Source organism: Carex rostrata, chromosome 34 (genome assembly GCF_964058835.1).
Source record: "Carex rostrata chromosome 34, lpCarRost1.2, whole genome shotgun sequence".
In the NCBI taxonomy this organism is placed as follows: domain Eukaryota; kingdom Viridiplantae; phylum Streptophyta; class Magnoliopsida; order Poales; family Cyperaceae; genus Carex; species Carex rostrata.
Window position 1 is genome coordinate 1,112,219 of NC_135951.1, and position 144,179 is coordinate 1,256,397.

At 33.6% G+C, this 144,179-nt stretch overlaps 6 protein-coding genes, 1 long non-coding RNA gene and 3 pseudogenes across 8 annotated transcripts; 5 read left to right on the plus strand and 5 right to left on the minus strand.

Annotated features, from left to right (window-relative positions):
• Nucleotides 1-13,466: 13,466 nt before the first annotated feature.
• On the minus strand, nucleotides 13,467-103,763 carry LOC144549020 (putative F-box/kelch-repeat protein At5g24040). The gene is made up of 3 exons (XM_078297782.1): nucleotides 103,734-103,763; nucleotides 14,090-15,212; nucleotides 13,467-13,669 (listed from the first exon to the last, which is right to left on the minus strand). The coding sequence occupies exons 2-3, from the start codon at nucleotides 15,166-15,168 to the stop codon at nucleotides 13,666-13,668; spliced, it is 1,083 nt and encodes a 360-aa protein (XP_078153908.1). The 5' UTR covers nucleotides 15,169-15,212; nucleotides 103,734-103,763; the 3' UTR covers nucleotides 13,467-13,665.
• Nucleotides 24,946-26,143, plus strand: LOC144549019 (protein LURP-one-related 5-like). Its single transcript, XM_078297781.1, has 2 exons — nucleotides 24,946-25,288; nucleotides 25,368-26,143. Exons 1-2 carry the CDS (start codon nucleotides 25,037-25,039, stop codon nucleotides 25,746-25,748), a joined length of 633 nt encoding a protein of 210 aa, XP_078153907.1. The 5' UTR covers nucleotides 24,946-25,036; the 3' UTR covers nucleotides 25,749-26,143.
• LOC144549022 (protein LURP-one-related 5-like) lies at nucleotides 52,361-53,336 on the plus strand. The gene is made up of 2 exons (XM_078297783.1): nucleotides 52,361-52,680; nucleotides 52,760-53,336. The coding sequence occupies exons 1-2, from the start codon at nucleotides 52,441-52,443 to the stop codon at nucleotides 53,138-53,140; spliced, it is 621 nt and encodes a 206-aa protein (XP_078153909.1). The 5' UTR covers nucleotides 52,361-52,440; the 3' UTR covers nucleotides 53,141-53,336.
• LOC144549027 (uncharacterized) lies at nucleotides 60,899-62,616 on the plus strand. 2 transcript variants are annotated; one of them, XR_013509542.1, is made up of 4 exons: nucleotides 60,899-61,024; nucleotides 61,140-61,605; nucleotides 62,269-62,435; nucleotides 62,526-62,616. It is a non-coding gene; the product is annotated as an uncharacterized LOC144549027 (long non-coding RNA). The 2 variants fall into 2 exon arrangements; XR_013509544.1 differs by having other exon boundaries at nucleotides 62,269-62,389.
• LOC144549023 (protein LURP-one-related 8-like) lies at nucleotides 83,783-84,934 on the plus strand. The gene is made up of 2 exons (XM_078297784.1): nucleotides 83,783-84,126; nucleotides 84,206-84,934. Exons 1-2 carry the CDS (start codon nucleotides 83,887-83,889, stop codon nucleotides 84,584-84,586), a joined length of 621 nt encoding a protein of 206 aa, XP_078153910.1. The 5' UTR covers nucleotides 83,783-83,886; the 3' UTR covers nucleotides 84,587-84,934.
• Nucleotides 92,486-93,226, minus strand: LOC144549026 (14 kDa proline-rich protein DC2.15 pseudogene; annotated as a pseudogene).
• Nucleotides 103,764-110,452: 6,689 nt separating the features above from the next.
• On the minus strand, nucleotides 110,453-111,394 carry LOC144549021 (LOB domain-containing protein 40 pseudogene; annotated as a pseudogene).
• A 12,545-nt stretch (nucleotides 111,395-123,939) lies between these two features.
• Nucleotides 123,940-124,842, minus strand: LOC144549025 (uncharacterized). The gene has a single exon (XM_078297785.1). The coding sequence runs from the start codon at nucleotides 124,787-124,789 to the stop codon at nucleotides 124,232-124,234; it is 558 nt and encodes a 185-aa protein (XP_078153911.1). The 5' UTR covers nucleotides 124,790-124,842; the 3' UTR covers nucleotides 123,940-124,231.
• An 8,572-nt stretch (nucleotides 124,843-133,414) lies between these two features.
• LOC144549152 (14 kDa proline-rich protein DC2.15 pseudogene) lies at nucleotides 133,415-134,078 on the minus strand (annotated as a pseudogene).
• LOC144548837 (uncharacterized) lies at nucleotides 133,773-134,513 on the plus strand. Its single transcript, XM_078297551.1, has 2 exons — nucleotides 133,773-134,010; nucleotides 134,134-134,513. Exons 1-2 carry the CDS (start codon nucleotides 133,773-133,775, stop codon nucleotides 134,475-134,477), a joined length of 582 nt encoding a protein of 193 aa, XP_078153677.1. The 3' UTR covers nucleotides 134,478-134,513.
• Nucleotides 134,514-144,179: the final 9,666 nt, after the last annotated feature.

Sequence of the window (144,179 nt, forward strand, 5' to 3'; positions counted from 1 at the left end):
AAATAACATACTTGGTTTTCATTTACTAAAAGAATTTTCTCTTTTAGCAAGATCTAATGGCTAAAAAGGTACTAGTTAAATAGTTCTATTAATGAAATAATGATTTTACTAGTCTCTGTTTCAACTCCTCAACTGATTTTTCTCTCTGACGAGCAAAATATTTCAGAGACGGAAACAAAGCAACATTGAAGATAAATAAATCAATCAAAAGATATTCACAAAAGAGTGAGGCTATGGTACTATGCATAGCGCATATTGGTCCGTATTATGGATTAAGATCTCCATTTTCAATGTTAAAACTGTAAATCTGAACTGGTAAACATGATCTCGATATGACAATGTACTTGAACATTAAATTTAATATTTTAAAATTTAATTTACTATTTATATATATATAAAAAATCACTACTTTTGAATAGTCTACAATCCTTAGATTAAGTGGTTTTCTATCTATCTAAAAAAATACTAAAAAAGGTTAAAAAAAAATCTAAAATTTAATTTGCAGGTACATTTTCATAGAGGAATCACGTGGAACAGTTTAGGTTAACTACTTCAATATTCAAAACGAAAATATTAATTAATATTAACCTGGAAACACATTATAATTCTGATTCTAATTTTCAATATATTTTTAATGAATGTTAAAAACCTGATACCATAAGCAGTACGCTCAAAATTATCGAACTCATTTCAAAAATATATGTGTGATAAATATGTTCCCTTACACTTGTGTTTGAAAAAACTAGCTAATTAACTTCAAAAGAAAATGATATATATAGCAATTGCACATTTATCAAAGCAATATTAAACTTTTCATTCAGACACACTCAGGCTCACAAATATGCAAGCACACTACGCACACAACATTGTGAACAGTGGGGATATGCAAATTAGAAGAATGCAGGTAGTAATTTGCTTTGTAGTGTGGAGAGAAAGATGCAGACGTATTTTCAGATCAAGAGGCGTATCAGGTCAAGAGAGGACAGAAACTCAACAAAAATGCAAGAATATTCACCTGTTAAACTTTTTCTAATATTTCTTACATTTCTGTTTTCAAATTTCAATGTCTTTAAATTTGTTTTAATTTTACTTTTATGCTTTAGCAAACTTTTGTAAAATGGACACTGCTGGTGTCGTTTCAATGAAACTTGGAGGCGTGACCTCTATTTTTCTCTCAAAAAAAAAAAAAATATTAAACTTTCATTGTTTTGCACGGTGCTTCAAAATGTGGAATGGATGCTTTTATCATGTTTTTGTCATCTCATAGATTAAAAAGGTGTGAGGAAAAAAAGAGAACCAAAAGTATAAAAATATGATCCATTTTTAAAATTAAGTAAAATAACAGTCTCCCAATAAAACAGTTTCTAATAGTTTTGTAAAACATAGGAAAAACATAATAAAATAGGAAAATAATGGAAAAAATCTTTAAATATAGTTAAAATATTATTTAGTAATAAATAAAATGGGAAAACAATGCAAATTTTTTTTTAAGATATTGCAGAAAATTAAATTAAAAAAAGTTGAAAGAACTAATATTATTTACAACTTTTCAAATTAGAGATGTCAGATATCTGCATAATTTGTGATTCAAGTTCTTAAATAGCGCGCATTTGCATTATTTATCTTTTTTTAATTGTTCTGTGAATAGTGCACGGTTTATTTATATCCATTTTTTTTTAATTATTTTTTTTTTAAAAATTTAACATAATATGTCAAGTTAAATGTTTAGTTTGAGCAATATAAATACCATGTGGATATACTATTCATATATTTGCTATTAATTTTAATAACGGGTTCATATTGTGCATTGTATTAATGCAAATAAGTTCCTATAGCGTCCTTCAGAAAAAAAAATAAGTTCCAATAGCAAAGGCGTCTTTTTAGCCAAATATTTAATTTTAAAATTGTAATTATACACAATTATCTACCTAAAAAATTGTAAGTATTAATAATTTTCAAATTTTTGTATGCGTAAGTTAAAATAGTGTTGACTTGGAAGCAAGGGAAATTGGGTACCTTTCGTTATTATAATTCATAATAATTTTTGCTGCTTGCTTTAACCTTGCCTCTCTGTGACAAGAGTATTAAAGCATAATTTGGTTACCTCAAAAGAAATGTGTGTGTATTTTTTTTGGTAAGTATTTCTTTTGTGTCTGCTAAGATTTATTCAAACACACACACACACATATATATATATATATATAGAGTTAGGTTGGGGTGCTATCACTACAGCAGAATGGTTTATCAGCGACCGGGGCTGACGCTGGTCGCTGATGCTCAATTTTTTCTCAAAAAAATAGAAAAAAGAAAAATCTATGGCGACCAGCACTTTCAGCGACCGGCGTCATCGCCGGTCGCTGATAGTCAATTTTTTTTTTTTTTTTTTTGAAATCGCTGAAATTTTCGCTGAGAAGAAAAGGCGCCAACGCGTTGTCTCTCCGCCAAAACCCTTCTTCTTCGCCAAAAGCCCAAAACCCTAATCCGAATGCCTCTGTCTCCTCCGGCGCCTCTCCCTCCTCCGGTGCCTCTCAAGCGGATCCTCTCCACTGTCTGCCGTCGTCTCTCTCCTCCCAGCGCCTACATGTAATTCTTAAACCTAATTTTAGTACCGAATTTCTTTAAGTACAGATTTTCTGATTTGAGTAATTTCTGATTTTCTGATTTGAATCAATCCAGTTCTGATGTATGCTAGTTCTTGATGTAATTGCTTATGTCGACATGGATTGCTTCTATGTGCAAGGTTATTCTTCTCAAATTTCTCAATTTTGGGACCAATTTTAGTTTGATTTGGGTTTCTTTAATTTCAGTGGAGCAAAGGGAAAACCCTGATTTGATTTGGTAATAATTGTTTTATCAACATATCCATGTCTAGCATCACCTCTAAGGTAATATTTCTTTAAATTATTATTTATCATAATAATTGTTCTCCATTCGTACGTTTTGCTGATTTGAAAAATGCTGATTGGTACAGAGGTTTGGCGAAGGAGAGAAGTATGTAAAAGCCCTCTTTTCTCTAGCTAGCAAGATTTCGCCTAGTGTCATTTTTATCGATGAGGTTAGTCTGCATGTATTTATCGATTGTGTTCATATATGTTCCCAGTTAGGCTACTGTTTGGTATAGCTAGGAAGCCCTAAAATTTATGAAACTTTACCAGCACATAGAACAACATGCCAAAAGACATGACGTATGTTTAAATACAAACCCTAAAATCAGAAAATACATAAAAAAAAAAACATAAAAGACCCTAAAAACTCACAAATTATAAAGAAAGGTCCAAAAGTCCACGAAGGAAGACTCGGATCGCGAATCTGAGCCCGCAAATGGCGAAACAAATCATGGATTGGTTTTGCATCCGGTTTTGGGCTGTGGAGTTCCTGTCAAAATTTCAGCCCGATCCGACGGATGGATCAAAAGTTACGCCCCTTTTCGTGAAGCATGCGCAGGACCATATTGGATATATATGTCTTGTATTGTATGTTTTATATATGTCTTGTATTGTATGTTTTATATATGTCTTGTATTGCGCAGGATCAAAAGTTACGCCCCTTTGATGAGGTTATTCACATGAAACTTTTATGATTAATGCAAAGTATTTTGAATTTTCTATATGTCTTGTATATATCAATATCAATATTTATGTTTAAATTTATTTGTATGTTTTATATTGTATGTTGGTACCTGTCGTACCTGGTGCAAATTTAAATAATAAAAGAAATTTCAAAAACCTGACAGAATACTTTCTGCGACCGGTTTTGACTATCAACGACCGGTTTTTCTGGTCGCAGAACTATTTTTCTGACGTCAGCAAAAATCAACAGCGACCCAAAAAAATTGGTCGCAGAAAAAGTATCTGCGACCGGGTGACGTCTTTCTGCGACCGGTGACGTCATCAGGAGAGTATTTGCGACAATGCTTTCTGCGACCGGTTTTCCGGTCGCAGAAAGTCGGTTTTGCTGTAGTGTATGGATAGCATAGTGGCCTCTATGCTACGGCTCAATATTCGAGTTTGTAAAATCCAAACGGTCGATCCGAACCGTTCATCTTATTCTCCATATTAATATCTGCTTGGAGACCAAATTTTATAATTTTCTGATTTTTTTTATTATTTATTAAGCCACTTTGAAAATCGCTAATCCAACGGTTTTACTGTTTTGTGCAGCCACGGTTAGATCAACAATTTTGTAAAATACTTAATAAATAGTAAAAAAATTCAGAAAAATGTAAAATTTGGTCTCCAAGCAGATATTAATATGGAGAATAAGATGAACGGTTCGGATCGACCGTTTGGATTTTGAAAACTCGAATATTGAGCCGTAGCATAGAGGCCACTATGCTATCCATAGCACCCCAGCCTAACTCTCTCTATATATATATATATATATATATATATATATAGAGGTTGGCTAAGATCAAAGTGATAGTTCCTGAGCTTTGGTGCCACCAATTCGTTTTTCAATTTTCAAAGTTTAAAACATCGATCTGAACCGTTCAAGTTGATCTCTATATTAAAATGTGCTTGGAGACCAAATTTTACATTTTTCTGAATTTTTTTACTATTTATTAAGCCACTTTGAAAATCGCTGATCCAACGGTGGCTTCTGATTTTACTGTTTTGTTAAGCCACCGTTGGATCAGCGATTTTCAAAGTGGCTTAATAAATAGTAAAAAAATTCAGAAAAATGTAAAATTTGGTCTCCAAGCACAATTTAATACGGAGAACAACTTGAACGGTTCGGATCAACGTTTTGAACTTTGAACGGTTCGGACCAAATTATATATATATATATATATATATAGAGTTAGGCTGGGGTGCTATGGATAGCATAGTGGCCTCTATGCTACGGCTCAATATTCGAGTTTTCAAAATCCAAACGGTCGATCCGAACCGTTCATCTTATTCTCCATATTAATATCTGCTTGGAGACCAAATTTTATATTTTTCTGAATTTTTTTACTATTTATTAAGTATTTTACAAAATTGTTGATCCAACGGTGGCTGCACAAAACAGTAAAACCGTTGGATTAGCGATTTTCAAAGTGGCTTAATAAATAGTAAAAAAATTCAGAAAATTATAAAATTTGGTCTCCAAGCAGATATTAATATGGAGAATAAGATGAACGGTTCGGATCGACCGTTTGGATTTTGAAAACTCGAATATTGAGCCGTAGCACGGGAGGCCACTATGCTATCCATAGCACCCCAGCCTAACTCATATATATATATATATAGAGTACGGCTAACGCGCTTCCTCTAGTATATGGGCCGAAATGCTTCCGGTGGAAAGTTGAAATTTCAAAATCCAAAAAGTCGATCTGAACCGTTCATCTTCTTCTCCATATTAATATCTGCTTGGAGACCAAATTTTACATTTTTCTGAAATTTTTTACTATTTATTAAGCCATTTTGAAAATCGCTGATCCAACGGTAGCTTCTGATTTTTACTGTTTGGTAAGCCACCGTTGGATCAGTGATTTTCAAAATGGCTTAATAAATAGTAAAAAATTTCAGAAAAATGTAAAATTTGGTCTCCAAGCAGATATTAATATGGAGAAGAAGATGAACGGTTCAGATTGACTTTTTGGATTTTGAAATTTTAACTTTCCACCGGAAGCATTTCGGCCCATATGCTAGAGGAAGCGCGTTAGCCGTACTCTATATATATATATATATATATATATAAGGAGGGATCAAGTTACAACATTTTTTGAGTTACAACAAGTTACAACAACCATGTTTTACATTTTAAAAGTCCAAATCGTCGATCCAAACCGTTAGATGTGATCTTTACAATAAAATGTGCCTGGAGACCAAATTTTACATTTTTTTTGGATATTTTTTTACTATTTATTAATATGGGTACAAAATTCAATGGTCTGAATTTGACTATTTTTTGTACTCATTTTAATAAATTGTAAAAAAAATTTCAAAAAATGTAAAATTTGGTCTCCAAACACATTTTATTGTAGAGATCATATCTAATGGTTTGGATCGACGATTTGGACTTTTAAAATGTAGAAATAACTTGTTGTAACTCAAAAATTGTTGTGTGTCTATATATATATATATATATATATAGAGGTTGGCTAAGATCAAAGTGGTAGTTCCTGAGCTTTGGTGCTACCAATTCGTTTTTTAATTTTCAAAGTTCAAAACGTCGATCCGAACCGTTCAAGTTGTTCTCCGTATTAAATTGTGCTTGGAGACCAAATTTTACATTTTTCTGAATTTTTTTACTATTTATTAAGCCACTTTGATAATCGCTGATCCAACGGTGGCTTAACAAAACAGTAAAATCAGAAGCCACCGTTGGATCAGCGATTTTCAAAGTGGCTTAATAAATAGTAAAAAAATTTCAGAAAAATGTAAAATTTGATCTCCAAGCACATTTTTATATAGAGATCAACTTGAACGGTTCAGATCGACGTTTTGAACTTTGAAAATTTTGAAAAACGAATTGGTAGCACCAAAGCTCAGGAACTACCACTTTGATCTTAGCCAACCTCTATATATATATATATATATATATACTAGTATAAGACAAAGAATGGAGAAAAGGACAATAAAAATAATTACAAGCACATATATATATATCTCAAATTAGAAAATTAGGAAGAAAAAAAAAATCTATATTTTGTTGTTTTCAGTTGCAAACTTGCAATGTTTCGAGTTGACAACCAGTAATAATTGGATCCGTTATTAAGCAGTGGTAGAGCTAGACAATCGAGCGAAAACAAAAAAAAAACTAAAGAGTTTTGAGAGTCGAAGGCGATCGCTGTGCTCGCTCCCTAATGAGCAATGCTTCTCCTCTCCTCTGCCCGGCCAACTCTCTCCACTATTTCTCTTCACTGATTTCTCTCCACTATTGATCCAATCTTCATTATTTATGCTTTTTTTTTTTAATATGGCACCCTAAAATTTATAGTAAGTGCAAACATGTATTGAGACAAGGATTATTTAATGAGATATACAAATTTTCTGTTACAAAATTTGTACTGAGATATTTTTTCTTGTCAGAACGTTACTCTCATCTTGAGGAGTGCAGTATCTCTAATATTAAATTTCATTTTATTGATCATCTTCGTAATATGATGACTCTTTTTTATCTTGCATTATATTGATATTAAGATTTTTATAATAAATGAAACCTATTTTGGATTTCTAATATTCTGATAAATACTAAAAAAACATATATAATAGCTATATTTCTAATTTTCTGATAAATACTGGCTTTTCAGTTCAATTTCAGGGCCTCTAAAATGATTTAAATTCCAAATATTATATTAAGGACCGAATTAGTTTGCTATATAATCATGATGTGGATGTGGTATAGAGAAAAGACTAGAAAACGAAGTATTTAGGACATTGCTATGTTGCATTGCACATAATATTTTCTTATAGCATGTAAATATGAAATGATAATAGTAATATCATTCACTTTGAAATAATCGTGGTTTTAATTTGGTTTGATAATTGTATTATTAATACCAATGATATCTTATAATAGGATGTTGATACATTTTTGTATCATCCAATAATAGTACTTTATATATATATTGTAAAGTTTCAAATAGCGATTATCGATCACGTCATTGCGGAAATACAAAAAAAGTTAGTTATAGCTTGCTATAGCATTGAAACAGCTGATAGCGCTATAGCTTTTGAGGTCCAAAAAAACTATAACACAGTTATAGCTAGCTATTCAGAATCGTCCTATATCATAAAAACTAGTGCTTTTAATTTGTACATTATTGATGCGATTTAATTAGTCATGGACACCGATTAAACAATATTTAAGTGATCAAGGCTGTGAATTGAACATATTTTATGTGTTAAATAAATATCATTAAACATACTATTTATTGTAAGGAAAAATATGAAAACTAATTTTAATTATGATTCTCAATTAAATAGTAGTGGGTAATTAACACATACTATGTATCCGTATCATATCAAAACTCATCACACATAAATATATAGGGTGCATTTGGTGCATTTGGATGAATCGGAACAGCACTATTCTCGCTGTTCTCGCTATTCTCGCTACATCCAAACATACCCGATCAATGTATATGTTCACTAACATTTAATTACATGTGATTAAAAAAATAATTCAATTTAAATGAAAATTATATTGTAGGTGCTCATTAATTCACAAAGCAAAAATAATTTTTATTATTATTTTGCACGGAGCAACATCATTGGCGATGCATGTTTTTCTCACGTTTTTGTCATTTCATACAAAGAAAAAGGTGTGAGAAAAATCAGAAAATATGAGTATAAAATATGATATAACTTGATAGCAAAATTATATAACAATAATGTTGGACCAATCTACAAACTAAGTGAAAAGGGTTCTCAAATAAATAAATTTTGCCAGACATAAAAAAATGGACAAAAACTAAAAGCCGGAAAAAATTCTTAAAAAATAGTTACAATATTTTTCAATAATATATAAATTCTTATTTTAGTTTTTTGAGATATTAAAGAAAATTAAATACAAGTAAAAATGGATATCATTAAACAGACCGAGTATAAAAGAAATAAAATATATCAAAAGAAATAAATAACAACTTCCTTCCAAAAATGAATCTAAATTAATTTTTTAGATACATAACATTTAATTATAACCTTCTTATACGTGTTATATAAACAACAAAATTGTAGGTTTAATTTACTACATAATTCAGCTTTAGATCAAATTTCTTTTGTTTTTAGATTTTGTTAAGAGTTGACTTGCATCATGCAGTAAGTATCTGATTTCGTTAATAAAAAATGTAAATATTTTTTCTCTTTCAATGTATGTATGTCAGAATGCAATGCAGTATGAAATTGTTAATAATATAATTGTTCTTAATATATATTCACTTTAATTTATTTATTTCATTTTTTAATCAACAATCACTACTACAGAATTTCAAATCTGCACCGGTTTTTTTTTACATTTAAAACCGGTTTTCAAACCGGTGCTGATTCCATCGATTGATTAGCACCGGTTTAAAACCGGTGCTAAATGTAATGCAATAACACCGGTTTTTACGTAAAAACCGGTGCTAAATGTAATGAAACAACACCGGTTTTTACATAAAAACTGGTGCTAAATGTTATAAGCTAAACCGGTTTCTTCATAAAAACCGGTGTTATAAGCTGTATTCAACACCGGTTTTGTTAAATAACCGGTGTTATATAACAATTGAATTGTCCAGTAATTTTTTTTAGAACCAGTTTTTATCACTAATTTTTTTTTATTGTTTGGAGTTTGGTTTTACATTAGGCTAGCCTCCAAATTTGCTAGCCATAAATTAAATATTCACATGTATAAAATATAGAATGGACAAAACATTATACAAATGAAACAACACATGATTTAAAAGTATCATCTTAACTAAATTTGATAGTTTCAACAAAAACAAGAAGATAATATCATCTCTCACACTATCTTAACTAAAACAAGCTAAAATAACTTCATAATCAATTACAAATATTTTTCCACAAAGAAATTAGTCCATATTGCCTGAAATTGTTTAAGATCTTCCATCGAATACGGCGACGAACTTAAGCACTGCATGAAATTATATTAAATTGTTAATTTAGATGTTAAACTTAATGAACTTAAAGAGAATTGCATCAAATTAAATTTAACTAGTACCTTATTTTCATATCTCAAAATATTCTTCTTCTTCTTGTTCCTCTTCCTCTTTTTCGAATTAGATTCCCAAATAGTCTCTTTGGGACATTTCATCAAGCAACTTGTGTGCACGGTCAAAGATTCCCAAATAGCACATTCACGTTCACAAATGTGGTACCAAAAAAAGTGTTAAGTGTCACCGCGATCTACCAAAGGCTAAAACTTATGGCCTAAATGCAAAGCACCTAAAGAAGCTCATACAAGAGGGAAGAGCACTTACCATGTAACTTGTTGAATTTCTGACAAGAAAGGGCTCGAGAACTTGTTTAGGCACCACGTGTTAAGTGTAGCCGCATAATGGTTGGTCCAAGCAACAATGTCTCTCTCGGGCGCTGGCTCGGATCGAGTCTCTCTACGGCCGGTGCGGCGGCTCCATCTTGGTGCAGGAAACGAGTAGCAAGGGTTTAGAGGAGCAATTCAGAAAATTTTGTCTAGAGAGGCTCAGATCGGCAGGTGCGGCAAAGGAGTAGCAAGGGTTTAGCGGAGCCGCCAAGAAATTTCAGAAATTTTTGAATGATGGTGCGGGAAAACCTTGAACTTGAAAGAAATTTAGAATGAGGGTGCGGAGCAATTCATATCACCTAAGGTAACATGTTATTTTTGTTTGTATCCAGTCCGTTTAAATAAAATATGCACAAATATTAAAGGACCTGTGTGTTTTATGAAAAGGATGGATTGACCCGAAATGCAATCGGACGGTCCAAATATAAAACATAACTATTTTGTTACCTCAGAAGATATGGATTCGAGTGAGAGAGCGCCAGTCGAAAAAACCGGTTTATTTTCAAAAACCAGTGCTAAATATACAACACCGGTTATTTAAAAAACCGGTGCTAAATATCTAACATACAACACCGGTTTATTTCTAAAAACCGGTGCTAAATATTCAGCACCGGTTTTTAGAAATAAACCGGTGTTGTATGTTAGACATTTAGCACCGGTTGTAAGTTTAACCGATGCTAAGATACATACAACACCGGTTTTGTCAAATCCGGTGTTGTTTGAGCGGTGTAGATTTGAAATTCTGTAGTAGTGAATAATGGAATGCTCTAAATAACTGAGAACATATTTCTTTAATGGTTCCAAATAATAATAAAAATGTAAAAGAAATTCATGAGTGATACTGAGTAATTAAATACGTTATCTTCCCAGTGTAAAACCATTGCCCCAAAAATCCAGTTTTTTTTTGTAGCGGCCACATAATGTCACATGGTGTTTTCTCACTAAAAAAAAAGGAATTTCATATACGTACACCCCTTAAAAACTTTCAAATAAGCGTATTTTCCCACTAAAATTCATAATATCATATTTGATATTTACCTTTCTAAATTTAAAAAAAATCACAAATTTCTCTAATTTATTTATTATTTTATTATAACTCATTTTAAATTTGCATTATTACCACGTTATTAAAACTAAGAATTCCAGACAATATGCATATAATTACCACGAGACAATAACAAAATAGGAAACAAACATAAACAATTTATGGAATACTGATTAAATACTTTGCAATACTTCTTTTAGCATGGGATTAATTGGTGTTCATAATTACAATAAGACAAAATTATAATTATAAACAGCTTTGGAATTGTTCTGCTACTGCCGTGCCGACTCATGCAATTAATTAATCTTTTTTTTTTTTCTTTTTAAGGTCAGAGGAATTAGCCTTGACATATATATTGATAAAAAAATAGGTACAAAACCAAAATGTTATTTACAATAGATGAAAATAAAATCAAGGCATCATGAACGTTCCCCAGATTATTACCAAACCCTAGCAAAAAGCCCCACCTTTGTCCTAGCTAAATTGTTGTCAACTTGTTATCTCCAACACAGTGTTTAGGGTTTACAGTTTAGAGTTTTTGTGAGAAAATTTGTCGATTTCTCTCACTCCACAACGCTCAAGTTCCTGCCGCCCAGGCTGTATCCCAACGCGCCCGATACCGGCCTCTTGGACAACGAGTGATGACCTATCCACCAAGCTTGCACTATAGATAGCCCCGTGGGCATACCACGTAAATAAATTCCAAAACATGTTATCTTTTGTCTCCAGAGTGTTGGAGTTGCATAATTTACAGCCACCTGTTACCGTGCAACCCCTCGTTACAAGAATCTGTTGTGTTAGCAACCTATCCTCCAAAGGAAGACACAAAAATTCAAACCTCTTCATTATTGGTACTTGAGTTTCCACAAGGCCTTTTCATAGTGAGGTATGTCGAAGCGCAAGATAATTGCCCCTTTACTAGTCCAATTCCAACGAACCTCACCGGAAGCCACATCCGTATTAGTTGAGCAACTATAGAAAGGTAGTAAAAACCAAAATTTACTTCATGAAGAAGGTGCTAACAACAGTACTGAGTTGAGATAAATCATAGTTGCTTCTATAGCTGCCTCACTGTTCCTGCCCAGAGATCATGGTCCTCTCGCTGGAGCTTCCAATTTCCAAAGCCATTTTGTTAAAAAGGCATCATTTTGACGGCCTACATCCAAAACACCCAGACCGCCATTGATCTTGAAAGCACAAACCTTATCCCAATTAACCAAACAGTTGATCCCCTTCCATGATTCATTACCTTTCCAAACCTTGTGAATTTTAGAAGCCTGCATGTAGTGTAACGGTATTGCCGAAATGACAGATTTTACCAGCGTAATCCTACCCCCATAGGAAAATAGATTTGCCATCCAGCTCTGCAGCCTTCATAGTACATAATCAATCATATCCTTGTAATGCAACTTGATGGGTTTTTTTTTATGGTCAGAGGGAGACCTAAATATTTCATTGGCATCTGGGTAGGTGGAAATTTCTAAGAATGTTTTGATTCGATCCCTGCAACTCTGCTGGAACCGCAACTGTATCTTTTTATCTGATCTGCTCTTTCTTCTTCATGAAATTTCCTGAACATAAATTAATTTTGATTGTGCAGATATTGAAAATGTCGAGAAATGCCTGTGACAAAAATTTGTGAAACATGCAAAAATGTGCCCTGCGGGGCTCGACAATGCTAATATGGAGAACAATGCCGATATACCAAGTAATTAACTTAGCCTCTTTAATTATGTACTTTATCAGGATGCCTCAGTCTCATGTTAATTACCCTCTTCTATGTCATCAATAGGATTTGTCTTAGTTGTTACAAACAAAAGAAAGGATATATCTCCATTATAATTTCTTTGCAACAATGATGTATTTCTCAAATCTCAATAACAACTAAGTGAAGTGGTTGTTTCTACTGTTTCTCAGCCTGGCCTATGGAGACAGAGATAGGAGGAGCATATGGAAATGGAACCGAGTCAGAGTCTCCAATTAATCATTTTTTCAACCCTGGTTTCTTGCAGGAGCAGAATCAGAGCCCTGATTTTTGGAAGGTGCATATGTGATGCATCCATTTTTTTTCTTTTATTTTGTGTAAATATTTAAATTGACATTTAGAAAGATTAAATTAGAGCAGAATCAGAGTTTACAATTAATCTAGTAATTATGCATCAATCCAGGTGTTTAATAACCTACTTCATATCTTCCTCCGAAATTACCAGTATTTCGACTCTGTTGCATCATGTAATCCACCACAATTCTTTCCTCATAATTCATCTCCTACTATCAAGCACTTCTACAATGTTACCTCCCATAAACCATTTCACAGCAGTTAAATTAGAAGGCTAGAAATCCGATACAAAAAATGCTTCATAAAATACGATATTTTATATCATCACACAAAAAGTGATTCAGTTAAATTAACTCATCGGAAGAAACAGAATTATCATATCCCCATAAAAACTCAAGACAATATGAAATAACATTATCAAAAGTGCATTCATGCATGTTCAAAATCAATGTGTCTCAAATTTTAAAACTCTACGATAAAATAAAGTCTTCTACACATATTGCATTCTTCGACAGCTAATTCACGGTGAAAAACTACCGGATTCTATCTTCAAAACAGACTCTGGCGGCGCCACATGACAACTCGCTTGGTATTAACTGTCCAATAAAAAATCATTGTCGTTATCTTGAAAATCAAAATCTTATTAGTTATTTTTGTGGTGCCTGAAAATATTAACTCATTCGTGTGTAACCAAACACACCAATAAACTGCACTCATCATCATTAAAAAAAAAAAAACTATTTTTGTGAATTTAGGTAAAGTATAAGCAAACCAAACTCTATTACTTTTTTCCAGTCCAATCCAAAACCAAAATAAACTGCCACTCTTGGAAATAATCTTGACTTTTTACCAATCTAAAACCAAATTGTCTTAGTTAATTTACATTGCAGCATCAAATGTTCTATTGTCTCTACCTGCCCACCAAATGGGCATGCCGGTCATACAACATATCAAGGTCATTATTTAGATATATAAAATGGAAATAAATACCCAACTAGAAAGACAGATAAACTTACTTGATATCGGAGAGTTTTACCAGACTAGGCACAAACCAAGGCCCCACGGAATCAAAAGGGCAACACAGCACCTCAGTTGTACCATCTCCTATGTCGTATCTACAAAGATATCGCCAGTCTTTCAGGAAGTAAATACAATTTCCTTTGAATCCAACAAAATTACTTGCACGCAAAGATAGCCCACTATGATTTTGCAAAAACAACATTTGGTCACCGATATCAGTGATTTTCACCCAACAAGGTTTACCTCCACCATCACCGAAATAAAGATAGTGTAGATCAAAGTGGCACTGCTCAGCCTCATAATGCTGGAACAACTTTAGGATCTTTCCTCCTGACTCGACCATATATGTGCAACCTTTTGTGTCTTCTTTTGTGCCATCTGGTGGTGCGACTTGATAAGCCAATTTTTTGGTTGCAATATCAACAACATTCGTAATGCCAGTTACTTTGTCGTTACTGAAGAATTGTCCCCTATAAAATACATTAGACCCAAAAAAGGGCCTGCCGACTCCTTCTACATAGACCCAATCGTCAGCTTTAGGTCGCCAAAAAGCTATCATATTGGGTCGGGTAGTCCGTTCCATGTTAAGATCTTTTGCAATTCCTGATACAATCACAATATCCCCGCCTTCAATTGAATTTGGGCCAATATATTCGAGGCACCAATTGGCATTAACAGAAGGGACATAGATCTGATCATGAGTAAGAAGATTAAGGAGATACATCTGGGAATTTCTCGAGTGAGAGGCAAGTAAGTAGCGGCATGCGGGGCCATAGATCCAGGCACCATTGGAAGCTGGACAGGTGATAGTATGAACTTTTCTAGATGAGAGGCAGTAGAAGCGGATAATATTGGTGTTTTTTTCTATATTGCATTCTAGAAGCCAAGGGAGTTGTGGGGGGGGATCAGTGACTGGAGCTGAGAACTGCCACATCTTGCACACAGCTCGAAAGCGTATGAAATCAGAGATATCATGAAGCTTTTTGGCAAAGAGATGGAGAATGTCTTGTGGAAGTTCAGACCAGTTTCTCTCATGGCTTAGGACACCATCAGTAGAGCTTCTTGGGTTGGGCATCTCACTTTTGGGAAAAACAACTGCCACAATAATAGCAAAGACACCTACAACCCTCAACAAGAAAAGCATTACAGTTTTGCATCTACCACAAAATAACAATATCAACTAGAACCAGTGAAACACTTAACCCTGAAATAAAAATCACTACAGCACCAAATTCTTCAAACTGCATCAAAAGTCACAAAAGCCTTGGATTGCACTTTCTTTTTCATCAACCTCCATACTGATCCTCTAAGTTGCCATCATATGATTCATATCCCACATTTATTTATATTGTCTATGAAAAATTCAATACATTGACCTTAAGTTTCCATTTAGTTGGAGCAATGTATGATTCATTTCAGATTACAAAGGAATTCCTCAGCATCAGATTCTATGGAATGTAAATAAAAAAAATCAAGGTACATTTGAAGAAATTAAATATAGGATGTAACTAAACACTGAAAAGAATATATGTACTCATTATTGATTTGATCAGATATTTTTTATTTAACAAAAATTTTTCTGACAAGAATAAAATATTATTGTATTGGTACGCATGAAATCCATAAACTGAAATGACAGAGGTATTTACTTTAGCTTTTTGTTGGTATTTTCTTTCTCGCAGGAAAACAAACCAGCAACCTGTTTAATATGCAAATCAACACTCATTATTATACTGGTAAGTAGTACTGGTACTACACAAATACCGAAGTTTCCAGTAGCAGTACGCTTTAAAAGTTAAAACTACATAGAACAATTAATCCATTCCCATACTAACAGTCTAGTACCCATTCCAATTAAATCAATAAATTAGAAAACTAACCAAACAGTGGAGAAGAGCGGAAGAGGCGGAGAGGGAAAACAAAGCGGGCTAGGGTTTAGGGTTTAGGGAAGAATTGTCGGAGAAAAGGAATCGCGCAAGAAATGGAAAGAAAGGAATTGTCCGAGAAAAGGAATCGCGCAGGAAAGAGGAAAAAAAGAAGATAAGTTGGGCCGTATCAATAAATTTTGGGCTTCTGTAATAAAACTAAAATGAAATCTGAAATTGATAAAAGCCCAAGTAATGCTCTTGCTAATACATTATACGCTGAAAGTTGTATATGACTTGTAACAGTGACAGTCTTTGACGCAAATTTAGTGGTAAAAAAAAAAACAAAACTAAACTCGATAAAATTAATTTAATAATTTTTTTTACTGTTTGACTTTATATTAAATTAAGTTAAAAATTTATAAATTTAATATATAAACATATCAATTATGAAATAGATCAATTTTTTTTTTTGAAGTAGATCGATTTTAACGGTTTAAATTTGTTGTATTTTTTCTATCCTTAATTACCTTAATTTTTTTTACTGAATTTTGAAAGAAGATAACTTCAGATTTTCAAGGAAGAGAATCAGCCAATCTCGCTCGCACACGTGGAGCTTGCAATGTGTTAGTATCGTGTGCGATTTCTTGTATTTGTTTTTGTGAAGCTTATTATGTACAGAAGTGCTCAAGAAGTCATTTGTTTTTGTTTTTTTTTTAATTATTTTTCCTTTCATTTTTACTAAACCTTAAAAGATATTTTTATGATAACTTAGTTTTGAACAGCTACAAGTGTTTGTCTTTTTTGATATCATGTACTAGGAAACAGAGTAGGTCCGATGGGCATCGGACCTACTTTGGTTCCAACGGGTTCACTCACTGTTAGATTGGCTTTAGGATTCGTGTCAGAACTTTCGCGTCTGCTTTAATATTCGTGCGCACAAATCCTGAAGCAAATTAGACGGTATATCTGCCCATCGGAACCAAACTAGGTCCGATGGGCATCGGACCTACACCTTTCTCCATCTACTATTGGGCCTTTTATATTTTGATTCTAGTCGATTTAAGCTTGGTTTTCTATCAATTTAATTAGTACATGACGTAATTTGAAATTATTAATTAACTTTAAGTGCAAACAAGTTTCAATAGCAAAGCCGTCTTCTTGTCCTAATTTAAGAGGAAAATATTTAATTTAAAATTGTAAGTATGTTAATTTTAAATATTTTATATGCGTCATCTCTTATAAGTCAAAATAGCGCTGGCTTGGGAGCAAAAACAATATACATTTTACCTCTTAATTTATTGTTAATGTCTTTATCTTCTTTCGTAATTATTATACATAATAATTATATATTGCTACTTTGCCATTTCTCTATTTCCTCTGTGACAATATCAGTATTAAAAATATAATTTAGTGACCTCAAAGATGAAGGTGAATAAAAAATGTGTTTTTTTTTTTATTTTGTGAAGTAGTTGTTGTTTGTATTTTAAACTTGTTTATCAGTGTTTCTGCTCCTGCTCCTGCTCCATATGGTGGTGGATATGACAGGCCTATTGTCTATATATACCAGAGGTACGGTATTGTTCATATCAAGTTTGTTTGATTTCATTATCAATGGGTCTTTTAAAGAATCATTTTTTGATATGATGGCAAAGTCATAGATTTAAAAGCCGAATGGGAATCTCTTGTGTGAGAATTAACCAAGTTAGATGGGTTAACATCAACTTTAATAATAAAAGAAACAATATCTTTTTTCAAAATAAAAAGTGTGCAAGGTTATGGTAGTATTGTCTTAAACCTTTGTGGGTATATGAGAAATGATTCTTGATTATGATACTGTTGCGAAAGTCTGAATCATAATTAATTCTTAATTTGTTGGGTCAACATTAAGCCAGCAGGCCTCTTCTCCTTTCAATTGAAAAAAGTTCAAAATATTTTCAATCAAAAGATAATGCTTTTAAACGATTGTACGCATAAACAGCCATATTACTGTCCTTATAAAATTGTATGGAATCGTAACATGTGCGCGGGACCCACATTTACTATATTAATTTCTGTAATTGATTTAATTGTCCGCCAACAAATAATATCTTAATATTTATTATTTAAGCAACATCTGCCTCTCGCAGTACTTAAAAATACCATTAGTTGCAAACAAGTTAAGAGGGACTAGAGGGGAAAAACGTTGACTTTATTTGTTGTGTTCATCGATTCGGTTCAGTTGAAACTGAACCGAATTAGGCAAACCAAAGTTAGAATTCGGCTTCAAAATTAAAACCAAACCAAACTGATTTAACATTAGAACCGAATCAAACCGAACCGAACCGAACCGAACCGAACCAAAGTTTTATTTTGATTTGTTCGATTCAAACTGAAATATATAATTTTTTTATTTAAAGCATGAATTGATTTATAATAAACCGAATTACATTAAGAAATAAACAGGAGAATTAAAAAATAAATCGGGATATTCAAAGTAATTAAAGCAATTGATTATGAAATAAACTGAGTTATTAAGAAATAAATCGGGCAGTCCTGACCAAATTCATAATATATAAAGGTTCGGTCGGTTCGGTTATTTCCGTTTTGAAAATTTCCAAACTAGACTGAACTGAAGTTATAATTCGGTTTTAAAAAACATATCAAACTGAACCATTAAACCGAAAAAATCAAACTGTTTGGTCCAAACTAATTCGGTTCGGTTCAAAACCGACTAAACCGGACCCAATGAACACCCCTATATATAAGAAGGCTAGGATCATCGGCTGATATCTGGTAAACAAAAATGGCTTCCAACAAGGTGTCATTCTATGTCTTATTTATCCTAATCGGAGTGGAAATATTCCAGCTTAGTGAATTTGGTATTCAAGCAAGTCTTGTAGGTGATCCGAAAAAACTTGCTGGTATTGCGAATAATATTAATGCTGCTGGTGTTACATAAATTCTGACCTTGTTAATTCTGCTGCTCAAACAAACTCTAATGAGGCTGGTCTTAACTGTGAAGTTCGTAATGGTGTAAAAATATGTTTCCCTTAATTCGCCTCCTTGATTATGTTACTCCCAGAATCTTTTATAATGCTGTTGTGTTGAGTGTGGTTATGTAATTTTATTGTTCTATATTGATTGCATTGTTTTTTTAATCTCATTCCTTTTCTATATGTTGATTTTATATATAATAATAATGTACGTTGTTGTTTTAAACATATATAGAGATCAACATAAATTTTGGATTGACCATCTTCTTTTTCTTTATTTTTACCATTTTAGGCTATCTTTTTTTTTTTCTTTTTTTTCTTTTTTGATGTCTTGCTATGTCTCCGTGCCAATTCTAGTACTTCCTTTCCCAAGCCCCGGATCAAATCGACGTTGCTACACATACCATCTAAACCTGGTCTTTAAACTGTTAGCACTGTTTTGTGGCCAAATGCCATTGCAGACTACTCGCCGGTGTGTGATATCCCAGTGCTTGACGTTTATGATATTTTCAAATATATCCCAAACTTCTCCTACAGTTTATTGTTTGTAATTAGTAAACATTCCCAGGGCGTCCATGATTTAGATAACTCTGGATAATTTCAGATTTCATTCAATATACTGTGCATCTTTTTATTTTTTCGGAAAAAAGACAAATTATGTATATTTAACGAGTGCATCCTGCATATATTTTAAAGCAAAAAAGAAAGTGAACTCGTTCCTTTTCTTTTTTCTGATCCCACAAGTTTATGATCAACACTAAAAATAGTTTTACTGGAATTATATGCATAGTACTTGATTAATCTGTTTGATATTTGCATAAATAAGTTTCTGATCATGTAAATGGCATACATTAACTTGAAGAAGAAATAGAGTAAAAGTGAAAGAGCGAAAAATGAGGTGGATTAGAAAGCGATTTTGGAGTTTCTGATATCAAAAATAAAAAAAATAAATCACAAAAAAATATGGAAAAAAAAATCAAAGAAAGGAAAAGAGGGATGAAATCCCCCCCCCCGTCTCCTACAAATCGCTTCGCTATCTTCTAGAATCTCGAAAAGGTTCTGCGAAATTGCTTCGAAGTGGTGTGATCTTCTGTTAAATCATGAGGGTGCTCGATCTTCTCTACTTGATTTCTCTACAGATGATCCGAGCGCGGCAGGACACAGATTCCCTTGTGGATCAGCTTCGTCTTCTACTAAGGTGAATTCTGTAGTGCAACATCCTGAGTCATCCGATCAGGTTGCATGGAATAGATTGAAGCAAGACCACGTTGGAGAAGATCAACACCTAGCAATTAAACGATTTGAAAAACCTGTACAAGGCGGTTCTAATTAAAAAAAAAGAACAAAATCACGCGAATGATGCGAAGCCTTGTTATTGGCTGGTGAAAGGCATAGGTGACAGTGGAATGACGAACACAGAGCGAATAAAATAAAAAATAGCAGAGCTTAAAGCTTCGTCTTCCCCAAATAGACTAGAGTGTTTCAAATGTGGTGATAAGGGGCATCTCGCCAATACTTAGAGGAACACTGCTTTGTGTTTTGTGTGTAATCAGTTTAGGCACGAAGCACAATGGTGTAAAATGATTACTGATCTTCCTCCGGCTCCCAGAGAGAAGAAACCTGCTCTTCCTAGACAAGCTTACTCCAACAACGATCTACCTTCTCCGATTGTCGCGCCTCAAGCTGTTCCGATTCTCTCTGATACGATACAAAAGCACTACAACAGAACAACTCTTCTGTGACCGGCCAAATCGGTCGCCGATGGCTGAGGCGTCGGTCACAGAAGGCCAAAATCGGTTGCAAACAACTCGGTCGCAGTTGCTCCGTCGCTAATGACCTCCCCGTTGACGTCACCGGTCGATGAAGGGTAAGGCGCCGGTCGCAAATGACCCCTTCAACGACCGACTAGATCCGTCACTGGTGCGACACGCTGACGTGGCTAGAGGCCTATCAGAGACCGACTGGGCGGTTGCAGAAGGGTCCCAAATCGGTCGCAGAAAGTTTTATTTTTTTTTGGTATTTTTTATTATTTTTCTTTTTCTCAATTGATACGAAATGTATCAAACAAATATAATATTAAACTCATTCTGTTCATATATTTTTCTCTAGCCCAATTGGTACGAAACATAATATTCACAACCATTTAACATCAAATATTATACAATTCACAAGCAATTTAATTGGTACATACCAAGCATTTAACATCAAATATCAAACAATTCACAAGCAATTTAATTGGTACGTACCAAGCATCTAACATCAAATATCAAATAATTTACAAGCAATTTAATTGGTACGTACCAAACAATTCACAAAACGACATAAACATGAAATATCTAAAATACTACATAAACATCAAATATGAAATATCTCAAGTACGACATAAAACATCGAAAATACTACATAAACATCAAATATAAAATATCTCAAGTACGACATAAAACATCTAAAGTACTACATAAACATAAAATATGAAATATCTCAAATACGACATAAAACATCTAAAGTACTACTTAAACATCAAATATGAAATATCTCAAGTACGACATATAAATAAAATATCTAAAGTACGACATAATATACTAAAACATCAAACATCTACTAGTCATCTCCGAGATCATCCCCGCTGTCATCATGAGTATCGGGGTGCAAGGTAGAACCTCCTTATAAGAATATAACTAAAATTTTTATGGTTCGTTAAGAGTTTACTGTTTAGGATTTAGGGTTTAGAATTTTTAGGAGTTTACTATTCCGTTAGTTGATTTGCCATACTTAGTGTCCTTATTGGTTGTGGATGCCCTTAAGGATGATGCGCTCAAACTCCCGATTTCTTACTTCCATGCGATCAGGGAAAGTGAGGAGTTAGAACAACACTTCACACAGAGTTTCCTGCTTAAAATTTCAATAAATGAATTACTAACTAATAAATTTCAATAAATTAAAGGTATGCAGATCACAAGTGGTCGTATTTTTTACATCTCTAAGCCTTTTAATAAAAAAAGATTAAAAGAATGTATAAACAAAAAAGATAATAAATACCAAACGACAGTAATATAATATTTTTTACTACATTAGAATTCCGAATTGAATTTTAATTAAGAAAAAATCACCAATAAAGACACATTTGTGTTCCAAGCTTTTAGTCACCACTTGAATAGATAATAACTATTACAGGAATTCAGGATTTATTAAAGAAATATACTTTGCTTATATTTATATATTTGTTTTTTTTGGTTAAAAAGACCGAAGCCCAGTTTCATTAATAAACGAAACATAGAGAGAGTAACATAAGGCAATATCCTTTTGCGAAGAGCATTATTGATAAACTCTTCCTGCTACCAAAAGCTAACTACCATACTCCACCTAAACTTGAGCTACACATCCAACATACTACAACAGCAATAGAGGCTAACTATTTTAGAATAAAACACAAAATATGCTTATATTGATTGATTTTCTAACGCGTACCTAACATTTTTCCAGAATTTTGGTACCAGCAATCTCCAAAAACAACAATCAATTTAGAAATAAATAAAAACTCCTACATTTGAATCTTTTACAAAAGAAAACCTACAAAATTTGAAAGACCAACCTTTAGTTTATTGAAATTTTTTAGTTAGTAATTCATTCTTAGGAGAAGTATTAGAATTTCGTGCGACTGATTTCACAAAAAAAACAAAAAAAAATTAAAGGTTAAAGTGTAAAGAGAAATTATTAAATTAACTGGTGGGACCCACATATATTTTTCTCCATCTTCATCAAATTTTTTTTCCCTTTTTACTCACTGGCCACCGTTTTTTTTTTTTTTTTTTTTTCTCTCTCAAACTTTCTGTTTTCTTCTCTGATTTTGTTTAATGGCGTTTCATTTTTTTTCCTCTTTGTTTTCTTTTTGTTGGCTCGATGTACTCCGGTAAACTATGGCGTTCCATTCTTCTTTTTATTTTTTTTGTTATTTCTGATTTTGGATGTTGATATGGCATTTCATTGAGAATATTTCATTTTTTTTTTTGGACTGGCTTGCAATATATGTGGTTTGGCACCTGGGAGGTACGCCATGCTGTACACTTCTCATTTTAAAAAAAAATTCATATTTTTTCTCATTTTTAATTTATATATTTTTTGTATTTACTATTAAAAATTTCGGTTGGTAGTGAGTAGTGACTATCAAGTATAAACGAGCTCCATTTTATTTATTATTATCACTTCCAATATATGCTGCGTGTGGTTGTTCAGTCCACGTCTAGAAATATTTTTAGATAGTGACGATACTAAAATCTCAATCCTTTTTCTAATAATATTCTTGGATTCTTGTGTTAAGGCCTCTCTTGCGTAACACCTTGCATCTCCTTTTGTTCCTTCTCATTTCGACCTCTTGAGCGCGACTGTAATTACTTTTCTTTGTTTCTTTGCATCTATCAAAAGGATATTTTCTATGCACGCATTCTTACGAGTTAAGCGTTTTAAATTTACGACAAATGAACAAATTCTGTAGAATTATAGAATATCTATCTCTTGACCAAAATAAAATAAAATTGAATAAAAATAAATACGATAAATAAGATGAATATAGAAATTATTTTAAAGCGTATCCATGCATCAAATAATATGTAAATTATTGTTTAACAGGAGGCGTGCTCATTATTTTTTGCCTACACCTGACCAAATTTTTGGATCCGCGGTTGATCAAGATAGACATTAGACAACACAATCACATTGTTGAAAGTTATTCTTTCTTATTTCTAACTTAATTATTTGTGAAGCAATTAACTTTATTTCTGTGATCATTTTTTTGGAGTGGCATCTTCAACTAACAAGGGCCGGTGAATTGTATCATAGAATTTTGTGTGAAAATTTATTTGTTTAAAAACTTTTGTGATATTATCGTGTAATGCATCATTGACTAAATTTTGTAATTTTGTATGAACAATTTCAATATTGTATCAATTTTTTAGTGTTGTAAATTTATGAGTATCATGTTTAATTAATTTTGTCAATTTCCTATAGCTTTGGATATTTTGTTTGATTTATGCAACATGGAGATAATGCAGTCACCGCTACTTAGTGCAGTTGGTAATAGTATAAGTGTTCCTACGTACGGGATGACAAGGATTCGAATCATACATGTACATGAATAAGTGTGTGAATACTGAGTGGGTAGACTATCATAAAATAAATAGGAGATAATGTATTTTCACATGTAAACACTTACAATAATAATAGACAGAAATTCAAATGTTTTTGATGACATCATTTATATACTAGACTAATATCTTATCAGTGCATTGCTATAGGGACATATTGTAAGAGAAGAAAAAAAAAATCTCATACAAAATGACATATTTTCATAAAATAATTTAAACTAAATCATAAATAATATTCCTTAAATGATATATTAAATAACACATTACATGACATATATATATTTTTTTTTATCTTTTTGATATATTTTTATATAAAAGTCTCAAACAAACTGACATATATATTAAATGACAAATAACATTTCTTAAATGATATAAAAAAAATAGAAAAGAACAAATACAATGACCAATCAATTATCAATCAATTAAAAAATTTCTTAATTAGATGACATTTAAAAAATAGAAAGAAATCATGACCAATAAAAATATGATATAATTTGCATGTGAAGATTACATGGGCGAGTGTGTGTCTAAATAAATTCTGACTTCTATACATATAAAAACATAGAAATGATGCATAGAATCAAAATATTTGATCAGAGGACTGATATTCAATTCAAAATTTTAACTTTCATTCAAGGTCATAAATTGTTTGATCAGGACATCTACGCGGTTAATATAAGAATGAAGATACACAAGAATGCTAGAGACAAATGAATGGTTCTGTGGTCGTTTTTAAACATCATTTCAATAGACAAATTGGGATCGTTTAATATACTTCCAAGAAAATGATGCCATAAATTTAATTATTTTATATTTAAATGCTACAGAGAAAAGAATCGGCAAGTAGCTAGGTATAGAACCAATACATTGGTCACTATTCCTAAACAAATAAATTGAACGCCCCCAATTCGTCTTCCACACGCTCTAATTACTGCATGTTTCTTTCCAACTAAAGTCTACTAATGAAGAGTAGGATGCAAGTGCAGCCGCAGCACACAGAGAGCAAGCCCAAAAATGTTGACAACCCGAGGGTTTTTACAGTATGGCAGAAGTCGAGCATGGGGTTTCAAGGAAGCGATGGTTTCTCAGTGTACGACGATTCTGGGCGGTTAGTTTTTCGTGTTGATAACTACTCGAGAAGGAAAAAGTATTTAATCAAAGAGATTGTGCTCATGGATGGAGATGGCAAGCCTCTCCTCAGTTTACGTCCTCAGGTATTTATTTATATATATATTTTCGAAAAAAATTGAGAATTTACATATCTACGTACTAAGTTAAAAATCAATGTTGCAGATTTTGAGCTTGCATGACAGATGGAATGCGTACGAAGTCGAAGAATGCGGAAACAAACAACTAGAGTCAAAATTATTCTCAATAAAGCGATACTCAATGCTTCATAATAACTTTGATAAAGCAGAAGTTTCGCTAAGAAACTTGGCAGATATTAACAAGTCGAAACTAATGCCGAGTTTCAGAATTGAAGCCTCCTGCTTCGAGAAAAGTAGCTGTAAAATTTATGACAGCAGAGGGTATGAGGTGGCGCAGATTTCAAGAAAAACAACCCGTGAAACATCCGTGTTACTAGGAAATGATGTGTTTAGTCTTGTTATCCAGCCTGGATTCGATTGCAAATTGGTGATGGCGTTTGTGATTGTAATGGATCGAATCCGCTAGATATTGACCATCGAATACTCTAGAAATCATGTGCGCAGGAGGACAGGAGAGGCGGATACTTGGCTAAGGCGGAGACGCGGAGAGGGGGGCACGCACGGGAGGGTATTGGGTCTGGCGCGCGCAATCGGGTTGATAATTTATTAACATAACTTTCAGCGACCGATGCTTTCCATGATAATAATGTTAGTTTCCTGACTTTCCATGTTTTTTTTATTTTTTTTGGGGGAAAAACTTCAGCAACCGGCACAGCTTGCTGTAGTGTTCATTGTAATGGTTCTGACAAGAACTTGTTTTGTATATATGTACATGCTAATAATAATGAACACAATTCTTAATGTTCAATGGTGATATTTTGGGAACAAATTCAAATTTACATTACTCCTGTTTCACGAAAATTTCTATAAAATGTATATCCAATTATCAGAAGAAAAATATTAATTATTTCCCATTAAATCCTGCCCTAATTAATTGTTTTAAAAATAACTATTAATTCATATTGTATCAATAGAAAAAAAAACTACTGCCGGTCACAAATTGCATAAATATGAAGTGACAACGCAACTATTACAGCTTTTGTCCCAGGCATCAATGATGTCGATGTTTAAAATAATTAGTTAGAAAAATTAACTAATTTAATAAATTTACAATATATAAAATTTTACAAATTTCTGTTCTGTTATTTTATTTGGCTCAACCTCCGCTTCATAAACAACAAGCAATATATGCCAATATTGATAAAAATAATTTTGTTCCAATAAAATGCTTGTAATATTGTAGGTTCTGATCATTTCATTTCTCCCGTTTGAAAGTTGCGCAAAGTTAGGGGGGTTTGCATCCTCTGAGATATCTCAAACATTGAGTGGTTTTTTTTTTTGGAAAACCTCATCCAAAAAAAATACTCAAAGCACAAATAAGGTTGGCTCCCTGCGCTATCCCGAAATAGTCACCGTACACTTCAGTCACGCAAAAGTTGAGAAATATCAGATAATACGCTCTCAAGTTAGGTGTTAATGAAAGTATTTTTAACTGTTATCCGACAAATATGAATAAGAATTTTATTTCATTAAATTAACGTGTATGGATGTGGGTAATAAAAGTTTTTAATTAGCTTAATTTTATCATATAGAGATACGGATATGAGATATTTCGTACCAGTTACCCTAGAAAGATAATTGATAAATATCAAATTATATATGGTATATTTTTATTTATACATATAAGTACATAATTTTTGTGTTATTATGATTATATTGATTTATATAACATTTTTTTTATTTAAGTAACATCTCACTGAAAATCTTGCCTTCGGTGACCATCTCGGTGAAGATCGCATCTCCCTTGCCTCCATTAATAATAACATAATTCATCTAAAAAAAATCTAACTAATCATAGAGAGATAATGAAGATGCTTAAATGCGCTTATATGACAACTAGATAGAGTTGGGCTCTTTTTTTTATTTTTTTATTGCAAACTAGTTAGGCTCTAAAATCTATGAGCGGTCTATGAAATAGTAAGACTTAATGATGTACACTGTCTATAAATATAACATAATTCACCATTAATTCACTAACATAAAAGAGTTGGTGAAAATTAAATAAGAGTCTAAATTTTGTCTGAAATCCTACATGACTTATTACAAACGTTTTTATTAAAAAAACAATCAATGAATATTGACCATCATTCACACAATATATTCATGCAAATGAAGCATTGGTAATACGTAAAAATTGTGTTAACGTGAGCCACAAAAGATTTGAAGAGAAGCGGCAAACGAGGCAACTTTGATGATGAAGAAAGGAAACTATCTGCTATGATATTTTATGTAATCTTGTATTAAGAATATAATATTGGTAAGAAATATTTAGGAAATAGGCAGCATATACATGGCTGGCATAATGATCCATAAAATAGGCAACTAGTCATGTTTGAGACTAAGCTGAAATAATTCATCTGTAACAACAGATTTTTCCAATGAAATAAAAAAAAGGTGGGAAGAAAGTTTGTTAAGAGTTGTGTTATTTATCCAATTCTCAGAAGTTGTCAAATTGTTGGTGAAAGTTGTTTCTCTTTCACTGATTGTATGATAGAAAAAAATTGTTATGGATAAGTTCGATTTATTTACCACTCTGACATAAGATAAAAATATAAAATATTCACATATAAGATATAGACTAGATACGAGAGGTAGTACTGAGTACTGACCCCTGCAAAAAATAATATTCCCTATTCTCTACCATTAACTTATTTAATTGGCAGTGTATGTGGTCTGGTCCCTATATTAAACTGTAGCATTTAATTAATGGCAATTTGGCATCGTCTATATAGTATGAATGTCACGAGTACTTTATTTTGTCTCCTTGTCTCTCGTCTCCAGTACTACAAATAGAAATATATGACCAACCAAATGCATCAAATATCCGAGGCAAACTGCCAATTAAATGAAAACCTGACACGTATTATGTCTCTGTGCGTCGGCAACAAAACTCCAAATGACAATTATAGAGATATTTAATTAATTACTGGGACTCCTAGGTAGAAACATCCATTGTAATAGTGAGAACCGTCGCCCGATCCTTCGAACTTTCTTCAATAATCGAAGTTATTAATTATTGAATCTCTCAATTGGTTCATCAGGTAGTCTTTTGATCTCTTAGAAAAAGAGTCACGTGCTGCTCTCATCTTGGGCCATGGGCCATTCAATTTCGGCCCAAACTAATCGATGATGAGAAAATTAATGAATTTTATTGGTGAACTATGGCAAATGTCCCGGCTTGTTAGAGACCCTTTGATCTAGGGTTCAAATGGATTGGATATTATCCGTCTGTATCCGGATCGGTATGCAAAAATTAGATACGGGTATCTGATATCTGAATATTCGTGCAGATTGAATTTTAATTATCTGTATCCAAAAAGTAGATATATATCATATAGTTCAATATAAATTATGAAAGAATGTATGTACATATCCACAAATATCAAATATCTAATCCATATGCGTACATATATGTCTAATATATAATCCGTATTTGTATCCGGAAAATGAAAGCAGATACAGATACAGTTTTACCACTATCCGATGCATATCTGATCCGTTAGAAACCAAACTTTGATCATGGTTGGTGATTTCAATCTAGTCCGGTGGCTAACTGATTGTTCCCAGGATATGAGGGATTCTGGTGGCTAACTGATTGTTCCCGGGATATGAGGGATTCCGGTGGCTAATCAATCTAGTCCTGTAGGCACCCTTTACTATTCAAGAAATTGAAGCAATGATGATGAACTTGGCTAAAAATAGGGCTTCAGGCACGGATGGCCTATCTATCGAATTTGCTAAGATATATTGGAAAAATATTAAGATGGATGTTATGGACCTGTTCCAGCAATTTTATGATACTAATATTAATTTTAAACTCTTGAATAGAGCAAATATTGTTTGATCCCAACAAGAGATGATGCGGTTCAGGTCAAGAATTTTTGACAATTAGTATTATTAACTTGATTCCCGAGATTATATCTAAATTACTGGCTATTAGGTTATCTAAGGTTCTCCCTCAATTGATCTCGTTTAACCAAACCACTTTTTTAAAGGGTCGACAAATATCGGAGAATTTTGTGACGGTTAGAGAAATGTTGCAGAACATTTCACATGCGAAGGAATGAGTAGTCTTTTTTTTAAAATTGATTATGCCAAGGCATTTGACTGCTTAATTGAGACTTAATTTTGAGTGTCATGCAAGCTCGAGGCTTCCCAGAGAAATGGATAGGTTTGGGTATGAGTTCTGTAAACCATTTTTTCTTCGAGAATTGTTCTAAATAGGAACATGTCTGAATATTCCGGGTATAAACAAGGACTGTGTCAAGGCGACCCCTTATCTCCTTTCTTGTTCATTTTCAGTGTTAACATGTTGCAAACGATGATTGAACAAACTAATGGGTGCTTGGTAACACAACTGTCTAGTAGGCTAATGGAACCGATCCTTGCTTTGTCGTATGCAATGATCCTGCAATTATCGCTAAGGCAGATATAACTACCATGATACCTTTAAAGTTGCTGCTTTGGTTGTTCAGGAAAGTGTCAGCATTGAATATAAACTATGAAAAAAATATACTGTTTTGCCCTTGAATTTGAACAACACTGGTTGCCGTATAGTGTCCTTGGTTTTGGGTTGCATACAAACCTCCGTGCCTATCTTGTATTTTGGCAAGCCGATTAACATTAAGAAACCGAGCCAGCACGACTTCATACCTTTAATTGAGAAGATAAAAAGTAAAATTGATTGATGGCAAGGTAAAATATTATCCAAAAGAGGGAGATTACAACTTATGAAATCTGTTTTGACTAGTGTACCTTTTATTTTATGACATGTTTTGTCTTACCTAAATGGGTACTATAGTATAGCGATCAGTTATGTCAGAACTTCTTCGGGGGTAAATCACAGGGGCGGGGAAGGGTTGTGCATTTGATAAACTGAGAGGTTTTATGATTACCACGATGCTATGGTGGTTTGGGAGTACCTAATAATATGGGATAATGGGAATTAGAAATTTGGCTCTACTGTTGTGTTGGTGGTGGAGGTGGTTAATTGAGCATGATAATTTGTAGTCATCCAATTAGAAGACTAATAATTAATTTTAAACAAACAAGCGATTGCACCAAAATCATTGATGGCAAATGATTCTTTCTTTTGGAATCAGTTGATTAATATTAAACCCTTATTGCTGATAGCCACTATCAGCTTTTAAAAAAAAAAAAATATATATATATATATATATATTAAACCCTTATTCCATTGGTGTGCACATTGGTCGATTGGGTAAATACATTTCGTATGGGTACGATGCATGGCAAGGACCTCCTATCAGATCTCTAAACGATGGAATTAGTAGACCTCATTTTCTAAGAGTCTCTTTGAGGGAAATGCTCATGAGATGGCCCATGATATTATCTATACTGGTGAACTCGGTTCCAGATTTCAATGATCAAGAGGATTTGCTTACATGGTGATGGACACAGGATGGCAGGTACACATCTGCATCAGCCTACAATTAAGATTATGGTATCAGGGGGAAGGTGAAGTGGAGACATGGTTATTTGGCATAGCTTTACACCGTCTAAGGTTAAATTTTTTACCTATCTATGGTTGCATAAGATGCATGTCTATGCGTGGTCTGCTGTTTGCGTGAAGAGAAGACGGCTTGGGTTCCATACTTTATCTAATATGGGGCATCTGGAAGCAAAGAAATGAGTTTATTTCTAGAAATAAAATGTTGCGTCCAAGGCTGTTGGCTATGAAAATTATGGAGGAAATGAGCTGTGGTTGAATTGTTCTAGGAAGGTGAGTGGTGCAATAGCTAATTGATGTAGTGGGAGTGGGGTATTGTTTACTCACATAATGTATAGTGAGTTACGAATTTGTTGTACTAATCACATCTATGTTCAAACTTGGCAGCCCCTACCAAGCATTTAAAAAAAGTAAAGAAAAGAAAAGAAATACTGAGATATTAGACAAAATCATTATATGCAGCTTTTTTTTTAGAGCTGTAATGAATGTATCAGATAAATTTATAGCAAGTATTCTTGCATCCTTAAAAATGCTGATAATCATAACTGAAATGGAAGTCTCTTGGAGCCAACATGCATGCATGCAAGTAGTAAATCTGTTAAATTTGTTATTTAGAGAGGTTGATCTTTTTTATTTGGAAGGTTAGTGGCTAGAGAAGTTGATAATAAATGTCTTATATTTAGAAGTTAGTGGCTAGAGAAGTTGATCATAAATGTCTTATATTTGGAAGTTAGTGGCTAGAGAAGTTGATCTTTTTTATTTCATGAGAGGGTTTTGCGATTTTGGAGAAGTCTTTAATGAATCGTCAAAAAAATGTGAAAAACACCATCAGGACCTACCATGCTAAGTTTGAAATTATTTGTTTGGTAAGTAATGATTAATATATTAACTATTTTTAATGATTAATAAAGATACCTTTCTAAGTAATCGTCAAAAAAAGTTGAATGATGGTATATAATTATTATTTTTGTTAAGTAAAGATTTGGGGCTGGTCACCATCGGGTATTTTTTCTTGCTCCTCAGCATATAGGGCACTTCAATAGTGAAATTATGAGATTAAAACGGATAACTCAGATCTCATTCGGAGGTGACTCATTTTCCAAAAGAAACTGGAAAGCGATAGAGAGGCGAAACCCTAGATCTGGGCCGCCACCCCCTCCACCCTTCGGCCCCTCTCGCCTCTCCAACCTCTCCTCCTCTCCTTCTCTCTTGTCTCTTACGATAAAGTGGAGACTGGAGATGAGAGTCCTATATATATATGTATGTCATAACGAAAATGCCAAGACATTAAATAATCTTATTTTTGTTTTATATTTTTATGTGCTGTTTATGAAGGGTGTTGATCATTTTATAAATTTTGCTGTGAAAAATAGAGAGAAGAAGAATGTAACATTTATTTGTTGTCCTTGTCGACAATGTTGTAATATTAAAAAAATTTATGGCTCTTCAAATATTAAAACTCATTTGATTTGTTATGAGTTTAAAGAACTATACATACACTGGATATGGCATGGTGAGGGTACTGGAGAAATTAGTGATGGTATTGGGTAAACAAGCAATGGTTCTGGTAATTTTAATATTGATTTGGAAATTGCATCGGGGAAATTGGTGCAGAAGATGTTAGCAATGGAGAAATTGGTAGTGATGATTATGATTCAGATGATAATGATGATGACAATTACGAAAAGTTTGAAGGCAAGTAATGATTGAAGTGATAAAGGTTTCATTGAATTATTAGACCTTTTAGGAGACATGCATCTGGATGAAAACGAGCTCCGAAATTAATGTTACAAAGCCAAAAAATGATGTGTCGATTGAGTTTGAAAGTACAAAGAATAGATGCATATCCAAATGATTGTGTACTGTTTCAAAATGATTACAAAGATATGCAAAAATGTTCAAAATGCGGTGCATCCCGGTATAAGACATATGAGACAAATGACCAGAATAATTGCAATTAGTAACATCAGAGAGACCTCTAACAAAAGTCTGACATTAGCTGCCCGTGATATCGATAATTAAACGTTTATTCGAAAATGCTAAAGATACAAAATGATTGCGTTGGCATTCCGATAGCCAAAAAAAATTATGAAAAATTATGACATCCCTCAAATGCTCTTCAGCGGAGAAACATTGATAGGGACTTCCCGGTATTTAGTTCAGATGAAAGGAGGAGCACAAGAACAACTACGGAGATATAAGTAAGCAATTATAATAGTGATATAACTACAATCTAGTGCAAAATTTTTTTTTTTTGAGAAAAAATATGGATCAGGTCCATATTTACTTCATTAATATTGGTAAAAATATTACAAGAGTTTTGTAACAGTGAAAACACAACAAAAGGTAGGAGGCTCAAACAGGTGAGCCCAAATAAACAAGAATGCAGTAAAGTAATAAGAAGATATATATATATATATATATATTTTTTTTTTTTTTTTTTTTTTTTTTTCAAAATAAAACAGAAAATTTGGGACTGTAAATTTTATGAAAAAGGCCCCTGGTTCTTCCTTTTGCTGCACCAGTGATAATTCAACAGAATTCACCCAAAAGCTTGATGCGTTTCCTGCTGCGTACCAGTAAGCGTACCAGCAAGCGTACCAGTGACCTCTGGACCCGTACCAGCAGCCACCTTCTACCCGTTATCTCTTGTTAGTGCGTCCTTGACAGCCCCCCATTTTCTTTTTCTTTGCCGCCTATGCTGTGTGGCTATTTGTCTTCATAGTGATCATCCATTGATCACGCACTTGTTGTATGAGCGTTTCAGTTTGGATTGATTTGTCAGTGAAGATTCTTGAGCATCTTTCCCTCCAAACAACGAATTGCGCTATTAGTAGCAGTGATTTTTCCTCCTTGTTGATCTCATTGGTGATGAGTGCCTTCCTTGCATGCCTTGTAGGTAACTTCATCCCCATGGTTAATGCTAATTTGCGGTATATTTCTATTGTAACTGTGCATTCCTCAAAAAGGTGTATTACTGATTCTAATTGATTCCTGCACATGATACATCTGTTAACCATGGTCCAGCCACGCTTCATTAAGTTATCTATTGTTAATATCTTGTTTTGCATCATTAACCATGAGAAGACTTGCATTCTAGGTGGGGCTTTAATTTTCCAGATTTTGTGAACTTGAGACCTGATGGTTGGAGCATGTATAAAGGCATGGTAGTACGAGCTGACACTGAACTGTGATGAAGGAGTCCACTTCCATCTCACTTCATCTGGGTTGCTGGTAAGCATGATTGTTTGCTGATGCATATTCTGAATTAGTTGGGTGAGTTCCTGTTCTGCCTCTTCAGATAGAACTCCTCTGAATAGTTCTCGGATGTTCCTTGCACCCGACATCTGTGCTATAGACTGGTTCTGGTCTATTGCATATGAGTATAGTATTTTGAATTCGTGCTTTAATATTCCAATTCCCCAATTGTGGCCCCAGAATAAAATTGAGTCTCCTTTTCCCACTATTCTCATAATTGATGTATCCATGAAACTATACACAGCCTTTAGGGTTATATTGAAAAATTTTGACTTCGGTACTGGCCAGAGAGTTTGGTTCGTCTGTTGGAAAATTGTTTTCCATAATCTTTTCTCCGGATTGGTCCATTGCCAATACCATTTAGCTAGCATGGCATTGTTAAATACGGTCAAATCCATGACTCCTAAACCTCCCAGTTTCTTTGGTTTGCAAACCAATTCCCAATTAGCAAGGTTGAGTTTCCTTCTTTCTTGCGTGGCCCCATGCCATAAGAAATGTCGCCTTCTAGTGCAAAATTTTACTTCTCATTATATAAAACCATGTAACTTTAATAATATAATCGACTTAACACATTATTATTTTTTGTGTGAACATGGCAACTTCAAAATCTAGTCTGTAAAAATTATTTAAGAACGTTGATCCTCGAGCATCTAATATTATTAAAACAATATTGCTAAAATCTATATGAATGGTGCATGTATAGAAACCAGTATGAATGGGAATTTGTCCATTATTTGCTGAAATCTATATAATTTACCGCGTGAATAATTTTGTCTCCCCACAGGCCACAGCTGTCGAATCGATATTTGCTAGGTGTCGACAAATCGGCAGTAGATGGTTCCAAAAATTTGGTAGAATTTTGGAACGGAGAAGATTCTCTTCCAAAAATTTGGCAGCTAAATAGGAAAAATCAAGGATAAGGCCCGCGACAAGCTGGCCCAAGGGGAGTCTTTCAAAAGGTATAAACGGGCCCAAACAAATCCTAAGCAGGCCAAGCTCATGCTTAAACTCTAACGGCCTGATTTACAAAAGATTAAACGATATTATCGTGGAATTGTAGAGGTTTGGGTAATTTGAAAAAATGCTTCGTGGTCCAAAATGTCATTCGGTCTTCACATTGTGATTTGGTTTGTTTATATTAAATGGAGTAATATAGATTTTTCTTATGTCTTAATGGTTCTTCCTAGTTTAGAATCTCTCAATTGGTTTATGAGGTCTTTTCAATCTATCACCGTATTTCACTTTCTTCGTACTCGCAACTGTAATTTCTTCTAATTTTTCTCGATCATTTCACTCTCTATCACTCATTCTTCTCAGTACATGCTTTTAACTCTTTCTTTTGTTTCGACTATTATCATTTTCACTGTTTATTCCATCAACTCTTTTTTTTCCTTCTTCGATTTGTCTTTTTATATTGTAGTTCTATTTTTTTCTACTTTTTTTTTTCCTTCAAAGGACAAACTTCTTGAAGTGGCTGAAAAATGTGTCTTCATTACATTCATGTAATCGATTTGTGTACTTGTTTTGATAATTTTTTTCTATTTCATCTGTTAGAGTTTTTTTGTAGTTAGAGTAAATGCTTCACATACGAGGTGTAAATGCTTAATCCAATTTCGTTTGAATGATTTGTAAGGTTTTATTTGATTTTATTTTACTTCTAGGATTGATCTAACTGTATTTATAATCTCTCAATTGGTTTATTAGGAGCTCTTTCGATCTCTTGGAGGAGTTATGTGCTGCTCTCATCCTGGGTCACAGGCCATTCAATTTCGGCCCCTACTGCTTCAAGTCAACTCAGGCCGGTGTTCACTACTAGAATCTGTGTTTTTTTTACAGGGTTAGTCCAAGTTAGTTGTATGGTAGTGAATGATCCATATATATATATATGTTTTAATTTTGTAAAACCATTTGCATGGGCGTCTCATGCAAATTGAATGTTTATCCATGTAAATGTCTTCTATCGGTTCATGTAAAATAAAACTTGGAGAACCAGCACCAATATTATTAAAGTTTGCCTATTAGCACTAGGTGGTCGCCTAAGGTAGTTTTTTGTCTTTTTTTTTCTTCTTGTGGAAAACTTGAAGTTTAATTCAGCCAAAACTAAAATCTCAAGTAGTGTAGTAAATTCAAGAAGAACATAATGAAGGGGGTGGGGGTCAGTGATACATAGTGATGTGATGTCAGTATTGTTCTTTCTTGATTTGTGAGTAGTCATTAGAGCTACAGTGGAGAAGGAGAAAGATGGAGGAGTTGAATTAAAAGAACAGGAGAAACAGGAGAATCACTGAAGGGAGAGCCCCACATTGGCAAACTCATCCATTAACCTGTCGTGGAGGGAGTCAGTTACAAAAGCGGGGACCACCAACGCTACTGGGCCTATCTATCCATTCGGGAAGTAACTGGAGGGTTTGCAAAGGAGACATACAAACAGGAGATGATGAAAATGGAGAACTCACTGGAGAGGTGATTGAAATTTGTTCAAATTGATTTTGTTTTCCCTGTACCCTTAGATTTGCATATTTGATCACTTTAGGAGTAAACTGAAATAATGTGATTGCAGGAAAAGGAAATTCATGGAAAATAATGGCATTAATTAGTTACCCTTAATTACTAGCACAATCTCATTACGCATTAATTTGCTCATAAGGGATCTCTTATTATCTCAAGTACAGTTTTTGAATAGGTTGCCTTCTTCCTTCTAGCGACTTATATATTTAGGAAAAATTAGTATAATTATATATTGTTGCACTTTTGATTAAGACATCTAGCCTGAAATAAATAAATGATTATCTATTTTATATACTGGCCATCAACATAACACTTATTTTAAACATTCTTACGATATATACTCACTAGAAAACTTCAAAACTTAGATTGCGAATGAAATCCGTGAAACGCCTAAGGGTCAAAAAGGTGCAAAACTTGATAAATTTGGGAAACGCCTAATGAGCTGGCGGTTTATTATGAAGAGTGCCAATGCAACAGGCGGTTTAGCAAATAAAACGCCTGATCAACTGGCGGTTTTCTTTATCTTTTATTCGACAAGCACCCAGAGCTGCATCCATGGAACCAGCATTCATGAAACCCTAATTTATGTCCTATATAAAGCCTACAGAAAACACTGACAAACAACATCCATGGAACCTGCATTCATGAAACCCTAATTTATGTCCTATATAAAGCCTACAGAAAACACTAACAAACAACCAATGCTACACGTAAGTTATATTTGCAAAATAAAACCACAAAGCTGGATAACACACAACTCAAAATCAGACAACTTGTATCTCATCTACCTCCATCAAAGCAAATATCTTATCTGATCGTTGTCCACATTTTCTGTAGTTCCACGCTAGACATCTTTCAGCAAATATATTTCGCAGCAAATTGAAAATGAGACACTAGCAATTTATCAAGTTATTTATGAAAAAACTTTTTGATGTGGTTTTCTTGTACATTCAAAAAGAAAAGGAACGCTGCGAAGTTTTGCTTCAGGAACTCAACGGTCAGATGCAAGTTGCAAAAGTAGAGAAAGAACAAGCTATTTTAGCGTTGTATGAGGTTGAGTCAAAGAGTTGATGAAATGAGTGGAACTACTGCTATTTACTACTACAGCTAGCAATATTACTAGCTGTATGTCACTACACGAGGAAAATAAACTAGTTGATCCATTCGTAACATCAATTCACTACAAGAACAGTAAGCACACCTCAGTATAAATGAAGTAAGAAAATCACCATTCTGTGCCACGTTCACACCCCAACAAGAGAAGGAAGCAATGAACTAGAACGAAGGGAACTTTTCTATTGACTTATTTATTCAATCATGCAAGAACTACAACTATTACTATTTCCATTTGCTATTCTTCCTATTCCCATAAGGTTTGTTTGGTCATATGTTCCTATTCCCATAAGGTTTGTTTCGGCATACAAGAAATGGAGTTGGTATAATTCACTAGTTCCTTACAAAGAGAAGGTTCTAACTGACCATAGAGTTGGAAATAAAAGCACCACAAAAAACAAGATCGGGACATCCCCAACTTGAGGCTGAGAAGATTGGAAGTCTATTCTCACAACCTTGAGCCCCTTTTCAATAATCCTTTCATCCAGATTGCCTTTAGTGGTTAATAGATCAACTTAGGTAACATGATGCTAAAGTCAGCAAGATTGCGGCTTAATAACTTAGTTGCACAGTCAGAAAACAACTCAAGCAAAGTGAGCACAAGTGAGGGCAGGTTGGCAAATGTGAATAATTAAAGGCTTAATTTAATCTTAATTGCGTAAGCAAGAGTATGTAGAATTGCAAATGGCTGTGATCAGAAAAATTGAACATGAAATTATGATCCACTTTTTTTTTTTAATATTGTAGCATCTTGAATTGATTTACACTCTGACATTTGATAGAATTAAGTATTGTTAAAGCTGCTTAAGTACAAGACAAATCAGCTTCCAAATTAAAGGATAGAAAGATCCAATTCTAACTATGTCTTAACAGTTAACACTGAAATGTGAAAATTTTACCCGAATACCAGAAATCAAAACGTTACTGAAAAACCAAAAGTCTTAAAAAAGGGCAGCTGATTAGGTTTTTGGAGGTGATTCTCGGAGCTTTAATTGCCTCACCGATCAAACTGCTTCAAGTTATATAAATAAATCCCCCTCCCTGATTCGCAAAGAAAATTTAGAAGAAAGAAACTTAAACAAGATAAATTGATTCGAAATACACGAGAGGAAGATCCCAGTATCATGCTGCGCCAAGCACATGAGGTTTTGAAAGTCATTTGTTTTTTTTTAAAGTAAAACTTATGAGCACTTTAAATTTTGAAGTTTTTAAATCTCAGTCTACAACCATTAAAATTTTCAAAACTTTGTACATGAGGTTTATATGTTTTGTAAATACAGTGTTATTGTTGAGGTTTATATGCTTTGAAATGTTATTATTGAGGTTTTAATTCTTTGTACATGAGATTTATATATTTTATTCTAGAGATTTAATGTGTTATAAATGAGGTTTATATTCTTGTAAACAGATGTTTAAATTATTTTGAAGCAAAATTAAAAAAAAAAAACTGAAAGTCACAAAGATCTAAAGTGGCAAAAAAAATTATGACACAAATATTACTCGAAAGTTATTTTTCATGGATCTCATTTGAAAGAAAAAATCGGATAAAAAATGTTCATATATTCAGATTCACAAAATTCATCACGGATCGTCAAGAAAATGGATGAATGATCAACTTCATCACGGATTCGCAAAATTATTCATGGATCTCATTCATTGCAGATTCCCTGGTGGATCAACTTCATCTTCTACTAAGGTCAATTATGTGGTGCAAAATGCTGAGACATTCATCATGTTGCAGCCTCTCAGAAGTCAGACCTGCTCGAGTCCAGTTTGGAGAACCTACAAGTATATAAAAAAGAGAGATATTTATTAGAATCCATCTGAATACAAGCCCAGAAAAATATAATAATACCTCTCTCTATCGAAGCTGATCTCAGAGGATCAATCTTCTAATAAGATAACACTCCATAGTAAAGAAATTCCTATTACAGCCAGGCGGATGCTTCAGTTGTAGAAGAAGTTGGACCAGAGGAGTAAACTGTGTACATACCGTTAATAAAGGTCTTGAGAGAGAGAGAGACGTTTCTTATCTGGTGGATTCTTTGTATTGTATTAAAGCAAGCGATTTCCCCCCACCCCCAATTTCACTTATCCGGGTTTCAATCTTGGTGTGACACTAGTGGAAAATATGGAATCAGGATCGGTTATATACGCATATTAGTATCGGAATACAACCGATCCTGATGAAGGTGATACTGATATTACACTAATCTGGATCGGTTAAATAACCGATTTTAATAGTAACTATCAGGATCGGTTGTTTCAAACAACCGATCCTAATGTTATATTGGATCTAAAAGAAATATTTTTTTTATTTGGCTAACTTCCGTATATATTTGCTGGCCAGATAAAATATTTTTTTTATTTACCATTAATTTATTAGAGCTCAAAACCAATGAAGAACACAAAATAAAATTCATGAAACACAAAAAGAAGTACAATAGTTGAAGAAATTTGGTGCAATAGCAAAATAAAATTCAGCCACATGTATGGCACTCCCTCTTTTATTGTCTTCACCAGTGCAAACTTCAAAATCTGAACAAATATTTATATCATTAATTGCTTGCTTGTGCATCTTCGATACATGTATTATTTAAATTGAAAGACAAGAAAAACCTAGCTAGCATACCTCACAGTATACCTCTTCACTGCTGATGGAATAATCTCAAAAAGCCTTGCTCAAATGAAAAAAAAAAAAAAAAAAATTTGAAACCATGAACTGTAATACTGCAATTTAGTGTAAATTAAAAATACAAAAAATGCTGAAATGTACATAAGAGATTTGAGGAAATAAACAGTATGTACCTTAAGTATAATTTAAGGGCATAAGCCGAGGCATCATCCTTCATCTCATTCCATAAACATGGAAGAGATGGATGGCACATCCTTGTCAGTTTTCGTCTTCTTCGCCTTTTTTTGACATGATCGAGAGAGAGAGACGGACGAGTTGAGAAATGGGTTTGATTTTTGCTAAGTTAAAAATGAGAGGCGCGAAATGAAAATAAGAACCCTAGAAGAGGGAGAGATTGAGACAGAGAGAGAGACAGAGGACTTGAGAGGCGAGTTTGATTTTCGCTAAGTTGAAAATGAGAGGCGCGGAATGAAAATAAGAAACCTAGGGAGTTATCAGAATCGGTTGTTTCGAAAAAACCGATCCTGATAGTTATACTATCAGGATCCATTTACTTTTTTGTTTTGCTAATTTCATAAAATTATATAATATGTGGTATAAATCAATCTTGTCATAAATTAATATTTTTTTATAGAATATTGTATAAATAAATGTCATCATAATATTAAATATTATATAACTGTATGTACAAATATAAAATTTAGTACTATATATAATTTTGTATATATCTATACCGTCTGGACATTATCCACCTAAATTAGGTATATGAAGGATGCCGACTTGCAACCTTCAAATACGAAATATTATATTTTTGGACAGTTGAAAATTTAGCAAGTACTCTGGAAATCATAATCAATTGTAAAATATCTTTTTTAGATCCAATATAACATCAAGATCAGTTGTTATATATATATATATATTATTTACAATAAAAATACTGTAGGAAATTTAAAATATATTATACTAATCCAACCAAACTATAGAAAATAAATAAATCAAAACTTTATTCAGATGGGAGTATATTCATTATGAGGAGGGTTCAAATGCCTCCATTTTTTGTGCCTCCATCATGTCTCCATTTTTAAAAACTTAAATAACTCAAAGTTTAAAACTTAAACGTCAAAATAAAACCGTTAGATGTAATTTATGTTATTTTCTCTATGTGCCCATAAAAAATTATCACATTTTGATTTTGCTTTTATATGAATTAATAAGTTGAAAAATCAACGTCTAGAAATTATCCATATTTGTATACATTTTTACAAGCTCAAGATGACAATCAAAACAAAGTTGAAATGCCATAATTTTTTACATGTGCATAGATAAAATGATATAGTTCATATCCAACGGTTTTATTTTTGAATTTTAAGATTTAAATTTTGAGTTATTAAAGTTTTTAAAAATGGAGGCATGATGGAGGAACAAAAAATGGAGGCATTTGAACCCTCCTCATTCATTATATATGATCAATTAAAACTCCTCACCGAGCTCATTTATTGTTATCTATTTTTCATCGTATTGTTTTATTGAATTTTAATTACTAGCTAGTGTTATTGCTTGAATAGATATCAAACTGTAGATTAGTCAAAATTACATAATAAATATTTTCTGTAGAAGTTACAAGATTTTAAACTTCATCAATTTCCAAATATTTTTATTTGAAATAATAATACTAATAAAAAGTTATTTTATACTTCATAAATGTTATCTCATGTAATAATAACAAAAGGTTTCTGTTATTTTATTAAAAAATAATTTTAGTGATCGAGTTTGATTTCTATACAAATTCTATAATTTAGATAATATTAATTCCTTAAATAATTGTTCACCAAACTAATTTTAAAAAAAAAATCTCAGAGTTCTTATTAAAATTTAGAAATCTGAATTTTTTAATCTTAACTCAATAATTAGAGTTCTAGTTTTTCCACTAGTGTGATTATAACCACTGGTTGAATAATTATTCAATAATTATTATGAGGGTTGTGATTATCTATTAACATGTTCCATATTTCAATAAAAAGCTAGAACAATAAAAAGCTGTTACAATAATATTTTACTGGAATGGTAACAGATACAATTTGCTCAAAACAGGTGAGTTCAATATATAGCAGTACCCTATCCTAGAAAATTAAAATAAAACAAACTAAGTCCTTCCCCCAAAGCAAGAAATGGAAAACTAAAGTGACAAATTAACTAAAAGATCAAGAACAGACTAAGAAAACCAACTAATTTTCTGTGGAAAACTACTGGGTTCAGACTTCAAGGTCAGACTCTGGCCGTCCCACATCACAGTTGAAGTACTTCTTCATCCAGGAACTTTTCTTCTTTTCACTCGAGGGTGACTTAACAGCTCTTTCTCTGTGTGGTGGGCCATGAATGGGCTTCTAATGGTCTTTTTCACCTCCTTAAACATGCCGGATATAGCGCCCTTCATGGAGGCCAGGTAATTTTTCTTTATCTTGGAACCTGATTCCACTTGCACCTCACAAGTTGTCTGAGTTGTGTTGGAGGTGTTGTTCTGGGAGACATGCATGGAGATTGATGCCCGGCTAGAGCTAGGGTTAGAGGACCCAAGATTGAGTTTGGTTAAATTAGGAATGATGGGTATTTGGGAAGGGTTGGGCTGGTGATAAACTGTCTTAGAGAAGCGGGTGCGTCTCAGCAAAGAGTTTGAGTCGTGTTTGAATAGGTCCTCCATTAATCAAGTTCTCTGTCACAGTTTAAATGCCCAAATTAAATGGGAATGGGAAAAACAGGTTGAAAAGTAGATTCAAATTCAAATTAAACAGCGCCCTAACCCCTTGAAATCTATAAAAATTAACAAAACAAGAATCTATGAGTTCCTTGGTTTTCGCTAAACATACAAGAAATTCTACTTCAATCTCTGTCAAAAACAATCCTTTTCCACCGCAGATTTGGCAAGGAACATTATTTATTAGATGCCTGATATAAAGTATCTGAAATTTTGAAAAAATGATGCAAAAGGATGAAGACAGAGCAAACCTGAGAACCAAGAAAAGGAATTAAGCTTGTGGTAGTACGGTGAAGAGAAAAGAGAGAAACGTAGCTAGTTCTTCTCTATTGTGTTCTATTTATAGAGAAATGTTCTGGTACCCCGAGCTATCATACCCGAGCGTGTCCCCCCAGTAGTCTAACAGAAAAAACTTTCAATGTTGTCTAACTTCCATTTTCAGCGCTAATATCAAAACATTTAAAGTTATGTTTATAACATTTTACAATGTTACTCGCAAGAATGTAAACCTCTATCTGAAAGCATTAAAATTCTAAATCTGCATAGTTTAACTCCTAACTACTTTTGTATTCAAGCCAAAAACGGAAAGATTCATTTCACCCACTCTTTTTTATTTTTTCTCTGATCATTATACTTTATTTTTCCAACAATCCGTGATGAATTTTACGAATCTAAAAATACAAACGTTTTTTATTCGATTTTATCTTTCAAATAAGATCCGTGAAGAAATACTTTTGAGTAATTTTAAAGTCATTTGTTTTTTTTAAAGTAAAACTCATGAGCACTTTAAATTTTCAAATTTTTAAATCTCAATCTACAACCATTAAAATTTTCAAGGCTTTGTACATGAGGTTTATATGCTTTGTAAATGCAGTGTTACTGTTGAGGTTTATATGCTTTGAAATGTTATTATTGAAGTTTTAATTCTTTGTACATGAGGTTTATATCATTTGTAAATGAGCTTTGTAATTGCAGTGTTATTGTTGAGGCTTATATGCTTTGAAATGTTATTGTTGAGGTTTTAATTATTTGTACATGAGGTTTATATATTTTATTCTAGAGATATAAAGTGTTATTAATGAGGTTTATATGCTTGTACATGATGTTTATATGCTTGTAAACAGAGGTTTAAATTATTTTGAAGCAAAATAAAAAAAAAAATTGAAAGTCACAAAGATCTAAAGTGGCAAAAAAAATTACGACACAAATATTACTCGAAAGTTATTCTTCATGGATCTCATTTGAAAGAAAAAATCGAATAAAAAATGTTCATATTTTTAGATTCGCAAAATTCATCACGGATCGTCGAGCAAATGGATGAGAATGATCAACTTCATCATGGATTCGCAAAATTCTTCATGGATGTCATTCATTGCAGATTCCCTGGTGGATCAACTTCATCTTCTACTAAGGTCAATTATGTGGTGCAACATGCTGAGGCATCCGATCAGGTTGCATTGAATAGATCGAAGCAAGAGCATGTTAGAGAAGATCAGCACCTAGGAAAGGATTTTAAAAAACCGTACAAGACAGTTTTGATTCAAAACAGAGAATAAAATCACGCGGAATGATGTGCACAGAGCGAATAAAATACTTCTAGTGATAAGGGGCATCTCGCCAATACTTGTAAGAACACTACTTTGTGTTTTGTGTGTAATAATTTTAGGCACGAAGCACAGTGGTGTAAAACGATTACTGATCTTCCTCCGGCTCCCAGAGAGAAGAAACCTACTGTTCCTAGACAAACTTACTCTAACAACGATCTACCTTCTGCAATTGTCACGCCTCAAGCTGTTCCGATTCCCTCTGATACGATTCAAAAGGATGATGCACTCAGACTCCTGATTCCTCACTTCCATGCTATCAGGGAAAGTGAGAAGTTAGAACAACACTTCAGACAGTTTCCTGCTTAAAATTTCAATAAATTAATTACTAACTAATAAATTTCAATAAATTGAAGGTATGCAGATCACAATTAGTCCTATTTTTTACATCTCTAAGCCTTTTAATAAAAACATATTTAAAAGAATGTATACACGAAAAAGATAACAAATACCAAACAACATACCGTAATATATATTTTTTTACTACATTAGAATTCCGACTTGAATTTTAATTAAGAAAAAATTGCCAACAAAGACACAATTGTGTTGCAAGCTTTTAGTCATCACTTTAATAGATAATAACTATTATAGGAATTCAGGATAAATAATATAAATATATATTAACAATTGTAGGATTTATTAAAGAAATATGCTTTGCTTATATATATATTTTTTCGTTAAAAAGGCCGAAATCCAGGTTCATTAATAAACTTAACAGAGATAGAGAGAGTCACATAAGACAATATTCTTTTGCGAAGAGCATTGATAAACTCTTCCTGCTACCAAAAGCTAACACCATACTCCAGCTAAACTTGAGCTACACATCCAACATACTACAATAGCAGGGGCTAACTATTTTAGGATAAAACACAAAATATGCTTATATTGATTGACTTTCTAACGTACCTAACATTTTTCTAGAATTTTGTGCCAGCAATCTCCAAAAACAACAATCAATTTAGAAATAAAATAAAAACTCCTACATTTACAAAAAAAAAAAAAAAACTACAAATTTGAAAGACCTACCTTTAGTTTATTGAAATTTATTAGTTAGTAATTCATTCTTAGGAGAAGTATTAGAATTTTGTGCAACTAATTTCACAAAAAAAAAAAATAATAAAAAATAAAAAATTAAAGGTTAAAGTGTAAAGAGCAATTATTAAATTAACTGGTGGGACGCACATGTTTTTCTCAATCCTCGTCACTTTTTACTCACCGGCAACGGTCTTTTTTTTTCCTCTCAAACTTTCTGTTTTCTTCTCTGATTTTGAGTAATGGCGTCTCATTTTTTTCCTCTTTGTTTTCTTCTTGTTGGCTGGACTCCTGTACACTATGGCGTTGTTATTTTTGATTTTGGATGCTGATGATATGGCGTTTCATTTAGAATATTTCATTTTTTTTTTTGGACTGGGCTGCAATGTAGTTTGGCAACCGGTAGGTACACCATGCTGTATACTTCTCATTTTAAAAAACTTTCCATATTTTTTTCTCATTTTTAATTTTTAATTTTATTATTGTCTACAAATATTTTCTGATAGTGTCGACGGTAGAAAAATCTTTTATAATAATCTTCCATTTTATTTATTATTGTCTACAAATATTTTCTGATGGTGTCGACTGTAGAAAAATCTTGAATCTTTTTCTTATAATCTTCTTGGATTCTTGTGTTAAGGCCTCTAACACCTCGCATTTCCTTTTGTTCATTATCATTTCGACCTGGAAAGCATGAGCGCGACTGTAAATACTTTTCTTTGTTTCTTTGCATCCATCAATTTACGGATATCCTCTATGCACATGCACTCTTACGACTTACGCGTTTTAAATTTACGAATATCTATCTCTTGGCCAAAATAAAATAAAATTGAATAAAAATAAATATGATAAATCAGATGATCAATATAGAAATTATTTTAAAGCTAGCGTATCCATGCATCAAATAATATGTAAATTAATGTTTAACAGGAGGCGCGCTCATTATTTTTTGCCTACAATACCTGACCAAATTTTTAGATCCTCCCCTGACAACGGTTGATCAAGATAGACATTAGAATTTAACAACTAACTTTATTTCTCTAAGTTAATTATTCGTAAAGCAACTAACTTTATTTCTGTATCATAGAATTTAGTGTGAAAAATAATTTGTTTAAAAATGTTATATTGTCGTGTAATGCATCCTTGACTGAATTTTGTGATTTTGTATGAACAATTTCAATATTGTATCAATTTTTTAGTGTTGTAAATTTATGAGTATCATGTTTTATTAATTTTGTCAATTTTGCATAACTTTGGATATTTCGTTTGATTTATGCAATATGGAGATAATGCAGTCACCGCTACTTAGTGCAGTTAGTAATAGTATAAGTATTCCTACGGGATGACAAGGATTCGAATCATACATGTACATGAATAAGTGTGTGAATACTGAGTGGGTAGACCTTGCGGGCTATCAAAAAATAAATACGAGATAATATATTTTCCCACATGAACACGTACAATAACAATTGACCGAAATTCTACTGTTTCCGATAACATCATTTATACAAGACTAATATCTTGTATGTGCATTGCTACAGGGACATTGTAAGAGAAGAAAAAAAAATCTCATACAAAATAACATGTTTTTATAAAATAATTTTGACTAAATCACAAATAACATTTCTTAAATGATTTATTAAATCACATCTATATTTACATAACATTCCTTAAATGATATATTAAATAACATATTACATGACATATATATATTTTGTTATCTTTTGATATATTTTCATAAAAAAGTCTCAAACAAATTGACATATATTGTAAATGAAAAATAAGATTTTTAAATGATATAAAAAAAATAGGAAAGAACAAAGATAATGATCAATCAATTATCAATCAATTAAAAAATTTAAGAAAAAATAATTAAAAAAAAACAAACAAAAACAAATGAATTTTGAGCACTTCTGTACATAATAAGCTTCACAAAAACAAATACAAGAAATCACACACAATACTAACACATTGGAAGCTCCACCTGTGCGAACGAGATTGGCAAATTCTGTTTGAAAAAATCTGAAGTTATCTTCTTTGAAAATTCAGTACAAAAAATTAAGGTAACCAGTGACAAAAAACAACAAATTTAAACTGTTAAAACCGATAATTAATAAACGATATGTTTACATATTAAATTTATAATTTTTTTACTTAATTTAATATAAAGTCAAACGGTCAAAAAAATTTATTAAATTAATTTTAACGAGCTCATTTTTTATTATTTTTTTACATCTACACTTGCGTCACAGGACTTAGTCACTGTTACAAGTCATATAAAACTTTAGGCGTATAATGTATTAGCAAGAGCATTACCTTTTATCTATTTCAGATTTTATTTTAGTTTTATTCCAGAAGCCCAAAATTTATTGATACGGCCCAACTTATCTTTTTTTCCTCTTTGCTGCGCGATTCCTTTTCCCGACAATTCCTTTCTTTCCTTTTCTTGCGCGATTCCTTTTCTCCGACTATTCTTCCCTAAACCCTAAACCCCTCTGCCTCTTCCGCTCTTCTCCACTGTTTGGTTAGTTTTCTACTTTATTGATTTAATTGGAATGGGTACTAGACTATTAGCTAGTATGGGAATGGATTAATTGTTCTATGTAGTTTCAAAGCTTACTGCTACTGGAAACTTCAGTATTTGTTTAGTACCAGTACCACTTACCAGTATAATAATGAGTGTTGATTTGCATATTAAACAGGTTGCTGGGTTTGTTTTCCTGCAAAAAATAAAATACTAACAAAAAGCTAAAGTAAATACCTCTGTCATTTCAGTTTATGGATTTCATGCGCACCAATACAATAATATTTTATTCTTGTCAGAGAATTTTTTGTTAAATAAAAACCATTTATAAAATTAATAAAGAATATTTATATTCTTTTCAGTGTTTAGGAGACATCCTATATTTACATTTACATTCCATAGAATCTGATGCTGAGGAATTCCTTTGTAATCTGAAATGAATCATACATTGCTCCAACTAAATGGAAACTTAAGGTCAATGTATTGAATTTTTCATAGACAACATAAATAAATGTGGGATATGAAGGCAACTTAGAGGATCAGTATGGAGGTTGATGAAAAAGAACGTGCAATTCAAGGCTTTTGTGACTTGAGATGCAATTTGAACAATTTGGTGTTCTAGTGTTTTTTAGTTCAGGGTTCAGTGTTTTACTGGTTCTAGTTGATATTGTTATTTTGTGGTAGATGGAAAACTGTAATGCTTTTGTTGTTGAGGGTTGTAGGTGTCTTTGCTATTATTGTGGCAGTTGTTTTCTCCAAAAGTGAGATGCCCAACCCAAGAAGCTCTACTGATGGTGTCCTAAGCCATGAGAGAAACTGGTCTGAACTTCCACAGGACATTCTCCATCTCTTTGCCAAATGTGGCAGTTCTCAGCTCCAGTCATTGATCCTCCCCCACAACTCTACCCAATATGATAGCCTTTTGGCGACCAAAGGCTGACGATTGGGTCTATGTAGAAGGGGTCGGCAGGCCTTTTTTGGGTTCTAATGTAAATTGTACTGAAATATGATAAATAGACTTGTTTTAAAGCGTATCCATGCATCAAATAATATGTAAATTAAGATGGACAGTGTGCAACACAACCAGTACTTGAAAGTAGACAACATGTACAATAGCATTCTTAAAAACACAGCAACTAACTTCATTTCTGTGATCAAATTTGGTAGTGGCATCTTAAACTAGCAAGCAGCAGGTGAAATGTATTATAGAATATTGTGTTAAAACTAATTTGTTTAAAAACTTTTGTCATATTATCGTGTAATGCATCCTTGACTCAATATTGTAAATAAATGAGTATCATGGAGATTTTGTTTGATTTATGCAACATGGAGATAATGCAGTCACCACTGCTTAGTGCAGTTGGTAATAGTTTAAGTCTTCCTACGGAATGACAAGGATTCGAATCATACATGTACATGAATAAGGTGTGTCAATACTGAGTGGGTAGAGCCTACAGGCTACCGTAAAGTAAAAAGGAGATAATATATTTTTACACGTAAAATGCTTACAATAACAATAGACCAAAATTCAAGTCGATTCAATGGCATCATTATACTAGAATAGTACCTTGCCCGTGAGTTGCTACGGGGACATATTGTAAGAGAAAAAAACAAAATCTCATACAAAATGACATATTTTCATAAAATAATTGAGAATATATGACAAATATTTTTTCTTAAATGATATATTATATAACATCTACATGTAAATAACATACGTTAAATGATATATTAAAGAACATAATAAATGACATATCTTTTTTTTATCTTTTTGACATATTTTAAAAAAAAGTCTCAAACAAAATGATATATATATTAAATGACAAATAACATTCCTTAAATGATATAAAACAATAGAAAGGAATAAAAATAATGACCAATCAATTATCAATTAATTAAAAAAAATTAAATGATATTTAAAAAGGGAGCACCTAGCTACCCCCCCCCCCCCCCCCTAACAATTCCCCATTCCATCCCCCAGTTATTAACTACTTCAATAACTACTAACTACTTAGGTGGACCACTTACTATTTGGGGACCACATAATGTAAGAAAGATTTTACAACTGGCGCGCGCTAGTATACATCTATAATACATCAAGTATTCATCTATAACACATCAAGTATTCATACCTAATACATCAAGTATTTAAAAAAAAAACTAGACACGTTTTTAGAGGTGGGATTTTTTTTCTTCGTTCAATCTAATCAATATTTCTGACAATCGGTGATGAATTTTGCAAATCTAAAACCACGAATGTTTTTGACATAATTTTATCTTTAAAATGAGAACCATGATGATATACTTTCGAGTTGTCCGTTGTACAAGTGTTCATCCTTATCGAGAAAGTATTCATCCTCGTCGTGCAAGTGCAAATATAAAAACTGGACACATCACTCATCCATCTTTTACACGTTTTTAGAGGTGATTTTTTCTCCGTTCAATCTAACCAATATTTCTGATGATCTGTGAGAAATTTTGCAAATCTAAAACCACAAACGTTTTCTATACAATTTTATCTTTCAAATGAGATCCATGATGACATACTTTCGAGTTGTCCATTACACAAGTATTTATCTCTTATCAAGAAAGTATTAATTCTCGTCGTGTAAATGCAAATATAAAAACTAGACACATCACTCATCCATCTTTTACACGTTTTTAGATGTGTGATTTTTTTTCTCCATTCAATCTAACAAATATTTATAACGATCTGTGAAGAATTTTGCAAATCTAAAACCACGAACATTTTCTACACAATTTTATCTTTCAAATGAGATCCATGATGACATACTTTCGAGTTGTACATTGCACAAGTATTAATATCTTGTCACGCAAGTATTCGTACCTAAGATATTAAGTATTCATTTATACACATTGAAGTATTCATCTCTAAGACATCAAGTATTCATTTATATATCTCTATTTTTTTTTTCAAAATTTGTTTTTATGTCATCTATTTAATACGCAGTTGCCTAATTCACCATTAAATAGAGCTTTGTTCTTTGCAAAACTTGCTACTTCATGAGGAAGGGGAATATAAACATGAAATAGATTAATTGCATATACATATACAAAATTATTTTGATACAATCAACAGTAACGGATCTGACCCAGTAGAGACGTGCTCTAGTATTCATTCATACACATTGAAGTATTCATTCATACACAATGAAGTATTCATTCATACACGTTGAAGTATTCATTCCTGGCAGAGGCGTACTTGATTGGGATGGAATGACGGATGATCTCCGGCAGAACGTTTGCTGGAGCGGGAGCAGTAGGCGTAGAGGGAAAAAACTGAGGCGAAAGTGTAAGACGGAGGGAGCTTATTATATTTACCATTTCGAGGTGGGAGAGGGTGGGAGGGGAGCTTATCGATGGAAAAATGGAGGCGGAGGAGGAGGTGGGAGAGGGAGGTAGAGGCGGAGGTGAGGTGAGGTGTAGGAGGCGAAGGTGAGAGAGGGAGGTGGGAGGCGGAGGTGGAGAGGGAGGTGGGAGGCGGAGGTGGGAGAAGAAGATGGAGGTGAAAGAAGAAAATGGAGGTGGAAGAGAAAGGAAGAAAGAGGAAAGAAATAAAGGTTGTTAGAAATAGTAGTTATAGTTATAGTTAAAATAGAAAGTTAGTTGGAGGGTGAAATGGGGGATGAATAGGTGGGGAAAATTATAATTACCGATTTAAAAAATAGAAAGAAATGATGACAAATAAAAATATGATATAATTTACATGTGAAGATTACGTGGGCGAGTGTATGTCTAAATAAATTTAGACTTCTGTACATATAAAAATGTAAAAATAACGCATAGAATCAAAATTTTTGATCGGAGGGCTGATATTCAATTCGAAATTTTATCTTTCTTTCAAGGTCATTGGCATATTAGAACATATATGCGCTTAATATAATAATGGAGACACACAAAAATGCTAGGAACCAATGAATGGTTTTGGGGTCGTTTTTAAACATCCTTTCAATAGACAATTTGGGATCGTTCAATTTATTTCTAATTAAGAAAATGAGCCACAAATTTAATTATTTTATTTTTAAATTCTACATACAAAAGAATCGGCAAGCGGCTAGGTATATAACCAATACATTGGTCACCATTCCTAAACAAATAAATTGAACAATCCCAATTTGTCTTCCACACGCTCTTATTGCCGCATGTTACTTTCCAACTAAGGTCTACCAAGGAAGAGTAGGATGCAAGTGCAACCGCAGCACACAGAGAGCAAGCCCCAAAATGTTGACAACCCAAGGGTTTCTACGGTATGGCAGAAGTCGAGCATGGGGTTTCAAGGAAGCGATGGTTTCTCAGTGTACGACGATTCCGGGCGGTTAGTTTTTCATGTTGATAACTACTCGAGAAGGAAAAAGTATTTAATCAAAGAGATTGTGCTCATGGATGGAGATGGCAAGCCTCTCCTCAGTTTACGTCCTCAGGTATATATGTATATATATTTTTTTGAAAAAAATTGAAAATTTACATATCTACCTACTAAGTTAAAAATCAATGTTGCAGATTTTGAGCTTGCATGACAGATGGAATGCGTACGAAGTCAAAGAATGCGGAAACAAGCAACTAGAGTCAAAATTATTCTCAATGAAGCGATACTCAATGCTTCATAATAACTTTGATAAAGCAGAAGTTTCTCTAAGAAACTTGGCAGATATTAACAAGTCGAAACTAATGCCGAGTTTCAGAATTGAAGCCTCCTGCTTCGAGAAAAGTAGCTGTAAAATTTCCGACAGCAGAGGGTATGAGGTGGCGCAGATTTCAAGAAAAACAACCCTTGAAACATCCGTGTTACTAGGAAATGATGTGTTTAGTCTTGTTATCCAGCCTGGATTCGATTGCAAATTGGTGATGGCGTTTGTGATTGTAATGGATCGAATCCGCTAGATATTGACCTTCGAATACTCTAGAAATCATGTGCGCAGGAGGACAGGAGAGGCGGATACTTGGCTAAGGCGGAGACGCGGAGAGGGGGGCACGCACGGGAGGGTATTGGGTCTGGCGCGCGCAATCGGGTTGATAATTTATTAACATAACTTTCAGAGACCGATGCTTTCCATGATAATAATGTTAGTTTCCTGACTTTACATGCTTTTTTTATTTTTTTTGGGGGAAAAACTTCAGCAACCGGCACAGCTTGCTGTAGTGTTCATTGTAATGGTTCTGACAAGAACTTGTTTTGTATATATGTACATGCTAATAATAATGAACACAATTCTTAATGTTCAATGGTGATATTTTGGGAACAAATTCAAATTTACATTACTCCTGTTTCATGAAAATTTCTATAAAATGTATATCAAATTATCAGAAGAAAAATATTATTTCCCATTAAATCCTGCCTTAATTAATTGTTTTAAAAATAACTATTAATTCCTATTGTATCAATAGGAAAAAAAAGCAACTGCCGGTCATAAATTGCATAAATATGAAGTGACAACACAATTATTACAGCTTTTGTCCGAGGCATCAATGATGTCGATGTTTAAAATAATTAATTAGAAAAATAACTAATTTAATAAATTTACCATATAGATTTTTTTACAAATTTCTGTTTCGTCATTTTATTTGGTTCAACCTCCGCTTCATAAACAACAAGCAATATATGCCAATATTGATAAAAAAATAATTTTGTTCCAATAAAATGCTTGTAATATTGTAGGTTCTGATCATTTCATTTCTCCCGTTTGAAAGTTGCGCAAAGTTAGGGGGGTTTGCATCCTCTGAGATATCTGAAACATTGAGTGTTTTTTTTTTTTTGGAAAACCTCATTCAAAAAAAAATACTCAAAGCACAAATAAGGTTGGCTCTCTGCGCTATCCCCAAATAGTCACCGTACACTTCAGTCACGCAAAAGTTGAGAAATATCAGATAATACACACTCAAGTTAGGTGTTAATGAAAGTATTTTTAACTGTTATCCGACAAATATGAGTAAGAATTTTATTTTTAACGGGTATGAATGTGGGTAATAAAAGTTTTTAATTAGCTTAATTATCATATAGAGATACGGGTATGAGATATTTTGTACCAGTTACCCTAAAAAGATAATTGATAAATATCAAATTATATATGGTATATTTTTATTTATACATATAAGTACATAATTTTTGTGTTATTATATATTGATTTATATAACATTTTTTTTATTTAAGTAACATCTCACTGAAAATCTTGCCTTCGGTGACCATCTCGGTGAAGATCGCATCTCCCTTGCCTCCATTAATAATAACATAACTCATCTAAAGAAAATCTAACTAATCGTAGAGAGATAATGAAGATGCTTAAAAGTAGAGAGAGAGAGAGAGAGAAGATGATCGATTTGGTGAATCAGGAGTAGATAGAGTTGAGACACTAAATGCGCTTATATATATGGCAACTAGATAGAGTTGGGTTCTTTTTTTTTTATTTTTTATTGCAAACTAGTTAGGCTCTAAAATCTATGAGCGGTCTATGAAATAGTAAGACTTAATGATGTACACTGTCTATAAATATAACATAATTCACCATTAATTCACTAACATAAAAGAGTTGGTGAAAATAAGAGTCTAAATTTTGTCTGAAATCCTACATGACTTATTACAAACGTTTTTATTAAAAAAAACAATCAATGAATATTGACCATCATTCACACAATATATTCATGCAAATGAAGCATTGGTAATACGTAAAAATTGTGTTAACGTGAGCCACAAAAGATTTGAAGAGAAGCGGCAAACGAGGCAACTTTGATGATGAAGAAAGGAAACTATCTGCTATGATATTTTATGTAATCTTGTATTAAGAATATAATATTGGTAAGAAATATTTAGGAAATAGGCAGCATATACATGGCTGGCATAATGATCCATAAAATAGGCAACTAGTCATGTTTGAGACTAAGCTGAAATAATTCATCTGTAACAACAGATTTTTCCAATGAAATAAAAAAAAGGTGGGAAGAAAGTTTGTTAAGAGTTGTGTTATTTATCCAATTCTCAGAAGTTGTCAAATTGTTGGTGAAAGTTGTTTCTCTTTCACTGATTGTATGATAGAAAAAAATTGTTATGGATAAGTTCGATTTATTTACCACTCTGACATAAGATAAAAATATAAAATATTCACATATAAGATATAGACTAGATACGAGAGGTAGTACTGAGTACTGACCCCTGCAAAAAATAATATTCCCTATTCTCTACCATTAACTTATTTAATTGGCAGTGTATGTGGTCTGGTCCCTATATTAAACTGTAGCATTTAATTAATGGCAATTTGGCATCGTCTATATAGTATGAATGTCACGAGTCCTTTATTTTGTCTCCTTGTCTCTCGTCTCCAGTACTACAAATAGAAATATATGACCAACCAAATGCATCAAATATCCGAGGCAAACTGCCAATTAAATGAAAACCTGACACGTATTATGTCTCTGTGCGTCGGCAACAAAACTCCAAATGACAATTATAGAGATATTTAATTAATTACTGGGACTCCTAGGTAGAAACATCCATTGTAATAGTGAGAACCGTCGCCGATCCTTCGAACTTTCTTCAATAATCAAAGTTATTAATTAATTATTGAATCTCTCAATTGGTTCATCAGGTAGTCTTTTGATCTCTTAGAAAAAGAGTCACGTGCTGCTCTCATCTTGGGCCATTCAATTTCGGCCCAAACTAATCGATGATGAGAAAATTAATGAATTTTATTGGTGAACTATGGCAAATGTCCCGGCTTGTTAGAGACCCTTTGATCTAGGGTTCAAATGGATTGGATATTATCCGTCTGTATCCGGATCGGTATGGAAAAATTAGATACGGGTATCTGATATCTGAATATTCGTGCAGATTGAATTTTAATTATCTGTATCCAAAAAGTAGATATATATCATATAGTTCAATATAAATTATGAAAGAATGTATGTACATATCCACAGATATCAAATATCTAATCCGTATGCGTACATATCTGTCTAATATATGATCCGTATTTGTATCCGGAAAATGAAAGCAGATACAGATACAGTTTTACCACTATCCGATGCATATCTGATCCGTTAGAAACCAAACTTTGATCATGGTTGGTGATTTCAATCTAGTCCGGTGGCTAACTGATTGTTCCCAGGATATGAGGGATTCGGGTGGCTAACTGATTGTTCCCGGGATATGAGGGATTCCGGTGGCTAATCAAGCTAGTCCTGTAGGCACCCTTTACTATTCAAGAAATTGAAGCAATGATGATGAACTTGGCTAAAAATAGGGCTTCAGGAACGGATGGCCTATCTATCGAATTTGCTAAGATATATTGGAAAAATATTAAGATGGATGTTATGGACCTGTTCCAGCAATTTTATGATACTAATATTAATTTTAAACTCTTGAATAGAGCAAATATTGTTTGATCCCAACAAGAGATGATGCGGTTCAGGTCAAGAATTTTTGACAATTAGTATTATTAACTTGATTCCCGAGATTATATCTAAATTACTGGCTATTAGGTTATCTAAGGTTCTCCCTCAATTGATCTCGTTTAACCAAACCACTTTTTTAAAGGGTCGACAAATATCGGAGAATTTTGTGACGGTTAGAGAAATGTTGCAGAACATTTCACATGCGAAGGAATGAGTAGTCTTTTTTTTAAAATTGATTATGCCAAGGCATTTGACTGCTTAATTGAGACTTAATTTTGAGTGTCATGCAAGCTCGAGGCTTCCCAGAGAAATGGATAGGTTTGGGTATGAGTTCTGTAAACCATTTTTTCTTCGAGAATTGTTCTAAATAGGAACATGTCTGAATATTCCGGGTATAAACAAGGACTGTGTCAAGGCGACCCCTTATCTCCTTTCTTGTTCATTTTCAGTGTTAACATGTTGCAAACGATGATTGAACAAACTAATGGGTGCTTGGTAACACAACTGTCTAGTAGGTTAATGGAAACGATCCTTGCTTTGTCGTATGCAATGATCCTGCAATTATCGCTAAGGCAGATATAACTACCATGATACCTTTAAAGTTGCTGCTTTGGTTGTTCAGGAAAGTGTCAGCATTGAATATAAACTATGAAAAAAATATACTGTTTTGCCCTTGAATTTGAACAACACTGGTTGCCGTATAGTGTCCTTGGTTTTGGGTTGCATACAAACCTCAGTGCCTATCTTGTATTTTGGCAAGCCGATTAACATTAAGAAACCGAGCCAGCACGACTTCATACCTTTAATTGAGAAGATAAAAAGTAAAATTGATTGATGGCAAGGTAAAATATTATCCAAAAGAGGGAGATTACAACTTATGAAATCTGTTTTGACTAGTGTACCTTTTATTTTATGACATGTTTTGTCTTACCTAAATGGGTACTATAGTATAGTGATCAGTTATGTCAGAACTTCTTCGGGGGTAAATCACAGGGGTGGGGAAGGGTTGTACATTTGATAAACTGAGAGGTTTTATGATTACCACGATGCTATGGTGGTTTGGGAGTACCTAATAATATGGGATAATGGGAATTAGAAATTTGGCTCTACTGTTGTGTTGGTGGTGGAGGTGGTTCATTGAGCATGATAATTTGTAGTCATCCAATTAGAAGACTAATAATTAATTTTAAACACACAAGCGATTGCACCAAAATCATTGATGGCAAATGATTCTTTCTTTTGGAATCAGTTGATTAATATTAAACCCTTATTGCTGATAGCCACTATCAGCTTTTCAAAAAATATATATATATATATTAAACCCTTATTCCATTGGTGTGCACATTGGTCGATTGGGTAAATACATTTCGTATGGGTACGAAGCATGGCAAGGACCTCCTATCAGATCTCTAAAGGATGGAATTAGTAGACATCATTTTCTAAGAGTCTCTTTGAGGGAAATGCTCATGAGATGGCCCATGATATTATCTATACTGGTGAACTCGGTTCACTAGTACAAAAAACCCCTTCACCGACCCTTAATCACCGACTCTTTTAAGCAAAGCATCAGTGTTGCTCACACTATACTGACCCTTTTATTAAATAACAGTCAGCGTTGTTATTCAATACTGACGCTTTATAAACAGTCAGTGTTGGTTATCAACACTGACTGTTTTTCAAAAAAGAGTCAGTGTTGAACACCAACACTGACTGTTTTTCAAGCGTCAGTGTTGATTACCAACTCTGACGCTCTAAAAACAGTCAGTATTGGTACTCAACACTGACTCTTTTGAAAAACAGTCAGTGTTGAGCACCAACACTGACTCTTTTTCAAAAGAGTCAGTGTTTGTACTCAACACTGACTCTTTGTAAAGCGTCAGTGTTGAGTAGCAACACTGACTCTTTAAAAACAGTCAGTGTTGGTACTCAACACTGACTCTTTTGAAAAACAGTCAGTGTTGAGTACCAACACTGACTCTTTTGAAAAACAGTCAATGTTGGTACTCAACACTGACTCTTTGTAAAGCGTCAGTGTTGAGTAGCAACAGTGACTCTTTAAAAACAGTCAGTGTTGGTACTCAACACTGACTCTTTGTAAAGCGTCAGTGTTGAGTAGCAATACTGACTCTTTAAAAATAGTCAGTGTTGGGTAGCAATATCAGCAGATGATGAAATTTATGATTTTTGTACAGCAAATAATATGAATAAATTCCAAAAAAAATATTTCCTACTTTTATACATAACTTGTGACCAAATAATATTTGTAATTATCAATTTCATATAATTTCATCAATATTTGTTCAAACAAATTGAGCTAATAACTGTGGACCGTTCATTTTCTTATGAATAATCAACGGGTGATCTGCAATCAAATAATTCCTAATTTATTTTAAAATGATCATGTTAGTACCAGGAACCTTAAAAACAAAAAAAATAATTGGAGTTCCAACAATTGTAAGCTTCGATCCAATGTGTAATGTTTATAGCCTTACGATCTCGTTATATTCTGTCGCTTGGATGGATGTGTAAATGAACATCAAATTAGATAGCATTACATGCATGTTGCATATATGAATTTTGCATAAATTAAGGTGGGTTGTTCTAAATTCAATTTAATTCTAACTTCAAATTTTGCATAAAATTATTCTAATGTTGTGTATATATTTATTGCAGAAAAAATTGGATTCACCTCAAAGGGAAGCCAACAGTTGAAATTATGTCAAACACAAGCAAAACAGAGAGCATGCTAAAAGAATTACCATTCAAAAATTGTTTTATATTTCAGAATGAACAAAATTCTAATCCGATAAGATATATAAAAAAATCTCAAAAACTAAAAATTGGTTTGTTTTCTTATCTTTTTTTATTTTAATTTTTTTTTCCTTTATATAGAATTAATTTAGACATTCAAAATTAATTTATTTAAATTTAATTGTATCTAAGAAAATTATATGTTAATGTATAATAAATATTTTCTACTCTTTTTACATCTTATATGTCAAATAAAATCAAGTTAATAAAATCAAGTTAACACTTCAAATATTTCAAGTTTTTAGAAATACGAATTTAATAATTACAAGAAAATGCAAGAAGATGGAGAATCCTAAAGAAAATCACAGGTTATATGAAATGTGATTTCAACTGGGATTTTGTGTCCGTTGACAAATTTTAGAAGGGAATCCAATTAAGTAATTTGTAGATATTTTATAATACAATTAAGTCTTCCAAAATTTATAATATATTTTTAAACTTTGATTAGTTGTTAAGAAAGTATGTACATAAATAAATAATATGATAATTTAATTTATGTTGAAGAAAATAAAAATAAAAATATGTTAATTAGAAACTTAGAATTGTGTAACACATGCTCATGCAAACTTGGATCCGTTAATTAAGGGCTTAATACCCAACAACAAATATTCAATACTGCAATAACATGTTATTACACCATCAATACTGACTGTTTTTATAAAAAACAGTCAGTGTAGGCTGCCAACACTGACTGTTTTAAAAAACAGTCAGTGTTGGCAGCCTACACTGACTGTTTTAGCAAAAACCGTCAGTGATTTTGCTGAAATTTTGGAAAAAACGCGCGGCTAATGAAGCGCCATACCCCTCTCCGCCAAAAATCGAAAGTCTCAGCCAAAAATCGAAACCCTGATGGGAAAAAGGGCTCGCTGCCAAGATCCCCCACCCCTGCCTCATGCCATCCATCTCTCCATCCCCGATCCCCCACAGTACATCTCCAATTCACATCAAGCGGCGTAGCTTCCCGCAATCTCAGCCTCTGCGCCACCTCAAACTCGAAATCGATGGTTCTGATCGCTGAGAAACTCGGTGAATCTGGACTCGAGAACCTACGCGACGCTACCTCTGACTTGAAACCGACGGTTCTGATCGCTGAAAAACTCGATGAATCTGGGCTCCAGCTCCTCGTGCGATGCTCTCATCGTGCGAAGCAGCACTAAGGTCAGATCTTGACATGAAATTTTTCTGGTAGCCATGTTGATTTTTCTTTATCTTGGCTGTTTAATCAATTAAGTGATCAATTGCATTTTTTTTTCTTTCTTGGTTTCTTTAATCAAAAGGTGTCAAGAGAGGTATTTGAAGCGGCAAAGGGGCGGCTCAGAGTGGTCGGCCGGGCCGGAGTGAGAATAGACAATGTGGATTTGCAAGCGGTGACTGAGTTCGGTTCTTTGGATTGGAATTCTAACAAGACTGGTTATTTTCTTTGGATTGGAATTCCATCTGGCATGTACTGGTTTTGGACTCAACTACTGTGGAACTTCCATGTCAAAATACTTTGCCAATTTTGTTGTTGTGCAAATTGAAATCAAGAAAACAATGACAGGAGGAGGAAAATTAAAGCATTTGTTGAGACTGGTACCCAACTACTTAATACAATTTTTTTTTTTCATATTGCATTTGTTGAGACATAATTTGTATTAAATATAATTTCTGTTTTTATTCGTTTATATATAAGTTTAAATTAAAACAGAGAAAGAAGATAAGCCGGGTGGAGCTGGTCAGGTGGCTCAGGTACATAGTTGGAGATGGGGTTCTTTATTCCACTATCAATCAACTCCAGCACAAGGTTTCTTCTATTGTTTTTTTTTTTTTTCCGTTTTACTTTTTGCTTATCTCTGCCAGATCCCAACTTTGATGCTTTAATATCCGCGCTATATCCTGATATTGACAGATTTGAGAAAGAGGTATTACATCTTTTAACGCATATATTTTTTTTTATAAACTACTTGGCATGTTATATTTTCTTTTGAAATGAGGCTATGGTACTATGCATAGCGCATAATGGTCTGTACTATGGATCAAGATCAGCTCATAGAAGTTCAAACTCTTAATTTCTCTTATTTGGAATGGCTGAGAAAACAAATTACCTTCTGTTCATGATAAATGCTTTTCAGAGTCTAGAGGATGAGATCGTCAGTGAAACTGAAATGTAGTTAGTAAGACATTCCCTCTCTTTCGGCCGATTAAATTAGTGAGGTAATTGTCTGTTTTCTAGATGATAATTGTCTGTTTCATTTGGTCAGTTGCTGCTAGATGATAATTGTCTGTTTCATTTTCTGACAAACAAGGCTTATATTTTGAACAGTTCAGATCCACAATAATTGATGAAATGCTGTGCAACAATGGTCTGTTGAATCTTCCGTTTTAATCTTACTGTTTTATGTTCTTTTGCATGCTTAATTAGGTCTTTGTATCTAGAAATAATGCATTAATCCTATTAAAAGTTTATTAAAATATGTGATTAATCTTAATAGTAAAAGTTATAGGGGTGGGTTTAGATGCAAATTACTTTCTTACTTCTTGTCAGGCCTTCATACAATCCCTTTTACAAAAATAAATTTATTAGGACCTATCTGCATATTTTATAAATTGTGGTACTGTGATGAGTTACAGTGATGCATTTTTCATCTACTGTTTGGGGTTCTTAGAGACTGTTTTGACTGATGCAATGTACCAATATGCATGAGTTCCATTACTCTTCACTTGATCTAAAAATTCTAGACCATTTGAGATTAGTTATTTTGTTGGAATTACAGCATGTTCTTTTGTTTTTTTTTTTGCTGGTATAATTGAAGTAAACCAACTTTTCTCCATTGCAGGAACTATAGTTTAATGAAGATGAAAAACTAAGGAAAAGCACCAGTAAATCACCTGTACTGGTTAATGCCCGGAGAATATATCATCATACTTGTGAAATAGCATTTTTCCCATTGATCTAAGGTCCCTACAGTTTTTGATAAATTTTGAAAATGACACGAATTATTAGGTTAACAATTTTGGCCTAACTTTTTCATTTTTTCTCATGAAGCTCATATTGAACTAATCTGAACCAAAATGAACTTTTTGTGGGGTACAGGAATTTTATTGTGTCATGCTTTGTTCATACATCCAACGAGGAAGAGAAGGGTTGAAATGTCGAGTGAACAACAAGGTGTGGTTGGAGAAGGCAGCAGCCCTCACACTAGGTGAAGTGGCAATGTGAGGTTGATTACGTTGAATAGGCCTCGTCAATTGAATGTCATCTCTTCTCGGGTGGTACTATTCTTTATATTAGTTATAGGTTGCAAGAAAGAGAAACATTTTTTTTATTTAAGTCAAGTAAATAGATTTTTGATGGCAATTAACTTGGATAATTTGGTGTCTTTTGTGTGCTTTGTGGATATATGGCATGTAATTTGGATAACATGTAATTTGATAATTTTTAATGACAATTAACTTGTTTGGTGTCTTTTGTTTGTGATTGTGGCATATTAATTTTTTCATGTCAATAAATGTTGAATGATAATATATGGTTACCAAAACAGAATCATGCCAACACAGAAAAATAGTCGGTGTTGGTGCACAACACTGACTCTTTTTGAAAAGAGTCGGTGTTGGTGCTCAACACTGACGCTTTAAAACAGTCAGTGTTGAACCCAACACTGACTGTTTTTAGAGAGTCAGTAAAAGGTAATTTTCAATGGCGCTGGTTTTACTGACGCCGCTATAACAGTCGGTGTAGGGGTATTTTAACAGTCAGTGAAGGGGTTTTTTGTACTAGTGGTTCCAGATTTCAATGATCAAGAGGATTTGCTTAAATGGTGATGGACACAGGATGGCAGGTACACATCTGCATCAGCCTACAAGATTATGGTATCAGGGGGAAGGTGAAGTGGAGACATGGTTATTTGGCATAGCTTTACACCGTCTAAGGTTAAATTTTTTACCTATCTATGGTTGCATAACATGCATGTGTATGCGTGGTCTGCTGTTTGCGTGAAGAGAAGACGGCTTGGGCTCCATACTTTATCTAATATGGGGCATCTGGAAGCAAAGAGATGAGTTTATTTCTAGAAATAAAATGTTGCGTCCAAGGCTGTTGGCTATGAAAATTATGGAGGAAAATGCGCTGTGGATGAATTGTTCTAGGAAGGTGAGTGGTGCAATAGCTAATTGATGTAGTGGGAGTGGGGTATTGTTTACTCACATAATGTATAGTGTGTTATGAATTTGTTGTACTAATCACATCTATGTTCAAACTTGGCAGCCCCTACCAAGCATTTAAAAAAAGTAAAGAAAAGAAAAGAAATACTGAGATATTAGACGAAATCATTATATGCAGCTTTTTTTTAGAGCTGTAATGAATGTATCAGATAAATTTATAGCAAGTATTCTTGCATCCTTAAAAATGCTGATAATCATAACTCAAATGGAAGTCTCTTGGAGCCAACATGCATGCATGCAAGTAGTAAATCTGTTAAATTTGTTATTTAGAGAGGTTGATCTTTTTTATTTGGAAGGTTAGTGGCTAGAGAAGTTGATAATAAATGTCTTATATTTAGAAGTTAGTGGCTAGAGAAGTTGATCATAAATGTCTTATATTTGGAAGTTAGTGGCTAGAGAAGTTGATCTTTTTTATTTCGTGAGAGGGTTTTGCGATCTTGGAGAAGTCTTTAATGAATCGTCAAAAAAATGTGAAAAACACCATCAGGACCTACCATGCTAAGTTTGAAATTATTTGTTTGGTAAGTAATGATTAATATATTAACTATTTTTAATGATTAATAAATATACCTTTTTAAGTAATCGTCAAAAGAAGTTGAATGATGGTATATAATTATTATTTTTGTTAAGTAAAGATTTGGGGCTGGTCACCATCGGGTATTTTTTCTTGCTCCTCAGCATATAGGGCACTTCAATAGTGAAATTATGAGATTAAAACGGATAACTCAGATCTCATTCGGAGGCCACTCATTTTCCAAAAGAAACTGGAAAGCAATAGAGAGGCGAAACCCTAAATCTGGGCCGCCACCCCTTCCACCCTTCGGCCCCTCTCGCCTCTCCAACCTCTCCTCCTCTCCTCCTCTCCTCCTCTCTTGTCTCTTACGATAAAGTGGAGACTGGAGATGAGGGTCCTATATATATATGTATGTCATAACGAAAATGTCAAGACATTAAATAATCTTATTTTTGTTTAATATTTTTAAGTGCTGTTTATGAAGGGTGTTGATCATTTTATAAAATTTGCTGTGAAAAATAGAGAGAAGAAGAATGTAACATTTATTTGTTGTCCTTGTCGACAATGTTGTAATATTAAAAAAATTTATGGCTCTTCAAATATTAAAACTCATTTGATTTGTTATGAGTTTAAAGAACTATACATACATTGGATATGGCATGGTGATCGAGGGTACTGGAGAAATTAGTGATGGTATTGGGTAAACAAGCCATGGTTCTGGTAATTTTAATATTGATTTGGAAATTGCATCGGGGAAATTGGTGCAGAAGATGTTAGCAATGGAGAAATTGGTAGTGATGATTATGATTCAGATCATAATGATGATGACAATTACGAAAAGTTTGAAGGCAAGTAATGATTGAAGTGATAAAGGTTTCATTGAATTATTAGACCTTTTTGTTGGAAATTAAACTGGGATTGTGGTATTGGATATAGAAGAGAGGAGTTTATAATATAATTTCTATTATTACTCAAGAGTACAAAGCCTTTGATATATTTCTTACACTCACGCCTCACTCTATTTAATCTCTGATTCTATAATTCTATATTCACATTATTTACACACCTCTCCTATTTATACATATAACAATGTCGGTTATGATTTCTCTAGAATATCTTGATACAAGGGTATGGAACCTTCTAAGTACACTATAGTATTTTCTAGTATGCTCCATTATAACCGATCATATAAAGTCGGTTTCTATTTCTTGAATAATCCAGAAGAGTATAATTGGATTTGGGCCTTTTCCAAATATTAGTTGGGCTTTGGGCTTCGGTGTTGTTATCTTCAAAACTTTTAGGAGACATGCATCTGGATGAAAACGAGCTCCCAAATTAATGTTACAAAGCCAAAAAATGATGTGTCGATTGCGTTTGAAAGTACAAAGAATAGATGCATATCCAAATGATTGTGTACTGTTTCAAAATGATTACAAAGATATGCAAAAATGTTCAAAATGCGGTGCATCCCTGTATAAGACATATGAGACAAATGACTAGAATAATTACAATGAGTAACATCAGAGAGACCTCTAACAGAAGTCGTACATTAGCTGCCCGTGATATCGAGAATTAAACGTTTATTCGAAAATGCTAAAGATTCAAAATGATTGTGTTGGCATTCCGATAGCCAAAAAAAATGATGAAAAATGATGACATCTCTCAAATGCTCTTGAGTGGAGAAACATTGATAGGGACTTCCCGGTATTTGGTGGTGAAAAAGAAACATAATGCATAGATTTAGTTCAGATGAAAGGAGGAGCACAAGAACAACTACGGAGATATAACTAAGCAATTATAATAGTGATATAACTACAATCTAGTGCTAAATTTTACTTCTCATTATATAAAACCATGTAACTTTAATAATATAATCGACTTAACACATTATTATTTTTTGTGTGAACATGGCAACATCAAAATCTAGTCTGTAAAAATTATTTAAGAACGTTGATCCTCGAGCATCTAATATTATTAAAACAATATTGCTAAAATCTATATGAATGGTGCATGTATAGAAACCAGTATGAATGGGAATTTGTCCATTATTTGCTTAAATCTATATAATTTACCGCGTGAATAATTTTGTCTCCCCACAGGCCACAGCTGTCGAATCGATATTTGCTAGGTGTCGACAAATCGGCAGTAGATGGTTCCAAAAATTTGGTAGAATTTTGGAACGGAGAAGATTCTCTTCCAAAAATTTGGCAGCTAAATAGGGAAAACTCAAGGATAAGGCCCGCGACAAGCTGGCCCAAGGGGAGTCTTTCAAAAGGTATAAACGGGCCCAAACAAACCCTAAGCAGGCCAAGCTCATGCTTAAACTCTAACGGCCTGATTTACAAAAGATTAAACGATATTATCGTGGAATTGTAGAGGTTTGGGTAATTTGAAAAAATGCTTCGTGGTCCAAAATGTCATTCGGTCTTCACGTTGTGATTTGGTTTGTTTATATTAAATGGAGTAATATAGATTTTTCTTATGTCTTAATGGTTCTTCCTAGTTTAGAATCTCTCAATTGGTTCATGAGGTCTTTTCAATCTATCACCGTATTTCACTTTCTTCGTACTCGCAACTGTAATTTCTTCTAATTTTTCTCGATCATTTCAGTCTCTATCACTCATTCTTCTCAGTACATGCTTTTAACTCTTTCTTTTGTTTCGACTATTATCATTTTCACTGTTTATTCCATCAACTCTTTTTTTCCTTCTTCGATTTGTCTTTTTATATTGAAATTTTTTCTACTTTTTTTTTTCCTTCAAAGGACAAACTTCTTGAAGTGGCTGAAAAATGTGTCTTCATTACATTCTTGTAATCGATTTGTGTACTTGTTTTGATAATTTTTTTCAATTTCATCTGTTAGAGTTTTTTTGTAGTTAGAGTAAATGCTTCACATACGAGGTGTAAATGCTTAATCCGATTTGGTTTGAATGATTTGTAAGGTTTTATTTGATTTTATTTTACTTCTAGGATTGATCTAACTGTATTTATAATCTCTCAATTGGTTTATTAGGAGCTCTTTCGATCTCTTGGAGGAGTTATGTGCTGCTCTCATCCTGGGTCACAGGCCATTCAATTTCGGCCCCTACTGCTTCAAGTCAACTCAGGCCGGTGTTCACTACTAGAATCTGTGTTTTTTTTACAGGGGTAGTCCAAGTTAGTTGTATGGTAGTGAATGATCCATATATATATTTTTTTTAATTTTGTAAAACCATTTGCATGGGCGTCTCATGCAAATTGAATGTTTATCCATGTAAATGTCTTCTATCGGTTCATGTAAAATAAAACTTGGAGAACCAGCACCAATATGTCAGGTAGTATATTTTATTAAAGGTTCATATATACAAATACTTATTCTTTTTTCATGTAAATAAGTCTAAATTATTGAGACATTAGTTGCATGGGAATTCCCATGTAAATATTTTAATTTTTATGTTTATATGAATTTATACTAAGGGTTCATGTAAATACTCGATCACCATGTGCATTTAAATAATCTGGATTGTCGAGATCATTATTTACATGAGACTACCCATTCAAATATGTTTGAATGACTGGATACAAAGATATTTATGTATATTTGATTTCTCTTTGAATGGTAAATATAATTATAAATCACAACAATAACAATAATAACAGTGCATAAAAACCTTCATTATACTGATAACATTCATTTGCAAATTAAATTCACATTAAACATAATATAAAAACCATATATTGAAATGAACATAAATATTCATATTTTTTGTTTAATTTTACAAATATTAGAATCAAGTCATATTTAGCTATACCATTAAAAAAAACTGCACATGCTAGGAAAATTAAGGAAGTTTGGTTATACCATTAAAAGAAGGACAATTCTATCTTGTTGACGAGAACCAGCCCGAGTCGGACTCCGATTCGAGATCATACTTGTTTTGAAAAGCGTGCAACTGCAGTTAAAGCTGGACCATACTTTTGAAGATTGATCATCAACATTTTCTAAAAATATTAATAGTTATTTACACTTCCCAGATAGTCATTTATGTTTGTTGCAAATTAATTCCTCCTTATGGCTTATAAAAGAAGAGCATTTGTAAGAGAAAACAACTTTTTTAGTAGAAATGTTGACCTGCTATATTCCTGACAAGAAAGTAATAATGATGCAAATGATGATCATAAGGTGCATGTTTTAACAAGATCTAATTCAGAAGCACGAGTAGTATTTCCTGGTAACAAAGTAATGATCTTCTTCTTTTTCATTTTATTTTTGGTTTTTGAAAACTATTATGTATCTTCTTGATTAGAATGACAAAACAAAATGAGAAAGGGAAAGATACAATTTTTTTTTTTTTTTGAAAACTTGGTAGTAGCTAGAAAGATACAATTTTATGAAGAAAGAAGAGCAATGACCCAATCATTTCCATGCAATCTGGAATAATTTCTTATATGTCATCAAATGTGTTCCAATTTTTTTCAATGAATATTAAAACTACCCTATCTCCTTCATTAATTACTCAAAAATCAATAATTTAACATGTTGACATGCATTTTTTTTTCTCTAGAGAGAGGTATGGAGGATATTTCTGATGTTTCTTAGTGACATAATTAAAGGATATTTTTTTCCAGATTACAAGAATAATATAACTTAAGTATCAACTGCTGTGGTGAACGTAGCTGGTTTGCCTATTAGCACTAGGTGGTCGCCTAAGGTAGTTTTTTGTCTTTTTTTTTTCTTTCCTTTTTTCTTCTTGTGGAAAACTTGAAGTTTAATTCTGCCAAAACTAAAATCTCAAGTAGTGTAGTAAATTCAAGAAGAACATAATGAAGGGGGTGGGGGTCAGTGATACATAGTGATGTGATGTCAGTATTGTTCTTTCTTGATTTGTGAGTAGTCATTAGAGCTACAGTGGAGAATGAGAAATATGGAGGAGTTGAATTATACATTGGGCCTACAAGTGATTAGGCCCAAGTTCTAAATTTTGGAGTTGAATTAAAAGAACAGGAGAAACAGGAGAATCACTGAAGGGAGGGCCCCACAATGGCAAACTCATCCATTCACCTGTCGTGGAGGGAGTCAGTTACAAAAGCGGGGACCACCAACGCTACTGGGCCTATCTATCCATTCGGGAAGTAACTGGAGGGTTTGCAAAGGAGACATACAAACAGGAGATGATGAAAATGGAGAACTCACTGGAGAGGTGATTGAAATTTGTTCAAATTGATTTTGTTTTCCCTGTAGCCTTAGATTTGCATATTTGATCACTTTAGGAGTAAACTGAAATAATGTGATTGCAGGAAAAGGAAATTCATGGAAAATAATGGCATTAATTAGTTACCCTTAATTACTAGCACAATCTCATTACGCATTAATTTGCTCATAAGGGATCTGTTATTATCTCAAGTACAGTTTTTGAATAGGTTGCCTTCTTCCTTCTAGCGACTTATATATTTAGGAAAAATTAGTATAATTATATATTGTTGCACGTCAATTGGTTAGACAAATTTTGCAACACCTTGGTAAAAATCACTTACATTGCTCGAATTGGAACAACTTATCTGAGGTTTTAACATTTGCTTTCACACTCTCTCCTCTGGAGAGGACAGCCTTTTTAATTGTTTTTAGTGCGACTTGTTGGACGGTGTGGAAACATCGGAATGAAGTATGTTTTAATAATGCTCACCCTAAATCAGCTCGGTCATTGATCTATTTAATAATTTCTTTAGTGTTGTATTGGACAGGTCACAAACATACCAAGAACACCGTTCAGTCCGAGACCAGAGCATGGATGCCTACTGAGGAGACTATGGAGACTATTCCGTTGCGAGTGATCTTTCCCGATGAAGAAGACAGCATCTCCTTACATTTGGCAGAGGCTGAAGATTATTCTGCTTAGATATGGCTGTTCTATCGTGGTGATTCAGTATTACTTAGTAGTTATGTGCTCTATGATTACTTACCTGTTTTCTTTTTGCGTGTTAATCATCTATGCAACTGAGTTCTTGTTGAATGAACGTTTTAGGACTAGTTAAGGATGATGCAGAGAAGGGGTCGCTATAAACCTCTATGGATTACCCATTTTTGTAATGACTGTGTTGTTTCGTTTATTAATGAAACCGGGCCTCTGGCCTCTTTAACCAAAAAAATATATTGTTGCACTTTTGATTAAGACATCTAGCCTGAAATAAATAAATGATTATCTATTTTATATACTGGCCATCAACATAACACTTATTTTAAACATTCTTATGATATATACTCACTAGAAAACTTCAAAACTTAGATTGAGAATGAAATCCGTGAAACGCCTAAAGGTCAAAAAGGTGCAAAACATGATAAATTTGGGAAACGCCTAATGAGCTGGCAGTTTATTATGAAGAATGCCAATGCAACAGGCAGTTTAGCAAATAAAACGCCTGATCAACTGGCGGTTTTCTTTATCTTTTATTCGACAAGCACCCGGAGCTGCATCCATGGAACCTGCATTCATGAAACCCTAATTTATGTCCTATATAAAGCCTACAGAAAACACTGACAAACAACATCCATGGAACCTGCATTCATGAAACCCTAATTTATGTCCTATATAAAGCCCACATAAAACACTGACAAACAACCTATGCTACACGTAAGTTATATTTGCAAAATAAAACCACAAAGCTGGATAACACAACTCAAAATCAGACAGTTTGTATCTCATCTACCTCCATCAGAGCAAATATCTTATCTGATCGTTGTCCACATTTTCTGTAGTTCCACGCTAGACATCTTTCAGCAAATATATTTCGCAGCAAATTGAAAATGAGACACCAGCAATTTATCAAGTTATTTATGAATTTTTTTTTTGATGTGGTTTTCTTGTACATCCAAAAAGAAAAGGAACGCTGCGAAGTTTTGCTTCAGGAACTCAACGGTCAGATGCAAGTTGTGAAAGTAGAGAGAGAACAAGCTATTTTAGCGTTGTATGAGGTTGAGTCAAAGAGTTGATGAAATGAGGGGAACTACTGCTATTTACTACTACAGCTAGCAATATTACTATCTGTATGTACACGAGGAAAATAAACTACAAGAACAGTAAGCAAACCTCACTATAAATGAAGTAAGAAAATCACCATTCCATGCCACGTTCACACCCCAACAAGAGAAGGAAACAATGAACTAGAACGAAGGGAACTTTTCTATTGACTTATTTATTCAATCATGCAAGAAGTACAACTATTACTGTTTCCATTTGCTATTCTTCCTATTCCCATAAGGTTTGTTTGGTCATATGTTCCTATTCCCATAAGGTTTGTTTCGGCATACAAGAAATGGAGTTGGTATAATTCACTAGTTCCTTACAAAGAGAAGGTTTTAACTGACCATAGAGTTGGAAATGAAAGCACCACAAAAAACAAGATTGGGACATCCCCGACTTGAGGCTGAGAAGATTGGAAGTCTATTCTCACAACCTTGAGCCCCTTTTCAATAATCCTTTCATCCAGGTTGCCTTTAGTGGTTAATAGATCAACTTAAGTAACGTGATGCTAAAGTCAGCAAGATTGCGGCTTAAAAACTTAGTTGCACAGTCAGAAAACAACTCAAGCAAAGTGAGCACAAGTGAGGGCAGGTTGACGAATGTGAATAATTAAAGGCTTAATTTAATCTTAATTGAAAGATGTAAGCATGAGTATGCAGAATTGCAAATGGCTGTGATCAGAAAAATTGAACATGAAATTATGATCCACTTTTTTTTTTAATATTGTAGCATCTTGAATTGATTTACACTCTGACATTTGATAGAATTAAGTATTGTTAAAGCTGCTTAAGTACAAGCCAAATCAGCTTCCAAATTAAAGGATAAAAAGATCCAATTCTAACTGTCTTAACAGTTAACACTGAAATGTGAAAATTTTACCCGAATACCAGAAGTCAAAACGTAACTGAAAAACCAAAAGTCTAAAATAAGGGCAGCTGATTAGGTTTTTGGAGGTGATTCTCGGAGCTTTAATTGCTGGACCGATCAAACTGCTTCAAGTTATATAAATAAATCCCCCTCCCTGATTCGCAATGAAAATTTAGAAGAAAGATACTTAAACAAGATAAATTGATTCGAAATACACGAGAGGAAGATCCCAGTACCATGCTGCGCCAAGCACAGAGACGCCACTGGAGATGGCGATGCCAATGGCAGAGAAGGTGTACGGCGAGATCTGCACCAGCACTTGCGAGAAAGAGAGAAGAGAAAAGGAGAAAGCTAATGATCGCAAGAAGAGAAAGAGAGATCGGAAGTGGATCTGATCATGCGAGAGATGAAGGATAGAAAGAACGGAGCGAAATAACGCTAAAATTAGAAAGTTCAAATGAATGAATCAAAACAAAAAGTAAAATTTCGGTATTCGAGAACAAAGAACTTTGTAATTATCTTTTATACCTATACGAAGAGCTTCCTTTGTTAAGTTCCTCTATTAGTCAAATGGATATTGGCATAACGCACCAAAATCTATTTTGATCGGGCTCTTACCGTCTCAAGCCCAGACATGTTATTCAGAACCACTCATATGAACTTGATAATTCGTTTTGCTACAGAGCAGAGCCGGTTCAACAAGTTAGGAGGATAAGTAGAAAGACCACAGCCACTTAACACTATCTTTTTATGTTGATCCAATACAAGCCCAATAAAGTATGGTTTCTAGAGATACAGAGTAGAGAGCAAGAGAAGGATTGCCTACCAATGCTGACCGTTGGAGGCATTGGATAAATTAATCGGTAATTACCGAACTTTCCTATCAGCCAATTTTCATTTTGAAAATGCGGAATTGTGAGCAGAGTCAAATTCTCGATTTTCTTGCTAAAGATAGTATCATAACTACCGGGCCTACAACACAAACATCGACTACTGAACAGACAATCCGAGTGAAAGAGAAGTCGCCTCTCCCGCAGCAGCTAGCTCAAACAAAGGTCATGAGTGACTCAAGGGCGGAGCATCAACATCAAGCTTGTTTATGGGTGATATTTCTAAGCTGTCTCATGATAGTTTTTTTCGTATTTGTTCCTCAGGTACCTAAGATGTCCCAGTCTAAACAAAGCATAAAGGTCTTGTTGCTTACCGCACCAGATTTCTTTTGACCCTTCGTGCTATATGAATCATATGATTCATATAACTCTCTTCCTTATCATTGGAACAATGATCATTGCTACCACCAGCATTTTCTTCCTCATAATAAGCAAGAAGCTTTAAAGCAGCAGAGTGGAAAGCATGTCCAGCAGGTTCAAACTGTGGAGCCTTCACAGAAAGGAAGTTTGATGCAATAAGTATTGGTTAACCCTTCAAAATCTCTTCTGACTGACTGAGTATAGTGATGAACCGAATGGTTGTGCAGACACTCATATGTTGCAGCCTCTCAGAAGTCAGGCTTCACAAATCCTCAGCCAGACCTGCTCGAGTCCAGTTTGGAGAACCTACAAGTATATAAAAAAGAGAGATATTTATTAGAATCCATCTGAATATAAGCCCAGAAAAACATAATAATACCTCTCTCTATCGAAGCTGATCTTAGAGGATCAATCTTCCAATAAGATAACACTCCATAGTAAAGAAATTCCTATTACTGACAGGCGGATGCTTCAGTTGTGGAAGAAGTTGGACCAGAGGAGTAAACTGTGTACATACCGTTAATAAAGGTCTTGAGAGAGAGAGACGTTTCTTATCTGGTAGATTCTTTGTATTGTATTAAAGCAAGCGATTATCCCCCCCCCCCCTCCTCCTCTCCGGGTTTCAATCTTCTTCCCAGCTAGATGTTCAATTACCGATCTGACCTGAGAATAAAACAAAATATCTCCTGACGAGATTATGAGGGGTGTGATTGTGATTATCTATTAACATGTTCCTCAATTTTTGAATAATAATTATTTTTATTGGTATTTTTTTTATGAAAATATGTTATTTTTTATGAGTAATTTTTTATCCTATAATATGTTTCCGTTACAACGCACGGGGACGATACTAGTACCAGATTATAAATGTCGCAATAAAAATCTGTTACAATAAAAAGAGTTATTTTTTTTCGAGGAAAGAAGTTAGGTCATGCCCCCATTTCATTCCAATAAAAAGCTGTTACAATAATATTTTACTGGAATGGTAACAGATACAATTTGCTCAAAACAGGTGAGTTCAATATATAGCAGTACCCTATCCTAGAAAATTAAAATAAAACAAACTAAGTCCTTCCCCCAAAGCAAGAAATGGAAAACTAAAGTGACAAATTAACTAAAAGATCAAGAACAGACTAAGAAAACCAACTAATTTTCTGTGGAAAACTACTGGGTTCAGACTTCAAGGTCAGACTCTGGCCGTCCCACATCACAGTTGAAGTACTTCTTCATCCAGGAACTTTTCTTCTTTTCACTCGAGGGTGACTTAACAGCTCTTTCTCTGTGTGGTGGGCCATGAATGGGCTTCTAATGGTCTTTTTCACCTCCTTAAACATGCCGGATATAGCGCCCTTCATGGAGGCCAGGTAATTTTTCTTTATCTTGGAACCTGATTCCACTTGCACCTCACAAGTTGTCTGAGTTGTGTTGGAGGTGTTGTTCTGGGAGACATGCATGGAGATTGATGCCCGGCTAGAGCTAGGGTTAGAGGACCCAAGATTGAGTTTGGTTAAATTAGGAATGATGGGTATTTGGGAAGGGTTGGGCTGGTGATAAACTGTCTTAGAGAAGCGGGTGCGTCTCAGCAAAGAGTTTGAGTCGTGTTTGAATAGGTCCTCCATTAATCAAGTTCTCTGTCACAGTTTAAATGCCCAAATTAAATGGGAATGGGAAAAACAGGTTGAAAAGTAGATTCAAATTCAAATTAAACAGCGCCCTAACCCCTTGAAATCTATAAAAATTAACAAAACAAGAATCTATGAGTTCCTTGGTTTTCACTAAACATACAAGAAATTCTACTTCAATCTCTGTCAAAAACAATCCTTTTCCACCGCAGATTTGGCAAGGAACATTATTTATTAGATGCCTGATATAAAGTATCTGAAATTTTGAAAAAATGATGCAAAAGGATGAAGACAGAGCAAACCTGAGAACCAAGAAAAGGAATTAAGCTTGTGTGGTAGTACGGTGAAGAGAAAAGAGAGAAACGTAGCTAGTTCTTCTCTATTGTGTTCTATTTATAGAGAAATGTTCTGGTACCCCGAGCTATCATACCCGAGCGTGTCCCCCCAGTAGTCTAACAGAAAAAACTTTCAATGTTGTCTAACTTCCATTTTCAGCGCTAATATCAAAACATTTAAAGTTATGTTTATAACATTTTACAATGTTACTCGCAAGAATGTAAACCTCTATCTGAAAGCATTAAAATTCTAAATCTGCATAGTTTAACTCCTAACTACTTTTGTATTCAAGCCAAAAACGGAAAGATTCATTTCACCCACTCTTTTTTATTTTTTCTCTGATCATTATAATTTATTTTTCTAACAATCCGTGATGAATTTTACGAATCTAAAAATACAAACGTTTTTTATTCGATTTTATCTTTCAAATAAGATCCGTGAAGAAATACTTTTGAGTAATTTTAAAGTCATTTGTTTTTTTTAAAGTAAAACTCATGAGCACTTTAAATTTTCAAATTTTTAAATCTCAATCTACAACCATTAAAATTTTCAAGGCTTTGTACATGAGGTTTATATGCTTTGTAAATGCAGTGTTACTGTTGAGGTTTATATGCTTTGAAATGTTATTATTGAAGTTTTAATTCTTTGTACATGAGGTTTATATCATTTGTAAATGAGCTTTGTAATTGCAGTGTTATTGTTGAGGCTTATATGCTTTGAAATGTTATTGTTGAGGTTTTAATTATTTGTACATGAGGTTTATATATTTTATTCTAGAGATTTAAAGTGTTATTAATGAGGTTTATATGCTTGTACATGAGGTTTATATGCTTGTAAACAGAGGTTTAAATTATTTTGAAGCAAAATAAAAAAAAAATTGAAAGTCACAAAGATCTAAAGTGGCAAAAAAAATTACGACACAAATATTACTCGAAAGTTATTCTTCATGGATCTCATTTGAAAGAAAAAATCGAATAAAAAATGTTCATATTTTTAGATTCGCAAAATTCATCACGGATCGTCGAGCAAATGGATGAGAATGATCAACTTCATCACGGATTCGCAAAATTCTTCATGGATCTCATTCATTGCAGATTCCCTGGTGGATCAACTTCATCTTCTACTAAGGTCAATTATGTGGTGCAACATGCTGAAGCATCCGATCAGGTTGCATTGAATAGATCGAAGCAAGAGCATGTTAGAGAAGATCAGCACCTAGGAAAGGATTTGAAAAAACCGTACAAGGCAGTTTTGATTCAAAACAGAGAATAAAATCACGCGGAATGATGTGCACAGAGCGAATAAAATACTTCTAGTGATAAGGGGCATCTCGCCAATACTTGTAAGAACACTACTTTGTGTTTTGTGTGTAATAATTTTAGGCACGAAGCACAGTGGTGTAAAACGATTACTGATCTTCCTCCGGCTCCCAGAGAGAAGAAACCTACTGTTCCTAGACAAGCTTACTCTAACAACGATCTACCTTCTGCAATTGTCACGCCTCAAGCTGTTCCGATTCCCTCTGATACGATTCAAAAGGATGATGCACTCAGACTCCTGATTCCTCACTTCCATGCTATCAGGGAAAGTGAGAAGTTAGAACAACACTTCAAACAGTTTCCTACTTAAAATTTCAATAAATTAATTACTAACTAATAAATTTCAATAAATTGAAGGTATGCAGATCACAATTAGTCCTATTTTTTACATCTCGAAGCCTTTTAATAAAAACATATTTAAAAAGAATGTATACACAAAAAAGATAACAAATACCAAACAACATACCGTAATATATATTTTTTTACTACATTAGAATTCCGACTTGAATTTTAATTAAGAAAAAATTGCCAACAAAGACACAATTGTGTTCCAAGCTTTTAGTCATCACTTGAATAGATAACAACTATTATAGGAATTCAGGATAAATAATATAAATATATATTAACAATTGTAGGATTTATTAAAGAAATATGCTTTGCTTATATATATATTTTTTCGTTAAAAATGCCGAAATCCAGGTTCATTAATAAACTTAACAGAGATAGAGAGAGTAACATAAGACAATATTCTTTTGTGAAGAGCATTGATAAACTCTTCCTGCTACCAAAAGCTAACACCATACTCCAGCTAAACTTGAGCTACACATCCAACATACTACAACAGCAATAGAGGCTAACTATTTTAGGATAAAACACAAAATATGCTTATATTGATTGATTTTCTAACGTACCTAGCTTTTTTCCAGAATTTTGTGCCAGCAATCTCCAAAAACAACAATCAATTTAGAAATAAAATAAAAACTCCTACATTTACAAAAAAAAAAAAACCTACAAATTTGAAAGACCTACCTTTAGTTTATTGATATTTATTAGTTAGTAATTCATTCTTAGGAGAAGTATTAGAATTTTGTGCGACTGATTTCACAAAAAAAAAAAAAAAATTTAAAGGTTAAAGTGTAAAGAGCAATTATTAATTAACTGGTGGGACGCACATATTTTTCTCAATCCTCATCACTTTTTACTCACCGGCAACGGTCTTTTTTTTTCCTCTCAAACTTTCTGTTTTCTTCTCTGATTTTGAGTAATGGCATCTCATTTTTTTCCTTTTTGTTTTCTTCTTGTTGACTGGACTCCTGTACACTATGGCGTTGTTATTTTTGATTTTGGATGCTGATATGGCGTTTCATTTAGAATATTGCATTTTTTTTTTTGGACTGGGCTGCAATGTAGTTTGGCAACCGGTAGGTACACCATGCTGTATACTTCTCATTTTAAAAAACTTTCCATATTTTTTTCTCATTTTTAATTTTTAATTTTATTATTGTCTACAAATATTTTCTGATAGTGTCGACGGTAGAAAAATCTTTTATAATAATCTTCCATTTTATTTATTATTGTCTACAAATATTTTCTGATGGTGTCGACTGTAGAAAAATCTTGAATCTTTTTCTTATAATCTTCTTGGATTCTTGTGTTAAGGCCTCTAACACCTCGCATTTCCTTTTGTTCATTATCATTTCGACCTGGAAAGCATGAGCGCGACTGTAAATACTTTTCTTTGTTTCTTTGCATCCATCAATTTACGGATATCCTCTATGCACATGCACTCTTACGACTTACGCGTTTTAAATTTACGAATATCTATCTCTTGGCCAAAATAAAATAAAATTGAATAAAAATAAATATGATAAATCAGATGATCAATATAGAAATTATTTTAAAGCTAGCGTATCCATGCATCAAATATAAATAATATGTAAATTAATGTTTAACAGGAGGCGCGCTCATTATTTTTTGCCTACAATACCTGACCAAATTCTTAGATCCTCCCCTGACAACGGTTGATCAAGATAGACATTAGAATTTAACAACTAACTTTATTTCTCTAAGTTAATTATTCGTAAAGCAACTAACTTTATTTCTGTATCATAGAATTTAGTGTGAAAAATAATTTGTTTAAAAATGTTATATTGTCGTGTAATGCATTCTTGACTGAATTTTGTGATTTTGTATGAACAATTTCAATATTGTATCAATTTTTTAGTGTTGTAAATTTATGAGTATCATGTTTTATTAATTTTGTCAATTTTGCATAACTTTGGATATTTCGTTTGATTTATATATGCAACATGGAGATAATGCAGTCACCGCTACTTAGTGCAGTTAGTAATAGTATAAGTATTCCTACGGGATGACAAGGATTCGAATCATACATGTACATGAATAAGTGTGTGAATACTGAGTGGGTAGACCTTGCGGGCTATCAAAAAATAAATACGAGATAATATATTTTCCCACATGAACACGTACAATAACAATTGACCGAAATTCTACTGTTTCCGATAACATCATTTATACAAGACTAATATCTTGTATGTGCATTGCTACAGGGACATTGTAAGAGAAGAAAAAAAAATCTCATACAAAATAACATATTTTTATAAAATAATTTTGACTAAATCACAAATAACATTTCTTAAATGATTTATTAAATCACATCTATATTTACATAACATTCCTTAAATGATATATTAAATAACATATTACATGACATATATATATTTTGTTATGTTTTGATATATTTTCATAAAAAAGTTTCAAACAAATTGTCATATATATTAAATGAAAAATAACATTTTTAAATGATATAAAAAAATAGGAAATAACAAAGATAATGATCAATCAATTATCAATCAATTAAAAAATTTAAGAAAAAATAATTAAAAAAAAACAAACAAAAACAAATGACTTTTTGAGCACTTCTGTACATAATAAGCTTCACAAACACAAATACAAGAAATCGCACACAATACTAACACATTGGAAGCTCCACGTGTGCAAACAAGATTGGCAAATTCTATTTGAAAAAATCTGAAGTTATCTTCTTTGAAAATTCAGTACAGAAAATTAAGGTAACCAGTGACAAAAAACAACAAATTTAAACTGTTAAAACCGATAATTAATAAACGATATGTTTACATATTAAATTTATAATTTTTTTACTTAATTTAATATAAAGTCAAATGATCGAAAAAACTTATTAAATTAATTTTAACGAGCTCATTTTTTATTATTTTTTTACACCTACACTTGCGTCACAGGACTTAGTCACTGTTACAAGTCACTATTAGCAAGAGCATTACCTTTTATCTATTTCAGATTTTATTTTAGTTTTATTCCAGAAGCCCAAAATGTATTGATACGGCCCAACTTATCTTTTTTTCCTCTTTGCTGCGCGATTCCTTTTCTCCGACAATTCCTTTCTTTCCTTTTCTTGCGCGATTCCTTTTCTCCGACACTTCTTCCCTAAACCCTAAACCCCTCTGCCTCTTCCGCTCTTCTCCACTGTTTGGTTAGTTTTCTACTTTTACATTCCATAGAATCTGATGCTGAGGAATTCCTTTGTAATCTGAAATGAATCATACATTGCTCCAACTAAATGGAAACTTAAGGTCAATGTATTGAATTTTTCATAGACAACATAAATAAATGTGGGATATGAAGGCAACTTAGAGGATCAGTATGGAGGTTGATGAAAAAGAACGTGCAATTCAAGGCTTTTGTGACTTGAGATGCAATTTGAACAATTTGGTGTTCTAGTGTTTTTTAGTTCAGGGTTCAGTGTTTTACTGGTTCTAGTTGATATTGTTATTTTGTGGTAGATGGAAAACTGTAATGCTTTTGTTGTTGAGGGTTGTAGGTGTCTTTGCTATTATTGTGGCAGTTGTTTTCTCCAAAAGTGAGATGCCCAACCCAAGAAGCTCTACTGATGGTGTCCTAAGCCATGAGAGAAACTGGTCTGAACTTCCACAGGACATTCTCCATCTCTTTGCCAAATGTGGCAGTTCTCAGCTCCAGTCATTGATCCTCCCCCACAACTCTACCCAATATGATAGCCTTTTGGCGACCAAAGGCTGACGATTGGGTCTATGTAGAAGGGGTCGGCAGGCCTTTTTTGGGTTCTAATGTAAATTGTACTGAAATATGATAAATAGACTTGTTTTAAAGCGTATCCATGCATCAAATAATATGTAAATTAAGATGGACAGTGTGCAACACAACCAGTACTTGAAAGTAGACAACATGTACAATAGCATTCTTAAAAACACAGCAACTAACTTCATTTCTGTGATCAAATTTGGTAGTGGCATCTTAAACTAACAAGCAGCAGGTGAAATGTATTATAGAATATTATGTTAAAACTAATTTGTTTAAAAACTTTTGTTATATTATCGTGTAATGCATCCTTGACTCAATATTGTAAATAAATGAGTATCATATATGGAGATTTTGTTTGATTTATGCAACATGGAGATAATGCAGTCACCACTGCTTACTGCAGTTGGTAATTGTATAAGTCTTCCTACGGAATCACAAGGATTCGAATCATACATGTACATGAATAAGGTGTGTCAATACTGAGTGGGCAGAGCCTACAGGCTACCGTAAAGTAAAAAGGAGATAATATATTTTTACACGTAAAATGCTTACAACAACAATAGACCAAAATTCAAGTGGATTCAATGGCATCATTATACTAGAATAGTACCTTGCCCGTGAGTTGCTACGGGGACATATTGTAAGAGAAAAAAACAAAATCTCATAGAAAATGACATATTTTCATAAAATAATTGAGAATATATGACAAATAATTTTTCTTAAATGATATATTATATAACATCTACATGTAAATAACATACGTTAAATGATATATTAAAGAACATAATAAATGACATATCTTTTTTTTATCTTTTTGACATATTTTCATTAAAAAAAGTCTCAAACAAAATGATATATATATTAAATGACAAATAACATTCCTTAAATGATATAAAACAATAGAAAGGAATAAAAATAATGACCAATTAATTATCAATTAATTCAAAAAAAAATAAATGATATTTAAAAAGGGAGCACCTAACTACCCCCGTAACAATTCTCCATTCCATCCCCCAGTTATTAACTACTTCAATAACTACTAACTACTTAGGTGGACCGCTTACTATTTGGGGACCACATAATGTAAGAAAGATTTTACAACTGGCCGCGCTAGGTTACATCTATAATACATCAAGTATTCATCTATAACACATCAAGTATTCATACCTAATACATCAAGTATTTAAAAAAAAAATGGACACATTTTTAGAGGTGGGATTTTTTTTCTTCGTTCAATCTAATCAATATTTCTGACAATCGGTGATGAATTTTGCAAATCTAAAACCACGAATGTTTTTGACATAATTTTATCTTTAAAATGAGATCCATGATGATATACTTTCGAGTTGTCTGTTGTACAAGTGTTCATCCTTATCGAGAAAGTATTCATCCTCGTCGTGTAAGTGCAAATATAAAAACTGGACACATCACTCATCTATCTTTTACACGTTTTTAGAGGTAATTTTTTCTCCGTTCAATCTAACCAATATTTCTGATGATCTGTGAGAAATTTTGCAAATCTAAAACCACAAACGTTTTCTACACAATTTTATCTTTCAAATGAGATCCATGATGACATACTTTCGGGTTGTCCATTACACAAGTATTTATCTCTTATCAAGAAAGTATTAATTCTCGTCGTGTAAATGCAAATATAAAAACTAGACACATCACTCATCCATCTTTTACACGTTTTTAGATGTGTATTTTTTTTCTCCATTCAATCTAACAAAATATTTCTAACGATCTGTGAAAATTTTTGCAAATCTAAAACCACAAACGTTTTCTACACAATTTTATCTTTCAAATGACACACAATTTCTACACAAGTATTAATATCTTGTCACGCAAGTATTCGTACCTAAGATATTAAGTATTCATTTATACACATTGAAGTATTCATCTCTAAGACATCAAGTATTCATTCATATATCTCTATTTTTTTTTCAAAATTTGTTTTTATGTCATCTATTTAATACGCAGTTGCCTAATTCACCATTAATAGAGCTTTGTTCTTTGCAAAACTTGCTACTTCATGAGGAAGGGGAATATAAACATGAAATAGATTAATTGCATATACATATACAAAATTATTTTGATACAATCAACAGTAACGGATCTGACCCAGTAGAGACGTGCTTTAGTATTCATTCATACACATTGAAGTATTCATTCATACACAATGAAGTATTCATTCATACACGTTGAAGTATTCATTTCTGGCAGAGGCGTACTTGATTGGGATGGAATGACGGATGATCTCCGGCAGAACGTTCGCTGGAGCGGGAGCAGCAGGCGTAGAGGGAAAAAACTGAGGCGAAAGTGTAAGACGGAGGGAGCTTATTATATTTACCATTTCGAGGTGGAAGAGGATGGGAGGGGAGCTTATCGATGGAAAAATGGAGGTGGAGGAGGAGGTGGGAGAGGGAGGTAGAGGCAGAGGTGAGGTGAGGTGTAGGAGGCGAAGGTGAGAGAGGGAGGTGGGAGGCGGAGGTGGAGAGGGAGGTGGGAGGCGGAGGTGGGAGAAGAAGATGGAGGTGAAAGAAGAAAATGGAGGTGGAAGAGAAAGGAAGAAAGAGGAAAGAAATAAAGGTTGTTAGAAATAGTAGTTATAATTATAGTTAAAATAGAAAGTTAGTTGGAGGGTGAAATGGGGGATGAATAGGTGGGGAAAATTATAATTACCCATTTAAAAAATAGAAAGAAATGATGACAAATAAAAATATGATATAATTTACATGTGAAGATTACGTGGGCGAGTGTATGTCTAAATAAATTTAGACTTTTGTACATATAAAAATGTAAAAATAACGCATAGAATCAAAATTTTTGATCGGAGGGCTGATATTCAATTCGAAATTTTATCTTTCTTTCAATGTCATTGGCATATTAGAACATATATGCGCTTAATATAATAATGTAGATACACAAAAATGCTAGGGACCAATGAATGGTTTTGGGGTCGTTTTTAAACATCCTTTCAATAGACAATTTGGGATCGTTCAATTTATATCTAAGAAAATGAGCCACAAATTTAATTATTTTATTTTTAAATTCTACATACAAAAGAATCGGCAAGCGGCTAGGTATATAACCAATACATTGGTCACCATTCCTAAACAAATAAATTGAACAATCCCAATTTGTCTTCCACACGCTCTTATTGCCGCATGTTACTTTCCAACTAAGGTCTACCAAGGAAGAGTAGGATGCAAGTGCAACCGCAGCACACAGAGAGCAAGCCCCAAAATGTTGACAACCCAAGGGTTTTTACGGTATGGCAGAAGTCGAGCATGGGGTTTCAAGGAAGCGATGGTTTCTCAGTGTACAACGATTCCGGGCGGTTAGTTTTTCGTGTTGATAACTACTCGAGAAGAAAAAAGTATTTAATCAAAGAGATTGTGCTCATGGATGGAGATGGCAAGCCTCTCCTCAGTTTACGTCCTCAGGTATTTATTTATATATATATTTTCGAAAAAAATTGAAAATTTACATATCTACGTACTAAGTTAAAAATCAATGTTGCAGATTTTGAGCTTGCATGATAGATGGAATGCGTACGAAGTCAAAGAATGCGGCAACAAGCAACTAGAGTCAAAATTATTCTCAATGAAGAGATACTCAATGCTTCATAATAACTTTGATAAAGCAGAAGTTTCGCTAAGAAACTTGGCAGATATTAACAAGTCAAAACTAATGCCGAGTTTCAGAATTGAAGCCTCCTGCTTCGAGAAAAGTAGCTGTAAAATTTCCGACAGCAGAGGGTATGAGGTGGCGCAGATTTCAAGAAAAACAACCCGTGAAACATCCGTGTTACTAGGAAATGATGTGTTTAGTCTTGTTATCCAGCCCGGATTCGATTGCAAATTGGTGATGGCGTTTGTGATTGTAATGGATCGAATCCGCTAGATATTGGCCTTCGAATACGCTAGAAATCACGTGCGCAGGAGGACAGGAGAGGCCGGCGGATACTTGGCTAAGGTGGAGAGGGGGGCATGCACGGGGGGGTTTTGGGTCTGGCGTGCGAAATCGGGTGGATAATTTCTTAACATAACTTCCAGCGACCGATGATTTACATGATAATAATGTTAGTTTCCTGACTTTCCGTGTTTTTTATTTATTTTTTTTTGGGGAAAAAACTTCAGCAACCGGCACAGCTTGCTGTAGTGTTCATTGTAATGGTTCTGACAGTAACTTCTTCTTTTGTATATATGTACATGCTAATAATAATGAACACAATTCTTAGTGTTCAATGGTAATATTTGAGGAACAAATTCAAATTTACTCTAGTCCTGTTTCACGAAAATTTATATAAATTGTATATCAAATTATCAGAAGAAAAATAATATTTCCCATTAAATCCTGCCTTAATTAATTGTTTTAAAAATAACTATTAATTCATTTTGTATCAATAGAAACAAAAAGCAACTGCATGGTCATAAATTGCACAAATATGAAGTGACAACACTAGTGAAAAAACTGAAATTAGGATCGGTTATTTACGCACATTAGGATCGGAATTTAACCGATCTTGATCCGGGCGATACTGATATTAAACTAATCTGGATCGGTTAAACAACCGATCCTAAAAGTTCGAATTAGGATTGGTTCTTTCAAATAACCGATCCAAATAGTACTATTAGGATCAGTTATTTTCAACAACTGATCCTAATAAGTGTTAATCTTAATCGATTGTTTAAAATAACCGATCCTAATAGTACTAATTACGATCAGTTATTTGAAACAACCGATCCTAATTCCTTTTTTTTTTTTCTTTCTCTTTCTTTTTCTTTTTCTTTTTCTTTCAGAACCAACATTTTGTGAATCCAGATATAATGCATTACATATTATAACAAGAAATTTAAATCCAAAAAATTTAATTAACAAACATACAAGTGACTGATTGAGCTATTTCTTCAATTAACACACATTTATGCAATTAATGTAAAGCACAACAATAAAAAAAATCGATCCAGGTAGCTATTAGTATCGGTGGTTTAATATAGCCGATCCTAATTACAGTTTTTCCACTAATGCAACACAATTATAAAGCTTTTGTCCAAGGCATCAATGATGTCAATGTTTAAAATAATTAGTTAGAAAAATTAACTAATTTAATAAATTTACGATATAGATAATTTTACAAATTTTTGTTCCGTCATTTTATTTAGCTCAACCTCTGCTCCATAAACAAGGATACGAATCTGTTGCTATTCTTCTAAGAATAGAAAGTTCCTACTCTTCATGTATGTGTCTATCTCTCTTTAAAAGAGGAGAGAGAGAGAGGAGAGAAAAGGTAGAGAGATAAAGAGGAGAGAGATACAGAGGATAGCAGGAAGAGTAGAGAATTTGGAGAGCAGAGAATTTCATTCCCATAAACAACAATCAATATATGCCAATATTGATAAAAATAATACTGTTCCAATTAAATGCTTGTAATATTGTAGGTTTTGATCATTTCATTTCTCCCGTTTGAAAGTTCCGCAAAGTTATTAGGGGGGTTTGATCCTCTGAGATATTTCAAACATTGAGTGTTTTTTTGGAAAATATCATCCGTTCAAAAATACGTTATGCACAAATCTCAAAGCAAAAATAAGGTTGGCTCCCTGCACTATCCCCAAATAGTCACCGTACACATCGGTCATGCAAAAGTTGAGATATCTCAGAGAATATGCACTCAAGTTATCCGACAAATATGGGTAAGAATTTTATTTCATTAACTTAACGGGTATGGATGTGGAGAATTTTATTTCATTAGCTTAATTATCATATAGAGGTACGGGTAAGAGCTATTTCGTACTAGTTACCCTAGAAGATAATTGATAAATATCAAATTATATATTTTATTTATACATATAAGTACATAATTTTTGTGTTACTATGATTATATTGATTTATACAACATTTTTATTAATTTTTTTTAAGTAACATCTTACTGAAAAACTTGCCTTCGGTCACCATCTCGGTGAAGATCTCATCTTCCTTGCCTCCATTAATAAATAATATAAAATTCATCTAGAAAAAAAAATCTAACTAATGGTAGAGAGATAATGAAAATGCTTAAAGTAGAAAGAGAGAGGGAGTAGATAGAGAGAGGGAATATTTTTTTGCTTGGTAGCCTCTACCAAGTTTTTCTAAAAAAAAAAAAAAAAAAAGAGAGAGAGAATATGATCGATTTGGTGAATCAGCCAATCAGGAGTAGATAGAGTTGAGACACTAAATGTGCTTATATGGCAACTAGATAGAGTTAGGCTCTTCTTTTTTTTTTTTCTTTTTTTCTTTTTGGCAAGCTAGTTGGGCTCTTTAAAAATCAAGGAGCGGTCTATGAAATAGTAAGACTTAATTATGTACTGTCTATAAATATAACATAATTCACCAACAATTCATTAACATAAAACAGTTGGTGAAAATATAAGAGTCTTAAGATTTGTCTGAAATCCTACATGACTTATTACAAACGTTTTTATTAAAAAAAAAAAAATCAATGAATATTGGCCATCATTCACACAATATATTCATGCAAATGAAGCATTGGTAATACGTGAAAATTGTGTTAACGTGAGCCAAGATTTGAAGAGAAGTGGCGCATGAGGCAACTCTGATGATGAAGAAAGGAAACTATCTGCTATGATATTTTATTTAATCTTGTATTAAGAATAGAATATTGGAAGGAAATATTTAGGAAATAGGCAGCATATACTTGGCTGGCATAATGCTCTATAAAATAGGCAACTAGTCATGTTTGAGACTAAGCTGAAATAATTCATCTGTAACAACAGATTTTTCCAATGAAATAAAACAAAGGTGGAAAGAAAGTTTCACAAGAGTTGTGTATTATTTATCCAATTCTCATAAGTTGTCAAATTGTTGGTGAAAGTTGTTTCTCTTTCACTGATTGTTTGTTAGAAAAAAATTGTTATGGATAAGTTCGATTTATTTACCACTCTGACATATAAGATAAAGATAGAAAATATTCACATATAAGATATAGACTAGATACGAGAGGTAGTAGTGAGTACTGACCCCTACGAAAAATAATATTCCCTATTCCCTACCATTAACTTATTTGGCAGTGTTTGGGGTCTGGTCCCTATTAACATGGCAGCATTTAATGGCAATTTGGCATCGTCTATATAGTATGAATGTCACGAGTCCTTTATTTTGTCTCCTTGTCTCGTCTCCAGTACTACAAATAGAAATATATGACCAACCAAATGCATCAAATATCCGAGGTAAACTGCCAATTAAATGAAAACCTGACACGTATTATGTCTCTGTGCGTCGGCAACAAAACTCCAAATGACAATTATAGAGATATTTAATTAATTACAGGGACTCCTAGATAGAAACATCCCTTGTAATAATGAGAACCGTCGCCCGATCCTTCGAACTTTCTTCAGTAATCAAAGTTATTAATTATTGAATATCTCAATTGGTTCATCTGGGAGTCTTTTGATCTCTTAGAAAAGGAGTCATGTGCTGTTCTCATCCTGGGCCATGGGCCATTCAATTTCGGCCCAAACTAATCGATGATGAGAAAAGGAATTTTATTGATGAACTATGGCAAATGTCCCGGCTTGTTATTGTTAGAGACCCTTTGATCTAGTGTTCAAATGGATTGGATATTATCCGTTTGTATATATCCGGATCAGTATCCAAAAATTAGATACGGGTATCAGAGATCCGAATATCTGTACAGATACGGATATGGATATATATAGTTTTGAATTTTAATTATTTGTATCCGAAAATTAGATATATATCATATAGTTCAATATATATTATGAAAAAAATGTATGTATATATCTACGGATATCTGATATCTGATCCGTATCCATACATATCCGTCTAATATATATCTGATCTGTATCTGTATCCGGAAAATAAAAGTAGATACAAATACAATTTTACCACTATCCGAATCATATCTAATCCGTTTGCACCCAAACTTTGATCATGGTTGGTGATTTCAAATCTAGTCCGGTGGCTAATTGATCGTTCCAGGGATATGAGGGATTCCGGTGGCTAATCAATCTATAGTCATGTAGGCACCTTTCACTATTCAAGAAATTGAAGCAACGGTGATGAACTTGGCTAAAAATAGGGCTTCGGGCATGGATGGCCTATCGAACGAATTTGCTAAGATATATTGGGAAGAAATTAAGATGGATTATGGGCCTGTTCCAGCAATTTTATGATGGTAATATTAATCTTAAACCCTTGAATAGAGAAAATATTGTTTGATCCCAAAAAGAGATGATGCGGTTCAGGTCAAGGATTTTGGACCAATTAATATTATTAGCCTGTTTCCCAAGATCAGATCTAAATTACTAGCTATTAGGTTATCAAAGGTTCTCGCTCAGTTGATCTCGGTTAAGCAAACCACTTTTGTAAAGGGTCGACAAATATTGGAGAATTTTGTGATGGTTAGTGAAATGTTGCAGAACATTTCACATGCGAAGGAACGAGTAGTCTTTTTGAAAATTGATTGTACCAAGGCATTTGACTGATTAATTGGGACTTAAAGTTTGAGTGTCATGCAAGCTCGAGGCTTCACGGAGAAATGGATAAGTTGGGTACGAGTTCTGTTAACCTCTTTTTCTTCGAAAATTGTTCTAAATGGGAACATGTCTGAATATTGCGGGTATAAATAATAATGGTTTGGAAATTCGGCCGTGTCTGAACGGTATCGGTCGGGTCTGAGCCGAGTTTTATCCGAGTTTCAAGCTCATGCGATTTTTTCATCAAAACTCGGTTGAATCGGGGTTGAATCGGCCGAGTTGGTCCGAGTCGGGCTAAGTCAGGCGAGTCTTGATTGATTTCAAGTCAATTCTCTCCTTGAAGAGCCAATTTTGCCTTTTTCCTTTGCGTCAAATTGAGTTTGTCGGAAAGAAGAGTTCAATTTGAGAAGAACGAAAATGAATTCCCTTAAATAGATATTGAATAAACATATGGTCCATTGTGCACCCGGAGCTAGAAAAGCTATATGAAGAATTTAGAGCTTCCTCCACCTTTTCCTGCTTCTCTCCATTTCAGTTATCATTGGACCCGTTCATTTCAACAGTTTTTAACAATTTGTGCATATATTTTTGAATTAATTTTTCATGCTTTCTACCTTTTTTATGTTTCCTTTTATTCCTTTATTTTTCTTGTATATATTTAGTTCTTTTTTCTAATAAAAAATATTGTATTTACTAATTTTTTTCTATTCTTTTAGTACAAAACATGCTTCTGTCAAAAAAATCCGAGTTACCGATCCGATTCACCCGATTCCGATTTTACGAACTATGTAAACAAGGACTGTGTCAAGGCGACCCCTTATCTCCTCTATTGTTCATTGTCAGTGTTGACGTGTTGCAAAGGATGATTGAACAAACTAATGGGTGCTTGGTAACACAACTGTCTAGTAGGCTAATGGAACCGATCTTGCCTTGCGGTATGCAGATGACCCTGCAATTATCGCTGAGGCAGATTTAACTACCATGATACCTTTAAAGTTGCTGCTTTGGTTGTTCAGTAAAGTGTCAGGTTTGCATATAAATCATGACAAAAGCTCTCTTTTGCCCTTGAATTTGAACAATACTGGTTGCTGTATCGTGTCCTAGGGTTTGGGTTGCACACAAACCACAGTGCCTATCTCGTATTTGGGCATGCCGGTTAACATTAAAAAACCGAGCCGGCATGACTTCATACCTTTAATCGAGGTGATAAGAAGTAAAATTGTTGGATGGCAAGGTAAAATATTATCCAAAAGAGGGAGTTTACAACTTATCAAATCTGTTTTGAATAGTGTACCTATTTATTTATAACATGATTTGTCTTACCTAAATGGGTACAGAAGTCTATTGATCAGTTATGTCGGAACTTCTTCTGGGTAAATCACAGGGGCGGGGAAGGGTTGTGCTTTTGATAAACTGAGAGCTTTTATGCTTACCACGATGCTATGGTGGTTTGGGAGTTCCTAATATGAGAATTAGAAATTTGGCTTGGTGGTGGAAGGGGCTCATTGCGCATGATAATTTGTGGTCGTCATTTATATGCACCAAGATCATAGATGACAAATGGCTCATTCTTTTGGAATTAGTTGGTTAATATTAAACCCTTACTCCATTGGTGTGCTCATTGGTCAGTTGGTGATGGTAAATCCATTTTGTATTGGTACGATGCATGGCAAGGACCTCCTATCTGACCTCTAAAGGATGGAATTAGTAGACCTCATTTGCTAGGAGTCTCTTTGAGGGAAATGCTCACGAGATGGCCCATGATATTATCTATACCGGTGAACTCGGTTCCAGATTTCATTGATCAGGAGGATTTGCTTACATGGTGATGGACACAGGATGGCCAGTACACATCTGCATCAGCCTACAAGATTATTCTATCAGGGGGAAAGGTGAAGTGGAGACATGGTTATTTGGCATAGCTTTGCACCGTCTAAGGTTAAAAAATTTACCTATCTTCGGTTGCATAACAGGCATGTGTGGGACTGCATGCGTCGTCTACAGTTTAGATCGGATACATTACATAGTACCTGGTATGTGTGAAGAGAAGACGGCTTTGGCTCCATGCTTTATGGGGGTAATATGGGGCATCTGGAAGCAAAGAAATGAGTTTATTTTCAGAAATAAAAGGTTGCGTCCAAGGCTGTTGGCTATGAAAATTATGGACGAAAATGCGCTGTGGATGAATTGTTCTAGGAAGGTGAGTTGTGCAATAGCTAATTGATGTATAGTGGGAGTGGTTTTGCGGGGTATTGTTTACTCAAATTATGTATAGAGTGTTACGAATTTGTTGTACTAATCACATCTATGTTCAAACTTGGTAGCCCTACCAAGCATTTCAACAAAAATAATAATTATACTTTAACATTATTCAACTCTTTTGAGGATTATTAATCATTAATATATTAATCATTACTTACCAAACAAATAATTTCACACTTAGTACGGTAGCTCCTGATGGTGTTTTTGACAATTTTTGACGATTCATTAAAGATTTCTCCAAAATCACAAAACCTCTCACGAAATAAAAAAGATCAACTTCTCTACCCACTAACCTTCCAAATAAAAGACATTTAATATCAACTTCTCTAGCCATTAACCTTCCAAATAAAAAAGATCAACTTCTCTAAATAACAAACATAACAGATTTACTACTTGCATGCATGCATGTTGGCTCCAAGACATTTCAATTTCAGTTATGATTATCAGCTTTTTTTAAGGATGCAAGACTTATTATAAATTTATCTGATACATTCATTACAGCTCTAAAAAGAAGCCGCATATAATGATTTCATCTAATATCTCAGTATTTCTTTTCTTTTCTTTACTTTTTTAACTATTAATTAGCATATAAATATTGACGATGAAGATGTTATCACTATACAAATAAGTTGTTTCTGTTTCACTATACAAATAAATATCTATTCATATTAGATAGGAAAGGAACTTCAGGATGTCTGTAACGAGTTCATATTGGGACCATCATACTAGGCCATTTCCTTCGAGAACTATTTTGTGAATCAAAATTTGTTAATGGTCTATACTAATGCAGTTCACTAAAGTTTTTTGAAAAACAAAACAATGACATACACGAACAACGAGAAAATTATATATATATATATATACACACACACACACACACACACACACAAACACAAACACAAACACACACAATATTTGATAGAATAAAACGAAATAAAAATCTCAGGTTGCATAGCTACCAACCAAATATATAGTCATATTAATTTTCACCCAAACCAACCTAGCTATAACAGAGAAGAACTTACAAACTATAACAGACAAGCACTTGGTAACAAACCCATGATTGGGAACCTTTTATTTTATTCAATGCAACTGCAGCCTCGGCCATGAATTAAAAAACAAACAAACCCACATACGTAAATGCACCCAAACAAGCACAAAACAAACTCACGTACGTAAATGAAAACCTGCTAAAATTTAAGAGCATTGGTAGCCGGAGGGAACACCCTTGCCACAGTAGTTGAGCACAAGGCTAAGGTTTATAGGCAGGTTTAGATTGATGCCCAAAATATTTGCTTTAAGAGCAGTGCACAGGCAGACAGCTGCCTCGAGATCTACCAAGCCCCCGAGCAGGGAGCAGCAAGAGCTTGTTGGCACGGTACCGAGGTTTATGCCCTTGATCAAGCCTAGTATATCGGCACAAGCACCTAGCTTTAGTGCATCAACTGGGCACTTGCTAGATGATGGTGGTGTCGCCGGTGGCGTCAACGGTGGTGTCGGCGGGCAACTGCTCTTTGGTGGCGGTGACGGTGGCGTTGTGGGTGGTTTCTTCGGTGGTGTTGCGGGTGGCGTCTTCGGTGGCGTTGCGGGTGGTGTGGGGCTCTTTGGTGGCTTTGGTGGAGGTTTTGCTGGCGGTGGCGTGGCACATTTTGCATTGGCAAGGACAAAGAAAATAAGGTTAACTGCAAGGAAGAGTGTGGCTTTGGATGCCATTGTTAAAATATTTAACAAAGAATGTTATTTGGGTTATTAGGGTTTGGTATTGGGTGAGGATGAAGGTATGATATTTGTGGTGCTTTATATAGAAGTGGGAATAAGGATTAAGGAATGACAAGAACTTGCCATGTGAAAAAGGGTTTGGATGAAATCAACAGCTGGCCTAGTGTTTTTGTCGCCAGGATTAATTGATCTGATTTCATTTTCATCATTTTCTACAGGAACGGTGAATTATTAATTTGTATCTGAGATTTTATTGTTATTGTGTACCCAGGGTGTTTAATATGTTCATTTATAATTTATATATACTTCATCTATATATTGTACTTTGGTTTGTTCTTCTAGCTAGTTCGAAAAACCTGCTATATAAGATCACATGTCGGAAGCTACTAGTATAGAGATTGAAATTAAGGTTTTGATAGAGGTGCTATCGGATCGGGTTGGGTCCGGATACTATTATATTTGGATCCGTACTCTAAAAGTGTTCGGGTCCAAATTTCTATCCATGTACTTATTTGTTTCAAATTGGGTTGGGTCTGGATCCGGATACCTATCTACCCGTAGATATTTTGGGTCCAGTCTTTCGGTTCCGGATAGATAGATACCCATACCTTGTTTGTAGATTATCTGTTCCGGTTCGGATACGATGCGGTTTCGGATCCGGAGCGGGTATATGTCACAACTCCAAAGAATTTGAAAAATAATTTACATTTAAATATAATTATAATTTCTTAAACATTTCATATCATAAATCATTATAATATAAATGAAAAACTACTGCAAAATAAAAATTATATTATTGATCTTGTTCATAAATAATAAAATATATCATGCTACATAACACAATAAAAATAATAACTCTAAATTATTAGTTATTTATCTAAATTAAAAAAATACTATCCTATTGATTCAACATTTGCAAGTACTCCTTCCATATTACAATTTTTTTACTTTTTTTCTCATTAGAGTCTTTAATAATATTTTGTGAAACTTGGGTAGTATTATTTTCAGAATTTAATTGTTGATTGTTTGGAGTACTCATGGTGTAACAAAAAAATATTGAAAAGTTTTTTGTTTTTTGTTAATAGCTTTTGAATTCAGGACGATGGAGAGAAATAACTTTTGAAAATAAAAATATTGAAGAAAAGATATAATTTTTAGAAATTAAAATATTAGAGATGATGATTTCATTTTCTATGGTTCAAAAAATCTATGAATGGAATACTAATAATTTGTAGAAATGACATAACAATGAGAGCAATAAATTTTCATTATTATGCAGATGATATTAAGGAAAATATTGAAGGATGTATTCATAGCAATAAATTTTATTTAAAAAATTAATGCGGCTGTTACAAAAGGAATAAAGTTGGCATCTATCTGTGTGTATAAACATAGCGAATATGTGACTGCATTATATTTTCTCACATTCAAGTTGTGAAAAAGTACTGGACTCATCATGGCTTATGCAAAAATTAATATGCAAAGTTATATTTTTATATATTAATAGTTATTAATATATATTTTATCGGGTATTTATACGGGTATCGGGTCGGATTCGGTTATGGGTCGGATAATTAAATGAAACCCATATCCTACCCATTATAGTATCGGTTCCGGTTCGGATCCAGATTGGATATTAAATTATTAATTTTGTAATCGTACCCATAATTGAACCGGTTATATTTTTTAAACCATACCCTATTCAAATTAATCGAATCCGGTTCGGTTCCGGATCGGATCTGGGTAATCGGGTAAAAATAGCACCTTTTGCATGTATTACGTTCTGGTCAATTACTAATCAATTTCGTGTGCGTTATTTGAAAATTTAATTGTACAATGTATGAATCATGTGTCATCTTCGTAAAGATGCAGTGATCATCTATTTCAGACTTAATTACACGGTTCAAATTATACGAATCTTACCTGAACCATTTGCTATAACTATTTAATTTATCTATGAAACAGATATTGGGAACATCGCTACTCTAATTGTTACAAAAAAAATAAGGATAAAAAAAGGTGATGGATTTTTAAGCCATACATTAAAAACTATATACTCTGTGTTCGTACATTCCTATGGATATTTTGAGCCGTAGAATCAGACATCATATTAAATATTTATTATTAAAATTATTTCCGTAAGAAGTTACTAGTACGTGACCGTGCAAAAATAATTATTTACTCATTTGATAGAACACTCACAACATCTAGTGAAATTTAACTGTTTATTAGTAAATTTTTTGTATAATTTTGTGGCATGTTAACTAAATTTAAAAAACGACTGGCAACATTGTTATTGTACTTGATAAAGAATAAGATAAGTCCACAGGAATTCATATCACCTATAAGGTTAACATAATAGTAGCAGTGGATATGCGCCTTAATTGATACTTTATTTATAGTAATATAATTTTGTAGTAATAATATTCTCTTTCCTTAGAATGTTTGTAGTAATAATATTCTTCCTTCTACATGTCTTCCTCTCAGGGGAATATCTGCTCATGTCGCGATGGTTTGTATGGTTTCGTGAATCAGGCTAGCCCCACTTTATGAGCTCCTGGAAAGAATACGGTCTTAACAGGACAGCAAACCATGTCTCTTTATCCCCAACGCAATGAAAGCCTACGCCATTTACCAAGAAGTGTGAAAGAATGGCTAGAATGCAATCAATAGAAGCACGCACACCTTACAACTACCGAATATCGATCGTACATAGTTTCTAGCAGAGGGTCTAAACCAATCTTCTGATAGGCAAGCGGTGATTAGTTCTTTCAATGTCTATGTCTTTCAAGTTCCTCTTTCAACTAAAGCTCACAAAAGAAAGCCATTCTTTTTGTCCCAACGTTGACAAATGTTGCACTGATATTAAACCCTAAAACCCTAAACCCTAAACCCTAAACCCTAACCCCATACAATTAATTATACAACATCATACTATTATACTGTGGATTCTTGGTACAATTCGAGTGTAAAACATTACAAAGAATGCCCAAAGTTTAATGCAAATTAAGGCCAGCTGTAATGTTTTTTTTTTTTTGGTTAGGGTTGTCGGCAATGCCAGCAAGATATTGTATTAATATATACAGAACCTGTAATGTTTTGGTTATTCTAATAATTGAAAGTACTGTAATTAGAGTCACGGGATGCAATATTCTGTAAAAGGATTTTATGTGGCAAACAGGGAAAGATGTTTATTAAATTGTTCTTCCCCAGTAAAATGGGAATTCCAAAATTTTGATTTTGAGTAGGTACTATTTCTTCAAAATGTATTTTACATAAATGCGAAAAGAAAAGATACAAAATTTTGAATAAAATATAAGTGAATGCAATTTTTTTATAATGATAGTTGATTTTTTTAATATATAAGTAATTTAATAATGTATTAAATAAAAAAGGAGTACGGGAAAAATTTAAATATAGAGTAAACATGACTTGCATTAGTTGAAAAAAATTAAGAAATTTAGCGATGACTTCTTCAGTACAAAGTAAACAAATTCAATTTCTTTTTGCATCAAAGAACATAAAAGAAACATAGAAGTCCTTACTATATAAAATGCAATAAACCTGTGAAAAGAAATAAATCTTAATTAACATGCACAAAATTGAGAGGATAGGTATGAGCATTGTTAAAAATAATATATGTATAATATAAGGAGGATAATGACTGTAGCTGTTCTAATTAGATCTGAGAATACTATTAATATTCTTCACCATGTTATTACATCTCTGTATTTTTTTTTTTTTTTTTTTTTTGAGGCATGTACTCGAGCATCTTTTTGCTGGCAATGCCATAACACGTACATATGTATATTTTTATTAATTTCTTCTTATGTAGTTTTGAAATTTTGAACATAAAGTAGATATGCGTTATTCAATGATATATTATGTATTGAATGTTCTCACGAAATATCGTTCCACCTTTAAATGTATTATTAATTTTTATTAATAAGCGAAGTAGAACCATATTAACCTCAATTGGTCCAATTTATTTAACTGAATTTAGACACCTGAAGTTGTAATTATGTAAACTTTAAATTTTATGTAAATGACTTTCCAAATATATTAAAAAAAAAAGATGGTGGAATAGACTTAATTATTGACACAATGGCCAAAAGAAAATTGTAACAATGCTACTGAAAATATTTACATCAGGTAGAATGTCTGTAAAGATCAACACACATTTTTTTTGAGAAAGTAAAGATTAACACACTTTTTTATTAATTGTCGGCAGGAGATGGTTCCATGTGAATAGCTGTCCGCAATCATTGAAATTCTCTTCCAAAAATCTGGCAGCTAAAGAATTATAGCCACGTGTCCTTCGTACCTCAACCAGGCAAAAGAGGAAAACTCAGGATAAGGCCCGCGACAATTTGCTTGGTGGTCCGAAATGTTATTGAATTGGGTCCTCATCACGTGATGAGGTTTGTTTACAAGAAATTAAATTGAGTAACATGGACTTATCTTATGTCTCTGTGGTTCTTTCTAGTTTATTTGAGAAAAACTGTGTTTATAATCTTTCAATTGGTTCATGAGGTATTTTGATCTTTTGGAAAATGCGTTATGTGCAGCTCTCATCCTGTCCATGGGCCATTCAATTTCGGCCCTACTGCTTCATGTCAACTTGGGCCGTAAGGTGTTAATTACAAATATACATGGCCCAACGATAGATGATGAAAAAGAAGCTTTTTATGAATTATGAAAAATGTATCGGCTTGTTATAGACCCTTGGATTATGCTAGTTGATTTCAATCAAGTCCGGTGGCTAATTGAACCTTCTGGGAATATGAGGGATTTTGGTGTGATGAGCGCCATACAAGAATGAGACAATATTCGCGAGGGTAAAAAGTAACTATTCACGAGAATATACCAACATAAATGTGTTTTTTTTCTATTAGTGACAGTAGTATCTGTGTCGGTATACCGACAATATCTGCGACGGTATACCGACATAAATATACATGATCTCTGACTTAGAACTTGATGTACCCCTGAAATATAGGGCCAACATATGTTCTAACAAAAGGCCGTCGTCAACCTTTTCTAAAATGGATAGAGCATTCATCTGAACCGATTTGTTCATGAGCTTTCCTTCGATTGTGCTAATGGTCCATTAAAGTTGGAGTCAAACTTGGTGTAACATCCCGAAAAATTGAATTTTTATTTTTTTGCTAAGAAGATTTTTTTCTATAATATAATAAAGATATTATGGTGTAAATAAAATTTAAAATTTTAATATATATAATTTCATTTGACCATCTTAGTTATTTTTATTTATATCGAAAATATTTTAATTATTATAATATACTTACTGTTTAACAAAATAAAACATAAATTAAGTGAAGAAACACATATTAATATATTATATTTTGGTTATTCATTTTAAAGTGACAAAAGGGGTAACCGCTGGGAATATATAATAATCGGTTTTATATTTTATTATTTATATCTATAATCATTTATAAAATAAATATTTAAAATAAAGGAAAAGACGTCTTTAATTAGGCGGTTATCCTTAAAATTGAAACCTCTGTAAATAAATCTCTTTGTGTGAACCGCACCCTTTATTTCATTTTATTACCGCCGCATCTCTTTGTCTTAACCGTTCTCCATATTAATTTCTCTCTTATAAATTTCCATATCCGAATTAGACTCAAATAGATACTATCTGGCTTCACTTATTTTAATTTCTCCGCAGCCACAAAAAGAGAGATATTAAAATAAAAGAAGTGTTTTACAAATAAATTGGTGATATCAATGATTATTCGGTTGTATGTCTGATTGAATTCTGACTACGTTGCAGTGATTTTGAACTATCGTTGTAATTCGATTTGAAATTATGAACATCTCCATATCAGGTAACCGGACTTCTCTATAACTGTGTTTTCGTTTTGTATGGTTGATTTGAATATTGGTATTGCATATTGAATTATGATGGCATATTTAACGGGATAGCGGGTCTGAGGTTGGAATTTGATATATGATTGTAGCCTCTCACTGTTGGATGGATTTCCTAGTGGGTTGGCGGCCTTCCAATGTTGGATGGATTTCCCATTGGTTTGGCGGTTTAAAGGAATTGTGTTATGAGAATGTGGGAATCGCCTGTGACAGGGATTACACATGTGTGAATATGATGTGACTGGTTTTATGGATAACCTAGACCGACGTGCTATTGCTAGTTAAATATACGTTCATAATTTGATGTGAATTTGTGTGGATTAATCCGGTCTATTTGAATGGTTGTTAAATTAAGCCAATTATAGAGAAGCGCGTCGTTAAATAACCGGTTACTGAGCTTTGTAGCTGACTCCGTTTTATTGTTTTCTTTTCATTTCTGTTGGCGACGTAGGTTGACGGGCCAAGGAAAGGTGTGAAGATGCTTATATAATCACGCTCCGGATGGTAAAAATCTGGGGTGTGACACTTGGGGTCAAGGGAGGCCTCACTACACAAGATATTCACTTTCAGTTTGAGAAGAAAGCTCTGCACATGCATGGGCAACATAGGGCGTAGCACATGCATATATAAACATGGCACTATAAGTCAGTAACTTCCATGACTAGTGGAGAATGTACAATTAGTGTCGCCTCATTAGTATCAGACTTCATAAAAATGCGACACTAATACTTAGTGTCGGCTATTTTTAAAAGGCGACACTAAGTATTAGTGTCGATTGTTTATAAAGAACTGGCACTAAGTATTAGTGTCGGCTATTTATAAAGAGCCGACACTAATAGCTAACAATTACTGTCGGCTCTTTATAAACAGTCGACACTAATACTTAGTGTCGGTTCTTTATAAACAACCGACACTAATACTTAGTGTCGTCTTTTAAAAATAGCCGACACTAATTGTTAGCTATTAGTGCCGGCTCTTTATAAACAGCCGACACTAAGTATTAGTGTCGGCCTTTTCTAATTGACCGATACTAATAAGTCAAATTATCCTTCCCTCCATTCCTACGCGAATAAATTACCTCTCCATCTCTCTCTCTCTCATTTCGCGCCGCTCACTTAGGGTTCCCTCTCCGTCTCTCTCTCTCTCTCTCGTGCCCACTTCGAGTGACTACACCAGGCATTGCACCTCGACCCCTCTTTCTTGCGACACCAGGCACATCGCACCTCAGCCCCTCTCTCTGGCGACACCAAGCTCTGCCCCGAGAAGGCACAGTGGGAGAGAAATAAGGTTTGGGTTTAAATTTCCTTGATTTTTTTGTTTTTGTGACCGACTGATTATTCCTTTTGACTTGTAGATTTGCTTGTTTTGTAGAAAAGGGGTCACAGTGTGAAGAATTGCTCAGTGAAAGGTGATGATGAAAGTGACAAGAAGAAATTTTGTTACAATTGCAGAGAAACCGGCCACACTTTGTCTAAGTGTCTTAAACCACTTCAAGATGATATATCTCTATCTCTATAGTAATTAATTCGGCATAGTGTCTGGTATATTTGGTTTGTAAAAACTATACTGGTATAGTTCCAGAGATTTGTTAAGATAATTTAAGAATTTTTGATAGTTTGTTTATTAGCTTATTTGTACTCTGATTAAATCTGCAAAGAAATCAGAGATAGAAGGCCTAGTGGAGATGCTGGAGTCTCAAAATCCGACACCCGAGCCGACCACTCAGCTCTGAGATACGGTACAATCATAAAAAATTTAATGTCCTAAACTATAACTAATGGTGATCATGATTTGTTTGTTACTTATGTTTTGGCAGACAATGTTGGTTTTCGTAATTTTCTGGAGTTGGTTCCAGAAGTTAGGGATCTGATTAATGACTTCTATGCAAGGTACGCATTTTTTGGAGGTATATATCTATCCATTTTTTATATTTATGATCAAGTCCTACTTATTTATACTGGTAAGAACCGTAATGTTTCTTTTACTTGATAAATAAAGTGGGTGAATGAAATTGGTGGATTTTGATGCCATGCCAATCCAAAATGTGTATATATTTCAAATACAACAATACAAAATGTTGGATTTTGATGCCATGCCAATCATTTTGATTGTTTTCTCTTACCGCCAGTACATACCAGTATTAATTAAACCTCACAAAAGCAGTACAAAACCTGTTGCGTTATCCTTGGTAATTTGGTTATTTTGAAAGTATCCTTCTTTTTTTGCTTGCTTTATTGAACAGCACAATCGACAGTAAAGAAGACATTTCTTGGTGCTGCAATTCGGACTTAGTCACCTGATTAGTGAAAACAGACTTGTGTGCCCATCTTGCTTATTTAGTGAAAGTTACTTATTTAGTGAAAACAGACTTGTATACCCATCTTGCTTCAAATGGAGAAATTGGTTGCATGCTTGGTTCATTATTGACTTTCTTAAAACTTAATGGTGCTTGCTGATTTCTAGTGTTGGCTGTTCTTAGTGTTTGTGAAATTATGCGATGATTCTTAGTGCTTCTTAAACATGCTTAACTTAGATGCATAATTTAGGATGTGTTATTTGATATCTTTATTTTAGACTGCTTGTTTTATATATATTCCAACAAAAATATATGGTAGTTGGCAAAATATTAAAAACAATTTTTTTTTTAAAATATATATATTTAGTGTAGGCTATTTATTAAATAGCCGACACTAATTCCTTACTTTTAGTGTCGGTCATTTACAAAGTATTAGTATCAGTCCGATTACTTGTGTGCCCATCATCCCTGATGACTTACACCTTGATGCTAATTTTTGGGAGTCCCAGCACATCTCAATCCTTCCATGGCAGACCACAGATGCTTTTTACCCCGTCCCACCAAAACAGAGACTTCTCCTTACTATATGGAACTTCCCGATTGATTTCTGGCATCCATCCTATTTCAAAATGGCTCTAGCGGGGATGGGCACCCTAGCAGGTATTCCAATGGAGGCACTTGCAAGTGACAACAGATCCTCAATCCAACTTCTAGTAGACTGCCATGATATAAATTTGGTGCCATAGGAGCTAATGGTCGGCCATAACAATAGATGGACCAGGTGTGTCATAGAGGTGGCAGGAAGACCACCACCCCCCAACCAAGGCCCGGACTCAACACCCCCACCAGACTCCCCTACCCAAGGCCATGGTTTGCCGGACAACCCTCCCAGCCCACCTCAAGATTAGCCCTACTTCCCCCCATGGAGAAGACAAGTCCTAGGCGTCCACATACCAGACCTGGATCCAAACAGGCGGTTAGCTTCGGCGGCCACATGCACAGCACAAAGTTGGTCCATCAGCAGATGTGATACGCCTAGCCTATACACAAAATTGTGTATTAACCAAACGGCTAATAAGCAAGGGGCACGTCTTGATGGGAATATTCCTTTTCCATCTGACACTCTCAGTCCGTACTGTAAATCCCAGTGCACGATCTGCCAACTTCAGAGGACGTACACTTGCTATCCTCTCCTGAAACCTGGGAGCACTGATCCCATGGTGCAAAAAGACAACACATCCTCCAACGCCAATTACCACATCCCCAAAAGATACACCCTCGGGAAAGACAAAACAAGCCACCTGTCCAAAACCCCACAAAATATCCCACACAAACGCATCGATCCCCCAACATGCGTTTTCAAAAGCAACCCATTTGAATCCAAATTCACACCCGCTCTGGATCCCGGCATTGTGCCAAACAGTGTTATCAGAACCGGAACCGGTTAACTCTCCAGTTTGGTTCTTCAGAAATAGCGTTCAGTTAATGAACCGGTCAAAAGAGGTTTAACCCGACTCAAATGTCCGGTTCAAAACAGAGTCGCTAGTTTTTATTTCCACTATTCTATTCGATATTTTAATGTTTAAACGTGGCTCACATAAACCACTTACAAACCCCTTCAACAGGTCATGTGCACCAAGCTTAGATGGGCCAAGGGGTCTTCTTCCCATCTAAAAACACAAATATCAGTACAACAATGAGGAAAGAACAACAAATAGCGAATGTGGAAATGGAAAAACTAGCCTTCTTACGATAATGCCTTGCATCCACCTAAATAAAGATGAGGAGACATGCCCGAGCCATCAATCCCAAACTTGGTCATCAGAGTTGAGAAAGAAAGAAATGCATTCCTCGGAATTGACTTCGTCAAGAGGCCAAATCCAGGACAGGAGACTCTAAACTCAAGTACAGGGAGGCTCCTGGGGATTGGATGATGCTTCCTGGTTGTTTTATTTAATCTGAGAGAGCTAGTATGTTAAGGCATGATTCAATGGACCAGGAAAAAATGAACTTAAATAAATTTAGTAATTGTAGTTAGCAAAATAGCATAATAGTATCAGCATGAAGCTAATATAATAGAAAATGTTTAAACAATTTGACTTAGTTTTGTTAAATTAGCTAATTTGTTTACTTTGTTTACTTCGACAGAGGTATTTACTTTAGCTTTTTGTTGGTATTTTCTTTTTCGCAGGAAAACAAACCCAGCAACCTGTTTAATATGCAAATCAACACTCATTATTATACTGGTATGTGGTACTGGTACTACACAAATACTGAAGTTCCCAGTAGCAGTAAGCTTTAAAACTACATATAACAATTAATCCATTCCCATACTAATAGTCTAGTACCCATTCCAATTAAATCAATAAATTAGAAAACTAACCAAACAGTGGAGAAGAGCAGAAGGGGCGGAGAGAGGAAACAAAGCGGGCTAGGGTTTAGGGAAGCATTGTCGGAGAAAAGGAATCGCGCAAGAAAAGGAAAGAAAGGAATTGTCGGAAAAAAGGAATCGCGCAGGAAATGGAAAAAAAGATACGTTGGGCCGTATCAATAAATTTTGGGCTTCTGGAATAAAACTAAAATAAAATCTGAAATAGATAAAAGCCCAAGTAATGCTGTTGCTAATCCATTATACACCTAAAGTTTTATATGACTTGTAACAGTGACACAGTCCTTTCACGCAAATTTAGCGGTAAAAAAATAATAAAAAATGAACTCGTTAAAATTAATTTAATAATTTTTTTAACAGTTTGATTTTATATTAAATTAAGTAAAAAATTTATAAATTTAATCTATAAACAAATCACTGATCATGAAGTAAATTGATTTCAACAATTTGAATTCGTTTTTTTTTTTCACTCCTGACCTTAATTTTTTGTACTGAATTTTCAAAGAAGATGACTTCAGATTTTTTCAAAGAGAATTTGCCAATCTCGTTCGCACACGTGGAGCTTCCAATGTGTTAGCATTGTGTGCGATTTCTTGTATATGTTTTTGTGAAGCTTATTATATATGTATAGAAGTGCTCAAAAAGTCATTTTTTAAAATTATTTTTCCTTTCATTTTTATTAAACCTTAAAAGATATTTGTATGATAACTTAGTTTTGAACAGCTACAAGTAAAGTGTTTGTCTTTTTTTATATCATTTACTATTGGGCCTTTTAAATTTTGATTCTAGTCGATTTAAGCTTGGTTTTCTAGCTATCAACTTAATTAGTACATGACGTAATTTGAACCTATTAATTAACTTTAAGTGCAAAAAAGTTTCAATAGCAAAGCCGTCCTCTTGTTCTAATTTAATTATTGTGAACTTCATTAGTATTCTCTAGTAATTAATAAGCTAGATAGCTTATATAGCTAGTGATATATATATATATATCAAGCTTCTAAATAGCTAGCTATAGCGAAGCTATAGCGCCGCTATAGCGGTTTTGGACCCAGAAAGCTAAGCTACGGGCTAAAACTGCGCTAATCAAGCTACGACCGCTATAGCGGTAATAGCGGTCCGCTATAGCGCGTAGCGCGTAGCGGTAATAGCGGCAATAGCGGTCCGCTATGCTACATGGGTTATGATTTTGCAATTTTTTTTTTTTCTGAAAACATGATTTTGCAATTTTAATGGGCATTAATATCTAGATTGGTTTTTTTTTTACTTTATTAAGCTATATCAATACAATGGAACATGTGCGGGCTATACCGCTATATCAATTAAATTTTGTATCATGCATTAATATACGGTAGTGGTATATTTTGAATATAAAATATATCGATAGTTTTTGAATTAGGGATATTTTGAATGACAATTTGAACTTTGTATTGGTTTAATATGAATAATATTAGAACTTCTTAATTAATTTGATATTTGTTTTCTTGATGAGACATTTTTACTAGGCAAAGCCTTCTATGGACATAAGGACCTATTTGTAAAATGAACATATTTTTATTTTTAAAGTTCAAACAGTCGATCCGAACCGTTCATCTTGTTCTCCATATTAATATGTGCTTGGAGACCAAATTTTACATTTTTCTAATTTTTTTTACTATTTATTAAGATGGGTACAAAATTCAATGGTCTGAATTTGATATTTTTTATACCCATCTTAATAAATAGTAAATAAATTCAGAAAAATGTAAAATTTGGTCTCCAAAGATATATTAATATGGAGAACAAGATGAACGGTTCGGATTGGCTGTTTGAACTTTGAAAATAAAAATATATTCATTTTCCAAATAGGCCCTTATGTCCATAGAAGCATCACTCTTTTTACTATTAGTAGAAATATAAAATATAATTTTTGAAATAAAAAAAAACCTATTTATAATAGCTTTCGCTATAGCTCCGCTATTCGCTAAAGCTTTTTTTTTTTGTCTCCCCGCTACACCGCTATAAACGCTATTTAGAAGCTTGATATATATGCTACTATGTTGATTCAATTGATATGGTTAATGATATATATATATATATATGCTACTATGTTGATTCAATTGGTATGTTATTAAATAATTATTTTATTATAATGATTAAATGGGATATATATAGTAATTACATGTGTTTTTTTGTAGTAGTAACACCATCAGTTAAATTGATGATGTACCTGCATGACCAATATTCCAATTATTTAATTATCATAGCTGCCAATTAAAAATACAATATCGGTTCAGTAAGGATACCAGACAGTGTCGATCAATCTGACACCAACAGATCATGTACACAAGTGATGGTAAAAGTAACCCCCTCAGTGCCATCAACATTTTAGCCAAACCGATGTTGAAGAGACGCTCAATACTAATTGTTCATGAAATTTGACCGATGGAAAATGAGGGGGGTCCATCAACGCCATTGGTTTGTTATCCAGAACAGACAGTAAAAAGTTCAACATAATTACAGCACTGCCACTCGTGACGTACACCATCTGTGCGGAAGCACAATAGACGGTAAAAGTGCGTTGCTACGGCGACATATTGTAAGAGAACAAAAAAATTCTCATACAAAATGACATATTTTCATAAAATAATTTAAACTAAATTACAAATAATATTTCTTAAATGATATATTAAATGACATCTACATGTAAACAACATTATATTAAATAACATATTAAATGACATATCTTATATCTTTTTGACATATTTCATAAAAAAAAGTCTCATACAAAGTGATATATATTTTAAATAACAAACAACATTCCTTAAATGATATAAAAAAGGAAAGGAATAAAAACAATGACCAATCAATTATCAATCAATTCAAAAATTTCTTTAACGATATTTAAAAAATAGAAAGATATCATGGAAAGATATCATGACCAATAAAAATATGATATAATTTGCATGTGAAGATTATGTGGGCGAGTGTGTATCTAAATAAATTTAGACTTCTATATGTAAAAAAAACATAAAAATGATGCATTGAATCAAAATATTTAATCGGAAGGCTGATATTCAATCCGAAAGTTTATCTTTCATTCAAAGTCATTGGCAGATCATGACATCTAAGCACTTAATATAAAAATGGAGAAACACAAGAATACTAGGGACCAATGAATGGTTTTGGGGTCGTTTTTATCATTGGCATAATAGAGTTTTGAGTCGGGCGCGTGAAACAGGTGGCATAATAGGGTTTTGTATAAGTTGGAAGTTCAACTTATACAAGTCAATGGAAAACACTCCTCACAAACATATACTAAGATAATCATAGTACAACCATTTCCCCCTTCTGGCATGATATCATGTTAGTGGCCACTCTAGGAGCCAATAGTACCAAGTTTACTCCAGGTTCTTCTTCCAGTATTAGTTTTTGGACAGACCTTTGGTCTGGAAACTGTGCATTAGCCACTCAATACCCACAATTATATAACAACTGCACTAACAAAAACATCAGTGTTTCAGAGGTAATCCACTCTCAGGGGCACAATGTTATCTTTTCAGACACTCTGACAGGGGTTTGTTTATAGGAATGGGCTCAAATATTATATATGCTAAGTCAAATGTCCTTCACCCATGTACATATGACAGAGAGGTGGACTACAACAGGAAGTTTTAGTATTCAATCCCTTTATGTGGCTTACTTTCAGAAATAGAATACTTACTAGAGTTAATTTGCATAAAAGAGGCTGGGAGGGAGATACTACTAGTGTTTTTTGCTCATGTAATGAAACAATTAATCACTTATTCTTGAACTGTCAATTAGTCAGACAAGTGTTGCAATGGATAGGCAAAGATAATATAGACTGTACTCAATGCATGGGCAACCTTGCAGGAGGTTTTTGATTTTGCTGTCACATTACCCTCAGTAGAAAGAACTGCATTTTTTATTGTATTTAGTGATGTTTGTTGGACCATTTGGAAGCACAGAAATGAAGTGTGTTTCAATAGTTTTCACTTTTCAAATCAAAATGGCTAGATCTTTGATATATTTAATAATCTCTTTAGTTGTTTACTAGACAAGGCATAAGAAGACTAAGCAGAAAATCGAGACAGAAACTAGGGTGATCTTCCCAGGAGAAGAAGATAGTATCTCATTTCATCTAGAGGATGAAGAATCGTCTTCCTAACAAGATAGTGGTGTTAACAAAAAAACAGTGATTTAGATTTCGCTTTGAACAATGCCCTTGGGTCCCTATATTTTGCTGATGATTTTTGGTTATAATATATATCAGTGTAGTAGTTTAGATGATGGTGTAATATACATCAGTGTCGTAATTTAGATGATGGTGTAATAGAAGGCTCATATCACCTTCTTTGGATTATCCTTTTGTAACCAATGTAACTGTTATGCTTCGTTCCTAATGAAACAGGGCCTAATTAAGGCCTTTTTAACCAAAAAAATAACTTGCAGCGACGGATGCTTTCCATGATAATAATATTGGTTTCCTGACATTCCGTGAATTTTAATCTTTCTGGGGGAAAAAACCTTCAGTTAACTGGCGCAGCTTGCTGTAGTGTTCATTGTAATGGTTCTGACAAGGACTTTTCTTTTTGTATATATGTACATGCTAATAATAATGAACACAATTCTTAGTGTTCAATGGTAATATTTGAGGAACAAATTCAAATTTACAGTACTCCAGTTTCATGAAAATTTATATAAACTGTATATCAAATTATCAGAAGAAAAATATTATTTCCCATTAAATCCTGCCTTAATTGTCTTAAAAAGAACTATTAATTCATATTGTATCAATAGAAAAAAAAAAAGAAACTGCCTGGTCATAAATTGCATAAATATGAAGTGACAACACAATTATTAAAGCATTTGTCCGAGGCCTCAATCCTGCCTTAATTGTCTTAAAAAGAACTATTAATTCATATTGTATCAATAGAAAAAAAAAAAAAGCAACTGCCTGGTCATAAATAGCATAAATATGAAGTGACAACACAATTATTAAAGCTTTTGTCCGAGGCATCAATGATGTCGATGTTTAAAATAATTAGTTAGAAAAATTAACTAATTTAATAAATTTACAATATATATAATTTTACAAATTTCTGTTCCGTCATTTTATTTGGCTCAACCTCCGCTTCATAAATAATAAGCAATATATGCCAATATTGATAAAAAATAATTTTGTTCCAATAAAATGCTTGTAATATTGTAGGTTTTGATCATTTCATTTCTCCCGTTTGAAAGTTACGCGAAGTGAGGGGGGTTTGCATCCTCTGAGATATCTCAAACATTGAGTGTTGTTTGGAAAATCTCATCTATTCAAAATAAAGTTATGCACAAATCTCAAAGCACAAATAAGGTTGACTCCCTGCGCTATCCCCAAATAATCACCGTACACATCGGTCACGCAAAAGTTGAGATATCTCAGAGAATACAAACTCAAGTTAGGGTGTCAATGAAAGTATTTTTTTACTGTTATCCGACAAATATGGGTAAGAATTTTATTTTATTAACTTAACGGGTATGGATGGGTATGAATGTGGATAATAGTGTAAGTGTTACCTAAGACTGATCCTTTGTTATTACTTGCGAAGTCGGTAGTCTGTATCCTTTTAACTTTAGACGTAGACCTAATTAGTGGATTAAAGTCGGACAGGGGCAGGGCGGGCCGGGTATACCCGGGCAGGGGCATGGGTATTGGTCGGGCACGGGTATCACGGGTAGACGGGTATCTCGGCTATTTTTTTCAAAAACCGTGCCGTGCCCGTTGTACCCGTGAGGGGTAGGGCGGTCCGGTTTTTTTTTCTGTTTTTCTTTTCTGTTTTTTTTTCTGTTTTTTCTTTTTTCTGTTTTTTCTGTTTTTTTCTTTTTTTTTTCGAACCGGGTGGGGGAAAATTTGAAATTTGGGTTTGATTTTTGAATTAAAGTGGGTCGGTTATAAGGGTACGGGTATGGGTAAGGGTAGACGGGTATCCGGGTAGGGTAAAGTCGGGTACGGGTAAGGTCGGGTACGGGGGTATGGTCGGTCAGAATAGGGTCGGGTATTTGCCAAAAAAACAGTGACCGATCCGGTTTTTGTCCGTACCCGTGTACCCGTTTACCCGACCTATACCCGGACTCGGACACGGGTACCCCGGGCATAGGGTACGGACAGGCAGGATACGGGCTACCCGAGTGGGGCATAATTAATACTCTAGACCTAATAGCAATAAGTTATTAGGTCAATAGGCCAATAGCAATAACTTTTTTCTTAATTCTGAAGTCGTTTTCTCTGGTTTTAAGGCTCCTGGTTTTGTGGAAAACGTGCAGCGAGGTGGCCAGTATATAGTATATAGTCTAGTCTGGTTTTTATTCTTCTATTTCTTCTCTTGCTAAACCAACTTGCCGCCTTCTCAGGAATATTTTTGGTAAATATTTCAACAGAGTAGTTTTGACTTAATGCAACGCATAGACTATAGAATCAAAGCAGCTCTACATATGGTTTGTGCCTTGCATGAAGTCAAAACTGCTCTAAACTTCCTTGCTTGCTGCAATAATATTTCCAATCTTTCAATGTGAAACTTGCCACAATTTTTTTTTTTTTTTATCATTTGTATCCTTATTTGAAAAGAAAATTTAAAACGAAACCAAACTAAAAGCTGGATCTTTACATTTAAAATAGAAGATGATATAAACTGTTTACAGGCTACGAATTTCGTCAGCAAACAAACAGAATAAAAAAGCTGATATATTCTTTAAATTCCCTAACAAAAACAGACTAAACTGCTATTTTTCCCTTCAAAAAAAAATAGAGCCATCATTTCCCTATTTCCTAGCTGCCACTTGAACTAAATTCTCATGCACTTAATTGGAGCCCTAGACCCAGCGCACAAGGACCGGTGCTTTTGCCGCTGCTCACCGGTTCAGAACCTGCTTCTCGTCTTACGGATTGAAACACGAACCCGAGCGTCAAATCCAGACCCACATCTTCACATTCCACTGCGGGTCCCGGTCCACCCTGACTCACATGCGAACCAGCCTCAACAGTGTCTACCGACGCTTCCCGCTGGGCCCCACCGCAACACATTGGTTCAATCGGATTAGGATCAGACGAATCATGAGTCAGTTCAGGTTCATTTTCAGTATGGGAAGGTGGAGATGGATTGACGTTGCCCGACTTCCCGGTGCGCTTGAACCGGGTACGCGTAGTCTTCTTTACCATATGAAGCTCTGCATCAGCGCTACCGGTCTTTGACACGTGTCGAATGTCATAAGTCGGGTGTGGAACAGGCCCGGCAGCGGCAGTCTCAGAAGGGATTGAATCAATCGGTGCACCTTTTAACATGGCATCAACAGCCGCTTCAACCAAAGGCCAGCTGCCGGACCATAGCAGACCGACAGATCCATAAATCGGGTTCACCATTCGACCACAGGCTTCATACAGCAAAGATCTGAAAACAGCAGGGCGGAGGTGGACAGGACCGGAATTGATCAGATTCATTAAACCGGCACGACCGTAGAACTTGGCAAGGAAGACGGTGGCATGGCCTTGTGCCTCAGGGCTTTTGATCCACTGCAAGCATGGTTGAATGCTGCAGTTCTCGCTACATCCTTTCCTCAGTGCTCTGCATCCGTTACAACTCATCCTCATCGTTGGAACGATTGTTTTTGTATCTCTGGTTTAATTTTTTTTTTTTTTTTTTTTTGAGTAAAGTGTCTCTGGTTTAATTGATTGCGAATTTTGAAGGGAATGAGAGGGAGAGAAGGGGCAAGAGAGATATATAGGTGGTTGGTTTTGGTAGTGGGGGCTACTGGTACTGGGGAGGCGAGCCGATGGTTAATTTTATGAAAAATGGGAAACCAGATTTGGATTCGGCATTCCTTCTGACTGCTCTGTGTCTGTGTGTCGTTACCTGGTTTACTCTTTCCTGCCACGAAGAGTGGAGAAAAATATTTCTAAGATGGGGTTTCTGCTCTCCAGTTTAGTAAAAACCAGAGAGTGCTATTGGTTTTGAATGTTGTGATCAGTTTAAATTAATAAATGTCTTTTCTTTATGTATGAACTTTAATTTTTTTATAGTTTAGATGATATAGAAGTATTAGAGCATCTACATTTATGGTATTATTAGAGTTTTTAATCTAACGTGACAGTTTTTAATTCAGTTTTAAAGATGTGAAAGGTGTTTATTTAGTAATTATGCAGTAAAGTTTCTTATTAATAAATTGTATATAAACTCTGTGCTAGTCAAATGATTGGCTCAAATTGTTTTTCCTTTATAATTTGTTGTTGACATAGTTTAGTAGAAATTCTAAAATTAATTTTAGAAATGTGAGAGTTGAAAACTTTAGAGATCTTAATTTATAAAAAGTAATTAACAATTATTTAAAAACTTATTTGAGTTGTTGGGATGTAGATTCTCTTACTTTTACAGAAAATATGAAGTTTCAAAATATATGTTAGTTATAATATTTTATAAATAATAATTTTAGTATTATTTTAATATAAATAATAAAATGTTATTTGTAATTAGATTACAGTAAATCTATATTTTTTTCACAAAGAAAAATAAAACTGTATGCAAATTGTTATGTTTTAATCAATTAGATTTATATGTCCTCTAAAGTTTTAATTAAATATGTGCAATATAGATAGTATATTTACATTACACATATGTATAAATTCTTTTAAGAAAACTACGATGAGTTTTATTTCACATTTAGATTCAATGAACCATCCATATATGAATAATAATATTTAATCGGTAGATATCCCATATTAATCTAAGATTGCAGAAATGAAAAATACTGGACATTTGCTGGATTGAGAAACTGGAGGGAAGAGAATTGAGGCCAAAGAATTGGTGGTTCCAGCTCTTCAGAAACGGTTTGGTTGATTGCTTTAGTTTGGAAAAAGGATTTGTGAGCGTCAGGCCCTCAAAATGTGCTCCAAGATGCTTGTATAGAGATCGAATCTCCTGCACTCTTGGGGCAGGTGATCCGATCGCGCTTGTATGCATCTCCCTAGGAATCTCATTATTGTAATATTTTTATTATATTTATATCCCAAGGATCAAGGACCCCACCTCATCCGTCGGTTAATCACCTGTTAATTAAATGTTGTTATTAATTTATCTTAATTCGTCGGTTAATTGCCTGTTTAATTAATGGCTGTTATTAATTGATCTGTACTTCCTGAGATTAGATCTGACGGAGGTTTTTAGATGTGAATAATTAACGACTATAAATAATCATCTTAAAACCTTACTTTGATGGTTGGGTGCAACGAGTTGGGATTAGAGGTCCAAATTGAAAACTCAGCTTGTAATCATCACGAGTCAGTTTGTAATCTGGATTGAGCTGGTTTATTGGATTGGGCTAGATCTTGTTTTAAAAATTTGTTAGATCGAGCTGGACCTAGCTAGACATCATAAATGCACACAAATTTATACATAGCTGAGCTGATGAGCGAGCAAAGCTCCAATTTGAACTCTTTTAATCTGGACCGAACTACTAACAAATTGGTTTCGTTAACAACTCAGTTGAAAAACAAGCGAGCCATTAGTAAACAAGTGAAATACAAATTATAATCAAGCCATGAGTTACGAGCTTTTTTTGCCACCCCTATAATAATATAAGTGTTACCTAAGACTGATCTTCTATTTCGAAACAAAATTTAATCATATAGAGGTACGGGTATGAGCTATTTCGTACCAGTTATCTTAAGAAGATAATTGATAAATATAAAATTATTTCGTACTAGTTACTCTAAGACTGGCATTATAAGTACATAATTTTTGTGTTAACATGATTATATTGATTTATACAACATTTTATATAAATTTTTTTTAAGTAACATCTCACTGACAATCTTGCCTTTGGTGACCATCTCGGTGAAAATCGCTATCTCCCTTGCCTCCATTAATAAATAACATGAAATTCATCTAGAAAAAAAATCTAACTAATCGTAGAGAGATAATGAAGATGCTTAAAGTAGAGAGAGAGGGAGGGGGAGAGAACTTAGTAGTTACTATCAAGTATTTTCAAAAGAGAGAGGGAGAAGATGATCGATTTGGTGAATTAGGAGTAGATAGAGTTGCGCTTATATGGCAACTAGATAGAGTTAGGCTCTTTGCTCTTTGCTCTTTGTTTTTTTTTTTTTTTTTTTTTTGTAAACTAGTGAGGCTCCAAAATCAAGGAGCGGTCTATGAATTGAAATAGTAAGATTTAATTATGTACTGTCTATAAATATAACATAATAAACCAACAATTTATTAACATAAAGTTTTGTCTGAAATCCTTCATGACTTATTACAAACGTTTTTATTAAAAAAAAAAACAATCAATGAATATTGACCATCATTCACGCAATATATTCATGCAAATGAAACATTGGTAACAGGTGAAATTGGGTTAACGTGAGCCACAAAAGATCTGAAGAGAAGTGGCGAACGAGGCAACTGTGATGATGAAGAAAGGAAACTATCTGCTATGATATTTTATTTAATTTTGGGGGGAATTTCATGTATTCCCCTCAAAAACTTCAATATTACGTATTTTCTCCTCTAAACTTCAAAAACTTACATATTTACCCATTTTATTATATTTTATATTAAAACTAACTCTAAATTTATAAAATATCTATTTTACCCTTCATTAAAAGTATGAAATGCTCCATTGAACTTAAATTTATTTGAATATGAAGGGTTCCTATACTGTCCGATCTGCGCGCATCGCAATAAGATTATTGCTTGTTCGCTTCAAGATTTGTGCTAATCTAGTCTGCACGGATCTCAAAGCAACTAGTCATGTTTGAGACTAAGTTGAAATAATTCATCTATAACAACAGATTTTTTTCAATGAAATAAAACAAAGGTGGAAAGAAAGTTCCACAAGAGTTGTGTGTTATTTATCCAATTCTCATAAGTTGTCAAATTGTTGGTTAAAGTTGTTTTTCTTTCATGATTGTTTGTTAGAAAAAAAATTGTTATGGATAAGTTCGATTTATTTACCAGTCTGACATATAAGATAAAGATAGAAAATATTCACATATAAGATATAGACTAGATACACGAGGTAGTACCGAGTACTGACCCCTCCGAAAAACAAAAATTCCCTATTCCGTACCATTAACTTATTTGGCAGTGTATGTGGTCTGGTCCCTATTAACATGCAACATTTAATGGCAATTTGGCATCGTCTATATAGTATGAATGTCACGAGTCCTTTATTTTGTCTCCTTGTCTCGTCTCCAGTACTACAAATAGAAAGATATGACCAACCAAATGCATCAAATATCCGAGGCAAACTGCCAATTAAATGAAAACCTGACACGTATTATGTCTCTGTGCGTCGGCAACAAAACTCCAAATGACAATTATAGAGATATTTAATTAAGGGGAGTGCTATTTTGAGAGCAACATTTCGAGTGCTGAGAGAATTTTTTTACTTTTAATACAATTTTGTCCCTTATTAAGTACTTTCTTATTATGGTTCTAAATAATTTCTATTATCATTTATGGAAGGGAAATTAATGCCTACGTAGGGTATGAAGCTGTTTTTTGTTCAAATAATTCATGTTATTAATTCTTACCTAATAGAGTGGAATAAGAAACAAAATTATACATGTACAAATCTATATTGATTCAAATTTAGAACAACCCCAAAAAACTTTCTAAGTAATTAATTGATGAGGTAATTCATTGAGATTAGTAAAAAAAAATTGTAAACAAATTCTTTTATATTTGATCCAAGGCAAATTATTTGAATAAAAAAAAAGATGGTCGAATTTGATTAGTTCCAATATGTACAATTAAAATAATGAAAAAATATATAACATGTTACATTTTGGAAACTTTTTAATTGAAGAGTCATTGACTAATCTTTAAAAGTTCATAATCATTATATAATTCTCCAAGTATTCTATTTGTTAATTACAATAGATAATTTTATTTTGTGGATATAATTTATTGTACATGTGCAAATGGATTTGATGCGGATTGGATAGTGATAAAAATTATATTTTCACATGTTTTTATTTTTCAGATACAGAGATACAGATACATATTGGATACTAAATAGATACAAATATAAATTGAATATTAAACAAACATGAATACATATTGGATATTAAACGGACAAAATAATATTTTCTTCAATGTTAAACATGTTATCTTATTATAAGATATGACAAAATAGCCAACATAAGTTAAATTTTAATCAATAGATACTTACAAAAATAAATATTTCTCTCTAACATATACGATTCTAAAACAAAAGGATAAAAAATACACATCATCATTTGTATCCGTAATGAATATGCACAAATAGATATCTGAAAATTTAAAATAAAAATATAGATATATATAATTATTATCAGTATTTGTTTCCGAAACCAAAACCGTATTCATATATGTATCTTCATAACTCATATCTACACCTGTATTCGTATCTTATATACAAATTATACTTATAGTTTGCAAAAAAAAAAAATTATACTTATCCAAATATCTGAATCCACAAAAGTTTGAATACATATCCAGATACAGACGGATATTAACCGATCTGTTTGCAATTTTGCACCCCTAATTTATTGTATTTTAATGCTAATATTAATCTTGAAGATAAACTTAATTAGTTTATAATATAATCATGGTCATGTGGGCAAAATCAAAATAATTACATTACTCATTTATGAATTCCATAAATATACAAGACTGTCATGTGTATTGTGAAGCCTCAAATATTTTCTTTATTAATAGTTACTTAATTTAAAATAATGATTGAAAGAAGAATTTATTAAGAACAAATTTGGTCTAACTGCGAAAAAAATTCTCTCAGCTCTAAATAATAGAATTTTTGCGCTTAGAATAGCGCTCCCCTTTAATTAATTACTGGGACTCCTAGGTAGAAACATCCATTGTAATAGTGAGAACCGTCGCCGATCCTTCGAACTTTCTTCAGTAATCAAAGTTATTAATTATTGAATCTCTCAATTGGTTCATCAGGTAGTCTTTTGATCTCTTAGAAAAAGAGTCACGTGCTGCTCTCATCCTGGGCCATGGGCCATTCAATTTCGGCCCAAACTAATCGATGATGAGAAAAGGAATTTTATTGATGATCCAGGGTTCAAATGGATTGGATATTATTCGTTTGTATCCAGATCGGTATCGAAAAATTAGATACAGGTATCCAAGATCCGAATATCCATACAGATACAGATATGGATATATATAGTTTTGAATTTTAATTATTTGAATCCGAAAAGTAGATATATATCATATAGTTCAATATATATATTATGAAAAAAATGTATGTATATATATACGGATATCTAATATCTAATCCGTATCCGTACATATCCATCTAATATCTGATCCGTATTCGTATCTGGAAAATAAAAGCAGATACGGATACGGTTTTACCACTATCCGGTGCATATCTGATCCGTTTGCACCCAAACTTTGATCATGGTTAGTGATTTCAATCTAGTCCGGTGGCTAAATGATCGTTCCAGGGATATGAGGGATTCCGCTGGCTAATCAATCTAGTCCTGTAGGCACCCTTCATATTCAAGAAATTGAAGCAACGGTGATGAACTTGGCTAAAAATAGGGCTTCGGGAACGGATGGCCTATCTAACGAATTTGCTAAGATATGTTGGGAAGAAATTAAGATGGATGTGTTATGGGCCTGTTCCAGCAATTTTATGATTGTAATATTAATCTTAAACCCTTGAATAGAGCAAATATTGTTTGATCCCAAAAAGAGATGATGCGGTTCAGGTCAAGGATTTTGGACAATTAATATTATTGACTTCATTCCCGAGATCATATCTAAACTACTGGCTATTAGGTTATCAAAGATTCTCCCTCAATTGATCTCGTTTAACCAAACCACTTTTTTAAAGGGTCGACAAATATTGGAGAATTTTGTGACGGTTAGAGAAATGTTGCAGAACATTTCACATGCGAAGGAACGAGTAGTCTTTTTGAAAATTGATTGTGCCAAGGCATTTGACTTCTTAATTGGGACTTAATTTTGTGTGTCATGCAAGCTCGAGGCTTCCCGGAGAAATGGATAAGTTGACATGTTGCAAAGGATGATTGAACAAACTAATGGGTGCTTGGTAACACAACTGTCTAGTAGGCTAATGGAACCGATCCTTGCTTTGCAGTATGCAATGACCCTGCAATTATCGCTAAGGCAGATTTAACTACCATGATACCTTTAAAGTTGCTGCTTTGGTTGTTCAGTAAAGTGTCAGCATTGCATGCATATAAAGTATGAAGAAATATACTGTTTTGCCCTTGAATTTGAACAACACTGGTTGCCGTATAGTGTCCTTGGTTTTGGGTTGCACACAAACCTCAGTGCCTATCTTGTATTTCGGCAAGCCGATTAACATTAAGAAACCGAGTCAGCACGACTTCATACCTTTAATTGAGAAGATAAAAAGTAAAATTGATTGATGGCAAGGTAAAATATTATCCAAAAGAGGGAGATTACAACTTATGAAATCTGTTTTGACTAGTGTTAGTGTACCTTTTATTTTATGACATGTTTTGTCTTACCTAAATGGGTACTATAGTATAGTGATCAGTTATGTCAGAACTTCTTCGGGGGTAAATCACAGGGGCAGGGAAGGGTTGTGCATTTCATAAACTGAGAGGTTTTATGATTACCACGATGCTATGGTGGTTTGGGAGTACCTAATAATATGGGATAATGAGAATTAGAAATTTGGCTCTACTGCTGTGTTGGTGGTGGAGGTGGTTCATTGAGCATGATAATTTGTAGTCATCCAATTACAAGACTAATAATTAATTCTAAACAAACAAGCGATTGCACCAAAATCATCGATGGCAAATGATTCTTTCTTTTGGAATCAATTGATTAATATTAAACCCTTATTGCTGATAGTCACTATCAGTTTTTCAAAAAAAAAAATATATATATATATATTAAACCCTTATTCCATTGGTGTGCACATTGGTCGATTGGGTAAATACATTTCGTATGGGTACGATGCATGACAAGGACCTCCTATCAGATCTCTAAAGGATGGAATTAGTAGACCTCATTTTAGAAAAGTCTCTTTGAGGGAAATGCTCATGAGATGGCCCATGATATTATCTATACTGGTGAACTCGGTTCCAGATTTCAATGATCAAGAGGATTTGCTTACATGGTGATGGACACAGGATGGCAGGTACACATCTGCATCAGCCTACAAGATTATGCTATCAGGGGGAAGGTGAAGTGGAGACATGGTTATTTGGTATAGCTTTGCACCATCTAAGGTTTAAATTTTTACCTATCTTTGGTTGCATAACATGCAGGTGTATGCGTGGTCTGCTGTTTGCGTGAAGAGAAGACGGCTTGGGCTCCATGCTTTATGGGGGTAATATCTAATATGAGCCATCTGGAAGCAAAGAAATGAGTTTATTTCCAGAAATAAAATGTTGCGTCCAAGGCTGTTGGCTATGAAAATTATGGAGGAAAATGCGCTGTGGATGAATTGTTCTAGGAAGGTGAGTGGTGCAATAGCTAATTGATGTAGTGGGAGTGGGGTATTGTTTACTCATGTTACGAATTTTTTGTACTAATTACATCTATGTTCAAACTTGACAGCCCCTACCAAGCATTTCAAAAAAGTAAAGAAAAGAAAAGAAATACTGAGATATTAGATGAAATCATTATATTTTTTTTTTAGAGCTGTAATGAATGTATCAGATAAATTTATAGCAAGTATTCTTGCATCCTTAAAAATGCTGATAATCATAACTGAAATGGAAGTCTCTTGGTGCCAACATGCATGCATGGAAGTAGTAAATCTGTTAAATTTGTTATTTAGAGAAGTTGATATTTTTTATTTGGAAGGTTATTGGCTAGAGAAGTTGATAATAAATGTCTTATATTTAGAAGTTAGTGGCTAGATAATTTGATCATAAATGTCTTATATTTGGAAGTTAGTGGCTAGAGAAATTGATCTTTTTTATTTTGATCTTGATAACAATCACCGCAGCTTCATCCCGCAAAAAACCCCGCACATACTGCCAAAAACAATCATGGGGGTACCACTTAATCATTAATACTCCGCAGAAACTGTTAGTATTTAACTTGAAGCATCAAAGTATTTATCTTGAATTTGCAAAGTATTAATCCCTATGCAATGATCTCTATTTATGAAAGTATAAATCAATTCATCAGTTGTCCCCGCACAAAATTTCATTTTTTTTGAATCGTTCCTGCACAACTAGGGACCATGAAATAAACAATCCCCTCATAAATACTTGTCATTTATCCCCGCACAAAATTTCTTTTCTTTTTTTTTTGATTGTCCCCACACAACTGGGGACCATTAAATAAATAATCCCCTCACCCAATGATAAATACTTCTCAGACATAATGAGAAATACTTTATGTTACATGGATAAATATACTTCACAGATATAATTGCAACTTTCAGTTAAACATCAATGATAAATAATTCTCAGACATAATGATAAATACTTTATCTTAAATGAATAAATATTTCGCAGACATAATGATAAATATTTTATGTTATATGGATAAATACTCCGCAGACATAATGATAAATATTTTATGTTACATGGATAAATACTTCTCAGATGTAATTGCAACTTTCAGTAAAATATCAATAATAAATACTTTTCAGACATAATGATAAATATTTTAAGTTGCATAAATAAACACTTTATGTTACATGGATAAATACTTCTCAAAATAATTGTAATTTTCAGTAAAATATATGTATGTCGAAGACAACGATAAATACTTCTCAGAATCAATGATAAATATTTGTCAGAAACAATGATAAATACTTTATTGAACTTTGTTCTTTAACTCGTTAATAAGTAATGTTTAATCAAATCAAAGTATTATTATGTCAGAGATAATGATAAATACTTCTTAGACATTATGATAAATACTTGTCAGAACAATGAGAAATACTTTATTTATGTTGATCTTTGTATTTTGTCATTGGAGATGCAATTTTGTTGGAGACCTTTAACCAAGAGGCACCATGTCATAGATCACATGAACACTCCTTTTTTAATATGTTGGATCTAATACAACAATGTATGTATGAAATTTCGGTCCAAATTAGATTATAACCAAACATTTTGGCTACATGAGCCCAACTTCTATACAAACATTGTATTGGATCTTGAGGAGTATATGTTATGTGGATTACATGATATTGCATGTATACAAAATGCAATATGTATATATGTTGCATGAATTGAAATCTGTTATGGTTTTATATGAATTCATATATAATAATCGGCCTAACGGAAGTTTATTGTATATTTTTCATATAAATAATTTAAACCATATAACCTTATTTTTTTTTTAATAATTGATTGTTATCAATTTTTATCATCTTTAAATTGCATTTTTCAGAAAAAAAAATAATGTATTTCAAAGACAACGATAAATACTTCTCAGACATAATGATAAATACTTTTCAGAACAATGATAAATGCTTTCTTGAACTTTGTTCTTGAACTTTCTAATAAGTAATGTTTAATCAAATCAAAGTATTTATCATGTCAGGTACAATGATAAATACTTCACAGAAATAATGATAAATACTTGTTAGAACAATGATAAATACTTTCTTGAACACCTGAAAATATGAACAATGAATTAAAATAACTATGCATCAAAGTATTAAGACTAGTATGTACAAGTATTAATACTAAAATAAATCCATAAATAATTGATGATTTGTGAAAAAAATACCTGATCAATTGTTCAATTAACTGATCACTATGAAAAACGACAAATTGCCAAGTAATATCATAGATCGCCTGAAAATATGATCAACGACTTGAAATCAAATTCAAAAATAGTATTAATCCTGAATCTAACAAGTATTAATCCTACATGAATCTATCATACATCCACAACTGGTTGAATTCGCTCAAAAAAATCCATCGATTAAGAATTCATCGAATCTAGATAATAAAATTACATAGAAATAGATTTAAACCAGATAAATTGTTATAATTCAAAACACACTCGCCTGAAATATGGAAGATCGTCGGAGAACAACAGAGATCGGATGAATGCTTGTGCACAAACGACGGGATGAATGATTCTCTCACCTATATTGCCTCCAATACACCCTGCACTCGTGTAATTCTGAATGGACGATCGCCTCTATCGCCTATATCGATTGCAGTCTATGCTCGCCTATGCCACCTTTGAATTCAGCTTTCAATCACCTCGGATTACCGTAAAAATCGCCTCATAGCCGAAAATGGAAATTGCGGGACGCATTAATTTTGAATTTTGAAAATGGAAAATGCGGAGATGCAATAAGGGAACAGTAATAATATTTATGCGGGGATGAAGATGCTTTAATTCAAAATTTAGTGTGGGGATTAGAATCTCTTGCGGGGACCACATCAAACAGTTAAGGCAGTTAATCCTATATAGGATTCTGCGGGGAAAAAGGGAGGACAGGGATGAGGGGTTCCTTGTAATTATTATTTTTTATTTCGTGAGAGGGTTTTACGATTTTGGAGAAGTCTTTAATGAATCGTCAAAAAAATGTGAAAAACACCATCAGGACCTACCATGCTAAGTTTGAAATTATTTGTTTGGTAAGTAATGATTAATATATTAACTATTTTTAATGATTAATAAAGATACCTTTTTAAGTAATCGTCAAAAAAAGTTGAATGATGATAAGCATAATTATTATTTTTGTTAAGTAATGATTAGGATATAAATATTGAGTAAAGATTTTGTTCCCCGCAATTCCGTCCCCTAAGTGTACCCCTAACAACTAACTAATTAACTATCCCCTTAACGGTCTAACCCTTCTCTATCTCCAAGTTATTTATAAACAGATCTATTTTCTAACAAACTTACAAAATCAGACTGAAGTCTCTCCTCCGTCTCTTCATGGCCTTCACGGCCTCCGCTTCTTCTCTTTCTCGGCGTGGTGCACCGTCGAGATCCGGCGAGAAGAGCGTAGTGCACCGTCGAGATCCGATGAGGAGAGAGCATGGTGCACCGTCGAGATCCGACGGGGAGAGCGTGGTGCACCGTCAAGATCCGACGGAAAGAGCGTGGTGCACCATTGGAGGGGGTCCATGCTAGCCCAGCGAAGGTTGTCAGAGTGGAACATATGAATACTTCATTAGTTAGATATGAATACTTCATTTGTTAGATATGTATTCATGTTATTAGATATGAATATTTCTTGAAAGAGGTGGAGTGAGAGAGATGAATCTGACAATGAATTTTGAATTGTATAAATTATTTCGAACATGTATGAATACTTCGTAATCGTTAGTATGAATACTTATTGAAAGAGGTGGGGTGAGAGAGATGAATCTAACTTTGAATTTTGAATTGTATAAATTATTTCAAACATGTATGAATACTTCGTAATCGTCAGTATGAATACTTCTTGGAAGAGGTGGGGTGAGAGAGATGAATCTGACTTTGAATTTTGAATACTATAAATAAGTAGGAAAACATGTATGAATACTTCGTAATCTTCAGTATGAATACTTCATTTGTTTAGATATGAATACTTCTTTATTTAGATATGAATAATATATAGATTCGCTGTAGTGGTCCCCAATCTTGGCAAATGTCGTTTTCAGACGGTTGTGGTCCCCAATCCAGGCTGTCACAAGACGTCAGCGGTCCCCCTGGTCGTTACTGGTCCCCTCCAACTTGTGTTTACATATGACGAATGGTTCTGATAATAAGTATGAATACTATAAATTCGTAGGTATGAATACTATACGTTTTGACTATTAATAAAATAACATTAATCTTGCTCTTTGGTGGTAGTTAGCACGTTTTAATTATTTTTTTTGTCTTTCAGTGCGGGGGACAGATAGGGGACTGAACTAGGGGGACTGTTAGTCGATCCCATAAATATTAACGATGAAGATGTTATCAAACCTAAAATTTATATAAATGAGTCAAATAAGTTGTTTCAGTTTCACTATACAAATAAAATAAATATCTATTGATAATAGATAGGAAATGAACTTCAGGATGTCTGTAACGAATGCATATTGAGACCATCATACTAGGCCATTTCCTTCGAGAACTATTTTGTGAATCAAAATTTGTTAATGGTCTATACTAATGCAGTTCACTAAAGTTTTTTGAAAAACAAAGCAATGACATACACGAACAATGAGAAAATTATATATATATACACAAACACTCACAATATTTGATAGAATAAAACGAAATAAAAATCTCACGTTGCATAGCTACCAACCAAATATGTAATCATACAAATTTTCACCCAAACCAACCTAGCTATAACAGAGAAGAACTTACAAACTATAACAGACAAGTACTTGGTAACAAACCCATGATTTGGAACCTTTTATTTTATTTAATGCAACTGCAGCCTTGGCCATGAATTGAAAAAAAACAAACCCACATACGTAAATGCACCCAAACAAGCACAAAACAAACTCACTTACGTAAATCAAAACCTGCTAAAATTTAAGAGCATTGGTAGCCGGAGGGAACACCCTTGCCACAGTAGTTGAGCACAAGGCTAAGGTTTATAGGCAGGTTTAGATTGATGCCCAAAATATTTGCTTTAAGAGCAGTGCACAGGCAGACAGCTGCCTCGAGATCAACCAAGCCCCCGAGCAGGGAGCAGCAAGAGCTTGTTGGCACAGTGCCGAGTTTTATGCCCTTGATCAAGCCTAGTATATCGGCACAAGCACCTAGCTTTAGTGCATCAACTGGGCACTTGTTAGATGATGGTGGTGTCGCCGGTGGCGTTGCCGGTGGTGTAGATGGTGGCGTCAAGGGTGGTGTTGGCGGGCAACTGCTCTTTGGTGGCGGTGCCGGTGGCGTTGTGGGTGGCGTCTTTGGTGGTGTCTTCGGTGGTGTTGTGGGTGGCGTCTTCGGTGGCGTTGCGGGTGGTGTCGGGCAACTGCTCTTTGGTGGCTTTGGTGGGGGTTTTGCTGGCGGTGGCGTGGCACATTTTGCATTGGCAAGGACAAAGAAAATAAGGTTAACTGCAAGGAAGAGTGTGGCTTTGGATGCCATTGTTAAAATATTTAACAAAGAATGTTATTTGGGTTTTATTAGGGTTTGGTATTGGGTGATGATGAAGGTATGATATTTGTGATGCTTTATATAGAAGTGGGAATAAGGAATGACAAGAACTTGCCATGTGAAAAAGGGTTTGGATGAAATCAACAGCTGGCCTAGAGCGTAGGGATTTTTGTCGCCAGGAATAATTGATCTGATTTCATTTTAATCATTTTCTACTGGAACGGTGAATTATTAATTTGTATCTGAGATTTTATTGTTATTGTGTACCCAGGGTGTTTAATATGTTGAGGAGGGTTCAAATGAACCCAAATTTTTGTGCACCCAAATGCACCCTATCATTTTTCTCCGTTTTTAAAGTCCGAATAGTCAATCCGAACCGTTAGATGCGATCTATATATTAAGATGTACTTGAAGACCAAATTTTACATTTTTTGGAATTTTTTTACTATTTATTTAGCCACTTTGAAAATCGCTGATCCAATGGTCCAGAAAATGTAAAATCAGCGATTTTCAAAGTGGCTTAATAAATAGTAAAAAAATTCAAAAAAATATAAAATTTGGTCCCCAAGCACATCTTAATATATAGATCGCATCTAACGGTTCGGATTGACTATTCGGACTTTAAAAACGGAGAAAAAGAATTTGAAAGATAGGATGCATTTGGGTACACAAAAATTTGGATGCATTTGAACCCTCCTCTAATATGTTCATTTATAATTTATATATACTTCATCTATATATTGTACTTTGGTTTGTTTCTTCTAGCTAGTTCGAAAAACCTGCTATATAAGATCACATGTCGGAAGTTTCTAGTATAGAGATTGAAATTAAGGTTTTGCATGTATTACGTTCTGGTCAATTACTAATCAATTTCGTGTGCGTTATTTGAAAATTTACTTGTACAATGTATGAATCATGTGTCATCTTCGTAAAGATGCAGTGATCATCTATTTCAGACTTAATTACACGGTTCAAATTATACGAATCTTACCTGAACCATTTGCTATAACTATTTAATTTATCTATTAAACAGATATTGGGAACATCGCTACTCTAATTGTTACAAAAAAATAAGGATAAAAAAAGGTGATGGATTTTTAAGCCATACATTAAAAACTATATACTCTAATTGTTACCTGAATCATTCCTATGCATATTTTGAGCCGTAGAATCAGACATATTAAATATTTATTATTAAAATTATTTCTTTAAGAAGTTACTATATAGTATTGACCGTGCAAAAATAATTATTTACTCATTTGATAGAACACTCACAACATCTAGTGAAATTTAATTGTTTATTAGTAAATTTTTTGTATAATTTTGTGGCATGTTAAATAAATTTAAAAAACGACTGGCAACATTGTTACTGTACTTGATAAAGAATGAGATAAGTCCATAGGAAATTTTTTTTTTTTTAAAGTTAGCGGCTTTAAATGCCTACTAACAATTCGATTGATAAAAAACATATTTACAACGAGTCAAACGACTCTAATTTCTAAATCTAATCCTTTATTCTCACAAAATATTTTAAATTACTCTAATTGCCCTTAATCACCCTCTAAATTCTTAGATCTACTTTTTAACTAGATTTGCTCTTCAAATTCTACTTATATAAACTCATAATCACTCTAATACCTTAATCTTCATATCGCTTCACGACCGGATCCGCTCTTCCGACCACTGCCGCACTTCGATGACCGGATCTACTCACCGTCATGCGTCAATCAAGATGAGGACTCTACGCTCTGAACTCCGACGATACCGCACTCTCAGCTCCGCTCGATTCCCTCCTCTCTCTCATTCTCTTTTATGCTCAAAAAAATAGAGCCAAGCAAAAGAGAGAGGAGGGGGCATGATCTACAAGTAGTGACAAAGACGAACAAATATGGAGTGTCGTTTTGGGGGGGGGGGCTGTGGTGGGCAGCAGCTGGTGGCTCCCCCCCGTCCACAGGAATTCATATCACCTATAAGGTTAACATAATAGTAGCTTGTAGCTAGCAGTGGTTATGCGCCTTAATTGGTACTTTATTTATAGTAATATAATTTTGTAGTAATAATATTCTCTTTCCTTAGAATGTTTGTAGTACGTGTTGCTGGGATATTCAGCACTTTTCTTCCTTCTACATGTCTTCCTCTCAGGGGAATATCTGCTCATGTCGCGATGGTTTGTAACTTTGTATGGTTTCATGAATCAGGCTAGCCCCCCTTTATGAGCTCCTGGAAAGAAGACGGTCTTAACAGAACAGCAAACCATGTCTCTTTACCCCCAACGCAATGAAAGCATATGCTGTTTACCAAGAAGTGTGAAGGAAGGGGCAGAATGCAATCAATAGAAGCACGCACACCTTACAACTACCGAATATCGTACGTAGTTTCTAGCAGAGGGTCTAAACCAATCTTCTAAAAGGCAAGCGGTGATTAGTTCTTTCAATGTCTCTGTCTTCCAAGTTCCTCTTTCAACTAAAGCTCACAAAAGAAAGCCATTCTCTTTGTCCCAACGTTGACAAATGTTGCACTGATATTAAACCCTAAAACCCTAAACCCTAAACCCTAAACCCTAACTCCATACAGTTAATTATACAACATCATACTATTCTACTGTGGATTCTTGGTAAAATTCGAGTGTAAAACATTACAAAGAATGTTCAAAGTTTAATGCAAAGGCCAGCTGTAATGTTTTTTATTTTATTTTTATTTTTATTTTTTTAGGGTTGTCGGCAATGCCAGCAAGATTTTGGATTAATATATACAGAAGCTGTAATGATTTGGTTATTCTAACAATTGCAAGTACTATTTAGAGTCACGGGATGCAATATTCTGTAAAAGGATTTTATGTGGCAAACAGGGAAAGATGTTTATTAAATTGTTCTTCCCCAGTAAAATGGGAATTCTAAACTTTTGATTTTGGCTAGGTACTATTTCTTCAAAATGTACTTTACATAAAGGCGAAAAGAAAAGATACAGTTTTGAATAAAATAAATGTGAAAGCAATTTTTCTATAATGATAGTTGATTTTGTTTTTTTTTAATATATAAGTAATTTAATAATGTTTTAAATAAAAAAAGGAGCACGGGAAAAATTTAAATATAGAGTAAACATGACTTGCATTAGTTGAAAAAAAATTAAGAAATTTAGCGATGACTTCGTCAGTACAAAGTAAACAAATTCAATTTCATTTTGCATCAAATAACATAAAAGAAACATAGAAGTCCTTACTATATAAAATGCAATAAACCTGTGAAAAGAAATGAATCTTAATTAACATGCACAAAATTGAGAGGATATTTACAGAGGATAAATATGAGCATTGTTAAAAATAATATGTGTATAACATAAGGAGGATAGTGACTGCAGTTGTTCTAATATTCTTAACCATAAGTAGATATGAGAATACTATTTTTATTCTTAACCATGTTATTACATCTCTGTATTTTTTTTTTTTTTTTTTTTGAGGCAGGTACTCGAGCATCTTTTTTTCTGGCAATGCCATAACATAAGTAGTTTTGAAATTTTGAACATAAGTAGATATGCATTATTCAATGATATATTATGTATTGAATGTTCTCACGAAAAATCGTTCCACCTTTAAATGTATTATTAATTTTTTTTAATAAGCGAAGTAGAACCATATTAACCTCAATTGGGCCAATTTATTTAACTAAATTTAGACACCTGAAGTTGTAATTATGTAAACTTTAAATTTTATGTAAATGAATTTGCAAATATTTTCAAAAAAAAAAAAGATGGTGCAATAGACTTGCTTAATTATTGACACAATGGCCAAAAGAAAATTGTAACAATGTTACTGAAAATATTTATATCAGGTTGAATGTCTGTAAAGATCAACACACTTTTTTTTGAGAATTAAAGTAAAGATTAACACACTTTTCTTTTCTTTTTCTCTAAGGAACACAAGACGCAACCACGCATTACATTCACAAATAAATTGTTGGCGTACAACGCCATGCATGCAACAAAAGAATTTTATTAATTGTCGGCAGGAGATGCTTCCATATGAATAGCTGTCTGCAATCACCGAAATTCTCTTCCAAAATATCTGGTAGCTAAAGAATTCTAGCCACGTGTCCTTCGACCTCAACCAGGCAAAAGAGGAAAGCTCAGGATAAGGCCCGCGACAATTTGCTTGGTGGTCCGAAATGTTATTGGGTCCTCATCACGTGATGAGGTTTGTTTACAAGAAATTAAATTGAGTTGCATGGATTTATCTTACGTCTCCGTTATTCTTTCCAGTTTTTTTGAGAAAAAAAACTGTGTTTATAATCTCTCAATTGGTTCATGAGGTCTTTTGATCTTTTGTAAAATGAGATATGTGCTGCTCTCATCCTGTCCATGGGCCATTCAATTTCGGCCCTACTGCTTCATGTCAACTTGGGCCGTAAGGTGTTAATTACAAATATGTATGGCCCAACGATAGATGATGAGAAAAGGAGCTTTTTATGAATTATGAAAATGTATCGGCTTATTATAGACCCTTAGATTATGCTAGTTGATTTCAATCGAGTCCGGTGGCTAATTGATCGTTCCGGGAATATGAGGGATTTTGGGGTGATGAGCTATTACAATGACATGATCTCCGACTTAGAACTTGATGTACCCCTGAAAAATAGGACCTACACGTGGTCTAACAAAAGGCCGTCGTCAAGTTTTTCTAAAATGGATAGAGCATTCATCTCAACCGATTTGTTCATGTGCTTTCCTTGGATTGTGCTAATGGTCCATTAAAGTTGGAGTCAAACTTGGGGTTAAGGGAGGCCGCATGACGCAAGATATTCATTTCAGTTTGAGAAGAAAGCTCTGCACATGCATGGGCAACATAGGGCGTAGCACATGCATATATAAACATGGCACTATAAGTCAGTAACTTCAATAATGCAAGGAGCGGATTTATTGTTCGACCGGTTGGAGGAAACTAGATCACTTTGATATTATCCTAGAGCTAATATTTATTTGTAATTTGTTTATATGATTGACTTTGTCAATTGTTCCTTGAGTTGCATTTACATATTAGTTCATCTAAGTTTGAGGACTTTAGATTGTGAAGCACTGCTTAAACAAAAGTAATGAAATTTAATTATTCCTAATCAAGGTAATTACAAGTAACACTAATTACACCAGAGATAAGTGTGAGATTAAATGTTTGATCAGGTTTCACAGATCAAAGTAGCCAGGTATCAATTTAATTTCACGGATGCATATCATTGTTCATATGCAATTGGATTGACCATACATGAATTAACTGGATTATGTGTTTTGTGTCATTAATGTTTCATGTGGTGTTGTTATCTCATGTGTGAGATTATCAATTTTCTTGGTTAAGAAGTGTGTATCAGTAATTGGTGTTTACTGCTCACCATAACTGGAAGCTATAAGGATATTAATTTTCTCTATATGTATGACTTATCTCTAGAAGTTCGCAAATGTGAAAAAGACTAATATCTCTCATACATGCGCATCGTGTCAAACATTGTGTGAGTAATAATCTCTCTTGGGTTCCTTGATAGAGTGATATTATATATGCGCACCACGATCAAATAATTTGAGCATGGTTATAATAAAACTCACATATCAAGTAAACATAATTGATAAGATAGCAAAGATAACACAATCCTAATTAGCACTTATCATTATAGATATCATGCGATATTGGAACAACACGGGTAGTGTATTATTCATTATCCATATTGGATAACGATACTGTCCGATTACACATCTGTATTTTTTGGATAGTCATGATGCATGGTTAGATGCTAATCTTAACTCATGGGAAAAGTTTCCATTACCAACACAATACATATCTAAACAGTTCACACCTACAAGGTCTCTAGTCGGAATGTCATATAAGATATGATACCACGAGATATGTTATGGTATAAAATATATCGTGTCACATTAATGTATGATTATGTTGGTCATAATATAACATTCATTCATCACTATTAGATTTATGAGGATTGATCAAATCAATTTGGTACATGAGATATACAAAACATGTGCGGGGAATAGGTCTATTGTGGTTGAACATGTTGGTAAGGACCGACTGGAGGTTGTTGCCCACCCAGGGGGGTTGAACTATTGAAGTGGTAGCTTCTCCAGCGGGTTGCGCTGTCGGATGTGCTCTTTCCCGAACATTAAGTGGGGGTCGGGTGCCACCCCTCCCTGAACATTTGGGTTGACCCTCCGAGACGAAAGAGGGTCACTGGTCCTCGGTACTTCCCTTCGCCCTATTGGTTCGTTACTTGTTATCTAGTTTCTTAGAAGAGGTAGCTTAGATAGGCTCCACAGTGGTTGATACGGCTGGCGTCCCGAGGGACTGTGCCGGATGTTCGGATTCGGATCAGGGTACTTGACTCGTCCCTCTCTCGACGAGCTGTCCGAGTTCGGTTTAGGTTGAACCTCTAAATAAAGAAAAATTGTAGAAGTATTCAGACTCTAACCTATTGATACCTTCTATTGTCCAAAGGTCGAGCTCATGTTCAATGGGACTTCATGGCTTAAATAGGCGATCCCCTAACCATCATCCGCGTTGTTAGAACGGTTTGGGGAGTTCACATAAGGAGCGGTGACGCTCGCATAAAATATGATCATCTGGTGCATTCTTACCTATACAAACATGAGAGCGGTGATCAGAAGAACGAGGCTAGGATGGGCTTCTCGGGCAAGGCCCGATCGGGTCCATTATGCTAGTCCGGGACAATTCTCTGCACGGGATATTGGGCCGTAGCAGGCTGAATTGAAGTTTGAGATGTGGGTCTTATTCTTGGTTCCGGGTTGGCCCTTTAACAAAGGTCCAAGACCGGATTATTCTTGAACCAAATCTAGTATTTTGAGGGCCTTGTGTACATGGCCCTATCCCCTAATTAATATTTCTGTGAGTACAAATAAGAATATATTTGTTAACATAACTGATCGTTAAAAAATATGTAGTATCTGTTTCACTATACAAAGAAATATCTATTTAGTACACATGTTTCTTGTTTTGAATAATCCTCTTTGCTTACTCTCCCCATACAAGTATGCGGGAATGGAAAAAGAGCCCAAATATTTTTTCTTTAGAATTTATTATTGTTCTTTTTCTCGTTGGTAAATTTAAATTTTCGGTAAACAAGCAAGCCATGTATTCTAGAAACTTATGGCCGCTTGTTCATTCTTGTACTTTCTTTTAGTTGGAAGAGGTGGTTTATTTTGATTAAGTGGTTCGGGTCAACAAGCAAGAATTGATATTTTTGTTTATGTAGAATATTTGTTGAATTACGGATGTTGAAATGTAAGTATGTTGTTAATGTTGAATATGTTCATAACTGTCATATGTTGATTTATAGATAAGAAATTTTTGAATGTGCATATCAACTTATAGATCTGAATGATTTGTTATATTATGGATGTGTTCATCTCTTGCATGTCCTATAGAGTAAATAATGTAAGTTTAATTTGGTAAATAATTATTTGTTATTTTCATAACATATAAGAAAACAAATACATCTTTATAAATTATTTGTTATCTTTCTCAGGGTTTCGGTGCCGCTCAAACAAATTTTGATACTTCTCTAATTAGATAGGGTTTTGGGTTTTTAAGTTTATTGTATTAATGTGTAAATTATGACATGGAACAAGTATACATGGGCATGCTAACGGGTCCTTCTGACGGTGGAGTACTGTGAAGTCAATGACAAATCTTGATCCATACATGCCATCTGTTTGGATTGACTAGTTCCCTTCAAATGCCGACTGGATGAGGTCATGACGTTGTACAACTCAAACCTATCCCTTTTTATTGGTTTCTTTAGGTTTTCTTTCCTCTTGAGAAACCTTGGGGAGCTTGAATTATTTTTTTTTTAAGCCTGAAGGGTTGGGGTTAAAGTATCTAAGTTCATTATATGTTATGTTGTACGAGTTACTAGAAGAAATGGCAAGTCGACATATCTTCTTCTTTAATCTATTGATAATGTACCAAATGTGTGTGTGGAAATAAATCTGCTATGATTCTAAAGGGATCGCAGGACCCTCTTATTCCAAATCCATCTATTTATCTGTCTAGAGATTTGTGCATAAAAAATAAGTGTTGTTGAGATTTGTGCATTCCAAAAAGTGAAAGGTTAGATTTGAGATCACAGGGTCCTGCGATCCCTTTAGAATCACAGCAGATTTATTTCCATGTGTGTGTATATGTATGTTTTACTAGTTGCATTATGGATATGTAATGTTGACTGTTGAATTAATATTTATTAAATTATGAACTATGTGTAATTTTGTTTGATGCAATATTATTGTCTTTATGGGAAATATTGAATGTTTAAATTTCTTGTGTTATATAGATTTTGTGAAATATTTGTATTTTGTAATATTATTGTATTTTGAAAATGAAGATGTTATCAAACCTAATATTCATATGAGTACAAATAATTATATTATTTTTTACGAGTGCATATTGGGACCATCATACTAGGCCATTTCCTTGAAGAATTATTTTGTATATCAAATCTATTAATAGTCTATACAAATGCAGTTCACTAAAGTTTTTTTAGAAACGGAGCAATGACAAACACGAACTATGAGAAAATTACATATATACTCACAAAAATTGATTAAACAAAATCAAATAAAATTCTCACGATACATAGCTACCAACCAAATTTACAATCTTACAAATTTTCACCCAAACCAAGCTAGAACAAGTAGTGCATGCAGATCACTGCAAATGAAATACAAGCTATAAAAACAAACACTTACTAACAAACGCATGATTCAGAACCTTTTACTTTATTTAATGCAACTGGCAGCCTCTGCCATTATTTAAAAAACAAATATACTCACTTACGTAAATGCACCAAAACAAGCGTACGTTGGTAGCCCGAGGGAAACCGTTAAAATTTAAGAGCATTGGTAGCCGGAGGGAACATCCTTGCCACAGTAGTTGAGCACAAGGCTAAGGTTTATAGGCAGGTTTAGATTGATGCCCAAAATATTTGCTTTAAGAGCAGTGCACAGGCAGACAGCTGCCTCGAGATCTACCAAGCCCCCGAGCAGGGAGCAGCAAGAGTTTTTTGGCCCGCTACCGAGGTTTATGCCCTTGACCAAACCTAGCACATTGGCACAAGCACCTAGCTTTAGTGCATCAACTGGGCACTTGCTAGATGATGAACCACCACTGGATGGTGGTGTCGCAGGTGGTATCACCGGTGACGTTGCAGGTGGTGTTGCGGATGGTGGTGTCGCAGGTGGTGTCACGGGTGGTGTTGCGGGTGGCGTCATCGGTGGTGTCGTGGGTGTCATCACCGGTGGCATCGCTGGTGGCTTCACTGGTGATGGTGCAGGTGTTGGTGGGCAAATGCTTTTTGGTGGCAGTGCAGGTGGCGGTGTCATCGCCGGTGACGTTGCGGGTGGTGTTGCGGATGGTGGTGTTGCGGATGGTGGTGTTGCGGGTGGTGTCACGGGTGGTGTTGCTGGTGGCGTCGTGGGTGTCATCACCGGTGGCATCACTGGTGGCTTCACCGGTGATGGTGCGGGTGTTGTCGGGCAACTGCTCTTTGGTGGCGGTGCGGGTGGCCGTGTGGGTGACAGTGGCATGGCACATGTTGCATTGGCAAGGATAAAGAAAAGAAGGTTAACTGCAAGGAAGTGTGTGGCTTTGGATTCCATTGTTAAAATATTTAACTAAGGAAGAGTGTGGCTTTGGGTGATTAGGGTTTGGTATTGGGTGAGGATGAAGGTATGATATTTGTGCTGCTTTATATAGAATTTGGAATTAGTAATGGAAAGAACTTGCCATGTGAAAAAGGGTTTGGAGCTTTGGATGAAATCAACAGCTGGCAAAGAATGTAGGCATTTTTGTCTCTAGTGTACCCCCAGGAGTGATCTGATTTCATTTTATCATTTCCTAGTGGAACGATGAATTATTAATTTGTATTTGATCGTTCAGGCTGTGAGGTTTTCTATTTCATTTATTTATATATATTTGTACTTTGGTTTGTTGTCCCAATATCGAAAAAAACCTTATATAAGATCATACGTCGGACAGGAGTACAGACCACAGTTCAGTTTTGGATTGATATCTGGTTTCTTGACTGTAATTTAGCTACCAAATTTCCTTTTTTATGTGAAGTATGCTCTAATACTGATGTGTCACTACAAGAAGTTATTAATTCGCAATGGGATATTGAAATTTAGGAGAACTCTTACAGGCATATTGCAAGAAGAATAGATAGAATTACTCCATATTCTTAGTTTTACATCATATAGTCAAAGTATAGAAAGGATTAGCTGGAGGAGGCATTCAACTGGTAAATTTACTGTTAAGTTCCTCTACCAGTTCCTAAACTTTAGAGGAATACAATTACCTCTAACAATGTTATGATGGAAGCTAGCAATACAACTCAAAATTAGGATTTTTTTGTGGTTAACTATGAAAAAGAGAATCCTTACTGAAAGAGGATGGTCTGGGCAAGTTAGATGTCAGTTCTGTGATCAAGATGAGACCATTGATCATCTCTGCTTCAAATGTAAATTAACTAAAAAGATATGGGTTTTGATGGGATCTTGTCAATATTACTATAATGTCGTGAAAAGTTACTGAACAGATATTCTGTAACTGAAACTTTTTGGGTTTCTAAGTAATAGAAACGGGCTGAAGCATTGTAGTACGTATAGGTTATGTGGAAACTAGTATATATACATATTGAAATTAAGGTTTGCATGTATTGCGTTCTGGCCAATTACTTATCAACTTCTACAACGTATGAATCATGTGTCATTTTCGCAAAAATGCAGTGATCATCTATTTTTGACTTAATATTACACGGTTCAAATTATATGAATCTTACAAGAACTATTTGCTATTACTATTTAATTTATCTATGAAAATGGGTATACAGATTTTGGGAACATCACTATACTCTGATTGTAACAAAAAATAAGGAGAAAAAAGGTACTTGAAACCATACATTAAACTATATACTTTTTTTGTTCGTACGTTTTTATGGGTTTTTTCAGCCATAGAATTAGACATCATATTAAATATATTATTATTAAAATTATTTATTTAAGAATTTACTAACTAGTATTGTGCGTTGTAACGGGAACACTATAAGAGAACAAAAAGAAGTTATTTACTTTTTTGATAGAACACTCATAATAGATAGTGAAATTTAACTGTTTATTAAATCTATTTTATAATTTTTTATCATGTTAAATAATTTAAAAATAAATAAATTCTACATTGTGATTGTACTTGACAAAGAGTGAGATAAGTCCACAGGAATTTATATTACCTATAAAGTTAACAAAATAGTAGCAGTGGATATGCTCCTTACTTGGTACTTTATTTCAAGATGTTCTAAATAGAGCGCTATAGTATTTTTGGACTATAAAATTTATGTCGCTATTGGCATTATAGCAGCACAATATGGCAATAGCGTCGTTTTTTAGTTGTTCCGCTATGACGCGATAAACACTATTTAAACCTTTACTTTAAAGTAATATAATTTTGTAGTCAAATATTTGTTTATTCTCTGTTCTTGGAAAGCTTGTATTAATATATATATATATATATATATATATATGAGTAAAGCTAGCGTGTGACATGCTCACCAAGAAAGTTTGGTGAGCATAACTCCAAAAGTATATCGGATCGACGTCAAATGCCAAATCCAAACCGTTGAAATCCATATACTTCATGAGTGATGCATATACATGCAAAATTTTGAAAGTTTCGAGTTTATTTGCTACACGGTCAAGTGGTCAAAGAAATAATAAAAATTGAATATATAAAATAACTTATAATAAAATGTTCATTTCTTTGACCACTTGACCGTGTAGCAAATAAACTCGAAACTTTCAAAATTTTGCATATATATGCATCACTCATGAAGTACATGGATTTCAACGGTTTGGATTTGACATTTGACGTCGATCCGATATACTTTTGGAGTTATGCTCACCAAACTTTCTTGGTGAGCATGTCACACGCTAGCTTTACTCTATATATATATAAGAGGTTGAAAAATACCATAAGAATGTACGAATAAAAATATGATGTCTAATTGTATGGCTGAAAAAAAACATTTGTTTCTAAGTCAAACAAACACATATTTGAGTGCAAATTCTTACATTCTATGAATAAAACATTATAATGAATGTCCTTTGCAAATTTTGATATTAGTCAAATTCTATGTCTAATTCTATGGCTAATTAATTTTATGGGTTTTATTCTTTTTTCATAAAAAGATTTTAATCACTATCGTTGGCGGATCAAAACATATACGTACTTAATATGCAAATTATACATGAAATTATTAAACATCATCAAACTCTTGATTCTTGGAAAATTCAAGCGTAAAACATTATGAAGAATGTCCAAAGCTTTTCGCAAAGGCCAGCTGTAACATTTTTTATTATTTTTTTGTTGTTGTTAGGGGGGGGGGGGGGGGGGGGTTTGGTTTGTCGACAATGTCAGCGAGATTTTGTGAAAAATATATACAGAAACTGTAATGTTTTGGTTCTTCTAACAATTGAGTGAATCATTTCTGATGCAACGACCTGCTACAGCAAGTTGTACACACCACATGCTATTGAAATATCGACTCCAATTATACGCGGGAAAATATCCAATATAGACGGAAAATATCACATTGCAAGTACATCGATGCAATATTAAAAATGTCATTTTCTGCCATTTTATGTATTAAATTAGGGTTACAGGATGCAATATTCTGTGAAAGGATTTTATGTCGCAAACATGGAATGATGTTTATTTATTTGTTCATCCCCTGTAAGATAGGGATTTTAAAATTTTAGATTTTGTGTAGGTACTGTCTTTCTTTAAATGTATTTGACATAAAGGCGAAAAGAAATTAAAGATGCAAAATTTGGACTATAATGATAGTTGATTTTGATTTTGTAATATATAAGTAATCTAATTTAAAAGTTGCACATAAATGTTCCAAAGTAAAGATAAATATGAATAATTGCATTAGTTGATTCAAAATAAGAAATTTAGCGATGCTTTCATTAAGAAATATATATATAAGTTAAAATGAAGAAATATGTTATTTTATTAATTTTGGGTCATTTTGGAGATATAATTAATATATAGGTTTAACTGAATTATTGTATTGTATGGTATTGTGTTGTATTGTATTGTGGTACATATTGTCCTGAACATCATGAATTAGGTTGCCTCTTAGGTTGATGTCCGTTCAAAATTAATCTGAAAGACATTAATTTTGAATAGTCCACAAAAAAATTTGGGTGCATTTCTTCTTATTGTTCCCACGGGTTCATATTGATCATTTCCGTGTCTAAAGGAGGTGGATCTTACACGTACTTGAGGAGCATTGGAAAAATGATGTTGAATTTTTCTTAAATGATAAATATGCTTACATTTCTTGACTACTAAGACGTGGTATTCAAAGAGTGGGTTATGATTGTGCATCGGTCCTATATATGTAAGCCCTAATGGAAATACCAAGACATTAAATAATCTTATTCTTATTTTATATTTTTATGTGCATATATGGATCGGGATAGATTTTTCCTATATATGTGCTTGGAGACCAAATTTTACATTTTTTGAAATTTTTTACTATTTATTAAGCCACCGTTGGATCAGTGATTTTCAAAGTGGCTTAATAAATAGTAAAAAAATTCCAAAAAATGTAAAATTTGGTCTCCAAGCACATATTAATATGGAGAACAAGATGAACGGTTTGGATCGGTCATTTGGACTTTGAATCGGTGATTTATGGTCCAATGCACACCATGGCCTATGCATTGCAATGCACCATAGCCCATCTCTATATATAGATAGATATATATATATATATATATATATATAAGAGGTTGAAAAATCCCATAAGAATGTACGAATAAAAATATGATGTCTAATTCTATGGCTAATTCTATGGCTGAAAAAAAACATTTGTTTCTAAGTCAAACAAACACATATTTGACTGCAAATTCTTACATTTTATAAGTAAAACATTATAATGAATGTCCTTTGCAAATTTTGATATTAGTCAAATTCTATGGCTAATTAATTTTATGGGTTTTATTCTCTTTTCATAGAAAGCTTTTAATCACCATCATTGGCAGATCAAAACATCTACGTACTTAATATGCAAATTATACATGCAATTATTAAACATCATCAAACTCTGGATTCTTGGAAAATTCAAGCGTAAAACATTATGAAGAAAGCTTTTTGCAAAAGGCCAGCTGTAACATTTTTTATTATTTTTGTTGTTGTTGTTTGGGGGGGGGGGGGGGTTTGTCGACAATGTCAGCGAGATTTTGTGAAAAATATATACAGAAACTGTAATGTTTTGGTTCTTCTAACAATTGCAAGTCCATTGAATCCGGATCTCCAGTTGCAATTTCGATTTGAGAATTATGGTGTACAGTTTGTCAATTGAGTGAATCATTTCTGATGCAACGACCTGCTACACCAAGTTGTACACACCACATGCTATTGAAATATCGACTCCAATTATACGCGGGAAAATATCCAATATAGACGGAAAATATCACACTGCAAGTACGGCAATTAGGGTTACAGGATGCAATATTCTGTGAAAGGATTTTATGTCGCAAACATGGAATGATTTATTTATTTGTTCATCCCCTGTAAGTTGGGGATTTTAAAATTTTAGATTTTGTGTAGGTACTGTCTTTTTTAAAATGTATTTGACATAAAGGCGAAAAGAAATTAAAGATGAAAAATTTGGACTATAATGATAGTTTATTTTGATTTTGTAATATATAAGTAATCTAATTTAAAAGTTGCACATAAATGTTCCAAAGTAAAGATAAATATGAATAATTGCATTAGTTGATTAAAAACAAGAAATTTGGCGATGCTTTCATTAAGAATTATATATATATAAGTTAAAATGAAGAAATATGTTATTTTATTAATTTTGGGTCATTTTGGAGATATAATTAATATATAGGTTTAACTGAATTATTGTATTGTATGGTATTGTGTTGTATTGTATTGTGATACATATTGTCCTGAACATCATGAATTAGGTTGCCTCTTAGGTCGATGCTCGTCCAAAATTAATTTGATAGGCATTAATTTTGAATAGTCCACAAAAAAATTTGGGTGCATTTCTTCTTATTGTTCCCACGAGTTCATATTGATCATTTCTATGTCTAAAGGAGGTGGATCTTACACGTACTTGAGGAGCATAGGAAAAATGATGTTGAATTTTTGTTAAATGATAAATATGCTTACATTTCTTCACTACTAAGACGTGGTATTCAAAGAGTGGGTTATAATTGTGCATCGGTCCTATATATGTAAGCCCTAATGGAAATATCAAGAAATTAAATAATCTTATTCTTATTTTATATTTTTATGTGCATATATGGATTGGGATAGATTTTTGCAGCGCAACGTAATAGTATTAATTTTATGAATGGTGTTGATCGTTTTATAAAATTTTCTGAGAAAAATAGAGATAAGAAGGATGTAACATCTATTTGTTATTCTTGTCGAGAATCTTGTAATATTAAATTGTTTGTTGAGTCTGCGGATATTAAAACTCATTTGATTCATTATGGGTTTAAAGAACGGTACACACATTGGATATGGCATAGTGAGGGTACTGGAGAAGTTGGTGATGGTATTGTTGAAACAAGCAGTGTTAATTGATTTAGAAATTGCACCTTGGGAAATTGGTGCTGAAGAAGTTGTTAATGGAGAAATTGGTAGTGATGGTTATGATTTAGACCATAATGATGATGACAACTTTGATGAAATGTATCATGATGTTGAGAAAGAATTTAATGAAAAAAAAACTATGAATAGTTTGAAGGCAAGTAATTGATGGAGTGATAAAAGCTACAGTTAATTATTAGACCTTTTAGGAGACATGTTTCCGGATTAAACGAGCTCCGAAATTAATGTTACAAAGCCAAGAAAACGATGTGTCCATTGAGTCTGAAAGTTACAAAGAATAGATGCATGTACAATTAATGAACTTGCTAGGAAAGTAAAAAGAATAGATACATTATACATGTCCATTGAGTCTGAAAGTACAAAGAATAGATGCTAGGCTTGCTTCTGGTTTCAGGTGTTATGTTGTTATCATACTTTTTTAGATTGCTTTATTTTGATATCAATTGTTTGGTAACTATAGTTTTACTTAGGTACATGGATGTAATTTTTAATTTTTACTTCTGGATACTGGTACGTGCTATGTAATGAACTTGATATGTGTAGTTGTCAATTTCTGATTCTATCATTTATATGATGTATGGATTTCAATGAAATCAGTGAAGTAAAATTAATGGATTATTATTTTCTGATACTCTCATAGATATGGTGTATGGATCTTATATATGTGATGAACTTTGGGAACAAAATTATTGGATTATTGAAAATGAGAACTGTAACAAAATCAGTTCAGCTTATGTTACATAAATACATCAGAGCAAGAGGGATCCCATACATTGTACCTTAATTTGATGTAAGAGTGCTTGAAAGTGTTATTGTGTAACTAAGCAGTTATAATAGTGATATAACTTTAATAGTATAATCGACTTAACACATTATTAATTTTTTGTGTGAACATGGCAACTTCAAAATCTAGTCGGTAAAATTATTTAAGAACGTTGATCCTCGATCATCTAATATTATTAAAAAAATATTGCTAAAATCTATATGAATGGTGCATGTGCAGAAACCAGTACGTATGAATGGGAATCTGTCCATTATTTGCTGAAATCTATATAATTTACCGCGTGAATGATTTTGTCTCCCCACAGGCCACAGCTGTCTAATTTATTTGCTAGGTGTCGACAAATCAGCAGTAGATGGTTCCAAAAATTCGGTAGAATATTGGAACGGACAAGATTCTCTTCCAAAAATTTGGCAGCTAAATAGTTCTAGCCAGGTGTCCTTCGTACCTCAACAAGGCAAAAGAGGAAAACTCAGGATAAGGCCCGCTACAAGTTGGCCCAAGTGGAGTCTTTCAAAAGGTGTACACGGGCCCAAACAAACCATAAGCAGGCCAAGCTCATGCTTAAACTCTAACGGCCCAATTTACAAAAGATTAAACGATATTATCGTGGAATTGTAGAGGTTTGGGCAATTTGAAAAAATGCTTACTCAGTCTTCACGTTGTGATTTGGTTTGTTTACAAGAAATTAAATGGAGTAATATAGATTTTTCTTATGTCTTAATGGTTCTTCCTAGCATAGTAACAAACAAAAAGTCCGGATTCAGTTCAACAGGTTTAAAAATTCGTGATTTGAGTATAATTTGGTACAATAACTAATAAAAAAAAAAATCTCCAAAAAAAAAAATTCAATAAAATTTCCAAATTTTTTTTAAAATTTGTGATTCATGTTTTATACGCGTTTTATTCTCGAATAAACGTTTTATACGTTTTTTTGCGTTTTATTTGGAGTTCGGTTTGAAAATGTCAAAAAAACGAATTAAATGCGAATTAATCGCGTGTCTTGTTAATTACTATGCTTCCTAGTTTATAATCTCTCAATTGGTTTATGAGGTCTTTTCAATCTATCACCATATTTCACTTTCTTCATACTCGCAACTCTAAGTTCTTCTAATTTTTCTCGATCATTTCACTGTTTATTCCATCAACTCTTTTTTTCCTTCTTCGATTTGTCTTTTTATATTGTAGTTCTAATTTTTTCTACATTTTTTCCTTCAATGGACAAACTTCTCGAAGTGACTGAAAAATGTGTCTTCATTACAGTTTTTGTAATCGAGTTGTGTATTTGTTTTGATAATTTTTTTCAATTTCATATGTTAGAGTTTTTTTTGTAGTTAGAGTAAATGCTTAACATACGAGGTGTATCTTAATCCAACTTGGTTTGAATGATTTGCAAGGTTTTATTTGATTTTATTTTACTTCTAGCTAGGATTGATCTAACTGTGTTTATAATCTCTCAATTGGTTTATTAGGAGCTCTTTCGATCTCTTGGATGAGTTATGTGCTGCTCTCATCCTGGGTCACAGGCCATTTAGTTTCGGCCCCTACTGCTTCAAGTCAACTTAGGCCAGTGTTCACTACTAAAATCTGAATTTATTATAGGGGTAGTTCAAGTTAGTTGTATGGTAGTGAATGATCCATATAATTTTTTTTTTCGTAAAACCATTTATATGAGGGTCTCATACAAATTGAATGTTTATCCATGTAAATGCCTTCTATCGGTTCATGTAAAATAAGACTTGGAGAACCACCACCCGCCAAATATGTCAAACAGTATATTTTATTCAATTTCCATATATACAAATACTTATTTTTTGTCCATGTAAATAAGTCTAAATTATTGAGACATTAGTTGCATGGGAATTCCCATGTAAATATTTTAATGTTCATGTTTATATGAATTTATACCAAAGGTTAATGTAAATACTCGATCGCCATGGGCATTTAAATAATCTGGATTGTCGAGACTCTTATTTACATGAGGCTACCCATTCAAATATGTTTGAATTACTGGACACAAAGATATTTATGTATATTTGATCTCTCTTTGAATGGTAAATATAATTATAAATCACAACAATAACAATAATAACAGTACATATAAAAGTTCATTATACTGATAACATTCATTTGCAAATTAAGTTCACATTAAAAATAATATAAAAACATATATTAAAATGAACATAAATATCATATTTTTTGTTTAATATTACAAATATTACAATGAAGTCATATTTAGCTACATGCTAGCAAAATTAATTAAGGAAGTTTGGTTATACCATTAAAGAACTAAATTGAAATAATGACACTTCAATCTTGTTGATGAGAACCAGCCCGAGTTGGACTCCGATTCGGGATCATACTCGTTTTGAAAAGCGTGCAACTGCTGTTAAAAATGGATCATAATTTGAAGATTGAATATCTACATTTTCTAGAAATATTAATAGTTATTTACACTTCCCAGATAGTCATTTATGTTTGTTGCAAATTTCCTCTTTATGGCTTATAAAAGAAGAGCCTTTGTAAGATAACAACTTCTTTTTGTATCAATATATTTTTTGAGAGAGATTTTATTCTTGCTTTTTCTATTTAGCATTCTTTGTTTCTAATTCCATTAAACGTGTTCGTGACCCGTCACTAGCAGAGTCGAGATCTGAGACCGAGATTGCGTCACTTGTATGCATTAAAGAATATGATTTGTACTAAAGATCGACGGTTATACTCTGTCCTTCCTATCACTTGCAGTTGTGGAATTTCCATTTTTCAAGTTTTTTGTGTTTACAAAACGACCACCACTTCCCTAAAGATCGTTGGACTAGGTTTTGACGTGCGGTTCAGATCAATTTAGAAGCAAATCGAGCTGCAAAAAAAAAAGTATTGAAATTCTCCTCTAAATAATA

What these genes read in the sequence shown, in the direction of transcription:
- LOC144549020 (XM_078297782.1), bottom strand. Translation starts at nt 15,168, where the DNA reads ATGCCCAACCCAAGAAGCTCTACTGATGGTGTCCTAAGCCATGAGAGA.
- LOC144549019 (XM_078297781.1), top strand. Translation starts at nt 25,037, where the DNA reads ATGAAGAGTAGGATGCAAGTGCAGCCGCAGCACACAGAGAGCAAGCCC. An exon ending in TCCTCAGTTTACGTCCTCAG is followed by an intron (nt 25,289 to 25,367) that starts GTATTTATTTAT and finishes TCAATGTTGCAG; the next exon opens with ATTTTGAGCTTGCATGACAG.
- LOC144549022 (XM_078297783.1), top strand. Translation starts at nt 52,441, where the DNA reads ATGCAAGTGCAACCGCAGCACACAGAGAGCAAGCCCCAAAATGTTGAC. An exon ending in TCCTCAGTTTACGTCCTCAG is followed by an intron (nt 52,681 to 52,759) that starts GTATATATGTAT and finishes TCAATGTTGCAG; the next exon opens with ATTTTGAGCTTGCATGACAG.
- LOC144549023 (XM_078297784.1), top strand. Translation starts at nt 83,887, where the DNA reads ATGCAAGTGCAACCGCAGCACACAGAGAGCAAGCCCCAAAATGTTGAC. An exon ending in TCCTCAGTTTACGTCCTCAG is followed by an intron (nt 84,127 to 84,205) that starts GTATTTATTTAT and finishes TCAATGTTGCAG; the next exon opens with ATTTTGAGCTTGCATGATAG.
- LOC144549025 (XM_078297785.1), bottom strand. Translation starts at nt 124,789, where the DNA reads ATGGCATCCAAAGCCACACTCTTCCTTGCAGTTAACCTTATTTTCTTT.
- LOC144548837 (XM_078297551.1), top strand. Translation starts at nt 133,773, where the DNA reads ATGCCCAAAATATTTGCTTTAAGAGCAGTGCACAGGCAGACAGCTGCC. An exon ending in TATCACCGGTGACGTTGCAG is followed by an intron (nt 134,011 to 134,133) that starts GTGGTGTTGCGG and finishes GTGATGGTGCAG; the next exon opens with GTGTTGGTGGGCAAATGCTT.